General features: G+C 34.0%; 7 protein-coding genes, 3 long non-coding RNA genes and 1 other non-coding gene across 13 annotated transcripts in view; 4 read left to right on the top strand and 7 right to left on the bottom strand.

The window, feature by feature from the left end:
- Positions 1 to 31,420: 31,420 nt before the first annotated feature.
- Positions 31,421 to 34,978, bottom strand: LOC105773196 (vacuolar-processing enzyme). The gene is made up of 9 exons (XM_012594902.2): positions 34,723 to 34,978; positions 34,374 to 34,538; positions 34,120 to 34,276; positions 33,900 to 33,985; positions 33,607 to 33,806; positions 33,192 to 33,240; positions 32,776 to 32,985; positions 31,964 to 32,170; positions 31,421 to 31,882 (listed from the first exon to the last, which is right to left on the bottom strand). Exons 1-9 carry the CDS (start codon positions 34,930 to 34,932, stop codon positions 31,700 to 31,702), a joined length of 1,467 nt encoding a protein of 488 aa, XP_012450356.1. The 5' UTR covers positions 34,933 to 34,978; the 3' UTR covers positions 31,421 to 31,699.
- Positions 34,979 to 36,883: 1,905 nt separating this feature from the next.
- Positions 36,884 to 39,735, bottom strand: LOC105771518 (probable protein phosphatase 2C 72). The gene is made up of 5 exons (XM_012592969.2): positions 39,488 to 39,735; positions 38,962 to 39,261; positions 38,305 to 38,419; positions 37,986 to 38,209; positions 36,884 to 37,280 (listed from the first exon to the last, which is right to left on the bottom strand). The coding sequence occupies exons 1-5, from the start codon at positions 39,671 to 39,673 to the stop codon at positions 37,077 to 37,079; spliced, it is 1,029 nt and encodes a 342-aa protein (XP_012448423.1). The 5' UTR covers positions 39,674 to 39,735; the 3' UTR covers positions 36,884 to 37,076.
- Positions 39,736 to 64,413: 24,678 nt separating this feature from the next.
- Positions 64,414 to 65,234, bottom strand: LOC128041687 (uncharacterized). Its single transcript, XM_052631987.1, has 2 exons — positions 65,035 to 65,234; positions 64,414 to 64,825 (listed from the first exon to the last, which is right to left on the bottom strand). The coding sequence occupies exons 1-2, from the start codon at positions 65,232 to 65,234 to the stop codon at positions 64,414 to 64,416; spliced, it is 612 nt and encodes a 203-aa protein (XP_052487947.1).
- A 21,866-nt stretch (positions 65,235 to 87,100) lies between these two features.
- On the top strand, positions 87,101 to 90,271 carry LOC105773647 (uncharacterized). The gene is made up of 9 exons (XM_012595692.2): positions 87,101 to 87,313; positions 87,504 to 87,584; positions 87,773 to 87,822; positions 88,778 to 88,855; positions 89,124 to 89,181; positions 89,262 to 89,311; positions 89,495 to 89,603; positions 89,692 to 89,753; positions 89,984 to 90,271. Exons 1-9 carry the CDS (start codon positions 87,230 to 87,232, stop codon positions 90,021 to 90,023), a joined length of 612 nt encoding a protein of 203 aa, XP_012451146.1. The 5' UTR covers positions 87,101 to 87,229; the 3' UTR covers positions 90,024 to 90,271.
- Positions 90,272 to 98,053: 7,782 nt separating this feature from the next.
- On the bottom strand, positions 98,054 to 99,570 carry LOC105773648 (uncharacterized). The gene is made up of 2 exons (XR_001127101.2): positions 99,148 to 99,570; positions 98,054 to 98,649 (listed from the first exon to the last, which is right to left on the bottom strand). It is a non-coding gene; the product is annotated as an uncharacterized LOC105773648 (long non-coding RNA).
- Positions 99,571 to 101,080: 1,510 nt separating this feature from the next.
- On the top strand, positions 101,081 to 104,859 carry LOC105772902 (serine hydroxymethyltransferase 3, chloroplastic). Its single transcript, XM_012594392.2, has 11 exons — positions 101,081 to 101,245; positions 101,566 to 101,978; positions 102,069 to 102,243; positions 102,325 to 102,442; positions 102,533 to 102,645; positions 102,755 to 102,877; positions 103,234 to 103,338; positions 103,455 to 103,541; positions 103,629 to 103,736; positions 104,143 to 104,215; positions 104,321 to 104,859. The coding sequence occupies exons 2-11, from the start codon at positions 101,599 to 101,601 to the stop codon at positions 104,593 to 104,595; spliced, it is 1,557 nt and encodes a 518-aa protein (XP_012449846.1). The 5' UTR covers positions 101,081 to 101,245; positions 101,566 to 101,598; the 3' UTR covers positions 104,596 to 104,859.
- An 889-nt stretch (positions 104,860 to 105,748) lies between these two features.
- On the top strand, positions 105,749 to 106,747 carry LOC105772903 (uncharacterized protein C6G9.01c). Of its 2 annotated transcripts, none has more exons than XM_012594393.2 (2): positions 105,749 to 105,883; positions 106,204 to 106,747. In XM_012594393.2, exon 2 carries the CDS (start codon positions 106,214 to 106,216, stop codon positions 106,598 to 106,600), a length of 387 nt encoding a protein of 128 aa, XP_012449847.1. In that variant the 5' UTR covers positions 105,749 to 105,883; positions 106,204 to 106,213; the 3' UTR covers positions 106,601 to 106,747. The 2 variants fall into 2 exon arrangements, with proteins under 2 accessions (XP_012449847.1, XP_012449848.1); XM_012594394.2 differs by having other exon boundaries at positions 105,766 to 105,883; positions 106,198 to 106,747.
- LOC128042197 (small nucleolar RNA R38) lies at positions 106,013 to 106,097 on the top strand. Its single transcript, XR_008197402.1, has one exon. It is a non-coding gene; the product is annotated as a small nucleolar RNA R38 (small nucleolar RNA).
- Positions 106,728 to 109,368, bottom strand: LOC128041964 (uncharacterized). The gene is made up of 2 exons (XR_008197157.1): positions 109,168 to 109,368; positions 106,728 to 107,816 (listed from the first exon to the last, which is right to left on the bottom strand). It is a non-coding gene; the product is annotated as an uncharacterized LOC128041964 (long non-coding RNA).
- A 1,137-nt stretch (positions 109,369 to 110,505) lies between these two features.
- On the bottom strand, positions 110,506 to 112,064 carry LOC105772904 (uncharacterized). The gene is made up of 2 exons (XR_001126916.2): positions 111,946 to 112,064; positions 110,506 to 111,706 (listed from the first exon to the last, which is right to left on the bottom strand). It is a non-coding gene; the product is annotated as an uncharacterized LOC105772904 (long non-coding RNA).
- Positions 112,065 to 142,119: 30,055 nt separating this feature from the next.
- LOC105772905 (uncharacterized) overlaps positions 142,120 to 144,179 on the bottom strand; it is a 3,207-nt gene continuing 1,147 nt past the window's right edge. The window contains exons 1-2 of one of the 2 annotated variants that reach the window (XR_001126917.2): positions 142,714 to 143,678; positions 142,120 to 142,529 (exon numbers count right to left, since the gene is read on the bottom strand). Coding sequence is in view for 1 of the 2 variants with exons in the window: in XM_052632559.1 (XP_052488519.1) it covers positions 142,352 to 142,529 (178 nt within the window). In the remaining variant the exon portion in view is untranslated. Of the gene's footprint in view, positions 142,530 to 142,713; positions 143,679 to 144,179 lie in introns of those variants that run through there. The other variant, XM_052632559.1, reaches the window with a different exon arrangement.

Here is a 144,179-nt window from a genome sequence, read left to right as displayed (position 1 = left end):
AAATTAACCCTAATTACAGGCCCAAAATAATGACAGCCCAACAAGCCCAAAGCTTAACCAATTTTCAGCCAAATCAGAAACCCTAGAGCAGCTTGCGCCGCAACTACTGCCCTCTACGCACGCCATACCTCCGCAAATGCCGCTCCTCAAGCACGTACCTGCAACAAGCGAAAGAGAAAAGCAAAAATTGGGCAAAAAACAACCGAATAGATTTATTTGGATTTGTTTTTCTTTTCCATTTTCGGCTATAAAAGGCCAATATTTTCATTGTAAAGGGGGGGATCGAAAGAAAAGATTGAAAGAACAGATTCGGAAATTTTTGGAATAAAAAAGGTCTTTTTTTTAATTTTTTTCGGTTCATCATTCTTAGTGATTTGTTTTTTTTTCCTTTTTTAATTTTATTTTTGCTTAAGATATAAAGAAAAGAGGAGAAAACTTACCTTTTTTCGACGGAGTTACCGGATCGTCGCCGTCTCCGTCGCAATCAGAGGCCAAGCCGAGATCAAAATTTGGAGCGGCGGCGGCGGCTAAAAGTTGGAACCCTAGCAGAGAAAGCTAGGGTTCATCAGTTTTTGTTTTGAAGAAAATGGCAAAAAATGAATGTTTTAGGAAAAGATGTTGGTTTTATACAGGCATAAAACGACGTCGTTTAGGGCCTGTTTCAGTGGCCCAAAAACGACGCCGTTTTAAGTGCGACCCGCGCGACTCGACCCGTTTTCTCAGGATCCGCGTGTTTTACTTTTAAAGGGAAATTTGCGCAATTGATCCCTCCTTTTTCCAACGCGCTTCAATTAAACTTGTTTTGCTTCTTTTTAAATTGGGCAACATATTTTATTTTCATTTCAATTTGGCCCGTGCTGCTGCGCAACGTTTTGAGAATAGGTTAATTTCCATTTGGGTCCTCCTCTTATTGTGCGTGTTTTGATTTGGTCTCTTTGCGTGTTTTCTAATTTTAAATTCGGCCCTTAAACTCCTTTTATTTTCGTTTTAATCCTTCATTTGTCATTTTAGTTTTTTAATCTTGTTAATATTAGCATTGTATCCTTATTATTATATTATTCATTGTTTTTATCATCATTATTATTTTTATACACTTACACGCATTTTTTTATATGTAATATATATACATATACTTTCTATAAATACATGCGCATTTTACATATATATATATATACATTATTATTTTATTTTCATATTTTTTAAATATTTTATACTTATTTTTATTTATATTTTATAAGTACATGTACATATTTTATTATTATTTTCTTTTCATAATTTTTGTATGCATGTATATATATATTAACACTTTGCGATACATATATAGGTATAATTTAAATTAAAGTATTGGTTTCATGTGGTACATTAGCATTTTACGATACTTTTTAAAGAAAATATATTTTGGTTTCGTCGAAGCATTAAAATCATCATATTTTATAAATTTCCAAAATATTTGGCATTCATGATTCTCGAGAAAGATCGTCCTAACTTACTGGATTACGGTTATTTTTCGATGAATTTAGAAAGCCAAGTATTTGTTTTGCAATAAATTCACAAATTTTAAATAAAAGCTTATTCTCGGGAATTCAAAAATGTTGGGTCCTAACTTACTGGTCATGACATTTTCTTCTCGAAATAAGAATTTTCAAAAGCAAAAGGCAATATTCGGGTATTTTCAAGATTTAAAAACATTGTGCCCTAACTCACTGGGTGTGGTGTTTTATTTCTTTGAAATAAGAATGTCTTATTATTTTGATTCATTCATGAAATAAAAAGTTTCCTTTTAAAATCTTTTCGAATTTTCGACACTGAGACATTAAATAATCAATTTGGTACCGGTTTTGGGCGTTACGAGGGTGCTAATCCTTTTTCGTGCGTAACTGACTCCCGAACTCGTTTTCTAAAAATTCGTGGACCAAAATAATTTTTAAGGTGAGCCGATCACACCTTAATAAAGGATCGGTGGCGACTCCAGTTTTTGTTTTTTTAAGTCGACAACTAAAATTTTTGTTTTCAAAAAAACGGTTTCGACATATATTATATGATATTATGCATATATATATGTAAGTATAATAATAATAGTAAGTAATATAATAATAATTAATAATAATAATAAGTAATAATAGCAACGAAAAAGAATAAATTAATTAATTGTAAAAACACCAATTAGGATTAAATTGAAACATTAAAGAAAATTCAGGGGAAATCTGAAATAATAAAAATGCAAATGGGCCAAATAAAGCACGCCCTTAACAGTGGAGGACCAAAAGGGAAGATAACCCCGCCCTCCAAAACGCAGCGTTTCAATAAGGATTAAAATAAAACAATTTCAATATTTCGTTGAAAAATTTAAAAACAAAAAAAAACATGGTTTTGAAGTAAATGAAAAATGAAAAGGATTAAAGATGTAAATAGCCCATTAAGCAAGGCCTACTTCTAACCCTAATCCTATTCTAATCCAATATCAGCCACAACAGCCGCAAAAAGAAGGGAAAAGAGAGAAATAAAACTGCTCTATTCTCTCTTTTACTCCTCACGTCGGCACTCTCCCCCTTTTCAACTTCGACTGAAGCGCAGCAAGGGCACCGACGGCGCACCACCACTGGTAAGAACCTCTTCCTTTCTTCCTTGCTTTTTGCGCACAAAACAGAGAATCAATGAAAAAAAAGGAAAATAAAACACAAAGAAAATCACATTTCAAAAGATTTCTTATTTTTGCTCCAATTTCCTGTTTTTATATATTTTCTCAATAATTTTCTGATACAAAAAACGTAACCCCCCTTATTGCAGATTTTATTTGGCTTTATATAATCGAAAATAAAAAACTAACTCCCCCATTTTACATTTTATTGTATTTTCTGCTATATTTACGTTGTATGCTATTTGTTTGCTGAAGAACTGGAGGAGAACGTGGGCTATGCGAGGGCAACGTGCTGCGATGTTGAGGCGATTGTTGCGGCGCTGAGGAAGGGAAGCAAGCTGCTGTGTTGTTGATTTTTTTAGTTTGGGTTACTGTTTGGGTTTGGGGCTGTTAATTGGCCTGTTTTGAGTAGGCCGGGCAATTTGGGCTTGTACACTAGGTATGTGCTACTATTGGATAATTATGAAGGTCTTGGGAATTGCTAGGCAATGGAAGAAGATGCGATGAGAGAAGGATATTGTTATCATAATTAAGAATTTGTATTAGGATGGATAACCCTTGTCCATCTATTGTATTATGAACATCAAATCTATTTAACTCCATCATTAATTTATATGAAACATATTAAAAATCTTGACGTCAAGTGATATTGTATATTTTAGGATAATAACAATTTACAACATTTAAAAGCATTGTAATTATGTGCAATAGATATAACTATGCATTCCGAAAATGGATAAAATAAATGAGATCTTTGCTTACATCATATAATTCAACACGACTAATGTTGGAATGACAAGTAACACAATTTTTGAATGACCCACTTTTTTACGATGACAAAAATTTACTAACTTGTAATGTTTGTTTATTGGATAGTTGATTCCAAGTAGAAAATAGTCTCATCAAATGCAGAGAACGTACAACTTTTTTATGTTGTATGGATGTAGTAACATCCTTATGGAACCACTACTACATGTATCATGTGACCCATCTAGCAAAACTACTAGGTATTATAATTCAAATGAGAGCGGAACTTTTGTAAAAATGCTCAGCAACTGGAAATCATTTTTTCCCCTAACCCTTAGTGAAAGTGAATTGATGCTATAAATAAATGAAACATTTTAAAAACGTAATATTCCCAACTGTGTATAATTTCAAAACAACGAAAACCATAAACCCGTGTAGTAACAATCTTATATGATAATAGATTACATGATTTCTCAACTACTAACCTAGGGCATATATTTAAGATCCAAATTGACCAAATGCGTCATGGGGAACCTAACAATGTGCTTGAGTGGTGTAGGGAGTCAATAATGGCCCAAACTTGAAGAAAACATCACTTAGAATGGGGTATCGCGATATTGAAGCATGGAAGTCGTGGTACCCCTGACAGTGCTAAAGTGAGGAAAATTGAGGCCAACTACAGCGATATTGTGTACCGAGACTCCCAAGCCTACCAAGTTCAAGATGCGATATCGCTGCCTAACGAGTGAAACATTGTAGGGGCAGTTTTGTGTCCAAACAAGCTTAAATATTTGTTTTTATTTAAGGGCATAATGGTTAATGTTAGGTTAAATATTAGTAGACAATAAATACTACTTTATAAGCTTTGTATTTTGAGATTTTAGGGGCTAAACAATTTTTCTCTCTTTAGTTTTCATAGTTTTAGGTTAGGTTTTTCTTTTCTTTTCTTTTCATTTTTTAGATTAGGTTTTTTCTTTTCTTCTTAGGATAGATTTTATTTTTGTTGTTTCATTTCTTCTTTATTGTTGAAGACTATGTAAAAGAGAGATGATCAAACTCTTGGGCTTCATCAGATTTCCATCAATTAAATGAGCATTTCTCAAACTCTTTACTTTTATTTTATGCCTACCATGTGTTTGATATAATGCTTGTTTAGAATTTAAGTTTGCTTATGTGCTAAAGTTGTTGATAGTTGGTTGATTGGTTATTTGCTAGTTTAAGTTAATGTTTATGCTTGATTAATTGATTGTTCGATTATACCGAAATGCTTAATACACTAGAATTAACAAATCTAGTGAAAAATCTAGATAAACGAGATCGAGAGGATAGTTTATCCTTTGATAGTTCGATGTAATTGTGCCGAATAGTGAGACTGAGAGGAAATCTACATGCTTAGGTGAGATTGATAGGAGAGGTTAGGTGATATCTTTTAGTCTAAGATGAGGCCGAGAGAAGATTCCTAACTAAAAGTGACAAACAACATAATCGGTATAGGTTTATTAGCCTAGTTAGCGAGTAATGAATCAATCAACCATTGTTTTATTATTTTCATTGTACAAAGCAATATGGAAGAAAATTATATTAGTTTGTTTAATTGATAGTTTAATTTTAGATTTATATTTGAATTTAGACTAGTAATTTCTAACTTGATTAGATTAGTAATTGTTTAATTTGTAATTAACTTGATAAATACATTTACCAATTTGGCAATTCCTTGCGTTCAATCCTTGGAATACTCGGGTGTTCCATTGACACTATAAATATTACAACTGACATTATCCACTTGCAGCTAAAACCGCACTTCTAAATTATTTTATAAAATTGTTTGTTTTCTGCGCGCGCGCGCATGTTGTCAATTATAGTACTTTAGTGGAAGGACTCCATGATTAAGTCATGTTGTAATTAGTAGGCGAAGAGTCGAAACTTAATTACAAATTATTTGAGCCCTAATTATATATGGCCAATTGGTCACTCCACTAGCTTGAGAACCTAGAACAAACTGTATATAGATACAATAATATAGAATGAATGAAAACGATGAAGTAAGAGAAAGATCGCATGTATCACTATCCGCAGTGAAAGCGTTTCTCGCTAAGCATAAAAGATGACTTAAAAATTAATTTGATTTCTTCGAATTATTATTTAATTGATTGTAATTAAATAATTGAAGTTTGAACTAGAAAATAATTTAATTAGTCATCATTGAATTTGTTGAATGAGACAATTAAATATATTTCCTCAAAGATTCTAATACGGTAATGTTGCCATGACTTTATGATTTAGAATTGAATTAAAAAAATAATTTAATTGAGAAATTAAATTAATTGATTAAATAAATAACATTTTGGGAAATAGAAAATAGTTGTTAGGTTAGATAAATTATAAATGTTGGATAAGAAGTCTGGATACACAATACATGAAAGACCCAAATTATGCCTGGTTAAGGAGAGGGGCGACAAAACTTAGTGTTCCCTAGGGATGCTGCCCACCCCTCATGGCTTCTAGTTAGAGTAGAATTTGTATTTTCTATTAAAACATTATTATTTAATTAGATCTTATTCAAACAAAACTCTTATATAGTTTCTTTATAAATATGAATTATGAGTTAAGCTATTTATACAACTTTGAGAGCACCATTATTCTGTAAAAAATTAGTGACAATTTATTTTACAAAATAAATTTTATTTTTGGGAGAAACAATAGTTTCCAATTTTAAAGAGAATTAACTTTCCTATTAAAAGTTAATAAAAGCTTTCATTCCGTGTGGTTGGTTCGTTTTGTTTGAGTTCACACTTAAAGTGATTTGAGGTTCAAGTATAGCGGAGAAGGTCATTCTGTAGAAAGTCGAGATCAACGTAGACCACTTCGTACAAAGCATAAGTATAATTTCAATTAAAGAATTTATTATTATAAATATCATAAGGTTGGATTTTGAGAAATAAATCTAAGCTTAAAAATATTGTTTTCTAAACATATTTTTCCAACACGAACATCATCCATAAATGCCTGAAACTTATGTTATGAGACGATGTAATGATTTTCTAGGAGAAAGAACCCATGCGAACTCATTTGACCACAACCAGAACTAATAGTTGGAGTTGACATTAGTGACTACATTGAAGCCGAAGTCAAAGTAGAAGTCCAAGCACAAGAAGAAGTAGATGAAAAAGGTGTAAGACTATCTAATCAAGAGCATGAAGATCAACCAATTGTTCTGGCCCAACGCAGTCGCAATAATAGAGAGTACGAGCCCCGAATCAACTATCATAAGTTGGGTGTATACAACCGTAGACATGAATTGCGTAAATATGCCCATGAACTGTTGGAATTGAATTACCCACCGGTTGATAACAACGGTGAACTCGTACTTGGGCAGATGTTCCCAAACAAAGGGTAGTTGTGCATAACAAAATTAAGGAGTATAACATAATGAACTCAGTGGACTACAAGGTAAAGGAGTTTAAACGATATGTTCATGCATGTAAATGCATAAAATTTTAGAATGACTGCATATGGTTGATTCAGGTAGCCTTTATCAAGAGCAAACATATGTTGATTATCCATAAGTATAATGGCTTACATACATGCGTTGCAAGCACGATGTTGACATCATTTTTGGATGAAAAGAGGGTCGACTAGGATTTTGAAAACGAAAACGAAAACGGGAGTCACCACCAATCCTTTTGATGAGGTGTGATCAGGTCACCTTGTAAAACGGTTGTTTTTAATAAACAAATTAATTTTATTAAAATAACAATTTTAGTCCATGAAATTCAGAAAAACCGGTTCGGGAGTCGGTTACGCACGAGGAAAGATTGGCACCCTTGATACGCCCAAAATTGGTACCTAGTTGATTACTTAATGTCTTATTATCGAAAATTAAAAACTTTAAAGAGATTTAAAATACGATCCTTTATTAAAAAACTTGTATAAATCAAATTACCCGTTAAGACCCTCTCATTTCGAAGAGAGAAAATGTCACACCCAATGAGTTAGGGCATGACATTTCACCTCCTTAAAAATGAGTTTGTCCAAAAAACTCATGCAATAAAATTTAAAAGGATATTCAATTGTTTAAGTCAGATGAAGAAATCGCAGCCCAATACGTTAAGGCATAATTTCTCAAAATTCTAAACATTGAATATTGCCTTTATTATTTTTTAGAAAAAATCCTCATCTCAAAGAAATGTGTCATATCCAATGCGTTAGGACACAACGTATTGAATTCCCGATAATGAGCTTTTTATTTATGTTTTTGATTTTTATTTATGTTTTTGATTAAAGAGCATTCTCGATTATTTAGATTCAACGAAGAAAATTGAAACCTAATGCGTTAGGGCTCAATCCTCTCGAAGATCCCAAATACTGAGTATTGCCTTTATTTTCAAAATTTTCTTTTTTACAAATCTGGGTAAAAATTGATGTAATGGAATAACAATTATGATAATGTAAGTAAAAATAATATGAGCAAAAACAAAAGATAAATAAATAAGAAGAAAAATATATATATAAAAATCAATGTATACACAATAACAAGTAATAAACAAATAAAAACTAAAGCATTTAAAAAAATAATGGACATGTAAATAAATAAATAAATAGACACCAAGTGAAGCAATTAACGATAAAGAAAATGAATAAAATTATAAAAAATATATATATGTATATATGTATGTATATTAAAATTATAAAGTATAATATATATATATATATGTAGATATATATATATATAGATGTATATGTAAGTTGTAAAATATAGGAAAATATATATGTATATGTGAATTATAAAATATAAAAGATATGTGTAAAAGAGGTTATATTTTAAAATCTAAAGAATATATATAAGTGTGCATATATATATATATTTATGAAAACAAAATATGTATATTATATAGATATGTATATAAATTATAAAATATAAAATATAAGTATGTATATATACACATAAATATAGATAAGTTATAAAAATATGTACACGTACATGTATACATATTATAAAAGTGTATGTATAGCGTATATATAAATTATAAAGTATACAAAGTATGGAAGTATGTATATGTATATAGATCCAAGATATGTATGTATATAATTAAATCTAAAATTACAAAGGTATAAATAATAATAAGCATGATAATAGTAATAACAATATTAAAAACAATAATAGTAAAAATAATGATAACATTATGAAATTAATTAGTTTAATAGCAAAAATATAACAAAAAGGGACTAATTTAAACTGAAAACAAAACTTTGGGGTCTAAATCGCAAATAAATTAAAAAGGAGTGATCCGGGATTGAAATAGAACGTGTTGAAGGCACGAGGGACCGATTGGGCAATATTCTCAACCCCAATGCGCAGCGTTTAAGCGCGGACTAAAATGAAACACGCGAAAAAAAGGCGGCCAAATTAAAAAAATCAAAATGGGACCAGATTGCACTAAGGCGCAAAAGAGGAAGGACCTCGCGCGCAAAAATCCCCTTCACTGCAGAAACACGCGGATCCTGAGGTCGGATGGATCGGTTTGGTCTCTGAGCCTAAATACCAAAACGGCGCCGTATTACGGCCTGTATAAATGGCAAAAAAAGAAAAAATAAATAAATTCCCCACTTCATTTTCCAGAAAAACGGAGAACTCTCTCTCAGTTCTCTCCACTCCTTCCCCATCCGGTGACGCTGCCGGCCACCAGCACCATGGCTCCACCGCGGGCGGTGGTCAGAGCGACAAAAATGGTTTTTGAACCCCGTTTCGAAAGCTGAATGAAGGCCGAGCCTTCATAGACCGAAGGCCAAAGGGAAAGATCCCTGTGCCCTCTCTCGGTTCGGGCTAGGCGACGGAGAACCACTCCGACAGTGCGGTCACGGTGCATCTCCCCCTTTTATTTACTACTTTTGTTTATATATATGCGTAAAAGAAAAAAATCAAAAGAAAGAGAAAAAGAAAAATAGATCTATAAAACCGAAAAGAAAAAAATCACCTTGAATGTTTTTCTTGCTTTTATTATTATTATTTTTTGAAAGTGTTCGTACAAAATGGAGAAGAATAACCCCGAAATTTTAGAAAAGTTTGGCTTTTATAGCCGATTCTCCCCTCCAAAAAATACAAAAACTATTCTTTTATTTCTTTCTATTCTTTCTGTCACTGCTTTGGTTGCTTTGCAGGTACTTGATGGTGGCAAGTGGCGGTGGGTAGGTGACAGAGGGCAGGGAGTAGGTGCGGATGGAACGTGATGAACGACGGTAGTAATAGCAAGTGGGGGTGCGGCGCTAGGCTGGTGGCAGAGACTAGGGTTCTGAAACCCTAGTTTTCATTGGGTTTGGGCCATGTTTGGGCCTATTTTTGTAAATGGGTTTTGGGCTTTATTTTGGGTATTGGGTTTTGCTGGGCTAAGTTTATAATTGGACTGAGGTTTGGGTGTATTGGGTTTTTTGGGCCCCAGGCAAATTTGGGCTTGTACACACGATATTGCAGCATCATCCAATGTTGGATGCCAATGTTATATGCAATACCATTATTTCACTAGTCAAAGTAGATCCTTTGATAATCGTTTCAGTATTGCTTGTTGAGATCTTAAACCAATTCCATTATACAGTCAACAAAAAAGCATGGAAGTACAAACAAAAGGCCATAGAATGATTTTACGGGGACTGGGAGGAATCTTACAACCACCTACATAATTGGGGAGTTATGAAATTCGATATAGAAATAATTCCCACTTATGATGCTAATAATATAGTCCAGGGGGCACGATTCTTGCATCGTCTTTTTGGATATTCAGGCCACTTGATGAAGGGTTTAAACAATGCAAACCTTGTCAAAGTAGATTGCACTTTCTTGTATGGTTGGTACAATGAGAACTTATCGTTGTTGTTTCCCAAGGTGGGGCAAGGAAAACCATTCCGCTTGCATCTGCTCTGGTGAAGCATGAGGCGCGGAAACTTATCCTTCAATGGTTGTAGATGTATGTAGCGTCAGTCATTGAAGAATGGTTGGGCCAACCCACATGCGTATGATGTTTTTTACATTCGACATATCGTCCAGAATTTTTTCCAGCATACATATTATAAGCAATTGTGCCAACAAGTTGTAAATGCATGTACATACTTCATATTTAATCAAACTGTTGGTATTGTATTCAAAATTTTCAATCGTTGACAAAAATAAAAATAAAAACCCTTTAGGGAATTAAAGAGAAATATCCTAAAATTGGAAGCAATCATATCTCTTTTTTGTTGAAAGGTTTAATCTCTCACTCTAAAGAGCTAGAGGACACCATTTGTTTTGGCGGTCTTTGCTCTCATCACTGAAAATTCCACGTGAAGAAAACTAGGTAACTTTGAGAATTTCTCTTCAAACAATCATTAGCTTCAAAATGAACTTTGTTACAAAAATAAACTTAGACTATTCACTTACTTCAATACAAAGCCAGACCATCGTTTTTATACTCACAGAAAACTTGCTTTCTTTAACAAACTAGCTAACCTTCCAACCTTCATTAACTACTTCTTTAACTGTTTTTTTATCTTTAACATGCATCCATCGTCTCAATTGACAAAACCCAAAGAAAATTTCTAAATCGAGCAAAATAAGAAAGCGACAATGGTTTGGTTAATACATCAGCAACTTGATCGGACGCAGGAACTTCCCCTACAAAAACTGAACCATCGGCAACCTTCTCCCGAACAAAAAATAAATCTAACTCCACATGCTTGAACTTGGAGTGTAACACAGGGTTAACAGCAACAGCAACAGCACTAGAACTATCACACCATATATTTGGTGGAGAAGCAGACCTAATATGCAACTCTTGTAACAACGAAAGTAACCACATAACATCACTTGTAACAGCAGCAAGACTTCTGTATTCAGCCTCAGCCGTAGAACGCGATACCACCTGTTGCTTCTTCGATGACCATGAAACAGGGTTAGACCCAAAGAAAACACAGTACCCCGAAGTAGACCGCCGATCATCGAAATCCAACCCCCAGTTTGCATCAGAAAACCCAACTAAACAGAGAGAATCAGACCGTCGAAAAACAATTCCAAAATCAATAGTAGCAGACAGATATCGTAATATTCTTTTAAGAGCTGCCAAATGAACTGTGGTAGGATGATGCATAAACTGACATACCCGATTAACCGCATACGCAATATCAGGCCTAGTAATAACCACATATTGTAACGCACCTGCCAGACTTCTGTACTCAGTTGGATCAGACAAAAGATCACCATCATTCTTAGAAATGTGCGACGAGCTAATCATGGGCGTATGAACACCTTTAGCACTCGCCAAACCACTACGCTTCAACATATCCCGGATATACTTCCTTTGACAAAGATGAAGACTTCCACACAACGATCTGGTGACCTCAATTCCTAAAAAATAGTGTAAATCATCCATGTCCTTTAACGAAAATTCATCATTCAACATCTGTACAAACCAGTCAATAGACGACGCCAAATTGCCAGTAATGATAATGTCATCAACATAAACAAGAACATATAGAGTGGAATCCGATCGAACTTGAACAAACAGAGAAGCATCCGACTTAGAGCCAACAAACCCAACTGTCAGAAGAAAATTCCTCAACTTCTCAAACCAAGCTCGTGGAGCCTGACGCAAACCATATAACGCCTTCTTTAGACGACAAACCAAAGGTCGCCAATCAGAACCAAGTTTAACATATCCCGGGGGTTGCTGCATATACACCTCACTATCAACATCACCATTTAAGAAGACATTGTTAACATCAACTTGTCGAAGTAACCATCCTTTAGTAACCGCAATGGACAAGATAACCCTTATAGTAGCAGGTTTTACAACTGGACTAAATGTTTCCTGAAAATCACACCTCGGAACTTGAGAACATCCTTTTGCCACTAGACGTGCCTTGTATCGTTCAACCGTGCCATCTGGGTTTTTCTTTACTTTAAACAACCATTTGCAACCAATAACTTTGCGACCCGATGGCATAGGAACAAGTACCCAGGTACCATTCCGAATTAAAGCATCATACTCAGCTTGAGCAGCAGCTTGCCACTTAGGGCTAGTGACAGCTTCTTCAATCGTTGATGGTTCGACAACCTCAACCGCAAGAGCCTTAGGTTTAAAAATACCAGCCTTCGAACGAGTGGTCATAGGATGAACATTCACATTAGGCACTGACACATCTGGTCCTGTAGGGTCAGACGGAACTCGAACAACAGGTGTGGAAGATTGAGTTTCAGAATTCAAGAAATCATGATGATCATTATCACCTTCAGTCAACATCTCATTCAACGAGGGAGTATCACGACAATTAGTATTTGTTGGACTAACATCCACTCTATTCTGAGGACTCAGAGACCTAGATACACTAGGTGGACAAACATTTCCAGAAACATAATTCCTTCCCAATAACGGACTAGTCTCAAGAATAGGAAAGTAGGTAGGTATAGTACTCACCTCCCGTGAACGAGATACACTCGTTGGAGAGAGGAACCGAGATCATCAAACTCTACATGTCGCGAGACAATAATGCGACCATCCGACAACAGACAGTGATATCCTTTGTGACAAGGGCTATAGCCCAAGAACGTACACGGTTGAGACTGAAACTCTAATTTATGACGCTGAAACGGGCGCAAAAACGTATAGCAACAACACCCAAAAATACGCAAATGATCATAAGTAGGGTCTTGCCCATAGAGCACACGATACGGTGTTTTACCATCCAGCACCGGTGTGGGAAGACGATTTATTAGATGAACTGCACACGTAAATGCATATGCCCAGAACTCCATCGAAAGCCCCGCTTGAGCTAAAAGTGTAAGCCCCATGTCCACAATGTGTCGATGTTTACGCTCGGCAACACCATTCTGTTCAGAAGTGCGCGGGCACGACACACAATGAACAATGCCTTGGGACGCTAAAACCGATGCCAATGCGCGATACTCACCACCCCAGTCACTCTGGAACTGCTTGATGGTCTTGCCAAACTGATTGTAAACAAGTTTCTGAAACTGAATAAAACAGGTCATAACTTGTGACTTCTGCCGAATTAGATATACCCAAGTAAATCGAGAACTCATGTCAATGAACGACACATAGTACCAATTGTTATTAGAAGCAACCGAAGCAGGTCCCCATACATCAGATACAACCAACGAAAAGGGATCAGTATACTCAGTATTAGAGGCTGAAAATGGCAACTTATGAAGTTTACCCTTTTTACAAGCAGTACAAACATCACTAATAGAGACTTTATTCAAAGGAACATGACACTTATGTAAAACATTTTTAACAACAATAGATGACGGATGTCCAAGACGCTTATGCCATAACGAAAACAACTCACTGTCTGCAGTCGAAGTCGAACATTCTACCTGAGCAGCAGACATACTAGGAACACCATCTGGTAATGAGAACCGGTATAGCCCATTATAAATATGCCCCGTCAGTAAAACCTCCCGTGTCACTTTGTCCTTAATCACACAATAAGTAGAGTGAAACTCAAAAAACACCCCATTATCAGTTGCAAATTGTGACACTGATAACAAATTTTTCTGAATAGCTGGGACACATAAAACATTAGATAGCTGAAGCAACCTAGTCTGTGTCGGCAAAACACTTTGACCAACGGACGATATCATTGCGGGTGTACCATCACCCATTAAAATAGAAGACGTACCTGAATAAGGATTGGCATAATGCAAATCAGACGGGTCCCGACAAACATGATTGCTGGCTCCTGAATCAGGATACTAAGACGACGTCCCAACTGGTCCAGGAATCGGCGAGTCAGACACATCCCCACTCACTCTATGTCGATCGGAGTTAGCATGAGAACTAGAGATCGACGGATCAGAATAGTCCGACGCATGTATATCTCCCAACCTAGAAAGTCTAAAACAAGGGTTTGAGGCGGAAAATACTCGCGCACGCGGCTTGGTTCGCCATGGAACTGTCGTGGTACCGATCGGATTAGCTGGATTGAGCTGAACATTATTCACAAACGGATTTGTGGGCATCGAAGGAGGAACATTTGGCACAACATTCTGCCCAATATTCGGCCCAACATAAGACAGAATGCCAAACCCTCCATGTACACCATCATTTGGCCCACCAGCTTGCGGCCCAGGAGTTGGAGGCCTAAAATCTCGCCGTTCATCACTCGGCTTAGGCCACCCATTTGGCCCAACCTGCTGGCCTCCACGCTGCGCATTGAAGCCCCTTTCAACACACCAATTTTGACCAAAATCATATGAATTTTGACCAGGCCCAAAACAATTTTGACCTGTAGCACAATTAACTTGATTAGTCCCATAATGCTGTTGACCAAAATTAGAAACCTTAGGTCTAGTGTTTGGGTAAGACGGCCAGCCACCATCGCCAGAGTAAAGATTCAGCATCTGGTTTTGCTGCGGAGGTGGCACCGGAGACGACTCATCACGATGGTACCTATAATAGCATTTTTGAGCCACGTGTCCAAACCGAGAGCAGATCTGGCACAGAAGTCGCGGCCGAAACATCTTTCCATGACCACGCGCCCCCGATCGCCCTCCTCGCGACGAACCATCTGTAGACACATCCTCCACCAGATTTGCAGCATACACCACCTATTGACTGGTCTAAGCATGCCGAGTTTCACACTCTAGTAACGCCTTAACCAGTCGTGGAAACGACAACGGAGTCGGAGACAACGAAGCCGACGAGACGACGCCTTCAAACTCAGACGGAAGCCCCACAAGAAGCACCGCCGTCCTTTCTGCCATTGAAATGGAAGATCTAGAGGATTCCAACAGAGCACACACACGTTTTAACTTCGCAACATAATCACGGATCGACATGCTTCCTTTATTGAGAGAGTGAAGCTCATGACGCAATCGCGACTGCCGTTGATCGGAATCGGCCGCAAACATTTCCAACGCCATGGTCCACACGTCCTTCGCCGACTGAACATCCATAAAGGATGAGAGAATGGAGGAACTTATGGTGGAAAGAAGCCAGGACGTGAGAAGATCGTCCTGTTGCTGATACACGGAAACCACGGGATTTACCACAAGTGCACCATCCGGTGCTTGCACAAACCTCGACGGCACAGCAATAGAGCCATCAAGAAAACCAAATAGATCATAGCCATTAACAATGAATCTCACCTGTTGCTTCCATTGAAGAAACGTTTCTTCATCAAGTTTCACAACGTCATGTCGAGGAAGCGAATTCACCACACGTTCAGCAGTAAACACAGATCCATATACTTCAGCAGAGTTAGACGCATCCGAGTTTGTTGTTGCCATGATCAAGAACACCTAGCGACTGATACCATGAAGAAAACTAGGTAACTTTGAGAATTTCTCTTCAAACAATCATTAGCTTCAAAATGAACTTTGTTACAAAAATGAACTTAGACTATTTACTTACTTCAATACAAAGCCAGACCATCGTTTTTATACTCACAGAAAACTTGCTTTCTTTAACAAACTAGCTAACCTTCCAACATTCACTAACTACTTCTTTAACCGTTTTATTATCTTTAACACCACGTAAAACTTCATGTAAAGTCATGTTTTATGATCCAAGAATTTCACCCCCACCCTTCACCTCATTTCCTATATTAACTCTTCATTTGGATCAGATTCTATTTCCAAAAAAATGATTCACCCTGAAATGGAGATTGATCATGAATGGGTTTTTTCTGCTTGATAATGGATTCCTGGATGTTATAGGTACATTTAATTTTGATGACAAAAGCGCGGTTTTGGAGAACATAAGTTCCCAAAAATGGAAATTTTGGTGGAAAAGAAAGCTGAACATGAGTTCACCAAGGTCCACTGAGGGAGTTATCCCTCACGTAATTTTTTATACATAAAAGAAGTTTTTTTATACTAATATTTTATAATTAAATTTACATAAAAAATATTTTTTATATATAATTAGATTTAAAATAATAAAAAAAACTAGTATTCACGGGATAAAAACACATCTTTTGGATTTTTGAAAATTTTTATATTTTCATATTTTAAAAATGATTTTTAATTTTTTAACTTTAAAGAGTTTTTTAAAATTGTTTATGTATTTTTAAAGAGTAAATCCTAAATTGATAAAAATATAGATGTTGAGGGCAACAGTAGTTCTTTTACCCTTTTTATAACAACCTCATCATCAATTCTAAGGCAAAATTGGTGGAGGGAGCAAGATTTTTAAATATAAAATATAAAAATTTAATATATCAAAATTAAAATATAAAAGAAGATTATATTTAAACGTTTCAGATAATGATTTCAAGGTAAAAAGAAATTAAATGTGTTAAGGAGTTGAGTGAAAAATCAAGATGGATGAAATAAAAGTATTTATAAGTGTGGTTAAAAGAATTGAAAATACTTAAAACCAAAATAATTCAAAAAAAAAAAAACTTGAAACTTTTAAATCAAATATCCCAACTTAAAACCAGCTCGATCCCTGATATGGACAAAAATATTCGCACCTTGTCATTATCAGAAAAAAAAAAAAAAAAAGAAACCGGGGCTATTATGTAAATCAGTATAATTAAGGAAAAATATCAAAAAAGGAAATTAAGGGAAACCTTCAAAACGGGGGACCCATTATGTAATTCTCCAGGCTGGAATTCGGGCAGCTGCCCTACCCGTCCCTTTCTCTCTCTCTATATATTAGACCCTACCTTCGCCACTATCACAAAAACCCTCGCATATTTCTTTGCTGCTTTACTAACTAAAAAGAAAAACCTTTCTTTGTTTAACGCTTAAGATTCCTTTAACCACAATGGCTCCCTCAATGTCTACTCTAATGGTTGTTCTCGTCGCTGTATGCGCTCTCATGGGTTCCGCCATTGCCGCCGACGCTCCGGCTCCGAGCCCCACCTCTGGTGCCGGCTCTATCTCGCCGCCATTTGTCTCTGTTTCCGTCGCCGCTGCCGCTATGGCTCTGCTTTTCGGATCTAGACTTCGGATCTGAATGATGCTATCTCTGGTGTTCAGATGATGCTCTGTTTTTCTTTTATATATGAAATTTTTTTTCTTTTTGATTTGATTTTGAATTTGCTTTGCAATTTTAGTAGCTGTGGTAGTGGATCTAGGGAGTGATTATATTATATATATAATTTATGAGAGAGAGGGAGACAGAGAGGTAGTTATTTTATTTGTTGCACAGATTATTGATGGCTGATGTTTTGGATTTGGATTATTTTCTGTATTATTATGGATTGATGTTATAGCGAGACATTTTATTATTTATATATGGTTTCAATATTGTTTCTTAATTTCTTGCATTTGTGTTTTCGTTTAGTATTTTCTTTCGTTTTCTCTGCAGCCAAACAATCGTTGCCGCATATTCCCCATCGTTAATATTATTCTGGATGTTTCTGGTTCTACTGTTTGGTCTTGATATGCTCTGAAATTTTATCAGATTGTAAATTCAAATTTACATGTCAACCATACTTTAGAGTTGAGACTCAGTAAATAACCAAATATTCCACCTGCAAATTTAATAAAATCCTGACTATAAAAATGATTTCAACTAGTAAATCGAAATTATTTTAAAAAAACTGGTCTAAAATTGAAAATAATTTGATCCAGCAGCAGTTCATATGGCTAAACTTGCACTTAATAAGGAACCTGGTCTATGCAGGTTTGATTAATGATGTTTGTGGCTGTAATGCTAATAACAACCCTGGCATGAGATTAGTTATGGTATAAAAAATTAGTATCAGACAATCTAAAATCAAGATGATGATTCAGAATTTTAAAAATATTCTATCAAATTAAATTCAACACATTTTTTATTTAAACATGATGATTTGAATCTAAATCTGTAATAATTTCATTTAAAAATATGTTATAATAAATGTTGATAATGATCATAGAATTATCACAAAGTAAAATGATAAAAAAAAAAAAGTTATATATGAATTTAGCTTGTACCATATGGTTTATAGATCGCAATCCCAGTCAAATTTTATGCTTAATGAGGATTTGTGGCGGGCCACAACCTTTCGCCCTCACAAATCTACCTATTTTACTGGAGGAAATTTAAATCATACAAAATGTTTAACTGAAATAATTTTAAAAATTTAAATTTCGAATGGTTCATTCAAAGTCATCCGAACTTCAAACTCACACACGTATATTGGGTCAAAATAAATAATAATAATAATTATTTATTTTAAATACAGCCATTAAAAGGATGTTGATTAAGGGTAGGACACCAAACTAAGCAAAGGTTGGTGGGGCTCATTCTGTAGTTCAATGACAGATCCAAAGGTTAAGATGGTCCTTGATTACTGCCACAACATTTCAAATATCGTTGCTTAATATGCCCATTCTTCACACCACCTTCATACCTTTGGTTATATTTAAATTTAAGTGTTAAACGCTAAATTAAATATCCAATTGAGTTTTAATTCGAATTTCGACCAACTCGTTTATTAAATTTATAGATTGCCACATAGTGAAGTTATTTAATGAGGAGATAAATTACGTGATGATTGGCCACCTCTATTCTACATCTCCATTTCTTTATTAAAAATATTTGATTAATATTAATTGTTTATTGAAGGTTTAAAAATATTTGAAGGTTAAAGGTTTAGTAAATGAAAGCTAAAATTTAAGATTTATTTACGGATGTAACAAATTTATTTCAACATAATGACAAAGTTTAATCACCTTTTAATTTTAGCCATTCTTAATTGTTTATCTTTACTTAAGTAAACCCTTAATTCAAATGTAAAATTGATTAAAATCAAGTGTTTATTGAGGTAAAAATTAAATTTAAAAAATCGTTTAGATGTAATAAAAGTTTAAATATTTATACTCTTAAGTTGAAAACGATATTGTTAAAAGAGACAATTACAAATTCGCATATGAATTGTAAAATGAACATGAAAAATATTAAAACAAAAATATATAAAAATTATTTAAACACAATGGCCTAATAATATTTTAACCATTCTGTTTTTAAAGCAAATATTTTTTGAAGTTTTGATCATATCTGTTCTTTTTGACATAACGCCTAGAACTACCCATAATATTTCCTTAATCCATAAATAGGAGAATAATACGTTTTAGTGTATTTTAACTCACATCCTTCTGCATTAACAACAATACACATGCCAATTAAATTAATAATAAATATTTTGATATTTATTGAATAAGGTCAATTTGTAAAAGCAAAGAGGGAACATGGGAGTCATGTTCATACGCAAACTTTATTAGATGTTTTGTTTTCATTGGTTGGACAGTTTTAGCTTCAAAAACACATGACATCACCATTGTCTTGCAATTACAAGTTTCCATCAACGGTTTACTTACTAAATTTCTACATTCATTTTAATTTATCAAAAATTGATTTTTTATATAAATATAATTTACTTGTTAATAAACATATAAACTTAAATTATTAATTTTGGATAATTTATTTTATATAAATATCGAATTAATTTCTACATCCGACAAAGTTTAATAGCATTGCTCAATTGAGCTAACTTCAAAATTTTATGAAGTTATTAAAAATTAAAGTACCATCATTATAACAACATAACTATTTATGGATAATACCAACATTATATATATAATAAGAATAATTACATATTATTATTTATAATCATATAAATTTAACCTATATTAAAAGTGATCGAATATGATTATAGTTTATTAATATTCAATTATTAAATAAAATAGGAGTCAAATACGTATAAATATTTTAGTGACTAATTTTTAATTAATGATGGGTTAATTAGAAATTAATATATATATATATATTAAAGTTATGGTCCCAAATTACATATACTAACGTTACTGACATTGACATCTCATTGTCAAAAAAGAGAGTGAACTTTTCAAAATCACATGACTCGGCTTCCGTATTTAATTTTGTTCTTGATGATCTAATATGATAATTCCTGATAAATTAAGTTTTATATCAATTTTTTATGGTTCTATCAATTACAACCAAAATCAAAGTTACTTAGCAAAAAGCGAACATTTAAACATGGACTAAAAATGTAGATTAACGGCCCCTTTGAATGAATAGTGTGTTTACCTGTGGTTAGTGTAAAAACAATGTGACATATTGTAACGTGAAAAAAAAAAGCTAAATGCATTACACTGAAAGTAAATGTCGATCCAAAGGGTCCTAAAACTAAATATGAAATTTAAAAAGAAATAATAATTTAATTTTCAAAACTTCTAACCTTACGTTTAAGCCTGAAATTCATAAATAGGTGATGGAAGAAGCCATCTAAAATTCTCAACAACTGAGGACAGAATCAAAGTCTGGTTAAATATTGTATTTTGGCGAAAGAAAGAAAGGTGGAGTGTTTGGTGGACAAACGACATTGCAGATGGCGTAATGGAATGCGCTGTGTCGTCTAAAAGGAAATTTCAACTTTGATGGAGTCACGTGAAGGCTGAAACCTTTGTCTTTTTGGGGTAAAAAAAGGTGTTACTCTCACCCCGCCGTGACTCACAAGTCACTCAAAAACGATTGGTAAATATATATTTTTTATTTTTCGGAGAATCCAATATACCTTACCTTTGATTCCTTCAAAACATCATTGTTGAAGAACCTTGTTTTTCACTCGGTGGTTTAATAAGAATCTTCTACATTTAGGGTTCAAGAGGTCAGAAATCCTAAAACAACCTTCACTTGAATCGGATAACGTGGGGGTCAGGGAAGAAGTAAAGTTATTATGATGCAATAGGGCACTAGACCAAAGCCCTCTCCCTTGTGGTAATGTAAAAGGAGCCCAAAGAAAATCAAGCAAGACTCGTCAAGGTCAAAATGACCCTATAGGCACCAAATCCGCCAACAATGGCGCCTTCAACAAGCACAGGATTGGCTACAGCAACAACTGCAATAGAAAAATTTTGAACACCACCCATGACTGAGGGGGAAGCAAAATGCATTTCTGATGACCAAAAGACCAGCAATGACGTGTTATTATATTGAAAAAACTGAAAACGATAGGCGGGTTGGTAAATGATTGGATCTCAGAGGGAAACCTAAGGGGCCACGACCACCCACATTCCTCAATTGGAAGGAGGCACGAAGCCCCTTTCTAGAGGCAACTAACAACCAAAAACAACGAAGCTAGAAAAAAAAAAGGAAAACAATTATTGATGCTGGAGATAAAAATAAACTTACCAGAAATTAGTTAGAAGATTTAGGGTGTTTAATCATACCATTTTCTTTAAAGTTTTATTTGTTTGTTGAAAAAAATTGGTTTAGAAAATAAATTTGTTGTACAGCGAAAATTAAAATTTTTTAAAATTGAACCTGTGTTATTTATAATAATAAACATTTATAAAATTAGTATTGTGTTTTGGGCTAAGCTGACTTGGTCGTTTTCTGGTTCTTTACCAACACGATCTTCACTAATCTCAAACATTTGATTTGCTTAGAGAATGGGATCTAAATTCACAAACCAGCTGCATACAATAAAAATTTATTAAATTTTCAGTGGGGAAAATTAAGTTCTCCCTTGTGGACTAAAAACTTAATATGAGTTTTCACGAAAAATAAACATCTCACTAAATTGCGTGAGAGCAACTCCGCTCAAGAATGAATATTTTGACCTACAAGAATTCTAGTTGAACAAGAGATAATCAATATATGTTTTATCTAGTCCTTAAAAAAACTCATAATTTATCTAATTCGATAATCAATTTTTATTCTCAAAATATTATTTATTTAATTAATTAAAATAAATTTCATTGCACTTAATTAAATTATTATATTTAACTTAATTCTAATTTGGCTTATGTCATGACAACTTTACCGTATTAGAATTTATGAGTAAATACATTTAATTGTCTTGTTCAATAAAACTGCGATGACTTACTAATTTATTTTTCACTTGAACTTCAATTATTTAATTATAATTAATTAAATAATAATTAAAAGAAATTAATTTAATCTCCCAGCCATCTCTTGCTCACAGAGAGAAAACATATTCACTGCGGATAATGATACATGCGATATATTTCTCTAATTCGTTTTTTTCATTTATTTATCATATCGGTACAAATGCAACCCGTAAAGGGTTGTGTTGAGTTAGCAGAGAGACCAATGGAACATATATAATAAGGGCTCAAATAATTTGTAATTAAGTTTCGACTTTTGATCTATTAATTAAATTATTTAGTTATGGAGTCAATCCATTAAAAGCATTGTAATGCCCTCAACCTAACCCGATTTGCTAGGTCCGGATCTCGAGTGTTACCACACACAATACTTAACAAAATTTTCAAAACAATTGACACACTCTTATTTAAAACATTTCACGTTATCATTTCATTTAAAGACTTACTGTCGAAGAAACAAAGGTAAATATTTTAGAAATAATATATTACATTAGACCAAATACAATTCATTACAATACAAACATTTTCTAATGACTGACTTTTAGGTTAGATTACTACAATACGCCACTTTTCTACTATAACACCCCTAACCCGTTTCCATAGCCGGATTAGGATTACAGGATTATGACAGTTAACAAATCCGATAATATCTCAAAACAGTTCAAAAATAAATATAAATATAAATATAAATAATCAATATTCAATCATTATTCATAGCATATATGCGAAAACAAAACTGAAATTGGGCCTACGAAACCTAAAAATCAGTTTGGAAATAAGTAGAGACTAATCTGAAACAAAACAAAAAAAATGCGGAAAAAACTATAAATATGGGTCACATGGCCATGTGATAAGGCTAAGGCCATGTGGTGCTACGCCACACACCCATGTCCTCAAACCATGTATAACTCTATGTTGTGAAATATAGGGTCACACGGCCATGTTGCCAAGCCATGTAACAAATTGGGATCGTATGAAACATCCTGTACCTAAAATCAAACAGACCACACGATTGTGTGGGGTGGCCATGTGTAAAACAAGACCATGTGGCAGACCGTGTCACAGGCCGTGTATACCTAAAAATTCCTTCAAAATCAAACAATTTCAATCCAAAACACTTAGGCCACAAGTCATACAATTTTCATCTCTTAAACCTAACTAAAATACATCAAAACATGCCAAAATATACTATATTACATGCAACCTAAATGCCTAACCAATGTGCCCTCATTGGCACCACAATTCAAACATTTAAAATCCAATTCACATACATCATTTACCAAATCACAAAACATGTAACCAAACATTTCAAGAGCATGAATCATACCTCTTATGTATACTTGACTATACCAAACCAAAATTACCTATTAGGTAGTACCTTAACCCTTTTTATAAAGTTAAACATATACAACATGGTTATATACATTTGTACTTATAAACTCTTAGTACATGCCATTTATAGCCTAAACCAAAATGGTCATTCCACAATAAATGGTCAAGATAGGCATCGAGTGATAAGTTACCAAATTCAAGTCACCAAAACACCAAAAACGTGACTTCATCTCAAAAGGCACAAAACATCCTAGGATACCTATTAACATAAACAAATCAAAATAACCATTCAAAATGTATTTAAATACCAAATCATGCATTAACCATCACACACCACTACCAACTAAAATACCAATTAGAATTCACATCAATACACATACTATATACTTTAAATGACACAAAATATAACCATAGTGCTTATAACATACATAACCGAAACCCTATTTACATGCTACTTATAACCAGACCAAAATGAACAATTAGTTACTGATTAAGTTGTCAGATAATGTGGTCTCCAAAAGCAATCCAATCGACAGGTCAAATTCGACGATCTATAAGGAGAAAAACCAACACAAGGTAAGCTTATGTAAAGCTTAGTAAGTTCGTATTAAATATAAACTTTAACTTACTGTAACAGTTGTAACTTAAACATTTCTCAACTAAATACCATAACAAGATCAAGAGCTCATTATTAACCCATAAATATCACAAGTCTCACAAGGTTAGTGAGTTCATATAAACATAACATGAAATTTTCTTATCATGTCATAGAACATTACAACTGAACACATTTAAAACTTAATTCAACCATCATCTATTCATTTAACAACTCACATTTCATTTCAAATATCCATATCCAATGTCCTACTTCGTACATCTATTTCAATATAAACATTTCATGTAATCATTGTTAGAGTATGCCTAAAGACCAATCATGAGATGATTGTAATCACATACTCGTTTTACCTTGTTTGTTAATATAACACATTGCCATTGTTATTTCAGTTTCTTTTTCTGTGTGTATAAATAAACTGATTAATTATAAAGTCCTTAGAATAATATGATTATTCTTAAAAGGTCCTTAGTCAAGTATTATAGTGGGCTTGGACAATGATAATGCATTGAGACTAATCTGTAGTTGGTTGATGACAAAATGTTGTCATTGACATAGGGATTTCAAAATCGATACATGAGTATGTGTTAGAGAACAACATACTGGACTGACCCGCTATGAGTATGGTTCTTGGATTATTATGTAACAGTCACAACATTACTCATAGTGATAACTATGTATATGATCCTTAGACTTGAGATCATCATTGTCCTAACATAATGACTTATATATTTTGACACAATCAAACGTTTACCATAACAGGTTATACTATAAAGACTAATATTGGGTATGCTGCAATCTATGTAGAAGGATATGGTTGATCAAGATAGGATTTGTTCCTCCTACATAATGAGAGCAATATCTTAGGCCTCTTGATGGAGTGAGACTAGAAATGCATGGCCATGCTCAAATAAGTTGATATGAGATATCACACTTATTTGTTTATAGTAGGTCTACTCAAAATATCGAGAAATATGATATTGGACTATACAAGTGTGACTATTCCATGACTTGTGTCCAATCAAGATATTAAGGATAAAAATATATAATACATGAAAAGATTATCATAGAAATGTTATGTCTAATCACGACTTCTTGTAACTTGGGTAGCAATGATGCCTTGCTAGATTCCACTCATTGCTTGTAATATTAGAAATGTTCTAGTATTACTACTAATGTTACAAGAACCTATTGAAGCGAACATAATCCAAATACATTTGGTATTATATTTAGTTGTCACATTAATTTAATTTGATAGTTAAATCTTGAACACATTATATGTACAAACTTGTTGTACACAAATATAGAACATATATAAAATTAATAATGAATTTGATTTATACAAAAAATAATTGTATATAGTTTACGAAATTATTAATATAAACAGTTATAATAATTAATTTCGGTCAAAATATAAAAGACATGGAAATTGATATTCTTTAGAAAATAATATAATTTCTTTTTTTTTTGACTTTCCATTTGTTTATCTAAGAATAAGGGAATAATCTCGTTTTATTTTTGATATGTGATCAAATAAAATAAAAGGAATATAATCCCTTAGTGTGTTAGGGTTACCAATAAAAACAATATCAAAAGGTCTAGCAACCATTTTTGATTTTTTCTCTTTGAAAAGTTCAAGAGAACTTTGATGTTCGTTTTTTTTACTAGGTGGATAACGTAGAGGCCGAGATGTTATTTTTGTGGCCTGGGATCGACATCGTTCAAAGGAATCATATCAACAACATTGTTCATTGCTTTTCTAGTTTTGAAAAGGTATATTTTCGACCTTTTGTTTCAACCTGATTTGTTCATTTATACATGGATCCATAGTTGATGATCGTCAAAATAATTTTTCTGTTGCGCCACGGGGCGTACCGATGATCCAACAATCATCTCATATAACCATTTCGTATAACCATTTCATCTAAACATTTCATTTTACCATTTCATTTACACATTTAATACATAATCATTTTGTATATCACATATCGTTTCAATAATTCATATAAATTTCTCTATTCAATGTCTAATTCCATATAACCGTTTCGTATATTCTATTTCATTTTATACATTTAACACCCGATAAACCAATTGAAATAACGTCGGACACGCGGGAAGATGCTCATACAAGTTGTAACTGTAATTGCTCTCATGAGCCGTATCTATAAATGCTCACAAAAGTTGTGAAATGAGCCTGCTCACACGAGTTGTGGGTTGGGATGTTCGGGTATACGATGCTGCTCACACGAGCTGTGGAAATCTGCAACAAATACAGAACCTCAACCATCGGTAGGATATCTAGGACTAGCACCCGAAACGGTAAATAATACTAATGACATGTCATTTGTATTCTAAGCATTCACAAGGTTTATACAGGCCATGTTTCATATCTATATCATTTATATATACATTATTTCATTTATGTAGTTTCTCATTTTCAAACATAATCTTTAACTTAATTAACAATGCAACTTAATCTATTTCATTGCTTACCATTTATCAAGCAAATGAACTCAATCACAACATACGTAAATAGGTATTTAATCACAAAACAACAAATAAATTTGTTTAATTTAATTTTAATGAACTTACCTAAACCAATTCTACAGCAAACGCGACTCTAAGGACTAATCAACAATTTTTCCTTTTCCGCGTTTGTCTATCTATTGATCCATTTCTTGATCTATATAATAATTTAATTTAATTATCCAATTCAAATACTTTTAAATAAAAAATTCACATATTTGACCTTTTGTTACCTTTTATTCAATTTAGTCCCTAAATCCAAAACTCATAATGATTGAATTTTTCCCTAAACTTTTACCTTTTGTTCAATTTAGTCCCTAAACTCATAATGATTGCCTTTTGCAATTTTTACGATTTAGTATTTTTTCCTTAATTAACTATCCAAATGTCAAAATTTCTGGACTAAAAATATTTACAGGCTTGATTTACAGAAACGAGGTCCCGATACCTCATTTTTTAAAACCACTTGACTTTAGAGACAAACCACTTGTATTTGACTATTCGTTCAATTAGCAAAAAAATTATCAAATCAAAATTTAATATAATACTATATTTGACACGTAAATATTAATTAATAATATTTATGAACTTACTGTTGGATTTGTGGTCCCAAAACTACTGTTTCCGACACCACTGAAAAATGGGTTGTTACGTCCACTGTATGCATAATAACCCAGCTCGTCGTTTCCTTGGTGTACTCCTAACGTCTTCCCTCTTGGCGCAATCTTGTACTACACTACCTGAAACACAAACATAACCTTTGTAAGTTCAAAAGAACTTGGTAAGAGTTAACTCAGAAATACCTTGGCAGATACTTTTATGACATCGAGTGAATATCCGTACATAGCTACCATCTTTAACATTTTAATTCTATTTTGGCAAATACTTTCACGATTTCAGGCTCACACTTATACCAACTTCTATGCTTAACATACCAATTCTCTCTCTTACACATATTACACATACAAAAGTACTTTTTAAAGAATATATCTTTAAAGCCTGCTTCATACAGATCATCCCATCTCTTTTACTCTTAACCCAAAATGGTTATTCACAAATACTGATCACTGGCGAATACATAAAATTTTGGAGGATACTCACACAGATTTGAATACTATCAGTTTACTAATCAAATCATATTCTTGTTCAATACCATACAATCTCTTACTAATAATGAACTATACAGATCATTCTGATGAGTTCCACACAACTTTCTTTCAGAACCTCAGATACTCAAGATAACAATAACTTAGATTCCATATGATTCCAGAAGAAGATATAATACAACTCAGATATGACAGAATTCCAGATAACTTCAGACGTGTCGTAACCTTATCATAGAGTTACTTACCAAAGAATTATCATAACATATCATAAGGGCAGATAATCACATTCCATCATACAGACTTAGCAGAGTATGCCACAAGGGTGAAATAGAATACGCCGTAAGTGCAACTTATGGAATACGCCACAAATGGATCATACAAAATAAGCTACGAAGGCATCATATAGAATCAAGTGTTTACTATCCCGATGGACACTCACAGAAGGTGCCATGGATTTCTCCCTCATGGACTTATACATGATTTCATCTATCATGATCTGCCAATTCGATTTACACCTTATCGAAAGCTACACGATGAGCATACATATAAACATATCTTGCTATAGGTCTCTGCCACATGGACTTATACACACATTTATGTATCGTGATCTGCCAATCTAGTCTTGGAGGCTACACCATGAATATTTCCAAATCATATTAAGATGCCATGAGTTTCAACCTCATGGTCTTACGATTGTTTTGATATCATGATCTACTAGTCTAGTTAGCAATATAACTGCCCTATTAGAGGCTTCACAAAGGGACATTATTCAATATTTACTTACCTAGATTTGTACATTTCACTGATTCATAGATCTCGTATCTCAAACCTTACCTACATGCTTACCAAACATTATTCTGTTTTACAGAACTCTATACATAATCATCATATCACACATCTCATCTTTACAATATTCATATGCTTACCAATTATTTTAGATATCATTATCCTTTATATATGCATATATATTTCTACTTAAACATTTCACATTTAAGAGTCAAGGTGAAAACTCACATGATACTCACCTACTGTAGTTCAAGGTTCCAAACTCAACCATCTTTCCCAAACTAGCAGTAACAACTACTTACAGAAAATAAGACCACCATTAAAACTCATTTACATACAAATTACTATCATCTTAATCACTGATAACCCTAATTCAAAAACCTTATACTTACAACTTACTGTTTATATACCACATACAGACTTACTCTTTCAAAACATGACTTAATAAAAAAGAATTAGAAAGTACTCTTGAAGAAAGAATAAGAAGAGCCTCTTTTAGAACCCTTCTCACTCATATATATTTGACCCATCCTACTTAGTGAAAATTAACAAGTGTCATACATTTCAGAACTTGTCTTTCTTCATGGCCTACAGATTTTGAAAGAAACATAAATGAGAATTCTGAACAAATATTATTTAACCAGCTAATCCAGTTGGCTTCCAACCAGATCACTTTACAAACCTAACTAGTACAGTACTTTAGACAAACAAGGCGTACTATACCTTTGGCGTTAACTCATACTATAATTACCCTTTTTTGCTTAACACAATGTTTTCCTTTGAATACCAAAATAAATCTGAAATAAAATATTCACTTACTTACACGACAGATACTATAGACCCACACATATGCGCCAAAAGAAACATAATGTCATATTACATTTCGCCAAACAGATTATTTTGCCACTAAACGCCAAACTTGGGGTGTGACAAGTATTATGACTAAACTCTCCCTATTATGTGTGTTACCTTCATATGATCTTTTATCTATTTGAGTTAAATTTGTTTACCCAATATTATCATATTTTAATTTATGGTAACCATTACATCTTCCTTCATAGAAAAAACTCAATTGCTAACATATAATAATTAAATTATTTGTCCAAGATGAGCGACCCATGACCATGTTACTTTTCCATCAACCATGTAATGCTAATGAGAGGATATCATTTACCTTTTATCGAGTTATGAATTTCACTACTATAAAGGAAGTCATGTCATGTTACTTTTCTATCAACCATGTAATGCCCACGAGATGACATCATTTACCTTTTATTGGACTATGAATTCCACTACTATAAATGACGCCATGCCATATAGAAGTTGTATGCCCAATGTACTAGCTTTCGACTTTTTAGTTATTTGAACTTAGGCTTTTAATACTTCAAAGTATACGAGTCATGCACACTTAGTAAACCACTTACTCAAGATTGAGGTAAGTCATACTATGTATTTCACAAGTGAACAAATCCATAAATAAATCTAGGGTTATTGATACAATGATACAACAAGGAGGAGATAAGGAAGGGGATATGGTGGTTGCTACAGAGGCTGGTTCACCTAGTCAGGGTGGAGAGCCGGAGGTTATAAAGATTAAAGAAAAGGAGAGTAGGAAAGCTGGATACTAGAGGTAAGATAGCAAAATGTAGGCTTGATATCTTTAGAGAGTAGATCATTTCTTCATCATTCATGGAGTTATTTATAGGCGAGGATCTTGTGTAAGATGGTGTTAATGTGTTGAACTTGGCATTTAACCATCATTACAGAACACATGGGGTGGATGTCTTCGATAGGACGAGGATGCTTGTGATGAGACAAATCTTATCATTCATTCTAATTCGGCAGTTTGGAGCAATTGAGCCTATATAGATTTGGTGACCAACGATATCACATTTCGATCGAAAGGCCGGGAGCTTGGAGTAATGGGTGGTTCCTACTTGTCCAGATGGTTAGGACGGGAGGTGAAACTTGAGGGTAACCTTCCAATTGGTAACTAGCAGATTTGTTGTTTGGGTGGCCTTCCGGCTTGCCACGTGTCCCTTTTCGAGTAAGGGGTATAACAGGTGTAACAATAACATCTATAAAATAGATAAATTAATTATAGATTAATGAGATTGTTACCAAAAAAAAGTTCTAACTATGTTGTTATACAACGTATCGTATTACATATTAAATTAAAGTTAAATTATCATTTTGATATTTATACCACTTTTAGAACGAATTGAGTTTTTTTTAACCATATATATATTTTTTTAAAAATTTTAATTATATTAATTAATTAATCAAAATAAATGAGGAAGAACCTATATAATTACATGGATGGAACTCGGATTTGAAATCTTGAAATGGGTTAATACATTTTTTGGGGTCTGAACTTGGCAATAGTTTCCACATTAAGACTTGAATTGTTTCTTTATCCAAGTTAATCATTTAACTAGGCAATTGTTCACACATAAGAATCAAACTTTTTTTTTTACCCAACAATTATTACCACATGCAGATTTGAAGTTTTTTTTGCCCAACTTTTTTTTTAAATATAAAAAGTTAACTTGGACAAAAAAAAAATCTCAACATAGAAACAATTGTCAAATTCAAAAAAACCAACTTGAACAAAAACAAATCCCAATAGAAATACACTTGCCAAATCTATACCTCAAATAATGCATTAATCATCTCGAAATTTTCAAATCTCACCTTACAAGTTACAATTTAACCAAAACCTTAATAAAAAAGGATTGAAATCAAAAGTTAAATATAACTTATAATAATATTTTATTACTTATTAACACGTAATTATATTTGTAACAATTTAAAGATAATTAAAACAAGCACTTCTTTTCATTTATGATAGTTCCATCATAGATCATTTATATACAAACATCGTCGTCTGATATAGAACACATCCTAAAGCATATTTACATAAATTTAGCAGTCTGGTATTAGAGTTGCTCCTACATAACTTCAGAAATAAGAAATCGCATGAATAATCATCAAAATGCAGCAGCATTCGGACCATTCGGGATATAAGAAAACACAGCAAGTACAAACATAATCCAAGCTTTGGCCGATAATATTTGCCGATTCCAGTGGTATTTTTATGCACTGAAACCTTTCTGAAGAGAGCTCCAACGACCAGTAGGAACGCTGACACAAGCTTGTGCCGATGCCTCAGCCATCTGTTCTGTCTGAATCCCGGCATTGCAGATGTTTGCAAGGGATCGCATGTGTTTCATCCCGTACTGGGCTAGTGATCCACAATGTGTTTCGAAAGTCCTCACCTGTTTTGAAGACAAAAGAAAGGAGTAAGACAAAAGAAAGGAAAGAGGTTGAGGGTGAGGGTGAGGGTGAAGAATGTTCACCATTTTCTTGAGGCATTTCCAGTCATCGACAAGAGGTTGGCCAGCTGGTCGAACGGTGTTCAGGACTTCCAAGCCTCTTTCAATTCCAAATAAAAGTTTGCCAATGAGTTTCACACTGTGGTCTATATGCATTCTATGAGACATGGCTTCAACAAACTGCTTTTGGGCTTCAGTCTTCCTAACAGAGCCTTCGGGTGCCTTGCGATACTGCAAAGTAGGTCAGGGGAATCTCCGAGTTAGATGGGATCTAAAACTAGCATAGAGGCTGCTCTCAAATACACGAAACAACTGTTCATGTTTTACATTCATTCTGAATGAAAGCATTTTAAAGAAAGAGATGCAAAAATTCACAGTATGGGTTCCTTTCAAATTCTGCCACAGCATCAGGCCTAGTTATGCTCCATTAAAAACACATTAGCCGCTTATATGCGATATAGAGTAGCATCCATCTTGCAGTTATTAACACCATAAGGTTTATAATACCCAGGGGTGGATCCAAAGGGAGCACGCAGGGCCTTGATCCCACCTTTGTTAAAATGGAAAAGTTATATTTTGGCCCTTAATCAATACTAATGATTCAATTTAAGCCCTTTTAACACAATTTTTTTAACTTTGTGCCCCCAAAATTTATTATTTTATATCAGCCCCCTAACATGAAAATTCTGACTTCGCCTTTGGTAATACCCATGTATTACTGATCTAAGTTGTCATATTCTTCACTTAGTTGCATCAACTCCGAATTACAGATTCTAAGTTAGGGAAGAAGCAATTCTTGTGTTTAACATACAAGTCAAAGGACATAAGACACAAACCTTATACCAAAAATGGACAAGATCAGCATCACGCTGGTTAACGGCTTTTGTAGGTGGCACCAAGGAGTTCTCGTCAACAAAGGTGAAGTTATCATTTGCAGGGTTTGTACCCAAGTATGCAAAGAGACTGTCCTTGCTAAGCCCTACATCACCATATTGCATGACATGAGAGCCATACGCAGAATTACCATTGATAGTCCTCTTTTTCACCTGCAAAAGCCAGCAAAATGAGTCATTGGAGCTCAAATTTGACGGCAAAATAACTCAGACCTCCCATTTCTGGTTATATTTTTTATATTTCTTAGATCTAAATAGTAATCAATAACTATAATACAAAATGATATTGAAATTTTCATCTTTCCCTTGATAAAATAAATGAAAGAGTTCACGCAAATACACTCTCTTAAAAGCCTTACAAGTTCATATTGCTGGTGCAAAGTCTCTGTCCGCAGATTATGCATGTCACTGCTCAACAGAAACAGAATGTTAGGATTCACACCAACGTATGTAATTCTTTTTTTTTTTTTAAAGGGAAAACTGATTCCTCAGTTTTAAAAGATCTCCTATCCTATTTTAGTCTAGATCATACTAAAAGAATGAAATTTACATGTATAACACCCATTTTGCCTCTGATTTTGTAATTTGTCTACTAACTCCAAAATTCAACAAGGTGCAGCCAGGAAATAAACTGAATTTAACTTATATACAACTTCCCAAAATCTCGTTAAAACAGGTCTAGACAATCAGCTTCAATTTCAAAATAATCGCAGAACCAATATTCCCAAATATAAATGAAAAAGACTTATATGATGATCATGCTTGAATACCAACCTGTCCTCCATCCAAGCGACACTATACAAGTCTCCCAAGCAGGTTTCATATTCTGGGGGAGGACTTGGGTACTCTCCGGGACAATAGGTTCCCCAGCTACTCTCTTCCGCATTTGATGCTGTGGTTGCATAGATATTCAACCCCTGAGGAAGAAGACCCTCAAAGATACTACCTGACTCACAAGCTTCAAGATAGAATACCTGCAAAGTTACATGTAGATAAGAAATTAAAAACGGCAGAAAGATGATAAGAAAACACATCCAGAAATCGAAAATTTTAAAACATCAAATTACCATGCTTTTATAAGTCCCTGAAGCATGCTTTTTCTTTAAAACATCAATCAAGTCATCAGCATAAAGATAAGGGAAGGTAGGCATCCCTGGATTAACACAAAAGAAACATTAACAGCTTCAAAAGCAAGTATCAAATACTAGAATCTGCAAGTAATAAATACGAAGCTAAGACACAATCAGAGAGCCATAAAAAAGTAACTGCTAATGAGATATTACTAACCAAGCACACCAGGACCCCCATGGTCAGTGTAGTATATGAAGATATGATCATCAGGGCCACTATCGACAACCTTCCCGCTACCCCCGGTGATAGCAGACTTGTTTCCGAGGAGAGCCGCAAAAAAGTTGTGAACATTAACATCTTCTCCAGTATAGTCCTGCAAAAGAACAACAATTAGGCAAAAATTATCATCAGTAATTGTAAAATTAATAATGATTTGTTTTTACAAAAAGAAAAAGAAAAAAAGAACAGACCTTCGGGACTCCCTTATAAACATCATCGCCATGAGGATTGTTAATGATAACACCAGGCCTAGGGTTTTCTTCATTGAAAGCGATATCATCGTACATAAAGACAATGATATTTTCCTCTTTCAAACCACCGTTCCTTAGGAGTTGATAAGCATGACAAACATCAGCCTGGAACAATTATCAATAATTTTAACAAATTTAAGACCGATCAAACAACCAATAAGTGAAAAACTTTTTTAATAATTTACTCTGTTGAAGTGGAGTGGAGGTTGACATTAAAAGTTCAATCATAAATATTTTCAAAAAACTCATGAAAACGATAAAAAATTGAATTTTAAAGAGAATCTATAACCTGATGCCTGTAATTCCAATATCCATTAGATCCAGCAATCAGGACCGCCCATCTTGTGCCACCAACTTCATCATCATCGCTCCTCCATCGGAAGAACCTTGAAGCTTCCGAAGGTAACCGGAGAACATCACCGGTGATATATCTAGCGGCAGAGACGACGCCGGCGACGGATAGTAGGAGGAGAAACACACCGGTCACGAGAGTGGTCATGATTTGGCCAACAAAAGAAGAAATTGAAGATAATGCAAAATTCAAAGGCTTTGCAGCTAAGTTATTATAAGCATAAATTTAGATATTAGCTATGGTATTGGCGGGCCCAGGAGCTACTTTTATTGATAGAAACTTATGATTGCATCTGGGACGTTCATTTCGGGACCCATTAAAAGTTAACGGTTTTGGTCCTTCAAGAGCAAAATAGAATAACGGTTGTGATGAGAGTGATGAAAAACGGGAGGTGGCCAAGTTGATTTTCGTCGGCTTTTAATGGGACCCGCGGAGTCGAAATGTGTATTACGTAATTGTCTCTTATTGGTTGCTTTTTTTCCCGGAAAACGGAAAACTCAAAAACACCCAATTTTCATTTTTATTTTTTAAAATAAAATCAATAAATATTCTAATCTAATAAATATTATGAAAATTACTTATACTTAAATTGAATTATGAAAAATATATAAAATTAATAAAAATATTTTTGTACTTTTTATTATTTACAAACAATGAAATACAACGAATTGAATTAGCCTAGAGTTAAAAAAAGAAAAATCTAAACTCAGCTTAATTTATAAACAATTCTAATAAATTGTCAAGTTTTTAACCATATAAGTGATGTTAAAATATTAAAATTCTTTTTATTACTTGTATAATAACATAAATAACATATTATTTAATATTTACAATATAGAAATTAGATAACATGTTCTTATTCGTTCGATTCGATTCTCATTTTGAAGTTTAAATTTATTGAAACCATATGTTTAAAGAAGCTAAACTTTTGCCTAACTCTATTAATATATTTGTGTGTAGAGTTTAATATATAAATTTTATTTAAATTTAATTCCAATTATAAAAAGCATTAAACGAATTTTATAGCAGATTGTTTTTTAATATTAAAAAATGTATTATTTAAGAAAAAAAACATAGAAGTCAAAAAAAAAAATTAAAATATTTGAAGGGGTGGTCCAATCCCTTATCTTGAAAAGGGAGGCAAGTATATTTGAATCTTTTGGTATCATACATAAAGAATTAGGAATCTCTTGCTCTCACTCTTCTTCTACATTTCATTTTCTTTGATGGATACATATACAGCGACCCTTGCATTATTGGTGAATTTAAACTAGATCCAGGGGAAGTGACACATAATTTTGGACTTTAATATATTTACGATGGAATTTAAATAGAAAAACAATAGTTTGATTCTAATTACCCAACCCTATCGTTTTCATGGAAAAACCATACTATTATCAAAAGTTGGGTGAAGTTTCATTGTGGGACAAAGGGGACTTTCCTTGATAGTAAAATTCCAAAACATGCTTCCTTTTCATGCCTAGCTGATCATGTACTTGATTGCTTAAACTTCATTGTATCTGTTTTATACTTTATCAAAATTATTTAGGATTTTATTTTTTAAAGAGTTTATAAGTATATATATCATCGTAAATATAGTACATGGTTGAATAATTAAAACTAGAATTAAATTAGTGGAACTTTTAAAGATAAATATTAGAGAGAACTCAAACACGATGTTTATATGGGATGAAAATCAATTTAAGAGTTCAAAATTTTAACCTTATTATTTCAGTGAAGGTCTTGTTGGCAATTTTTTATTTTACATTAAAGTATTAGCTAAATTTCTAATATCAAGATTTCCAAAACTTTATCTTTATCTTGTATTTTCATCGTATAAACATAATATAATAGTTAAATATATCAAAATTAAAACCTAGTATATTATATGTACTAAACCCATTTAATTTTATCATATTTTATTTTTTTAAAAATATTATTTTATTTATGGATTGAGTCTTAGCTCAATTGGATTCAAGTGCGCTGAAGCGTATTATCCTCCTATTTATAGGTTGGAGAGGAACTATGAATAGTTTTAAACATTGTGTTAAAAAGAATAAATATACTTGTGTAATGGTATCATATTGTATATTCTAAATTTAATACTCAATACTGAAGTATTATATTAGATAAGTAATATAAATTAATTTAAATAACAAAGGAGGCCTACCAACTAGTAAAGTCTTAGTTCTATTCTCAATATAGTATGATTTCTTTTATAAATAATGATCAAAATATCCTCAAATTTTATATATTTTATACATCAAAGGCGGTCAGGCCAATCAACTAGTTTAAGTCTCCGGGGCCAAGGAACTTGGATGTTGCTTGTCTTGGAGGAAGAGGCAAACCACGGTGCAGTCATCTACTTTTGAAGACGGAAACTTCCTCTTCCATGAGGCGGTGGCTGCCTCCGCCACCGTCCTTGCTGTTGCCTGCTCACTTTCTGCCTCCATCACTATGGATGCAACTTGGTCGTTGTTTAGCACATCCCATACCTAACAACATGCCAAAATCAAACGATTTAGCTTCACATTCTTACACGTGTGAAAAAAATATTATTATTAGGGCTAATTATATAAAGGTCCTGAAATTAGAGTTCAAACTTTAAATTAATCCTCCAAATTTCAAAATATTCTAATCGAAGGCCTTAAAGTGTTGGTATAGTATCAATCAGGTTTTTCCCTCAACCTAGTTGTTAGTTTTGATATGAAATGGAGTATAATTAGAACAATTAGATCAAATTTTAAACTTAAGGATAAAAAACAAACGAGGTTTTCATTAAAATAGTAATGTGAAGATATTTAAAATTATATATAGTGTCTTAAGTTCAAATCCAATATAGATATGTTTTTTTATAAAAGATAGAAAAACTCTCAAAATAATATAATTTACTTTGTAAAATAATGTTATTTTAGTTATTACCCAACTGAGTTAGTACGTAGTTGTCTCGTAATATCAACTCAATCAAGGGCATAGAGGACAGTGTCTTTAATATATATATATATACATACATACACACTCTATGTCAATCTGAACTGACATTTAACACTTGAGAGATTTTAGGTTGATGAAAGAATTTGATTGATACAATATTAATATTTTGAGAACTCAATTATAACATTTTAAAAATTAGGGATGAATTTAAAATTTGGATGATAATTAGAGGAGGTTATTACTAATTTGATTGAAAGGGGGCTTACACCATCAGTTGCGAGAACAATGAAGTGATCATTTGGGGATAGGCGGTGATAGAAGACATCGGGGACCGCAATGAGGCCATGGTCCTTGAGCAAAAAGTCTCCAAAGGCTCGAGACATGGCTAAGCCTGGTGAATCCTCATGGGGCAGCCACACTCGAGGGATATGTGGTTCTTCCTTTAAAGCAAGGACCCTACCCTTGCAATTCCTTATTCTTTCAGCTTCACCTGCAATTGAAAATAATATGGTGAAAATGGCTCTTTTAATTCATTGATTTGTTTTATATAATGAGTAAGAATGATGGTGGAAATGGGGGTCTTACTGGGTAAACCAGGCTTCAAATCGGTAGTTAGTTGAACAGCTTTGATCCCCTTCTCAGTCATTGTTCCTAGCACTGCCCTTGAATCGCCCAGGTTTGCAATCACAAGAACTTCACCCTTTGGAAATGAAACTATAATAAGCTACCATCGCCATAACTTAGAAAATTCAACTTTTATCTTTTCAAATATAAATATGATTTTGATCATAAAAACTCAACAACTCAAACTCATCTAACCTAAACTTGAATGAACTTAAATCCAAAATTAATTTAAACTCAAACCTCCCAAACTTAAAATAATTTGAACCTGAATTGATGCAAATAAAAAAGAATGAATTTGAAATGACCTAAACTTGAAGTGACAACGCTCAAACCAGACCTTAATCTTGAAAGATCCGAATCCAAAATCAAGGGTGTAGCTAGAAAGGTTGGTAGGCTCTCTTCCTAAATGGCAATATTACTTTTCAGCCCCTCCAAAAAATCAATTTAACACTTTTTAACCATTGATTAAATGAAAAAAAAATATATTTTTAGCCAACCTATAATTTAAAAGTCAAATTGACACAGTCCCCAAAACCAACCTATAATTTGTGAAATCGAATTATGAATCTAAGAATTTCTTCGAAAACCAGTAGTAATATGACTAGATATTTTTCTTACCTGTCTAACAACAACAACAGCGGTGGTTCCACTAGTGGAGCAATCCAAATTGTGTTGCAGCTTAATCTCCTTGTCCATCACCTTGAAGGCACTAACGCAAGCCTGTTTCCATTTAACCAAATCCTTCCTTGGTCTCCTTCCATTGTCGCTTTCAGGTGTTGGTTCAAGCTTTGCTACACCATACTTTTGGCTTACCAACAATGATGGCAGCCGATTCCTCACCATATTGCTCACTATATGACCATTCTTCCCATGTCCATCAAAAACACCACAAAATGCTCCACCTTTAATCCCATACTCCTTGAAGAACCAAAAGGTACAAATCCCAGAGTTTTAATTGACATACATACACACAAACACACGCACATATATATTATTTTCAAGCCAAGAAGAAAGGTATAATTATGGTTTAGTCCCTCTAATAAAAAAAAAGAGTAGATGAATCAAATCTCAAATTTTAGCATAGTAGAGAGACTGAAATCAGAATTAAACCAAAAAAAGAGAGAAAGGATTAGCAATGGCAAACCTGATAAAGGATGGCAGCATCCTGGTTGAGTCCTTTGGTTCCTTGTTTCGAGTAAAGAGAACCATGTGTGTGAGTTCCAATGGAAGGAATGGTTTCGGTCAAGTAAAGAACATTTTCATGGAAGTGATGTTGATCTTCAGCTTGATCATGAATCTCTGAAGATGCAATGGATATGCAGATTCCCATCTCACACTGAATACACAAAGTTTTCCTTAATTAAAATTCCACCAAAGACTTTGTGAAACAGTCTCCCTTAATCATGTATTCAAAGTAGTAATAATTATTTATAGCAGTTTAAGTGGCTCTCAATGAGCTGAAACCACACTCCAATTCAATAATTAAATAAATAATTATGTTTTAGCATTATTATAATAGACTTACCCCAAGGTTCACTTAAAGAGGTGGATTCTTGTTTAAATCCAAATTTAGGCTTAAGTAAGCACAGGAGTTTGTTCCCTAAATTATCAAATATTTGCTTAAATTATTAAATATTATTGTATCAATCAATTCTTTATTTCAACTTAGCCTTTAATAAGTAAATTGATGGTTAAACTAACTAAAGGATCTAGTCAATATAATATCGAGACCTTAAAATACTTAATTAAAATATTTTAAAATTTAGAATATAAACGATAATTTGATAAGATTTTCTCAATTCCATATTTTTTATTTATAAAATTTGAACTCAAAACATAACCGATATAACTCAAACCTTCAAATAATTGGGAAGTAAACAACCAGAGATTTTGACCAAGTAATAGTATTCACAGTGCACTTTATGAAAAGAAGGGAAAGATCCGATCAAAGGCTAATGAAATTAGTTAGCGTTAACTCAACAGCTTTGGGACAGAATTATCAAAAGATGCATAAAAAATTTTGGGTCAACTCCTTTTTTTTTGGTTTTAAAAAAGTAGAGTAAGCGGAGAAAGGTTTATCAAACTATCATAACCGTCGATTTTGTGGACTTTCTTGCATAGTTGAAGTTTATTTGTTTATTTATTTATGTTTAATCTATGGACAAAATATGTGTCCCTTTCATAATCAATTTGATTACTTGTGTGGCTAAAAAACAAAAATGTCTTGTAATTTTGAAAGAAGCAGCTGATTATTATTCTTTTAAAATAGTAAGTGTCAGAAATAAATAAATAAATAAGCAATTTGATTTGTAAGAATAAATACAAATGAAATTTTTGGTCAAGTAATGCAACAAAAGATCTTTCCACCAATGTTGAGGGTTTTTTTTCTCCATATTCAATAAAATCAAAAATTTTTAGATTTAAGTAATAGAATGTCGGAAACGAAGGGCTAGTTTGGCAATACTTTTGAAAAGTACTGTGGAAAAGTGTTTTTGAAAATTTTGAGTGTTTGGTATTGTTGTCAAAAAGTACTTTTGAGAAATAAAATGTCCATTTTAGACATGATATTATAAGGTAACAAATATGTATTTAAATAATGTTCAAATTAGTTAATATTATGATATTTTAGCAAAAATATAAAAAATAATTTATTATAACTTATTGTTAATATTTTAATATGTAATATTAATTTTAAATATTTCTAATTAATTAATATTAATTATTTATTAAATTTAATTAGAATATATAAACTATATTTAAATATTTAAATATAATAATTAAATTTTTGTAATGAAAAAGGGAAAAAAAAAGGAAGACAACAAATAAGGTCAAAAATATAATATCAGCCTCAAAAGCACTTTTGGCTAAAAAAAGCACCAAAATTTGGCTTTTTCATCTTAGAAAAAGGACTTTTTTTTTTAAGCTGAAAAAGCTCCTACTTTTTACCCCATTCTTTATTGCTTTTTATATAAAAGCACTTTTTCCCCTAAAAACTCATTAGATAATCATTGCCGAACGCAGCCGAAGACTATGTTTGAGACGGTAAAATAAAAATAGTTAGCTCCATCCGATTTCAAGAAATAGTGATTGTTGATGCAAGAATTATCAATGGGGTCTTTTGGGAGCTGATGCAGTTTACACGGTAGTGCCGAGAGCCACCAAGGGTTTTTTCGGATGTCTGGCAAAGCATGTTTAGAATATTGGTCGTAATAATTTCTTTGTTTTCTTTTGGTGGAGGAGATGTGTTTTTTATAAAAGGTTTAGGTGTCTTGATAGGAATGACTTGACCTAATTTTAAGCTCATGATGGAGATGGGTTCGGTTTTTCTCAAGGCCCAACCACAATATCTAAATTTGAGCAATTGATGTCAAAGCTCAACTTATCTGTACAATACTTTTTGATAAAAAGATTTCAAGAAGAGGATTTGAAGCTTTAAGATGATGGACTTTGGAGTTCAATAAGAATTAAGGACAAATTAGAAGGTTGCAAGACTGGTCATGGCATTAAAAGTTCAATTCATGAAGATAAGTCCATGTGGAAGATGTTAACAAGCTTAAACGTTGCACTTCAAGGAGTCCAATCAAGCCCACATGCGTAGCTTATGTTATTTAACTCATTTGGAACATTTTTATCATCTTTAGAACTTAGTTAATTTATTTTGTTAATAGAGTTTTATGAACAACTTCTATTTAAGCCCATTATGACTATTTTATTTGTTAAATTCAATCAATGCTCCGTACTATAAGTTGGCCAAATATCACTTAATTTATTTTTCATGTTAATTAAGTAGGGTTTTTTGCTTGTTACTTATGAAACATGTCATTTTTGTTTAGGTTTACCCTAGTTTTCCCTATAAATAGCCTATGATGCCCCTTATTATACACATCCTTCATTCTTGGAATAATACAACCCTTTGAGTTTCTCTTTTTGAAAAATATCTTTCTTCTGATTTTTAGAATTTGTTTCATCTTGGTTTTCTTCAACAAGTCATGGGAAACATTCTTCACCCTCCAATTTACTAGGGTTCAGCTTTAGAGGGTTGATTAAAGCCATTTGCAAAGCTTGTTGAAGATTTTTATTCAAAGGGTTTTATAGGGCATCGCCTTGTCATCATTTTCCATCCAATATTTTTCCATCTCTCCGTTATATTCAAAGGCTCGTCAACTTTCACCTATTAATGATGTTTTATACTTAGTTTTTTTCATTAGGTTAATTTTTTTCTTGTTACTTGTTGTTTAGGTAATCCTAGTATGATTAGAACTCTTAACTTACCCTATTTTTTCCTCTATAAGGCAAGTCACTCCCTTCATGTACATCATTCATTTTTCATTATTTTTATGAATTAAACTCTTAGAGTTTTCTCTCTTTGAAAGATTCTTTTTTTGTATTTTCTTAGAAGTGCTTTCAACTTGATTTCTTTTCTTGGAGGGTTGGTTAGAGCCTTTGGTGGAGTTTGTTGAAGTGTTCTTTAAAGAGTTCCATTGGACATTACTTTTTATCCATCTTCACACTTATTTTTCCCCACCTTCCCTAATCTTTTTCAATCTTGATTTTATTCATATGAATATTTTTCTTATGTTCTTTATTGTGTTGAAATTTCAAGTTTCAAAATACAAAGGTTTCCTTTCAAGAAATGCACATTAAAGTTTGTTTGGATTACAGTAGAAAAGCCAAAAAAAAAAAGAGAAAAAAATTGTGGATTGAATTAAATGCCCAATCTTTCTAGGTCTTATTTTTATCATTTGAAGAGGCTCCATATTTAATTTCACGATTTTATCTCATCAATAACACCTTAAACGGAAAATTCAAGTTGTGTTCCATTTTTCAATTTTCTGATAGGTAGTTACAATTTTCTTTGATTCTAGATTTAGGATTTCATTTGTTCAGCCTTTTTATTTTTCCTTACTCATTTTAACACTTTTTTTATTTCTTATGTTAGTAGGTACAACGAAATTTGCCTTTCCTTTTTCCACGCAACTTCTTTCTTTTAGAGTTGAGCTTTATTTGGCTTCTTAGAGCCTTAGGTGTGCTTTGCTAGTGAACACTCACCATTAAGTCTTTTGAGATTATTGATTTTGTACACTTTAAGATTTACAAGTGAAGGATTCTTAATATTTTCCTTTTCCTCCAAGAGTTTTTTTTTTATCACAAGTGTTAAGGATAAGGTTTTATACTTCATCTTTTCTTTATTTCGTGTGCTGTGATTTCGGATTATCAAAATGGCTTGTACTTGAGGAGGAGATGATGATCATGACAAGCCACAAGTTACTTTTGAAATGTGGTTGAAATGTAAGCTAAGTTGTAAAAAGACATGATGGAAATTTTGGACAAGTTTGAAAAATTGTTCAAGGACTTAAAAGATTGTGTTAGTTAGAATGAGCTGTCTAACAGATTTTGAGCAACACTTTGGCATGGTTAGATAATGTGGCAATTCATAAATTTCGTGGACAAGACAGTGATGAGGATGATGAGCTTCAAAATCAACCTAGTGATGATAAATATGGATCTTGTGCTCATGAGGAGGCTTCGGATTGTAATACCCGTGGCAATTTTTTTTTTGTTAAACTGAAGTTCAACATTATGTTGTTCAAAGGTAAACACAATTCAAATGCACATATTATGATTGGTAGAGCAAAATTGATCTCATTTTCACTTACTATAAATGTCCGGGGGAGGAGAAAGTTATATTGGCTACATTGGAATTTTCTGACTGTGCTTTGAGTTAATGGACTACACTTATGCGAAATCAGGAAATGAACCATGAGAAGTTGATTGAATCATAAGATAAACTAAAATGGATCATGCAAAAATGTTTTGTCCCATATCACTACATTAATGACAATAAGTGAAAGCTTAAACATATTATTTAAGGGAACAACTCCATTGATGAATATTTTAAGGAGATAGAGATGCTCATGCACTGAGCAAATATGTATGAAGATGACGCTATAACCCGATTTTTTGATGGATTGAATGTGGCCATATCTGATGTATTTGATCTTCAAACCTATTTTGATCTAGAGAAGGAAATTTAGAAGGCCATAACATTGAGCAGCAACTCCAATAAAAATCTAAGGCCCATTTATGGAGTAATGAATCAAATTGGAAAATTTTAAACTCTAACTCCTCATTAGGGATTTGAAATCTTTTCCAAAGAGTGGGAATTGTTCGCTACCATATAAAGATAAATCAAAACAACTTGAATGAAAAAGTGAGGCGTCATCCAAAAGTACATCCTCTTACACCAAACCCACTTCTACTTCTTCTTCATAACAAAATCATAAACATACTCGAGATATTGAATGCTTTACATGTAATGAGAATGGTCATTATTCTCATGAGTGTCCAAATAAATGCTTCTTATTTATGCATTATGATGGTACACTTTCTTTTTATTCTGGATGTGATAATGTTTTAGAGAATACTAATGATTGTGATGTTGTTGATGAGAATGAATTTGATGAAGATAAGGTATTATAACCTCCAATTGATAGGGACAATTTGATAGCATCTTATTCTTTTGTAGTGAGACAAACCCGTAACATGCATGTAAGAGACAATTCTGATGTTTATAAGACTAATATATTCCATTCATGATGTTTAATTAAAAGGAAAATTGTTCATTATAATTGATAGTTGCAGTTGTGTCGATGTGGTAAGTAGTTACCTTGTGGAATCTTTTTTTTTACCTTGTCAAAAACACCCTAAGATATATCATCTAAAAGGGCTTAATGAAGATTCAGAGATAAAATTGGAAGAATAGTCTTTAATCACTTTTAAAATTAGGAATTATTTTAACGATGTTTGGTGTGATATGGTTCCTATGCAAGCTTGCCTACTTATTACTCGGATGACCATGACAATATGATCGTGATGTTGTTCAACATGGTAACTTAAACAAATATTCCCTTGTGTTTCGTGGGAAATAATACACTTTGACTCCTTTAAATCCAAAAGATGCACATGACAATATGATCCCTAGCTACAAAGTTCTTCGATCAGTTGCTCATACTGAGCATTTTTTGGTCAAGTAGGCGCTGATGCTTCTATTGCTTTTAGAATCGACGTTGCTACTCCTTTTTACGCTTTATTTTCTCTTGCATTTCAGTAACTTGATGCTGAGAGCCAGAAGGTTATTAGTGAAAGGCTTAGTCTGAGGGAGTAGGGGTGGCAGCTGCTTGGGAGGGTGGCATGAGCAAGCTAGGGGAGAGGGCATATTATAGTGTTGGAAAAACGGGTTTGGAAAACACAGTGAAAAACGAGTTTAAGGGAAAAACCAAAGTTTTATTTTTTTTTCCAAAAACAAGAACTTGATTGTGATATCTAAAGTAATAAACACTTAATAAAAAATGTACATTTTTTATTCGTCTAGGATGAACGCTTCGATCGAGTAGTCTTCTCCGCTATCCTCAAGCTCACGTCTACCGAGTGTAAGCTCGTTTCGAATCAGAAAATTTTCCATAAAATTACCAATGGGGTAATTTTGTAATTTCTCTAAACTTCTGAGCCAAGTTGTAAATAAGAAAAATATTATGAAATAATTTTTTTAGAAAATTTTCTCTCTACAACTTTTTATTGAATTCAAGTGTGTGAAAAATTATGACACCCTTTACCCAACTCGTTTGCCAGGTTCAGGTATCGGATGCTACATCAACCCAAATGACTTAACGAAAATTCTGTTCTTGTTTAATTACATACTTAAACATGTTATATTACACTAATAGTAAAACCTTAAAACTTCATTTCTAATGATTGGTTACAAAATTTTGGACAAGATTTGAATACATAAAATAGCCGCTAAACCCTTAAGGTAGAGCCTCTACGAATGGCACTCTATAAACATGCATTGTTGCTGCATTTCGCCTAGCCTCTAACGAAGTCTGGCTTGGTCCCTCTCAGTTTTCGATTCTTTAACTAACTTGTATTTGAGCAGAAAGCTTATAAGTTCAGGTGAACTTAGTGAGATCTACATATAAAATTTTTAAGAAGAATGAGACATCCAGCTCAGAATTTAACTATCTGATAACCGTGTTCATTATTTCTGGCAGGCAACGCCTGGTGCCTATCCAAGTGTTTCCTACATTTTCAGTTTTTCTCAGATTTTGATGACCTCACTACCTTGGAGCACTAGAGCTAACTAACAACATTGAAACCCTTGCTCTATCGATCTATTTCCAAAGATGACTTCTTAGGACATGCAGTTCCTGCCTTTGGGGAAAACTCTACAAGATCTCTACTAACCTCTATGGCCATCTCCGGCCTCCACTTTCCCGTATCCCCTAATGAACCTTCCTGCCCCTTCAACCACCGGTACACATTTCCTCTCATAAAACCTTGTTCAACCTATTGAACCCTTCGGCCAGCTTTCGTCAGCTCGCAAGAATCTCGTTCCACTACAGGCTAATACAAAACTGCTTAAACAGTATGGAATCTGCAGCTCCCCTAGCAGACTAGAACTTGCGTATTCCAGTTATACCTTTTCATTTAAGGAGCCTCTTTCCCTTTTTACCCTAACTGGGGTTGGGACATAACCTTAACATCCCTCACTATTCTGGTGGTCTAAATTCCCTAGACATGCCAAGATCATTCATTCATGAGACTTATCACTCCATTCACTCTGCGAACTCCACTTTCACTATTGACATCCTTCATGAACCACATATTGTCCAATTATGATTCCCATGTTTGATATTCCAATGACTACCCTGTGTTTTCTATCTCGGCGGACTACCTAGGTCACTGACCAACTGCGTAAGTGCGTATTAAAACAACTAATTTATGAAACATTTTTAAATTCCAGTTTTATAGCAAATATACAGGTTATTTGTAATATTTATAGTGCTACAATGAAAGATCGAAGTATTTCAAGGATCGAACCCAAAGGAAGTGGAAATTGAGCAATAACTAGCATACACAATAGAGATTGAGTGGCTACTAATATGATTTTATGGTACGGCGAATCATAAAAGATAAGTTTGCAAGAAAATTAAATATTCTACTTTAGGGACTAAATTGCAAGAAATGTAAACTAAAGGGACTATCTAGAAAATGACTAATGAGGGTTGATTGACTTCGATGTGGTTCACCAAATCTCAGACTAGGGACATAAATCGCATAAATTATCAAGTGACTCCATTTGATCTTATTATCTCAATTTTACCGACTTAGATGAATTTGGTCTAGTTTATCTTCCAATCTCACCGATTAATCCGAGACTAACGAACGAGTGCGCGACAAGATTACCTTCCGGTCTAACTTTATCTTAATATTCCCTTAGGGGCATCACTGCCTAAGTTCTTAATTCTATTCAAATTAGCCTAATTTGTTACAATTTAGTCCTTTGTCCAAAGATATTAGTTTATCTACATCTCCATCAAGCAACCGCCTTAAAGATTTAGCTACACATGCTCCAATTCAAGAAAATAAACATAACAATGGAAAACAAAGCAGTCATAAAGGTAAAAGTTAAGAAAAATGTAAAAGTTGAGATTTTTATACGAGAAAATTTAAATAGCATGAAACCAAAAGCATTTAACAAAGAAATTTAAAACAAGAAACATAAAAGGAACAAACTTTAACAAATTTGAAGTGAAATAAACTGAAATACATTAAACTAAAACTTAAAGAGTCTTGAAAATAAGGTACAGGGACTAGAAATGTAAATAAACCTTAGCTACAATGTTAACTAACATAAAGAACATTAAGAATAAGAAGTAAATGCAAAAAAAATAAACTCTAATCTAATGTAGAAGAAGAGAAAAATAAAAACCCTAAAAAAGTGTAGAGAAAAACTAAAGAAAACCTAGAGAAAACTAAACTTAAAACTAAGCTAAAATGTATCTCTCTCATCCTCAGTAATTTTTTACTGTTTTGAATGGTGTTCTGATAAATTTTTTATGCCAAAATTACCCCTACATGAGCCTTGTGTGATTGGTGGGTCGAGTAGACAAAGGTTGCCCTTTTTGTCCAAGTTTATCCCCTTACAAAGGTGATATCGCAATACCTAAAAGAGGATATCGCGATATCTCGTGCAGTGTTCAACTTGGGGGTCTTCCTTGAGAGATGGATGTCGCGATACCCAAAGAGGATGTCGCAATACCATTGAAGGGACTCTTTGGTCTTCTATATTGCCGGAGGTATCGCGATTCCAAGGGTTGGATATCGCAATACCCTTGCCCTAGATGTCGTTCTCAACCTCTGACACGTCCCTACATCACTCAAACACACGTTAGACCTCCCAATGGCACTGTCAGCCAATTTTGGTAAAAAAAATTGGACAAAAACAAGATATTTTCACTTATTACCCTAAAAATATAAAAATACAAAATTAACAAAAAAAACTAAGCTAAAAACTCTATTTTTCTCTAGAAAAATATCTTTAAGTGTGTCGCAAAAATCTAATTTGCCACATCGATTTGTGGCAGATCATTTTCCCTCACAGTTAAGTCTTTTCTTATCGTCAAGCAAACACACAAAATATACAAAAAGACGACCCTTGGACTAAATCAAACACTTAAGTTATATAGCTACACAACATTAAATTTGTACAAGAATTAGTTTACATGCAATTTAAAAATGTCTATAGAGATGGAGGAAATGTAAATGAACATATGTACAAATATGGTCTGTCAAATTAAATTATACAGATCGCTCATAGATAATTAAAAATAATTGTTTACGTTCGTTCTAACAAATGCAAGCTATATTCAAATTGCTGCTTCGGTAACTTATTTGGGTCCTAAAGGTCTTTTCGACTTGTAACGTTCTGAGGCTGAGGTTGGTACGGATTCAAAGAAAGTTCATCTCAAAATGGTCCAAGCACTATGAATAGTATAACACAAAACATTGTTCCCAATTCCCCTCCCCCAAAATGTGATTGTTCCATCTCACCACCTTATTTCTCCTTTTCTCACCATCCTTATCTCTCCAATACAGTGGAAGAGGATAATTGATATTAGCTTGTTTTTGCGCACTATGATTTCGAAACAATTTTATGCTCATTTCATTTTTTAAGCATTTTTACACTTTGTTTGTTCTTTTCTCTTACAATACTTTTGATCCTCGTTTTTCTTTCTTTTCTTTAAGCACTATATTTAACAAGAATCAATTACGAGCTAATTCAATTCCTCTTCACTAATCGCTTGAGTACATTTTTGTGAGAAACCTCCGTTATGTTCCTACCTAACCCTCAATATCCATGGTACTAAGTTCAAGGACAGTGGAGGGTTGAGTTTTGAACTCCTTGATTTCTTGTTGGGGTCTTCCTTGATAGGTGGATATCACGATACCCAAAAGGGATGTCGCGATACCACTGAAGGGTCTCTTTGGTATTCTATACTGCCAGAGGAATTGCGATTCTAAGGGTTGGATATCATCATACGCTTTCCCTAGATGTTGTACCTACTCGTTTTCGACCTCTGACAGGTCCCTACGTCACTCAAACACACATTAGACCTCCCAATAGCACTATCAGCCAATTTGGGTAAAAAAATTAGAGAAAAACAAAAAATTTTCACTTATAACCCAAAAAATATAAAAATACAAAAATAACGAAAAACTAAGCTAAAAACTCTATTTTGCTCAAGAAAAAGCTCATTAAGTGTGTCGAAAATGCCTAATTTGCTACATATGGCATATCAGTTGCCATAATCGAGATATGGTCTTACACCTTAAACCTCTTGGAGGTATCACCTTGAAGGACCCTACTACTGTCGCGGTGTCCCCCAATAAAGCCTACTGACTGCCGTCACGATGTTGCTCTATGGAACCTAATAATCATCAATGTCGTTCTATCATATATCCACCTTGATGCTCGAACACCAAAGTGTCCCTCCGTAAGGCTCGGAGCTTCACACATCACAGTTTACTCGCAAAAATTTCGGATGGCATAAATCAAAATGGAATTCCAATTTTCCTTTTTCCTTCGCCCATTCCTCCATTCACCACCCTAACATTGATACTTGACACCGCAGTATTCCCTCCGCAAGCCCTAGAGCTTCACACATCACAGTTTACTCCCAACAATCTCGTATGGCAGCATCTAACAGAATCACTCTTTTCTGAATCCTAGCTTCTTCTAACCCGTCAATATTTCCCTCTCATACTTTGCATACACTAATCATACATATAATACCACTTATCTACTGATAGCAGTCAACACATAACTAGCATGACATCACAACAACATTTATCAATCAAGAGGTAGGGTGCAGAAGCTCACCTGATGGTTCCTTATCTCCTTAGCTTAGCTTTTTTGAAAGCCACAGCCTCCTTCGTCCTAGAAGCTAAGCATGAAAACCATGTATTGGTTAAACTAAGGGTATTCAACCTTTAAGACCCAGAATCCACAATTATTCAGAAGCCTTGAGAATTCTTACACTACCTCTTTTCTTTAATTTACAATTACAGAGAGGTAAGGAAACTTATCAGTTCCTCAATTTCTCCCTCACTGAACTTAAATTCACACCTCTGTTGCGACATGCAGAGCTTCCTTCATTTGCATCCCCTTCTTCTTGAGAATGAATGAGGAAGATGATGCTTATTAAGAGGAGAAGGTTTATATACAGAATTGAGAAAATTTCGTCTCTACTTACACCTATATATGCTCTTTGGGCATAGTCTTTAGCGACCATTTCTACCATCCACTCTTAATCATTTTGTCGCTCACTTTAGAACCAGCTGATTCCAATCTAACTGAACTGGAATTAAAATCCAACTATTCAAAATTCAACCATTAAAATTTTCAAATCTCCCTTTAAAATTCGACAATTTACTAGTCCTTTAAATTTAATCCTAACTTTTTGACCGACATTGCACATGTACGCATAAAACATCAAACTTATAAAACAATTTTTAATGCCCGATTTTACTGCAAGCACACAGGTCAGTTGTAATATTTATAGTGTTACAATGGAACACCGGAGTATTCCAAGGATCGAACCTAAAGGAGATGGAGATTGAGTGATAACTAGCATACATAATAGAGTCTAAGCGACCACTGATACGATTTTACAGTACGACAAATCATAATAAGGAAATTTTGCAATAAAATTGAATGCACAAATCTGAAGACTAAACTATAAAAAATATAAAACTAAGGATTTAACCAAATAAATTGACTAACGGTGGTTGGTTGATTTCAATGTGGTTCACCAATTCTCAGACAAGGAAATTAAATTGCTTAAATTACTAAGTGCCTCCATGATCGGCTATGCGTGTGCGCGTTAAAACAACAAGTTTATATAATAATTTTTAAATCCCAATTATACTGTAAGCGTACATGTCAATTGTAGTATTTATATTGTTACAATGAAAGGCTGAAGTATTCCAAGGATTGAACCCAAAGGAAGAAGCGATTGATTAATCATTAGCAAACACGATAAAGTCTAAGTGGCTACTAATACTATTTTATATTACGACAATTCATAAAAAGATGAGTTTCCAAGAAAATTAAATATTCTACTCTAAGGACTAAAGTGTAAGAAATGTAAAACTAGATGAGCTATCTAACAAATAACTAATGCGGGTTGGTTGACTTATACGTGGTTCACCAAATCTCAGACTATTGACATAAATCGCATAAATTACCAAGTGACTCCATTTTATCTTCCAATATCAATTTTTCCAACTTAGACGAATTAGGTCCGATTTATCTTCCAATCTTACCAACTAATCTGAAATTAATGAGTAGGTGCACGGCAAGATTACCTTCCGGTCTCACTTTATCTTAATAATCCTTTAGGGTTATCACTACCTAAGTTCTTAGTTCTATTCAAATTAGTCCAATTTGTTACGATTTAGTCCTTTGTCCAAGAGTTTTAGTTTATGTAACACCCATAACCCGTATCCAACACCAAAATAGGGTTATGGAGCATTACTGGACTTACAACTCAAACAAACAGACATTTTATTTCATATACCATTTATAATAGAAACCAATAAATTCCAGTCATATCGTCCCTAATACGAGCCCTCGAGGCCTGAAATAAATATTAAAAATAAGTCGAGATTAAATCGAGTACTCAAAGAATTTTTTAAAAAACATTGAAAATTTTCAAAGGTGCAGGGGACACATGCCCGTGTGGCCAGGCCATGTGTCTCACACGGTCAAGAGACACGCCCGTGTCTCAGGCCTTGTGGGCATTCGAAATACGGACACATGGCCGTGTCCCTGCCCGTGTCCAAACTAGTGAGCTCACTGACTTGGGTCACACGGCCAAGCCACATGCCCGTGTGAAAAAAGGTGAGCATACTGACTTGTGACACACGGCCAAGCCACATGCCCGTGTGTTAGGTCATGTGAAAAATGTTGAGTATACTGACTTGTGACACACGTCCAAGCCACATGCCCGTGTACTAGGCCGTTTTAGGCTACTGACTTGTGTTCTTTAAAAGGTACAGGGGACACACAACTGAGACATACGCCCGTGTCTCTGCCTGTGTGGACAAAAATAAGTCATTTTGCAAGCCATATTTCTCACGCAAATTGATAACAACCTAAACACAACAATTTGCATATGACCAAGTCATGAATGGACATTCAACACCAACCAAAATAAAGCTTAAGACACGAAATATCATCACATACAACCATGATGCCCATAGGCACCTCATCTGACCATTGAAAAACATGCCAACTATGTATCCAAACCTACCTAAACGACCGAACACAAATATGCATAATTGTACCAAAATTTAACATGTATGTCACTTATCAAGCTCAACTATTTGGTACCCAAAATATCAATTCACAAACTATACATTCACATGATAACCATACACCACAAATGATAAGGCCATTTACATATATATATATAACGAAATATATCCAAAATACAAGTCAAATCAAATGGCTAAAAATATAACAAAACATGTGGGCTATCATTAGCCAAAATGACATATACATGCCATTATAACCAAAATTATATAACCAAAAGTACCAACATAGCCAATTGATAGTATGATGAAATCTCCAACAACTTCCAACCCATATGAGCTTCCAATATCTAGGTACACAAAGAAAATTAACACAAAGTAAGCATGTAATGCTTAGTAAGTTTGTGATTCAAAAATAAAGCTTACCATTTCCATTTATAAGCTTAAAACAATTTGAGTCAATCCAACATGTCTTGGCCTTAGCCTAAACAAGAATAACATCTAAATTTTAAATATCACATAAACTAGCAAATCATCTCAAAACATCATAGCATAAGTACACACTACTTATGTGCATTCATATTTTCAAGCATATGGCTAAGCATATTTCAATCATCCAAAAACTCATACCTTTCCATACTTTCATAGCAAATCTAATCGAAGCATTTGCCGATCTTTCCTTCTTCTCATACCCATTGAACTACTAGAATATTATCGGATACACGGGAATCTCGCATAGTATGTGCCAACATGTGGTCAAAACCACTACTATCTCATATCGTGTACCAATGCTCTCTCTCGAGCCATAAATGGGTCTGCTCACACAAGCTGTCAAGTAACCGCAACAAATGCTGGAAACTCAGCCACCAGTAGGGCGTACTAGATTAACACCCAAAACACAGTAACTCCTAATGACATGTAATTTGTATCCTATTTATTCTTAAGGTTCAAACGAGATCTGAAAGTCGTTAAAACTTCGTTCAACATTTACGTAGAGTCGTAATATCAATAATATAACACAAAAAGATTTAGGGTCTGTTTGATTGGCAGAATTGATTTTTCGGAAAATCATTTCCGCCTTTTCCAGCGTTTGATTGGCGGAAAACATTTTCCATTTGGAAAATGAACTCCAAAGCATGGGAAATTGGGTTACATTTTAGGGAAAAGGTTTTACCCTTTCAATTTCCTTAAGACATTTTCTGTGCTCTCCTCTCTATCGCCTCCTTCATTCCTTCCTTCATTTCCGGTAGAAAACACTGTTTCTGTTTATCGATTTTCCACTAACTCCCCAAGAAGTCCTTCATTCCTTCATTTCCTCGGTTCCCTCTTCAATTATCGCAGTTTTTTTTCATTTTCTCGGTTCTCTCTTCTCCGTATCTGTCTAGATTACCGATCCAAACGTGCTCAATTTTCAAACACCATTTATTTTTGCTATCTCCACTCCAATTTCCTTCAGATCTGTGGGAAATTTCAGGTAACCTTTTATTATAGACATTATTTGATTTTCTATGGTTTTATTTTCAATTTGCCGAAAAAGACTTGCTGGGTTTGTATTTTCTGTCCCGATATTTCTATAATATTTTTTCACTTTCACTCCATTTGTTTGATGTTGAAGTTGCAATTTGATTTTCTTTTATCCTGGTATGATACACAACACAAAGACTCATAGTCAAAGAGTTGATATCCTTCATATTTGGGAAATTTCAACATGTAAAATTCGAACTTGTGTTTGGTTTCATTTCATAAGAAAATGTTAGTGCATTGTTCAGTAATTGTTGGCACTGATTAGATTGTAAAAGGGTTTTAGGTTTTTATGCACGAAAATTGGGTAATGCAAGGTGTTGATTTCATATCTTGCTATTGTCAAGCTTGCTGAACCTACCTGCAAACTGTATATTGATTTGCATTGTTGTATGGCAAAATAGGTCTGTAGATTGGTTAAAATCAAAAAAATTTGTTTGTTCACAATTAAACATAAATAGTGCTTAGCATATGCATATCATATCTTGAAATTTGGCAATATGTTGTAGTCTCAGAAAAACCAATGGAACTAGAAATTTGGTATAAAATATATTAGCAATTTGGACACTCGATATACCTTGCATCCTCGTTAATAAGATTAGGTCATGCCTTCCAACACTGTGTAGTGTTGGTCCGAATCCAACTCCCATAGTCTTTGGTTTACCTGTTGTGGTGAAAGTGACCCAAGAACCCGAATAGGATAATGCCAAATTCTATGAGTGTTATTAAGGTGGGTTAGTGGTATGGGAGAGAGTCCTCATTGCACCGGACCTCCCTCGCTACCAAGCACATTATCATAAATGTGACAACTGCAATTTGCACAAAACTACAAGCATTTCCTGTCATAAGCTATAGTAACTTGTTTTTAACTTACAAATTAATTGCACTTTGGTTCTCTGCATCCATGTATGCGTTGCTATAGTAACGTTACAAATTAATTGGTATTTTTTTCTCTTACTACAAAAATTAAACATCCATAACATTCTTTTTAAGAATTAGTAATTGATAGAATTAGTAAGAAAGTCAACTACGGTGGCCAGTCTTTACTGTCCCATTTCATCCCCCAAATGAGCTCACAAAACATTTTTTTCTTTTAGAAATTTTTTTCCTCTACTGCAAAAGTTAGTTTGGATTTTTTTGGATATCATGTCTGATCCTACTATATTTTGACTTCTGAATTCCTTATGCGACCCTACTTGTCTGCAAACAATTAGCATTCAATCATAGATTGCAATTTTCTTCTGTTTGAAGCTTGATTCACACCATATAATACAAGAATTGATATATTGTAATTTCAATCCATTAAATTAAACCATTAATGATTTGTGTTTGATTTTTTATTGCTCCTAACGGTTCTAATTTCTTTCTATGCTTGACCTCCAGCTGTATAGGTCTTGCTGTCCTAGCCTCTACCTCAGCATTCTTACTCCTGTTGGTGGCCTTGGTTGATATTTTCATAAGAGGTTGGTCCAAGGTTTTATCTTTGGAATGTCTTCTTTCTTGATTCTGGTCTGCCAATGGCATGGCATTTGTGGTTGTTATATGTTTGTGGTGTGCTTGATTTATGATTTGGTATAATATGCATTTTTGGTTGTTATAATTCAGTTCAAGTGAATTAAGCATGCTTGTTGAATGTGTTTGGGTATGGTTTATTATTGATTTACATTTTTACTGTAAATTTTTTACGTATTATTTGGGAAATGGCAGTGATGAGCTGTTATATTTGGTTGATGGTAGGTAAATACATATGTGCGTATGTCATGAATTTTGGTAATTTTGGCATGATTTATAGCATATGGAATTGGCATTAAAAAGGTCTGGGTGTAGGTTGTTATTATTATGTTGTCAGTGGTAATAATCTTTGGTGCAATGCAAGCACAGAAGCTGGTATTAACCAACAAGACAACTGATAACCAATGGGGAACAGTATAAGTTTATGGGAACATGGACCTTTTCCCAAGTTTCCATGTTATAGATTTAAATATATGTAGTAATATAGAGTTTATGGCAAGGAATTATGTTTTTTTCTTTAAAATATAAGGAAATGTTGTTTAAATATTACACATTGATATCGATTTGGAAGTTTAGGTGTGATACATATTCATTTGCTATCTGAATTCAAACATGCTTTAAATTTCCATGAAAGAGATTGTAGTGAATATACAGTATGAACAGGAGGGAAAGAATTTAGTTATGGCGACTGTCACGTGCCAATTTATCTCTAAATTATGACTTCATGCACCCCACCATTTTTTTCACAGTTCAAAGACTGGGAATTAAAGAAAAGATGAAGTTAGAAATGGGAAAGTCTCAAAACTTTTGCAAATGACAGATGAACCAAAATCAAATTTGTTTTTAACTTTTCAAATAGATTTTGATTTAAGAAATCAAGAAGCTAGTAATAATTCATCTATATAGGCATCTTAGGGACTAATATTTTTGTTAGTTATGTCCAAAAATATATATATATATATATATATATATATATATATATACACATGTGGTAGTATTTACTACTAGCTTTGTCCAGTCAGTCTTCTCATGCTTTTTTCATGCTGAAAATGGAGCAAACAAAATCATGATGGACATTTGAGATTATAGCAATTGTAGCAGTGCACTTAAACATTATTTATTTTTTATAAAAAAGTAATCAATTTTAATTTAAAAATTATAAAAAATAGAAATAAAAAATTTTATAACATTGTCAAAATTTTTGTTTAAATTTCAAATAAAAAAGAAAACACACTTGATAGCAATTTATAATTTAAAAGTTTTTATATTTTAAAAAGAGGCATCACCATTTTAATAATTTTTTGCAATAAAAACAATACTTAAATAATCAAATTTACATTAATGTATATTTTTTATAAATAATATGTTAAATATTAAAGTATTGCACCTAATAATATATTGATTTTAAATGAATTCCATTCAAATTTCCCATTCTAATTCGTGATTAATTAATTAATTATATATGAAAGATAACCTAATAATATATAACAAAATCTTGCGCCAATTGAAGTATTGTATTAACTATGATCAATATATTTTAAGTGCTACTTTCAAAAAAATTATTATGCAATTATAATTAGCTTGATATGTATGCATGCACTTTTAGTCATGGTAACTTTATGTGATCTTATGAAAATCTTGCATCTTTTGTAGTAGTGATCATATATTTGTGTGGCATTATTTTGTGTAGATGGATCATAATCAACATCAACTGGGAATTGTCGGAGTCGTGGCTTCAGTTTTAGCTTTTGGGGCTCTTTGGATTAAAAAATTAGAAACTAAGAAGGAAATTGCTTCTCGCCCTCGTGTGAATCGAGATTATGAAAGAGAAAACTATAATAATAGTATTTTATATAGTGGTGACCAGCATTGTATTGATGTGATAAGGATGAGACCGATCGCCTTTTTTAATTTATATGATATTCTTAGTACGAATATTTTGTTACAATCGTCTAAATCTGTCAATATTAGGGAGCAAGTAGTTATATTTTTACATATAATTGGTCATAATGTAAGGTTTCGAGTGATTGGATCTAGATATTATAGATCAACTCAGACAGTTCACCATTACTTTAGGGTTGTATTGAGAGCTATTTTGAAATTGTATAGACTAGTTATTAGATTACCTGATGAGTCAACTCCTAGAATTAGAAACAATCCAAGGTTTTATCCTTATTTTAAAGATTGTATTGGAGCATTAGATGGAACTCATATTCGTGCATCCGTTCCACTTAGCATGCAAGGAAGATTTCGTAGTCGTAAAGGGGGGACAACACAAAATGTATTGGCTGCTATTACATTTGATTTGAAATTTTCCTATGTTCTAGCTGGTTGGGAAGGTAGTGCACATGATTCTCATATTTTAAGTGATGCACTTTCACGCCCAACAGGATTAAGAATTCTGGAAGGTAATATTTATCACAAATAGTTCTAGTGCTCATAATTTATTAGTATTAATTATGTATTGTAAAATTGTAGGTAAATATTATCTTGCTGATGCTGGATATGGTATCCGAATTGGATGTATTACCCCATATCGTGGTGTCCGATATCATTTAAAAGAGTTTGGTGCTGAAGGGCCTGAAAATGCAAAGGAACTCTTTAATCTTCGCCATTCATCATTACGGATCACTGTTGAACGTGTTTTTGGGATTTTGAAGAAACGGTTTCGTGTATTAGATGCTGAACCATTTTGGAATTTTCAAACTCAAGAAGATATAGTTTGGCCTGTTGTATCATTCATAATCATATAATGGGAGTTGATCCTAGTGATTTACTTAATCAAGGATTATACGAGGCGTCTGAGTCTGATTCGATAATACAAACTCTCACGGAGCGAGAAGAAAGACAAGAAGCAAGAGAATAGTCTGCTAAGAGAGATGAAATTGTACAAACTATGTGGACTGATTATATGGCTAGAAATATTAGGTATATTTAGGGCTTAGCGTTACTATTTCTATGTTATGTATGTTTTAGTATAAAAATTATTTTTTTTTTGTAAATGTTGGTTGGATAATGATATTGAAATTTAGATTGTTGGATTTTGATATATGTCTTGAATTTGTTAGATATTGATTATGTTTTAACCTTGTTGGATATTGTATTTAATATTATGTTTTAAGCTTGTTGGATATTGAAATTATTAACAATGACAATTATTTAATGTAGAATGGGTAAGGGTAACAAAGAAGGGACCTCCAAGCAATTCAGGTGGACAAAACTGATGGAACATGTTTTCCTTGAAATTCTAGCAGAGGAGGCTCGAAAAGGAAATAAGCCTTCTAATACTTTCAAAGCAGTTTCTATTAATCGAGTTGCCGACGCCATTTCTGAAAGATTCCAAGTCCAATGCGATGCGAAGCATGTGGAAAATCATTTGAGGACAGTAAAAAACCAGTGGCAGATTATATGCAAAATTCGAGGTGAAAGTGGTTTTGGATGGGATGATAACGTGAAAATGATCACATGTGATAGAGCGACATATGATGCAGCAGTGAAAGTGGTCTTGTGTTCTGTGTTTGATTATCTAGTGAGTCATGAATCCGAGGCCAAAGCTTTTTTAGTTAAAAGTAAGAACCATAGAAAAATCTGGCTTCAAAAATTTTCTCAGGGTTGAAGATATTGATACTTTTATGTGATGTAATATTATGCACTTGGACAATGTTGTTATTATGTGGTGTACTACTAATTATGTATTTGGATAATATTATTTCTAGTACTCATTGTGGTTCGAAGCAATTTATAATTATTCAATACTTGTTTTTTAACACAATTACAAATAATTTATTTGATATTAGTTTTTTCAATTTATAACGATTAATATTGTAGCTTAATAATTGAGTATTATTATAAATAAATCATTGCAATATGTGTAAAAACAATTTAAAATATAAAAATTTATTAATATATATTAATATATGTAAAAATAATTTTTTCGAAAATATTTTCAGAAATCATCAAACAATGAGAAAATATTTTACATGATTCAATCAAACACCGTAAAATATTTTCCAAGAAATCATTTTACGAAAAGTAAAACATTTTCCAAAAATTATTTTTCGGAAAACATTTTACTGGCAATCAAACAGACCCTTAAATTAAATATAATTTAATGTTAATTAAATATACGAACTTACCTCAAACTCGTACAGAGAAAAACGATCGATTGATCTTATACTTTTTCTTTTCCCCGATCTAAATTCGTACGTTGCTTTTCTTGATCTATATAATAAAATTTAAATAATTCAAACCTCATTCTATTCAATTTAATCCAAAAATCATGTTTTGGAAAAATTACCATTTTTCCCCTATACTTTTGATTTCTTTAGAAATTAGTCCTTAGCCTCGTATATTGAAATTCATGCAAATTCATCCCTACCCAAGCCTAGCCGAATATCATTCTAGATTGTAGCAGCCCACACGTTTCATTAATTCACAAATTACACTGTGAATATTTCACATTTTTCAATTTAACCCCTAATTGACAATTTTATCAAAAATCACTTAACAAAAGATATATATCTAACAACAACCATTATTTTTCTACCATTAAACTTCAAAAACCTAACATATTTATCAATGGAGAAACTCAAAAAAATTCAATAGTTTTGCAAATTAGTCCCCGGGCTAGTTAAGTTACGCTACAACGATCCCGAAAATATAAAAATCATTAAAAATGAACTCAAAATTCAATTACATGCAATGGAATAGCTTGACCAAAATTTTCTTCTTCTCAAAAGATGAAATTCAGCTAACACAAAGAAAATGGGAGGAAGATGGTAGCTTTTAGGCTTTTTCTTTTATTTAATTGATTTATTATTACATAATTACCAAACTAACATTACCTAACTTTAAAAATAACAAAATTGTCAAGCGATGCACATCCACTATCACCTTGAATGGTCTAATTTCCATATAAGGACTTCCACTTTAAATTTATATAGCTATTTAATATATTTATCTTTTAGAACTCAACTTTTGCACTTTATGCGATTTAGTCCTTTTTATCAAATTGAACATGTAAACGTTAAAATTTCTTAACAAAATTTTTATACGATAATACTATCATGATGTAGATCATTAAATAATATTAAAATAATTTTTTTGACCTCAGATTTGTGGTCCCAAAACCACTATTTTGATTTCACTGAAAACGGGTTGTTACAACTCTCCCCCCTAAGAAATTTTCGTCCATGAAAATCTTACCAGAAAATAGGTTAGGATATTGTTTTCTCATAGTTTCCTCAAGTTCCCAAGTAGCCTCCTCTATTCCGTGACGTTGGCAAAGAACCTTCACTAAAGCTATGCTTTTGTTTCTTAACTCTTTAATCTATCGTGCCAAAATTTTGATCGATTCTTCATTATACGACATGTAGAGCTGAATCTCAACATCTGTTGGAGAAATTATATGCGAAGTGTCTTATCGGTATCGTCGTAACATGGGTGCATGAAACATATTATGAATCCTTTCAAGTTCTGATGGTAAATCTAGTCGATATGCCAGTGGCCCTATTCTCTCGATAATCTCATACGGCCCGATAAATCGCAGCTTCCCTTTTCGACCAAAATGAAGAATCCTTCTCCAAGGCGATACTTTCAGAAACACTTTGTCGCCAATCTGAAATTTAATATCTTTACGTTTCAAATCTGCATACGATGTATGTCGATCTGAAGCTGCTTTCAAACTGTCACGAATCACTTTCACTTTTTCCTCAGTCTCGCGAATCAAATCAACCCCGTGTATCTTTTTCTCACTGAGCTCAGTCCAGTATAACGGAGTTCAATATTTACAACCATATAAAGCTTCATACGGTATCATATTTATGCTCGACTGAAAAATATTATTATACACGAATTTGACCAACGGTAAATATTTTTCCCAATTGCCTTCGAACTCTAAAACACAGAAACGAAGCATATCTTCTAGAATCTAACTCACTCTCTCAGACTGACCATCGGTCTGAGGGTGAATTGCAGTGTTAAAATGCAACCCCGTACCTAGAGCTTCCTGTAACTTCCTCCAGAATCGTGATGTAAATCGCGAATCTTTATTCGAAATAATGGAGACTAGCACTCCGTGTAATTTGGCAATCTCAGAAACATATAACTCAACTAATCTGTCAAGTGAGAAGTCTGTACATACCGAAATAAAATGTGCAGACTTCGTCAAATGATCAACAATAACCTAGACAACATCGTTCTTTTTCGAAAATAGGGGTAACCCTGATACGAAATCCATCGTAACTCTATCTCATTTCCACTCTGGTATCATCACTGGATGTAACAGTCCTGAAGGCACTTGATGTTCAACTTTAACCTGCTAACAAAGCAAACATCTGGACGCAAAGTCAAAAACTCGCGTTTCATACCCGACCACCAGTACATCTGTCTCAAATCACTGTACATTTTATTACTCCCTGGATGAACAGACAAGCTACCACTATGAGCTTTGTGCAAAATTTTCTATATAAGCTATGGATTCTTCAGTACACAAACTCTATCTTTGAATAACAAACAATTTCCTGGTCCTATCTGAAATTCTGAATCAGAAGTCGACTCACACTGTACTCGTTTAGCTTGCCATTCATTATCACATTTTTTAGCTTCGCATATTTGCTGTAGAAACATCGGTTTCGTTTTTAACTCAACTAAGATCGAGCCATCGTTAGACAATGTCAAGCGTGTATTCATCACTCACAAAGCAAACAAAGATTTTCTACTCAGAGCATCCGCAACTACATTTGCTTTTCCCGGATGATAATCAATAACTAATTCATAATCTTTCAATGATTTGATCCATCTACGATGTCTCAGATTCAGATCTTTTTGTGACATCAGATACTTTAAACTCTTGTGATCGGTAAATATGTGGCATTTTTCACTGAACAAATGGTGTCGCCAAATTTTCAATGCAAACACAATAGCGACCAACTATAAGTTGTGTGTCGGATAATTATTTTCATGTGGCTTTAACTGTGTGGAAGCATAAGCTATCACTCTGCCTTCTTGCATTAAAACACTTCCCAAACCGTTCAATAACGCATCACTGAAAATCACAAATTCTTTACCCGACTCAGGCTGAACCAGAATCGATGCTTCGGTTAACAATGCTTTCAACTGATTAAAACTTTGATGGCGTTTATCCGACCATTCAAACTTCACATCTTTCTGTAATAATCGCGTCATTAGTGTAGCTATTATCGAAAATCCTTTTACAAATCTCCGATAATAGCCCGTTAATCCCATAAAAATTCTGACTTCAGATATGTTTCTTTGTGGTTTTCAATCAACAACTGCTGAAATCTTACTCAGATCAACTTTGATGCCTTCCGTCGACACTATGTGTCCTAAAAACCCAACTTCTTGGAGTCAGAACTCGCATTTGCTACATTTAACAAATAGTTTTTTATCTCGCAGAATTTGCAAGACAATTCTCAAGAGCTCGACATGCTCAGACTTGTCTCAGGAATATATTAGAATATCATCAATAAATACTACAACAAATTTGTCTAAATACGGTTTGAAGATTTTATTAATCAAATCCATAAATACTGTAGGGGTGTTAGTTAACCCAAAAGACATCACAAGAAATTCATACTGTCCGTACCTGGTCTTGAATGCAGTTTTCGGTACATCTGAATCTTTAACCCGCAACTGATAATAACCAGAACGTAAATCAATCTTCAAAAATACCATTGCACCTTTCAATTGATCAAACAAATCATTGATTCTCGGCAATGTTTACTTATTCTTGATCGTGACTTTGTTGAGATGTTGATAATCGATACACAATCTCATTGATCTATCTTTTTTCTTAATGAACAGAACTGGTGCACCCTAAGGCGAGAAACTAGGTCGTGCAAAACCTCTATCTGTTAACTCTTGCAACTGATATTTCAACTCTTTCAACTCTGTAAGAGTCATTCTATAAGGATTTATCGATATTAGTGATGTTCTCGATACTAACTCAATAGAAAATTCAACCTCTCTGGTCGGCAGCAACCCGGGTAACTTTTGGAAACACATCTGGATATTCACAAACTATTGCACTAATTCAAGCTTTGATTCAAACACTTTACTATCCAGTACATATGCAAGGTAAGCATTGCAACCTTTTCTCACATATTTTTGTGCTAACATAGCCGATATCAAAATAGCCAACCCACTCAAATTATCGGATTCAATATGAAGAGTCTCACCGTTCTGACATTTTAATACGATAAGCTTTCGTCTACAGTTTACAACAACATCATGCAGAGTTAGTCAATCCATGCCCAAAATCACACCTAATTCATAAAACGGTAATAGCATCAAATTGGCCAAAAAACTATAACCCCGAGTCATCAAAGGATAATTTTTGCAAACTTTATCAATTAGGACATACTAAGCTAAGGGGTTCGATACTTTAACCACGAATTCAGTGGACTCAACAAGTAAACTCTTACTAGACACTAAATTTGTACAAACATATGAATGGGTTGATGTAGGATCAATCAGAGCAGTTACATTAGTATTATAGAGAGAAAAAATACTGGTAATAATATCTTGCACCGAAGCATTTTCGCGTGCGTGAATAGCATAAGCTCTGGCTGGCCCCCGTGTCTCGGATCTCACAGTAGAATTTTTTGTTACACCCCGACTACCACTTATATTTTTGGGATTTTGAGGTGGTCTCCGTTTTGCAGCTGTATTGTTGGGTCGAACAGTCTGGAGTTTGTCTTTTTCAGATAACTCAGGACAGTCCCGAATAAAATGTTCCTGTGAGCCACATCTGAAACAAGCTCTATCATCCATCCTACATTCACCAAAATGTCGTCTTCCACACCATTTACAATCAAGTCTATTCGCCTTAACATTAGCAACGCTTGCTACTGATGTAGCTTCAGCTTTTGAACTTGTATGTTGCTTACCACGATCTTTGTTAGGATATCCCACTTAAGTGGTCGAACGATTATGGTAATCCTTCGATTTCTTTGACGTTGAGTGATTCGATTTCCCGTTTACCTCTTTCTTGAATCTCTAGCCTCCGAATCAGCTCTTCTTTCCTCTTTACTAAGCTTATCATCTTTGAGAGCTCTATCAACTAAAACAACAAATTCTTTCAATTCAAGAATTCTGACTAAAAGCTTGATTTCCTCATTCAGCCCGTCTTCAAACCGTTTACACATAACAACTTCGATAGGAATGCACTCTCGAGCATACATACTCAACTTGACAAACTCTCTTTCATATTCAGCATGGTCATACGACCTTGTTTAAGCTCTAGAAATTCTTTGCGCTTCTGATTGAGTAACCTTTGACTTATATATTTATTTCTGAACTCGGTTTGAAAGAATTCCCAAGTGATCCACTCTCTCGGTACTACTAAAATCAACGTGTTCCACCACTGGTATGCTGAATCTTTCAAAAGAGATACAACACATTTAACACATTCGGCTGGTGAACAAGATAGCTCATCGAAGACTCGGACCGTATTCTCTAGCCAAAACTCAGCTTTCTCAGGATCATCATCAGTTATAGCCCTAAATTTTTTGGGCCCATATTTGCGGATTTTATCAACATGCAGCTTACTCTTGCGTAAAGGTTCCAAACATTGAGGAACTACGGGAACCGGTTGGGGAAAAGGTGGGGGTAGAGGTTGTTGAGTAGCCGCATTAGTTCGAACAAACTCCGTGAACCACTCGTTCATCATTTGGAAGAAGGCTTCTTTAGCCTCTCCTCCTCGGCCCTCAGATATGGCCCTCGGTCCAAACGACACTGCTCCCCGAATGGAGGCTGGTGCGTTACTTTCTACATCATCAGAGTCTATTCGGTTGGAATCCATTACTATATGAAAACATGTTTTAAAATGGTCAGGAGATATCACACTACCACAGGTTATATAACGGCATGTATAACTATTCTCATATACGCTACGTTAGTCCGAGAATCGACTAAACTGTAGCTCTGATACTAATAAATGTAACACCCTTAACCCGTATCCAACTCTAAAATAGGGTTAAAAAGCATTACCGGACTTACAAATCAAACAAACAGACATTTTATTTCATATACCATTTATAACAAAAACCAATAAATTCCAGTCATATCATCCCTAATACGAGCCCTCGAGGCCTAAAATAAACATTAAAAATAAGTCGAGACTAAATCGAGTACTCAAAGAATTTTTTGAAAAACATTGAAAATTTTCAAAGGTGCAGGGGACACACGCCCGTGTGGCCAGGCCGTGGGTCTCACACGGTCAAGAGATATGCTCGTGTCTCAGGCCGTGTGGGCATTCGAAATACGGACACACGGCCGTGTCCCTGCCCGTGTCCAAACTAGTGAGCTCACTGAATTGTGTCACACGGCCAAGCCACATGCCCGTGTGCTAGGCCGTGTGAAATATGGTGAGCATACTAACTTGTGACACATGGCCAAGCCACATACCCGTGTTCTAGGCCATGTGAAAAATGGTGAGTATACTGACTTGTAACACACATCCAAGCCACACGGCCGTGTGCTAGGCCCTGTTAGGCTACTAACTTGTGTTCTATAAAAGGTACAGGGGACACACGGTTGAGACACACGCCCGTGTAGACAAAAATAGGTCATTTTCCAAGCCATATTTCTCACGCAAATTGATACCAATCTAAACACAACAATTTGCATATGACCAAGTCATGAATGGACATTCAACACCAAAATCAAGCTTAAGACAAGAAATATCATCACATACAACCATGATGCCCATAGGCACCTCAATTGACCATTTAAAAACATGCCAACTATGTATCCAAACCTACCTAAATGACCAAACACAAATATGCATAATTGTACCAAAATTTAACATGTATGTCACTTATCAAGCTCAACTATTTGGTACCCAAAATATCAATTCACAAACTATACATTCACATGATAACCATACACCACATATGGTAAGGCCATTTACATATATACATAACAAAATATATCCAAAATACAAGCCAAATCAAATGGCTAAAAACATAACAAAACATGTAGGCTATTATTAGCCAAAATGACATATACATGCCATTATAACCAAAATTATATAACCAAAAGTACCAAAATAGCTGATTGATAGTATGATGAAATCTCCAACAACTTCCAACCCATATGAGCTTCCAATATCTAGGTACACAAAGAAAACTAACACAAAGTAAGCATGTAATGCTTAGTAAGTTTGTAATTCAAAAATAAAGCTTACCATTTCAATTTATAAGCTTAAAACAATTTGAGTCAATCCTACATGTCTTGGCCTTAGCCTAAACAAGAATAACCTCTAAATTTTAAATATCACATAAACTAGCAAATCATCTCAAAACATCATAGCATAAGTACACACTACTTATGTGCATTCATATTTTCAAGCATATGGCTAAGCATATTTCAATCATCCAAAAACTCATACCTTTCCATACTTTCATAGCAAATCTAATTGAAGCATTTGCCGATCTTTCCTTCTTCTCATACCCATTGAACCACTAGAATATTATCGGATACACGGGAATCTCGCACAGTATGTGCTAACATGTGGTCAAAACCACTACTATCTCATATCTCGTACCAATCCTCTCTCTCGAGCCATAAATGGGTCTACTCACAGAAACTGTCAAGTAACCACAACAAATGCTGGAAACTCAACCACCGGTAGGATGTACGAGACCAACACCCAAAATACGGTAACCCCTAACGACATGTCATTTGTATCCTATTTACTCCTAAGGTTTAAACGGGATCCCAAAGTCGTCGAAACTTCGTTGGATATTTGCGTAGAGTCGTAAAATCAATAATATAACACAAAAAAATTTAAATCAAATATAATTTAATGTTAATTAAATATACGAACTTACCTCAAACTCGTACGGAGAAAAACGATTGATTAATCTTGTACTTTTTCTTTTCCCCAATCTAGATCCGTATGTTACTTTTCTTGATCTATATAATCAAATTTAACTAATTCAAACCTCATTCTATTCAATTTAATCCAAAAATCATGTTTTGGAAAAATTATCATTTTTCCCCTATACTTTTGATTTCTTTACAAATTGGTATTCATGCAAATTCATCCCTACCCAAGCCTAGCCGAATATCATTCTAGATTATAGCAGCCCACACATTTCATTAATTCACAAATTACACCGTGAATATTTCACATTTTTCAATTTATCCCATAATTAACAATTTTATGAAAAATCACTTAACAAAAGATTTATATCAAACAAAAACCATTATTTTTCTACCATTAAACTTCAAAAATCTAACATATTTATCAATGGAAAAACTCAAAAAATTCAATAGTTTTGCAAATTAGTTCTCGGGCTAGCTAGGTTACGCCACAACGATTCCGAAAACATAAAAAAACATAAAAAAATGAACTCAAAATTTACTTACATTCAATTGAGTAGCTTGACCAAAATTTTCTTCTTCTAAAAAGATGGAATTCGGCTAACACAAAGAAAATGGGAGGAAGATGATTGCTTTTAGGCTTTTTCTTTTATTTAATTTATTTATTATTACATATTTACCAAACTAACCTTACCTAACTTTAAAAATAACAAAATTGCAAGGTCATGCACATCCACTATCACCTTTAATGGTCTAATTTCCATATAAGAACTCAAATTTTGCACATCCACTATCACCTTTAAAGTTCTATAGCTATTTAATACCTTTAGCTATTACAACTCAAATTTTGCACTTGACGCGATTTAGTCCTTTTTATCAAATTGAACATGTAAACGTTAAAATTTCTTAACGAAATTTTTATACGAAAATACTATCATGCTATAGATCATAAAATAATATTAAAATAAATTTTTTGACCTTAGATATGTGGTCCCAAAACCACTGCTCTGATTTCACTAAAAACGGGTTGTTACAGTTTACCCACATCCTCATCAACCAACCTCCTTTAAGGTTTAGCAACTCATGCTTAAAGTAAAAGAAATAAACATAAAAATGTAAAACAAGGCAGTCATGAAAGTAAAGCTTAAGAAAAGTATAAAAGTTGAGGTTTTTATGTGAGAAAACTTAAATTTGCATGAAGCCAAAAGCATTTAATATAGAAATTTAAGGTAAGAAACATAACAGGAACATGCTTTAACATATTGAAAGCAAAATAAACTGAAATACATTAAGTTAAACTTAAAAAGTCTTGAAAGCAAGGTATAAGGACTGAAAATATATATAAACCTTAACTATAGTGTTAAATAACTTAACTAACACTAAAAATAACAAGAACAAGAAGTAAATGCAGAAAAATAAACTCTAATCTAAGGTAGAAGAAGAGAAAAATAAAAACCCTAGAAATGTGCCGAGAAAAACTAAAGAAAACCTAGAGAAAACTAAATCTAAAACTAAGCTAATGTGTGTGTCTCTCAACCTCAGCAATTTTTTGCTATTTTGAAGTGTATTCTGATGAGTTTTCAATGCCAAAAATGCCTCTACACAGGCCTTGTGTGTTTGTAGGGCTGGGTAGACAAAGGCTACCCTCTTTGTCATGGTTTGTCCCCTAGCGAAAGTGATATCGCGATACCCAAAAGAGGATATTGTGATATCTTAAGCAGTGTTGAAACTTGGGGACTTCCTTGGAAGGTTGATATCGCGATACCCAAGGGTATACACGATACCACTGATAGGAATCATTAATCTTCTACACTGTCAGAGGTATCGCGATCCGAAGGGTTGGATATCGCGATACCCTTGACCTAGGTGTCGTTCTCACTCGTTTTTGACCTCTGACACGTCCCTGCAGCATTCAAACACATGTTAGGCCTCCAAATGACACTAGCGGCCAATTTGGGTAAAAATAGTCAAAAACGAGACATTTTTACTTATTACTCGAAAATATAAAAATAATGAAAATAAAAAAACTATGCTAAAAACTTTATTTTGCTCGAGAAAAAGCTCCTTAAATTCTTCGAAAAAGCCTAATTCGCCACATCGATTTGTGGTAGATCAACTCTACCATACTCAAGTCTTTGCTTCTCCTCAAGTAAACACACAAAACATGCAAAAAGACGACCCTTGGACTAAATCAGGTAATTAAGCTATATAGTCGTACAACATCAAATTTGTATAAGAATTACTTCACATGTAACTTAAGAGGTATCTAGCTAATTTATCTCCTTCTAATGTAAACATTATTAGTTCAAGAAGTTAAAGTGTCAATGGTGCTAGAGGCAATGTAAATGAATATATGTACAAATGTTATCCATTAAAATAAATTATACGAATCGCTTATAGATATTTAAAAAGAATTGTTCATGTTCATTGCAACAAATACAAGCCATGTACAAATTAATGCGTTGGTGACTTATTCATGTCCCAAAGGTCTTTTAAGCTTGTAACGTTCTGAGGCTGAGGTTGGTACAGATTCAAAGAAAGTTCAACTCAAAATGGTTCAAGCACTATGAATAGTATAGCACAGAACATTGTTCCCAATTCCCCCCAACTGTGATCGTTACATCTCACAGCCTTATTTCTTCTTCTCTCACCTTACTTATTTCTCTAACAATGTGGAAAAGGATGATTTATATTAGCTCATTTTTGTTTAGCCTGATTTCGAGACGATTTTATGCTCCTTTATTTTTCTTGTTTAGAGCATATGTATGCTTTGTTTGTTCTTTTCTCTCAGAATGCTTTTGATCCTCATTCTTATTTCTTTCAATTTTTTCTTTTCTTTCTAAGCACAATTTCTGGAAAAAATCAATTACGAGCTAATTCAATCCCTCTTTACGAATCACTCGAGTACACTTTTATGAGAAATATTCGCAACGTTCCTACCTAACCCTCGATGTCTATGGCCTGACATCCATTTGATAGTGGATTACAAAGTTCAAGGACTGTGAAGGGTTGAGTTTCGAACTCAATTTTGGCTTAAGATTTCAAACACAGAGGCTCATTAAGAAGGGCAATGTAAGGCTCAAATTCGGGAACTAAAGATAATGTAATGTTTAAGGTTGGTTCTGTAGGCTCAAGGCTATACAAACAATGCCTAAGGCTTTCCCGGATTAGTCACCTACCAACAATCTATTAAGCATGCATCTATTTAAATGAATAATAAGCAATTCGAATTATTTATCTACAAGGATTCGTACCTTTTATTCATCTTATGATACATTCTATACATTTTCTTTTCGATTATTGCCTCTAATACATTATACATATTAACTAAGTGAACTAAATAATCTATAATTAAGAGTAAGAAATTATCTAGTATAATTTAAAATTTACAAGTTTGGCAATTTTATATACATATTTGATATGTACAACTACTAATTTATTACTCAATTATAGTCCACGAACCATGCAATAAAAAATTAAAATGAAAGCAAGAAATATTTTTGGATTTTTGAAAATTAAAAAGAACGAAATTTTTTTTTTGAATTTTTGAAAAATGCATAAAAACTCAAATAAACAAACATAAAAACTTATGTGCACCCCCTACACACATACTACACATTGTCCCCAATGTGTTTAAAAGAAAGGATATGAAGTTATCGAACTTCTCTAGAATTGAGCATCAGACTAACTTGGGCGTCCACCTCCTTGCTGAAGCTCTATATTTTGTGTAATCTTTCAAGGTAACTCGCTGCACATAAGAAAATAAAAAAACAAACAATAACAATAAGCAAAATAAAAATTCTCCAAGATAAAAGCAAAAATGAAGTTAAAATTACGAGATCATGTAAGTAATCCAAATAATCCTCGAGACCCTCACTCGGTCCTACGATTCGTTTCCCTTTTCCACTCATAATAGGCCATAACGGTTGCATCCAAGATCGATCGCTAGGATCTTGAAAGACGGGTCTCCCTCTTGGTTGCCTTAAAGACACAAAGGCACTCTCGAAGTTTCACTAATATAAGGCTAAGTCGTCATCCTCCATAGCCTCATCATCTATTTCTTCATCTTCCTCCTCTTGTTGCTCTATTGCGTCTTCATTGCCCTCAGACGAGTCACTCAACCTTTCGGGCTATTCTATACTTTATCCCTCTTGGATCCTTACAAACATGGCCATGCCTATTTTCATGGACTCTAGGAGTCTTTCGTTATAGTACACGTCACGGCCTAGCCTACGTTCCAACTGTGTAGCCTCATCGGTCTTTTTCACCTTTGTCTTCATGGATTTATTCGGAAGGGCCGAAGGCATCTCCTTTTTATATTTCTTCCTCTGAACTAATTTTGTATTTGCTTTCTATGAAGCTCTTGAAATTGGTGCATGAGAGTGTCTCTAATAATACTAGTGGTGGGACAATAAAATTGTTCCATAGACCCCATCACCACTCCAGCACAACGGCACAACCGGTAGTTAAGTGAGGAAAATGGATCCCAACCTTGATGTCAAATTCATATTTTTGGAGCTCTTTATTGACCCACTGCCCGAGGCTAATTCGTTTACGCTGTAAGATACAATATCACAAAATAGCTTGAAAAGCATTAACAGTATTAGTGTTGAGCAATGGTGATATATGAGTGAAAATAAATTGCATCCACATCTTGGCGACGGGAAACATTATAGCTTGCTTAAAAGATAGGAGGTAATTATTGTACCCCACTCATTTCCACTCCCCCCTCTCTTCAATTAAGAATGCGAAAATGGTGTCCATATAAACATTTTCAAATTTGTTAAGATCCATGGCATGTAAATCATCATTTTCATAATAGGGTACGCCATAATATTCACTAATAGCTCTCGGGGATATATCGATCTTTTTGTGCCTCACATAGACCTTGTTATTTTAAAAAAAAATTGAATAGAACTTCAGTACAACTGAAATTACGGTTTGTGTAGTAGGCTCTATGGGAAGGTTCATCCAATGATGAAAATGGACTAAGTCCCAAACGTCCATGCAATCCAATACCGAAGGGTCAAAACCTCTTTCAAGGATAAAAGTTCGTCCTTGAAAGTTCGAGAAAAAGGCTTCTGCCACTTTTGACTTAAATTTATTAAGGACATACTCCGATGACAGAAGTGGTTTGGGTTGGGACTTAGCTTGCTTTTTAGTCCAAAGGGGCATGTTTATCAATTTCGTAACAAGCTAACTATAATGTAATTGCTACCCAAATACTCACAACTAATCAACACTAAAACTAGAAAGAGATATCAAAAATAATAATAAAGGCAACAATATCAATTGTAAAACCAAGAAGAAATGGGAAACTTAAACCGTGTTATGTTGGTGTCGATGTAATCGATGAAATCCCATGTTTCCAAAGCAAAATGAGTGTAAAACCTGCAAAATGAGAGACTAACAAGAAAAATGAAGTGAAAATATTTTAAATATGTTTGAAAGGATTTGAAAGAAGTATTGAGAAAAAATAGAAAGGGGGAGAGTTTTTTTTGGAATTTAGGGTGTAAGATTTGGAAAAAGAAAAAGAAAAGAAGAATTGGGGTGTTTGGAGGCTTACAAAGCCCCCAAAACACACGGGTCACGATATTTGAAATTGAGTATCGCGTGACTCGACTTGGATATTGTGATGCCCATGGTTGGATATCACGATATCCCTTATTTTTTGACCCTTTACCTTCGACTCTATCTGAGGTACCGCGATATTGGGGGTAGGTATCACGATACAACTGTGTAAAACCAAATATTTTTACTTTTGAAATTCCAGGGGTATCGAGATATTAGTTGGAGTAGAAGTGTGTTTTCTATTTAAATAATACTATTTGTTTAAGCCTTATTCAATCAGAATTATTTTGTTTCTCTCTATAAATAGATGACATCACTTAACCTAATACACACTTATTGAATATAGGGTTATCATTATTTTTCCAAATAATATATTTACTTAAAATGAATTATATTTTATGGGAATTACGATCTTTACTTACTATTGAAAGTAATAATATATTTTCCTCTTATGTTTGGTTTGATATTTTTTGATAAAATTTTATTGCTATAAATATTATAAACTAGCTTGATTTTTTTTAAAATTATATTATGCATGTCCGTTTTACGGTCCATATTCAGGGTTTGTGGCTACCCCTTCCAAAAATGTTGTCTCCAAGGTTCGAACTTACATTCCCCCTTGGAAGTGCAATGTGTCTCACCATTACACCCAACCTATTATTTTAATTTTTTTTACACTTTCGTTGCAACGCTAAACTATTTTCTTAATAACAGCGTAACAATGTTTCATTTGTATAACATAGATCGAGTTTAAATTATATTAAAAAAATTCTAATTATTTTATAACGGGGTTATTAACTTGTTAATGGTTGATATTATGGAAGTTGCTTATTTAGGGTAAATTAGTGGTATATGTCGTTTTGTTTAATTAGGGTTTTAGGTCGATTTTTTCAAAAATTAGGGAAATAGGTGATTTTAGAGAAAGAAAAGAAAAGTGGGTCCAGTTGAGCGTGCTTTCCCTCAATAGTCAATTCCAAACGGTAAAAAAGTTTAAATGGTCAACGTCCCAAAATTTTCCCTATAAATACCACCTAATTTTTCTTTTTTCACTTACATCCTATTCTCTCAAATCTTTCTATTCTCTCAACTCCCTAAATTCTCTAAATTTTCTCAAGCTCTTATTCTAAACTTTTCGATATTCTCATTTAAAAATATTCGTTTTTTATTATTCCGTATTTTATTCGTTCGAATTAAGTTTTCACGAATGAAAACCTCTCTAATTCGTTTTGACGAGAAGTACATTTTCGTCACTCAAGTAGTAATGGAGACCCGAAACCTCTCTAATTTGGCAACGCCTCTAATCACCGAACCTCATGGTTGCTTGAAAGAGGCGGGATTCTTGCATACGTCTCATATACTCAAGGGCTGGAAACTCGATCCTACACTCATCAGCGCGTTGGTGGAAAGATGGAGACCCGAAACACACACTTTCCATCTTCCACGCATTGAGTGTACAATCACACTCAAGGATGTAGCGCTACAACTCGGTCTGCCAATAAATGGGTCAGTCGTCACGGGAATAGCGATTGTTCCCAGTAAAGAAAACCTCTACATGACATTATTGAGCAAGGTCCCGAACTCATTCGAAGGTGGTCGGATACGGAAGAAGTGGTTGGAGACTAATTTCAAGATGCTTCCTCTAGACACGACCAACGTTGTCAAAGAATAATACGCTCGACCATTCATTCTGAGGTTAATTGGAGGCATTTTAATGCTTGATAAAACTTAAAATTTGGTATACATTGGGTCGCTACTACACCTAGTAGACTTCAAAGAATGTGGAAAACTGAGTTGAAGACCAATCTTGTTGGCCACGATGTATCAAGAGTTGTGTCGAGCGACAGAACCGGATAAGATGTCAATCGGTGTTCCCTACTCTTGCTGTAGCCGTGGGCCTGGTGGTGACTAATATTTATACATCCCTGAGTCAACAACTCATACATGTATGGTAATTGTTTTATTTGTTAATAAATACGTAGTTTGTATGGTAATTGTTTTTATTTAATATATGTTTGAAATAACTTATCGCTTGTACATGTGGAACCATGGGTCATGTTATGTGGGTCTACCCAACCAACTAGAAGATATTAGGCTGTTGTTAGATCAACACTCGGAAGACGAGGTTATTTACTTATTCTTTTGAACCTATATTAATTACGCAATGATTTGTAAAATAAAATTTCGTTCATAATGGAATTTACAATTGTGCACTTCAGTTTGAATGGATGTCATATGCTGACACTAATATCATATTTTGCATCTTGCCAGAATTCTTGGCCAACCGGAGAATGTGGGACGCAAAGGTGTCGTTGATAGTGTACATGGCGGTGGAAATGCACGAATCAAATCAGGTGTTGCGACAGTTCAAGTAGAGGTAATAAATTCCGCCACCACCACGACACATGGATAAACTGCACAATGTGGATCTTCGAGGGAAGAATTACGAAGACTAGAAAGAGATTTACAAGGACTACATCGACACTTGGGATCGTAGGATGGAATTCTTACCCATCCGAGATCCATTTTTCTCAGCGGACACGGTGGAGTACATGCCATGGTTTAGAGCTATCGGGAAGTTGTATTTACTATCAGTGGAGGTAAAGAGTAGGTAACTACATCAGAATAGGCAGCTACGACCATTGCAGCAGTGTAGAGCCTGACGCGGTCGCACGATGGGTTCGTCATTGGCTTCGTCTGAAGAAGCGCCGCCTATGTCTACACAATATCTTGGCCAATTAAATCTATTTATTCTTATTCATTTCACTAACCCCATTTTTTTCACAAGCACTGCACTATGCATCACTGCACGTCTTTAGTTCTCTTATTCTCATAGGTACATATTTTGGGGCACTAACGTCCCTTGCATTCTACGCCCCTATGCTGACTTTGATTATGTCGCATATATCGAGCTAGATGGCTCTGCATATACCTTCAATGATGACGACACCGCTATTATCACCACTCCAGTAGTCGATACCAGTTTCGATGCTCGGGTTAATGTCGACGTATACGGGTTTTAGGACGCCATACACTCACATGTCCATAGTATCTCAAACACACACCGTATCATTTTTCTATCGATGTGGGTTATCAGTGCAACCATCTTCTGTTAGAGTGAAGGATACATGATGGAAGGCTAGGACGGCACCGCACTTGAGCACGAAGAAAGGTGATAAAGACCAAGGCGAAACGAAGACCAACACGAGGACAAAGGCAAATACGAAGACGAACAGGAAGATTGTTGCATCGATGGTGACGATGGTGATGAGGGTGGCAGTGAAGACGAACATAATGATGATGACGGGAACGAACCAGTTTATAAGCCCTCAGTAATAGTTGTGTGCAGAAATCCTCCCCGCGACCCTCACCTACCACTATGCAACACACATTCTCCCTGACGACACTGATGATGTATTTTTTAACTTATCTATCTTGATGTAAATATAGATGACATCAATAAAGAAATCACAAATTTTCATTGTATGCGTATTTGTGTTTGTTACATTCTAACAAAAGTCGTCTGTAAGTTAATAAGAAACCAAAAAATTGTTACCCCAGAATAATGGAAGCATTGTAATAAATTTTATATCCTCTGAAAGTAAATAAGGCTCACGACGTTGAGGCCCTAAAGTACCCATCAACAAAGAATATGTCACTTTCCTATGCTCTAAGTTTCTACAGTACCAGTATAATCTCTATTGACCTTTCCTCTCCCAAATTTCCATATTGTTCCTTATCCAGGTGGAATCCGGGTGACCATCCAGGATGCATGCAGGTCTTTGTTTGGTGCCAAATCGAATGGCACGTTGGAGACTAGTGGTCGCATACTCTTATCCTTTAGAAAGAATTTCCAGTTAGCTTGATCTGCGAATACATGGTGTGTCACTAATTTTCACCAGGTATATGCTTCTCCTTGCAGTAGAGAAATAGCACATATTACACTTTCACGTGAGTTGCATTCAAGTTGTTGCAAGACGCGTTTAGTATATTCAATCCAAATTGCAGCTACAAAAGAATCAACTCCTTTCAACCGTAAGAATTTGGTCACACCGTATCTACGTAACTCTTTTATAGGAGCTCGACGAATAAAAGGTACAGATGTCGTAGCGGATATGGTTCCTACAACACGCTGAAGAGCATTAGCGATAGCTCGAAGTAACTCTGAGTCGTCTCATCCCTCAGTATTACATCACTCAACGTTAGGTTGTTGAGCACTAACTAGATTAACACTTGGTGTTACTAATTCGATTTCATCTAACTCATTAGAGATGTCATCTTCAGTATACATCTCTTGATCAACATCATTATTATAGTCGTCTGACATTTTCAACTATAAAGCAAAAACAAATATAATCAGCATCCAAATCCTAACTCAATTCGACTAAACTATGGCATGTACGTCTAGACTCAATTCTGAGCTCGATTTAGTTCGAGAATAGGCTAAACCTACTCTGATACCACTAAATGCAACACCCCTAACCTGTATTCATCACCGGAAAAGAGTTTCGGAGCATTATCGAATAAACGCAACCTAAATCATTCATTTAAAAAAATTTCAATAATCATAACATAACCCATTATTAAACATGCATATCGTCCCTTATTCAAGCCCTCGAGACCTTAGAATCACTTTCGAAATGATTCGAGACTAAATTGGGAAATTTTGAAAATTTTAAGAAAAACTTAGAAAAATTTCAACTGCAGGGGCCACACACCCATGTGGCCAGGCCGTATGCATCACACAGCTGAGACACACACCCGTGTGGCCAGGCCGTGTCACTCTTTGACTTGGGTCACACGTCCATGTGTGTTGCCCGTGTGTGATACACGTCCGTGTGGCCAGGCCGTGTGCAGCTAAAAATACCTTAAAATTCAAGTTTATCTTTTCTTACTAACTTAGGCACTAAGCAACTCAATTACCAATTATTTAACCTATTCAAAACACAATTAAACATACCCAAAATACACCAAATTTATCACATAATATGCCTAACCAATGTACCCTCATTGGTACCACATGTTATATCATCAAAACATATCATCCATGCATCATTCAAATCAAAGTTTTAAACATGCCAAAATCAATCAATTTGGCCTAGCTTATATCTACCTAAAACATCAAACTTAAATTCACAAACACCTAATAAGTCTTGTTCAAATCAACATGTCGAATTATGGTTTCAAACACAAACATATATTTATATACTCAAACTAACCTTATACTTATAACCTCATTTACAATCCATCTACAAAATAACTACTAACTAAGACACTCTAGGTACATGTCATCACAAAAGGTAAACATCACCACATTTGAGATCGGGTCGGCGATCAAAAGTGAAGTACCTAACCTGCGCACAGAAAAAAAAATCGTACACTGAGTGAAACTCAGTGATATTTCTATAATCTGAACATTTAAAGACATCAAGATACATGAATCCTCAATTTGAATTGTATAATCACATTACTATCTAACAAGCAATTGTAATTTATCACCATATCAATTTCATGCATAATAGCACATTATTTCATGATTTGCTCAACTTCACAAATATTCTTCCATTAGTTCGTTTAACATATAACTCAATTAATATCACTTGCTATAAAATAGCTTTTCATAGATCATTCAACAATTCATTTTTAACAATGGCATAAACCAACTATCTTCAATCTATGAGTATATTTCTCATATATCTCATTTATGATCACAACATTAAGGTCCCTATAGCCGTGCGTTAACCCTTCTTCTTTTTTTTTTTTTTTCTTTTATTTTCTATTCAATTGCATGTTTTCTATCATCAAATTTCAATTTTAATTTATTAACTATTATAACATATATAATAATTTTACATCTAATAATATATATACTTCATAATGTCGTCCACTAAACAAGGCAAATGTATATTTGCTACTTTAGCCCATCAATAAATTTTTAATCTATATTTCAACTTTTACCCTATACGCGATTTAGTCCTTATAGAATAATAATTCTTAATTCATGCAAATTCACTTAACTGAAATTTAATTAACTACACAACTATTTACGAGTCTGATTTACGGGAATAGAGTCCCAGGATTGCACTTTCTGACACCCCTGACTATCGGGTTCTTACAATTCTCCCCTTAATTAAATTTTGTCCCCGAGATTTACCTGAAAAGCGGTGGAGATATTGAGATATCATCGTTTCTTTCGATTCCCAAGTCGCTTCCTCAACACTATGACTACGCCATAGCATCACTAACAGAACTCGCCTGTTACGTAATTCTTTCACCTCGCAAGTCAAAATCTCAACCGGTTCTTCTTCATAAGACAAGTCAGGTTGAATCTCTATGACTTCCGTTGAAATAATATAAGACGGATCCGATCGATACCTTCTAAGCATTAAGACATGAAAAATGTCATACATTTATGTGATTTCACAGGCAAAGCTAAACGATACGCAACTAGTCCCACTCTTTCAATGATCTCATACGACCCAATAAAACGAGGATTCAGCGTCCCTTTTCGGGCAAATCTCAAAATTTTCTTCCAAAGTAATACTCTAAGAAATACTTTATCTCCGACAAAAAATTTAATATCTCGATATTTCAAATCTCCATAAGATTTCTTTCTATTGAAGGCTGTCTTCAATCTATCTCAAATTTTCTTACCAATATCTTTCATTTCTTGAATTAATTCTGGTCAAATCATTCTTCTTTCACCCAATTCCATCCAACAAATAGGTGTTCAACACCTACGACTGTATAAAGCTTCGTACGGAGCCATTTGAATACTTGATTGAAAGCTATTGTTGTATACGAATTCGGCTAAAGATAAGTAACGCTCCCAACCTGATTCCAAATCAATAACACAAGTGCGAAGCATATCTTCCAAAATCTAAATAACACGCTCAGATTGTCCGTCTGTCTGCGGGTGAGAAGCTGTTCTAAAATTAAGTCGTGTACCAAGAGATTCGTGCAACTATTTCCAAAATCTCGAAGTGAAACGCGGATCTCAATCAGAGATTATAGACATAGGGACACCGTGTAATCTCACAATTTCCTTAATATAAACTTCAGCAAGTTTTTTGAGTGACCAATCAGTCCTAACCGTAATGAAATGAGCTGATTTGGTAAGTCAATCAACAATCACCCACACAACATTTTTCTTACTTGATGATAAAGGTAACCCCGTTACAAAATCCATTGTGATACGATCCCATTTCCACTCAAGAATGGAAATAGGCTGAAGTAATCCTGTGGGAACCTGATGTTCTGCTTTAACTCGTTGTCAAGTTAAGCATTTAGCCACATACTCGACCACATCTATTTTCATTCCTGGCCACCAATAGGATTCTCAGAAATCGCGATACATTTTCGTCCCTCCACGCAAAGCAAAAGGACTATCAAGAGCTTTGTTAAGTATCAACTCTTTTAATTCTGAAACATCTGGAATGCAGATTCGGTTATGAAATCTCAAGCAATCACAATCATCAATGCTGAAATTTTCTAATATGCCATTCTGAACCATTTCTCTTTTCTTCGCCAACTTGTCATTATCTAATTGTGCTGCCTTGATCCGATCAAACATCACCAGTTTGATCTTTAATTCAGCCAACAAGCTTTCATCTTTATTGATACTGAGCTGAGCAAACATTTCTCACAAATCAACCGTTATTTTTCTACTCAACGCATCGGCTACAATGTTAGCTTTACCAGGATGATAATCAATAACGCAATCAAAATCTTTCAAAATCTTGACCCAACAATGTTATCTCAAATTTAACTCCTTTTGGGATAGAAGGTATTTGAGACTCTTATTATCAGTATAGATGTGACACTTTTCACCGTACAAGTAGTGTCTTCAAATCTTTAGAGCAAAAATCATAGCAGTTAGCTCCAAATCAGGCGTTGGATAATTGCATTCATGCGTTTTTAGCTGACGAGATGCATAAGCGATCACTTTTCTATCTTGCATCAAACACAACCGAGACTGCTCAAAGAAGTATCAGTAAATACCATAAAATCCTTTCCCGATTCTGGTAAAGTCAAAACCGACACTTCAGTCAACAATTCTTTCAATTTTTAAAAAATTTCTTGGCATTGATCATCCCAGACAAATTGAACATTCTTATGCAACAACTTTGTCATCGGCAAAGCTATCTTCAAAAATCCATCTACAAATCTTCAGTAATAACCAGCTAGTTCGAGAAAACTGCGAACCTCTAACACATTTCTCGATGATTTCCACTGAACAATTGCCTCGATCTTTTTTGAATCAACTCTGATCCCATCTAACGAGATAACATGACCCAAAAATACAACCTCTGCTAACCAGAATTCATATTTGCTAAGCGTTCCATATAACTGTTTCTCTCGTAATACTTGCAAAACAATTCTGAGATGTTGCTCACGCTTGGATTCAGATTTTGAATAGATCAAAATGTCATAAAAAAACTACTACAAATTGATCCAAATACGATTGGAAAATACAGTTTATGATATCCATGAATGCTATCGGAGCATTTGTCAGCCCAAAAGGCATCACTAAAAATTCATAGTGGCCATAAAGCGTACGAAATATCATTTTCGGTGCGTCACTATCTTTCACTTTTAATTCTGTGGGTGTCATATGATAAGGTGACATTGACACTTGAGTCGTACCAAGAAAAAGTTCAACTGCGAACTCAACTTCCCGATCTGGTGGTAATCCCAGTAATTCCTCAGAAAACACATTAGGGAATTCGCAAAGAGTTTGGATTTTACTACTCTGACTATCTCTAGAATTTGAATTGATAACATAGGCTAGAAAAGCTTCACAGCCTTGATTGAGAAGTTTATCAACTCGAATTGCTGAAATGATATGAGTTGAACCACTCGTTCGAACACCATTTACTTCAATCATTTCACCATCCTCATTCTGAACAATAAACTTCTTTTTACAGCAATCCCGAATCACTCCATGTTCCGTGAGCCAATCCATACCTAAAATCATATCAAAATCGCCAAATGCCATTATAAAAAAATCAACAGGGAAGGTTATGTTCTGTATCACTAACGGGCATCTCCTACACACCTAATCCACTAACACATATTGTCCCAATGGACTGGACACCACTATCGATGCTCTAGACGTCTCAGATTTTAAACTCCCCGATCTAACTAATTCAATATTAACATATAAATGTGAAGATCCCGGATCTATCAAAGCATAAACAAGTTCTGAATGTAACAAAAAGATACATGTCACGACGTCATTAGCATCACCATCCTCTCGTGTCCGCACAACATAAGCTCAGACCTACACTCTAGCCTCTGATTGATGAGTAACAACATCATTTCCCTTTCTAGCACCACCTCTCGAAAATGAACCACCTTGACTCGACCTGCGACCCTTAGGTGCAGGTACAGACCTCTAAGAAGTAACAGGGTCAGCATTATTATTCTTCGAACACTTTCTAACAAAATGCTCCGTGGATCCACAGTGAAAACAACCTCGAGTTAACTTTTAGCACTCACCATGACGCTTTTTTTCTTGCAATGCTCAAAAATTAGAATATCGGTATTCCTGATTGGACCTCGTACACTACCCGTGGACACAGTCGGTTGTCGAACACGATTTCTATTTACTATTTCTGACTTAAAAGTTGACCTCCAGCTACCACAAAATTCTTTTGATCTCTTCAGTTGTGGATTTGAACTAGTAACTCCAGGATGTTTTCAACAGTACGAGTAGTCTCGGTCTTTTTATCAAGACCCAAAGCTTGTTCTACCATTCTTGCCCGTTCAACTAAATCAGCAAACTCAATAACTCTATGTGATACTAACTGCACCTAAAGCTCATTGTGTAAACCACACAAAAATTGCTTGTAACTTTCAATTTTAGTCGGTACAAATTTAACAGCATACCTAGTAAGTCGCGAAAACTCTCATCCATAATCAACCACAGACATTCCATCTTATTTCTGCATCAAAAATTCTTGTCTTCTATCATCAATATACAGTTCCTCCACATATTTCTTTTGGAATTTCTTTATAAAGAATTCTCAATTAGCTTGATCAACGGATACATGGCGCTTCACTGATTGCCACCAGGTATATGCTTCTCATTACAGTAGAGAAATAACACATATTACACTTTCACATGGGTTGCGTTTAAGTTGTTGCAAGACACGTTTAGTAGATTCAATCCAAACTTCAGCTGCAGAAGGATCAACTCCTTTCAACCTTAAGAATTTGGTCGCACCGTATCTACATAACTCTTTTATCGATGCTTGAAGAATAAGAGGTGCAGATGTCGTAGCGGATGTGGTTCCCGTAACACGCTGAAGAGCATCAGTGATAGCTCAAAGTAACTCTGAGTCGCCTCCTCCCTCAGTTTTACATCACTCAACGTTAGGTTGTTGAGCACTAACTGGATTAACATTCGGTGTTACTGATTCAGTTTCATCTAACTCATTAGAGACATCATCTCCGGTATACACCTCTTGATCAGTATCATTATTATAGTTATCTGACATTTTCATCTATAAAATAAAAACAAATATAATTAGCATCCAAATCTCGACTCAGATCTACTCAACTATGGCATGTATCTCTAGACTCAATTCTGAGCTCGATTTAGTTCGAGAATCGGCTAAACCTACAAGCTCTGATACCAATAAATGTAACACCCCTAACCCGTATTAATCATCAAAAAAGGTTTTGGAGCATTACGTAGTAAACGTAACCTAAATCATTTATTTCAAAATATTTCAATAATCATAACATAACCCATCATTGAACATACATATCGTCTCTTATTCAAGCCCTTGAGGCCTTAGAATCACTTTAGAAATGATTCGGGACTAAATTGGAAACGTTTGAAAATTTTAAGAAAAAGTTAGAAAATTTTCAACTGCAAGGTCACACACCTGTGTGGCCAGGCCGTGTACCTCAAATGGCTAAGACACACGTCCGTGTGGCCAAGTCGTGTAACTCTCTTACTTGGGTCACAAGCCCATGTGTGTTGTCCGTGTGTGACACACGCCCTTGTGGCCAGGCTGTGTGCATCCAAAAGTACCTTAAAACTCAAGTTTATCATTTCCTACTTACTTGGGAACTAAGCAACTCAATTACCAATCGTTTAACCTATTCAAAACACGATTAAACATGCCCAAAATACACCAAATTCATCACCTAATATGCCTAACCAATGTACCCTCATTAATACCACATGTTATATCATCAAAACATATCATTCATGCACCATTTAAATCAAAGTTTTAAACATGCCAAAATTAATCAATTTGACCTAGCTTATATCTACCTAAAACATCAAACTTAAATTCACAAACACCTAACAAGTCTTGATTCAAATCAACATGCCAAATTATGGCTTCAAACACAAACATATATTTTTATACTCAAACCAAACTTATACTTATAACATCATTTGCAATCCGTCCACAAAATAACTATTAACTAAGACACTCTAGATACACTCTAGACACTCTAGATCATTTGCAACCCCTAAATTTTAAAATTTTCACAATTTAGTCCCTATTACTCAAAATTTATAGCTTGTTCTACAATTTAATCCTTTTCCATTTCTAGCTTAAAAATCTATCGATTAAATCACTAATACTAAAACTATTAAAAATAACAATATTTAAAATATTAATCAATGTTAAAATTTTGACATGGGTCGGTAGTACTTAACACCGGGAATCCAAAAATATAAAAATTACAAGAAAAGAGACTAAATTGACTAACCGATTGAAGTTTGAACCTTAAGGTCCCTATAGTCGTGCGTTAACCCTTCTTCTCTTCTTTCTTTTTCTTTCTTTTATTTTCTATTTAATTGCATGCTTTCTATCATCAAATTTCACTTTCTTTTCATTTATTATTCTTTAATATTATATAATACATATATATATTTAACTTTTAATTTATTAACTATTATAATATATATATAATAAGGTTACATATAATAATATATACATACTTCATAATACCGTCCCCTAAACAAGGCAAATGTATATTTGTTACTTTAGTCCCTCAATAAATTTTTAATCTATATTTCAACCTTTACCATATACGCGATTTAGTCCTTATACAATAATAATTATTAATTCATGTAAATTCACTTAACCGAAATCTAATTAACTACACAATTATTTGCGAGTCTGATTTACAGGAATGGAGTCTCGGGAATACACATTCTGACACCTCTAACTATCGAGTTGTTACAATTCTCCCCCTAATTAAATTTCATCCCCGAAATTTACCTAAAAAGACGTGGGGATATTGAGATCTCATCGTTTCTTCCGGTTCCCAAGTCGCTTCCTCAACACTATGACTACGTCATAGCACTTTTACTAATGAAACTCGTTTGTTACGTAATTCTTTCACCTCGCGAGTCAAAATCTTGATCGACTCTTCTTCATAAGACAAGTCACGGGTGGAAGTCTAGGTGGAGGTCTCAATTGACGGCCGTTATGCGATCATAGATCGGGGTATAACGGGGAAGCTAGTTGACGGTCGTTACACGGTCATGAGCAAAAACTTTTAGAATACTAAAAAATGTTGCATTACAAACTCTATACAAAAGTTTAAGGGCATAATCATAGGGAAAAACTATGGAGCTTCCAACTATAATCGGCATAATTTTTTCTCCATTTCTAAGTAACCGGTACCTTTAACCTTTCTTCTTATCCGAAGGCCGAAACTGTCGCGAACGCAGGAGGACTCTCAAGCGAGAAGCGGTTGTTTCGGTGGAGTAAAGGTGATGCTCCTTTCGAGCCAACGACGACTATCGTTATCAAAGAACTCATTAATAACTACAACGCTACAATGCCAACCCGAGTTTGACCTTTACTTTCACTGAAACATTCACCCTCCTTCTAAGAGTCCTCTTATGCCCACCTCTGTGTCAGCCTTCAAATAAGAATGAATGGTTAAAGATATTGGCTGCTGGAAATAGAGAAAAAATTACGTTGATTACACCAGAAAGCCTTTCGTTTTTCCTATAATTACGGCCTCAATCTTATGTATAGTATATATAAAGCATCATTTGCGGGTATCGAAAAAGCTTGAACTCGTGTCCGCATAACAACCGTCAACTAGCCCCCTATTATACTCAAACCCATGATCACATCACGACCGCCAACTAGGACCTCCACCTAGACTTCAACCCTTAATTGTATCAACCACTGTTACCTAAAAACCCTGATTTTCCCAAGACGGGTTTCTTAGGTAATGGTCCTATCCCGCCATGACATATGAAATGTGTGTGTTAAGAGGCGCATTATCATATCCCCGATTCCTCAAAACTACCTATGAAATTTTGCAATTTCAATTGAAAACCCAATACCCAAAAAATCCTAAACCCTAAAAATACTAAACCTAACAATATTAAAAACCCTAACCTTAATAGAGAGAAACGAAAAACACATCCAACGGGAACGCTTTCCGTTTTTCTCTCTAACAACAACTTATTTTCTTAATTTAAAAAAAAACCTACCTAAAACCCTAATTTAAAAATAAAAACGACATACATATAAATCAGCCGCTCATTTGAGATTAATTGGAAGTTAATTCATTTATGAAATTTCCTTCCTCTGATTACTTGAAAAAAATATCTAAAAAATAATATAAATAAGTAATCCTTGACCCAACCCAACTCAACCCATTGAGGTGGCAGGAAACGGTGCGTATTCGCCACGTTTTTTTAGCATCTCTTTTTCTCGATTGTTCTCTGTCTTTTGTGTTTTATTGCTTGTTTGGCTGCGAAGAAAGTGAGAGAGATCAGGCAAAAATGGCGTGTACGCACGACCACAGCTGCGAAGATCACGATTGTTCTTCTAATTGGTCTCTTTACAAGCACATCGACCTCGCCAAGGTTCTTTCTCTCTTTATTTTTATTTTAATTTTTGCTGGAATATTTTTGAATATTCTACTGATTCGTTACTGATTTTTATTGTCCTTAATTGATATTTGAATTATTAATTCGTTTTATGTTCTCAATCTTCTCTTTTAATGAATTGACATATTTGCTTTTGTGTTTTCTTGGAAATTTTGGTTATTGTTAGGTTACCGCTTTAAATGAGGCTAATCCAGGAAGTGTTAAATCGGTGTTTAAGGCTTGGGAGGAGCGATTAAATTCTTCTGGGGTAAATTTTTTTATTTTTTAATTAAGTTTGCTTATATAAAAATAAATATGAATTTATTTAAACAAATGATGAGTGTGTTCAATTATTTCTGTAGTTTCATAATCCTTATTTAAAATCATTTTGTATTATGCATCTCAGTGTCATTTCAATGGTATGGGTAGCTTGATAAGGGTTTTGAACCGTGGCAGGAACGCTTGGAAAGTAATGAGGGTGATCCTGAGTTACTTGTTTACATTCCGTAAGTGACTTTTTCTTTATTTGTATTAGTGCCTTTTAGTATGACTTGACAGTTCACTTTGAAGGTCATGTATTACTTCTGTCAATGTAAAGTACGCGTCTAGAAGAGAAGTGAAGGTTCACATGATGGTATTAAGAGCCTCGGGTAGTGGTTGGATAAATGTTTAGGTGGTTTGAGAATGGTTTGGCAGAGTAAAAGTATCTTAGGTGTCTTAAGCATGAAGGTGGTAGAGATAGGTTATTATACCTATTGTGTTGGGATCCTCGTCTTATAGGTGTTTTGTGTAGGAAAGCTGCTGCTGAGTCATGGAGGACCCTCAACATGTCTCTGGGATGTGATTGGGAAGTGTCTTATCCTTTAAAGGGTCCTCACATGGGTCCTGATGTTGTTGACGACGGTCCAGGTGCCTTTGCAAAGTTTGCATCCCATGCCTTGCAGTCTTCAAGAGGTTTAAACAGCATAACCTTATAGTTAAGCTTGTAGCTAATAGGACATTCGGCCTTTGCCATGCTTGTCAAGAGTCCTTCATCTGTTTGCCTATGGTGACCTGTCTTGGCACTCTTTGGCTCGAGTCTTTGGCGGGGCTCTGGTGGTTTTAGCATTCCTTAGTTCTAGGCACAACTTCCATGGATTTACTAACTAGCATCTACATCTTCAATTTTAATGCTATAAGTGCCCATATTAAACCTTTGGTGTTTGAGGCTAAGTGAAGGAGGCGTGTTGTTTGAACCTTAGAGATGAAAAATATTTAATTTTCATTGCTAATTAGTGTTTGAGTTTTATCCTCATGTCTAACCTTTCCATCGTTCCTTGCTTGGTAACTCAGTGCATATTTGAAATGTATATTGAGATTCAAGTAATAGTTACATTAATGCATCTCCAAAATTGTTGAATGAATTTTATAATTGTTCTTTTACTCGTCTGATTTCTCATATAACTTGATTTCTTATGATAGGTTTACATCAGATGTTAAGATCAAGAGTATATCAGTTGTTGGTGGTGCTGATGGAACAAGTCCTTCCAAGCTGAGAGTGTAAGTTCATATGACTTATCAAGTGTTCCGGTTAACTTCTGCTAGCTCTTAGCAATGAATGTTGGTATTTCAAATTTGTTTGAATGCTTTTTTAACTGCTTTCCCATTGAAGATATCTTTAAGTTCAACACCTGATACTTCTAAACAACATAATCTTGTGGTGGTTTGAAAGGGGATGTTGCTGCCCCATCTCCCTAATCTCTATGGATTTCTTCCAGTTGTATTTATGAAAGATTAATCTTTTCTTTTTTCAATTTGTCTTGATTAGATTTATAAATCGAGAAGGTATTGATTTCTCTGATGCTCAAAGCATGCAACCTGTTCAGGTACTGCTTATCTCCTCATGTCAAGGAATATACTGTTAAATTCAAGAAAGTTTACCTAAATCGTTACATTTTCCTTGAAGGAGTGGGAATTGGTTGAAAATCTGCAAGGAGTGTTAGAATACCAGACAAGGTAGGTAGTCCTACTTGTCCGCACCGAACTATTAGTTCATGCTTACTTGTACATGAGAGCTGGTTCTACTTGGCACTTGCAATGTTTAGTGAATGCTCATAAAAGACTTAATTGAAATAACGGAGAGCTCTTTCATCCTCTCTGTTTTCTAGTTTCTGATGCCATATTAACTTGCTTATTTAGGTACTCAAAGTTTCAAAGTGTGGCAAATATTACATTGCATTTTCCCGAGAGTTTTGGTGGTGATACAACCCAAATTCACTACATTGGTTTTAAAGGCGAAGCCACACAGGTATTTCAATTCCTGCTCTGATTTACCAACGAAGATGATTCCTCCCGCCTTTCCCCGTAATGATATATTTCCCGAATTTGATTGACAGTTAAAAAGAGATGTTGTTGCAACGATTGTTTATGAAATTACGCCCAATCCTTCTGATCACAAGTAAGTTTTTTGCTCTTGCTAAATCACTTCATGTATTAGGGTTGATGTCGACATAAGTATTTGAATTATTCTGCTAACTGGTAGATATGGCTGTCTAGATGTTATAAACCTTACTCCATCGATAGCTGACATAGGTTCATATATATATATATATATACACCTTTCCATGTCCGTGTAGTAAGAATTATTATTTTGAGTTTTATTAATGAAAAACAATTATATTCGTACAGGACCCGGGCTGAAACTGGTGGACTTTCTCATGTGGAATAAAGAATCTGTCGTGGCTCTGGTTGTTATTGTCAAGAATCTGACCACTCCTTTTGAACATGCTATGGCGAAAATTATACTAATGTTATGATAGTTAATTGAGAACCCCGGCCCTTGCCTATTGGGTTATTATGCTATTTGGCTTCCATCATGTTCCAAAGATTGTGTGCTTTCATAGTTCATATAATGTGGGGAGGATGATTTCCATTTGTTATTACATTATGCTTCAGCTTTGGGAGCCTTCTGATTAACTTCACCGTTTGGAAATTGTTTTATTTCAATCAAAATTTATGATTTCAAAACCAAATTGGTGGTCGGACCAGTTTGTCCAATAAATTGAATAAATCATTAAATCATTAGAAAATTTATAAAAGTTAAAAATTTCCGTTCTACCCGTTTTATAGTGAGTTCAACTTATTTTTAGATCAATTGATTTGATGTCCATCTTTGATCAATGCTTTGGTTGGTTCTTACTTCAAATGATCCCCCCACCAGTTCAGTTGGATTCACGCAAAATAGGTCAAAATATAAAGATTATTTAATGTGAACAATTCGTAAAAATATAAAGATTACTTAAAGTTAACAAATAGTGACTTAATTATTAGCGTATTTTTATTTGATTTTTAATTTTTAATTTTTATTTTAGTCTTATTGAAATTTAATATTTAGGTCACTCATCTGTTAAATTACACTAAAATAAGTTTTTTATTGGCATAATATCAAATTTAGCTATTAGTTTAGTCCTAATTCTAAAAATTCAATGAATTTAACCACCAATTTTACAAATTCTATTAATTTATTCTTGATTTTTATATTTTAAAATTTAAGAAACTTTAAAAATAAAAATATATATCATGAAATTTTCATTTTTTCTTCAATAAAAATACATAAGATTTTATAAAACTACAAACAAAATTATAAATAAATGAATACCCATTTTTTTTTCTAACATGAAATCTATTTATTAAAATATTATTTTATAAATAAAATATTAAAAAAATCATAAACAAGACTTAAACTGAATTTAAACTTTTTCTTTTTTAATTTTATTTTATAAATAATAAATAATTTATTATACATTTGGCCTTGTTCTTTAGTCCTTACCAAATTTGTCGAGCGTTGGGTACTGCTTTCTCCCACAACCCTTGGCACCACCGTCATCGTACCATCCGACTAGGAATCGGTTGTGGCTCTGCTGGCATGGCCTTCCACCTACTAGATGTCTAAGAGTGAGTTTGGATGGGGGTGCTTTTACCTGCGGTTAGTGTAAAAATAGCGGTAGCGATGAGATTAGATACTGTAGTGATACTGTAGCGTGAGACAAAAAGTAAGCTAAACGCACCGCACCACACCCAATCGCCCATCCAAACCCACCATAAGACTTCATTCTCACCTGTATTATCCCCAATTGTGCCCACCCTTAGGCTATAGCTTTTGACCCAACTTGAACATAATGATCGTTAATATTGAAAAAATGGAAAAGTTGAATTTGCTTCTTGTAACAACTCGATTTTAATGGTGTTGGAAAATCTGATTCGAAATCGGTTTTAATTAAAATGAATCAGCTAAAAATTAGAATCGAATGTTTACATATCGGATAAGGAAATATAGGGTCGAACTATTAAGTGGGATTAAATTAAATCGGATATTAAACATAGTATAGGGGCTACCTTGCAAAGGGGTCACACAAATGATAATTGATTAAAGAAATACTTATGGCCTTATCTAGCAAATTAACCAAGGACTTATTTCAAATTTTCCCATAATCAAAAGTGGGTTAGTGGATAGGCATGATCCATGCCGTTAAATTCCACTCACACTTTCGTAATAAAATCTCAACCCTTGGATGAGATATTTTGTTTTAATTTAATAATACATATTAGATGTATATTAGAAAATGAGAATGGATGAAAAGATTTCATTTTCTCCTTCTTTCCACCGAAACTTAGACACAAAATAGGGAGAAGTTTGTTTTTAAGCTCTCCATTGCCGTGGCTTTTAACTAAAGAATTGCTAAAGACGAAGTAGGATGATTTCGGGATGAAGGAAGTCCAAAGCTGTACATAAATAGATATTCTGGTTTGTGCTTCTATAATTCACTTTTAATAACTTATTCATAGATTAATTAATTGTTATAAATAAATACAAAACAAATGGCAAGATAATAGTATCTTTCAATTTTTTATATCATGATTGTCGAAATCAAGATATGAATGATGGAATTATGATTTTTATATATATATATGCTTGATATAAATGTATATATAATATTGAGATATTGATATCATATTGAATTGCGTGATAATGGTGATAATAATGATTATGTATTGTTAAATGATGTAAGACATAGTCTAAGTATAGTTGGCATGCCATAGAGTCATTGATATCAATGGTTTAACTCCAATTCCTAGGGGGACGTGAGTAACTTCAATTCCCATAGAGTCGTGGATTTATATTGATATTTAGATTGAATAATCCCAATATTCTGAGAGGGTCGTGGATTTACTTGGTATATAGATCCGAATATTTTAACTAATGTCTAGCGTCAGTTAATAGAGGCCGAAATAAGTAAGTAAGAAAATTATATTAAATGACATGTTGAATTATTGAGTTCACGATGATATGAAATTATAAGATATTGAAATAAGTATTGATTGAGAAGTTATGTGGTTATTGATCTTGTAATAAAGTAAAGTAATGTAGTTGAAGTCATATTCATATACTTGTCTTAATTTAATCTTAATATATTGAATTTAATTTATATTAGCACCATCGAGTATTCAATACTCGGCATATGGTTTTGTTATCTTCATGTACAGAACTCGGATGAGAGTTGATGTAGTTTTGAAGTGGTCAAGCATCCAAATCAACAACTCAACTCAAGATATATCTTGTTGCCTATTTAGTATTTTGTATGTATTTATATGTGTTTTGGTTATATGACATGTAATTAAGTTGATAGTTAACCTAGTTTATATGAGTTTGATTATGCAAGTTAGTTGGTTGGGCATTGATGCATTGATAGTGTTAGGGATCAATCTGATTAAGCAACAAACAAGTAAATATAGAGGAAGAAATTGAGAAATTGAACACACAAATTTAACGTGGAAAATCCCTCCAAAAAGGATAAAAAACCACCGGCAAAGATAATTTTACTATAATGGCAAAAGAACGAAGAGTACAAAGATGGAGATAAAAGCTAAACCCCGAACCCCAAAAAACAAAGAACCCTCAAAACGTAAACACAAAATTCTCTAAAAGTGTTATGATTTCTAATCTCTAATGGGTGTATTTTCTAATGTTGTAAAAGAGTATATTTATAGGCTAAATTTATAGGTCAATTAATAAAAAAATAATCTAGACTAATCAGAGTTTGATTGAAACAAATAAACAGAGTTTAACTGGAAGATTATTTCTTAAATTTGATTGAAATAGGAATCATACTCAACAAATCTCCACCTTAACTCATATTTCCACAACGCCATCTTTGCCAAAGCCTGCCACGGGCCTATCTTGAACTATGCAGAGAATTAACTGAGTCGAATCTGAGCTTAGAAACTGGAAGACTTCTAGTCTTTGACTTGTACACTGCCAAATCAAAACTAACCCTAATTTTCACGAATACATTGCCCTAACTTTTCGAAACCTGCATCCAAAAGAGTACCTCTCTTCAATGAAACGGTCATACCTTTTTTCTTTCTATGACCAAGTTGCCTCCGCTCTAAACAAGTTGACTTCAACTTCATAATGGACGAGGGACGTCTGATTTCACCAGTCACTATAGAACCTACCAGTCATAAAGACTACCGGTCATTTTACCTTTTAACAAAACAAGAGCCCCACGTGACACCTTAATGTCGCTTGACTCGATGTTGATTCTGCAACCTTTTGAGTCTAAAATACTTAAGGAGATGATATTCTTTCGTAAATCAGGTACATACCTGACATCTGAGAGTGTCCTAATCATCTTATCGTGCATCCTAATTTAAACAGTACCAATACCAATTACCTTACTGGATGAATAGTTTTTCATGCGCACAAATCCACCTTCAACCAAACTGTATGTGGAGAATCATTCTCTATTGGGACACATGTGGAAAGAACATCTCTAATCTAGGATCCACTCGGACGTAAGCTTGGAGTTATCGCTCGTTGACACTAACAAAAAATCATCACTGCTTTCATCGGCCAAATTAGCACCATCTACATCTTCCTCATTACTCTCAGCAACTCTTTTATTCGGCAATTTATAACAATCTACTTTGACATGACCTAACTTTTTATAATAGCAGCATCTTTTGTCTTGCTTCTTTGATGTTACCAAAACGAAAGCTTACCTATCTGCCTTGCTATCTGAACCAAACTCATTGTCGAGTTTGTATTAACTCAACAAAATGACCCTTCACATCTTCGAACGAGAGTTTGTCTCTACCATAAATTAGGGTCTCCCTAAAAGGGGTAAAAAGTACAATAATAGCATAGTCTGATCTTCATTGTCAATCTGAACCTCAACATTCTTTAAATCATTTAAAAGAGTAATGAATTGACTGATGTGATCTCTAAGAAGCTCACATTTGTTCATGCGAAACGTAAATAGACGTTGTTTCAACACTAAATAGTTAGCCAAAGACTTAGTCGCATAAAGAGTTTCTAACCTTTTTCACAAGGCAGATGAGGTCTTCTCCATCAATACCTCCTGCAATACCGTATTTGCGAGGCACAACTGGATTGCAGACAATGCCTTTTCATCAAGCTCTTTTCATTCTGTTTTATTTAAATTCTCAAGTTTTTTCTCGGTAACAACTTTTTTTAGGTCAGTTTGAACTAGAATTGTCATCATCCAAACTTGCCACAGATTGAAATTTGTGACACCGTCGAACTTCTCAATTTCAAACCTTGTTGCTGCCATATCTGAACGGGTTGAGCTACGAAATTTGAACTAGCTCTGATACCACTTGTCGAGAATTAACCCAATTAAGTAACGAATAAGTAAAAATAGCGGAAATAATTAAAAAATTAAACACACAAATTTAATGTGGAAAAACCCCTCCCAAGAGGATAAAAAACCACGGGTAAAGATAATTATACTATAATGGCAGAAGAACAAAGAGTACAAATATGGAGATAAAAACTAAACCCCGAAACCCAAAAAGCAAAGAACCCTCAAAACGTAAACACAAAATTCTCTAAAAGTGTTATGAGTTCTAATATCTAATGGGTGTATTTTCTAAGATTGTAAAAGAGTCTATTTATAGGCTAAATTTATAGGTCAAATAATAAAAAAATAATCTAGACTAATCAGCGTTTGATTGAAACAAATAAATAGAGTTTAACTGGAAGATTATTTCTCAAATTTGATTGAAATAGGACTCATACTCAATAAGATATGATTTGATGATCTTTGATTGTGTTTGAATGTGCCAAATTGGTGGTTTTATATTGGTGTAAAGTTTAAGTATGTTCATGGTACCATTTGGTATGATTTAGGTACTTGAAAATGTGCATTTAGGGTCATTTCACCATCAAGTCTCGAGAAAGACATCTTTCGAGTCTGTTTCAAGACAGTTGGAACAAAATTTACCATACACATCAAAACTAATAAATTTTGTCCAGTTTTAGGTCTCGAGACAAGAACTCATTGTCTCGAGGCATTCAAACATTGAAACTAAAATAAGAAAATAAGTAAGGTTGGTCTCGAGACATGAGGGACCTTGTATTGCGAAATGGATTCTAATGTCTCGAGACATGGCATTATCGAAGCAAAATAAATAAATAATTTCTTAAAATATAATGAGGTCTGTCTCGAGACATATCATTGAAACTTGATAATTGAGTTGGATTTGAGTCCTAACTCTAAAATCAACCCCACAATAACTTGTAACGTATTGAATTAGAATCCTATGTATAAATGAATGCACGTATATGAACATAATGGGTGATTTAATTGTTATGCATGGTAATTATGATCTAAACTTTGTGAACATGTGCTAAGTTAGTTCAAGTTGTTTCGATAACATAATGTGACATCATACATTCGAATTTGGTGACTTGGTCAAGTGTGTAGTGTTACAAGTCTTCTTATGTTTTTTTTCCTTAAATTGTTTTATGTATAAGATTATTATTTTATTTATAAAATATTATTTTAATAAATAAATTTCGTGTTAGAAAATGGGTATTCATTTATTTATAAATATTTTTATAATTTTGTATGTATTTTTATAAAATCTTATGTAAATTTATCAAAAACATAAACATTTAAATATTTTATTTTTAATTTTAAAATTTAAGAATCAAGACTAAATTATCAAAATGTGTAAAGTTGAGGTTAAATTTGTTGAATTTTTAGAATTAAGACCAAATTGATAGAATATGTTAATATTGAATAGATAAATTTGTTATTATGTCAATAAAAATCTTTCATAATGAATGAGTAAGCAAAATATTAAATTTCAGTAATGTTAGTGGTTAAAATAAAATTTTTAAACCTATATGATCAAAATAGAAATACGCTAATAGTTAAGTGACTATTTTATAGTTTATCTAAGATTAATTTTTTATTTTTATTTAAATATTTTACTTTATAGATGACATAATTAAATTTTTGTCAAAATTTATTGTTGGTGTACTTATGGAATTAACCAAATTATTGTGAACTTGGTAAATATACTTAAAAAATAGAAGGCTTAAGGGTGTAAAAGTTTTTAAATTTTTCAAAAAATCAATTAAGCTTCTATTTTTTTTACTCAATTGAGTATTTAAACGGGTAAAATGCATTAAAAATATCCTTTGACCGTTAACTTTAATGACCCTTTTTTTATTTTCAAGTATCTCTATCATGTGTAACTAGACCTGATCATGGGTTGGGCCACTCACCCAAGCTCAAAAGCCCACTCGAAAAGTGAGAGAGTTTGGCCAAAAATATATACTTGAAAAATGGGTTTCAACAAAAAAATTAAGGCCCATTTTCTAAACGGGTTAGGCCTCGAGTAAGATTTTTTTGGCTCGAGCCCGGACCTACCCGAATTTGCCTAAAATTTTTCATTGTTGTTTATTTCCATTTTAATGTTGTTTTGTTGCCATTTTGTTATTACCACTTTTCTGTTGTTATTGTTTGGATATTGTATAACTTTTGTTTTGTAATTAATTTTCTTACTATTTTAGAGACATTTGCTTACTAATTTGCAACTATTTTAGTGTTATTTAAGTATAAAGACTTTTTCTTAAAATATATTTTTAATTTGTTGGGAATAATTTATTTTAATGTTTTTAATAAATTTGATGTATTACTATTTAAAATTCATTTTTATATAAAAAATAATATAATTTTTTTAATATGACGGGCCGAGTTGGCTCAAGTTTAGTATTTTTATCTGGGTCGGGCTTAAACAAAATTTTAAGTTTATTTTTCAAGTCGAGACCTAGAAAACGGGCCTAAAAATTTGCATTAGCTCCACCAAAACTCTACCTGATTCATGATTAGGTCTAATTGTGACACTTGAAAATGATAATAATAATAATAATAATAATAATAATAATAATAATAATACAAAAATATTGAGATATTATTTAAAATTTAGGAAAAAATATTATAAAATATAACTATATAGGAAAAAAATTAAAAGTTATAAGATTTAATCTCTGTCAAGTGTCAGGTAGAGGTGATAATGGACCGGGCCTGAAAAATTTTTGGCCCGCTTTCTAAGCCCAGGTCTGGCCCGAAATATGGGCCTAAAATTTTGTACAGGCCCGGCCCAAGAAAAAATTTGTAAGCCCGGACCCAGCCTTTTTTTTTTCTACAGCAGTTAGAAGATAATGGAGCCATAAAACGTACGCAAATAATAAGTAGGGTCGTTTTTGTTCTTGTGACTGCAATTTGCAAACTAGAGAATAGAATGCTACCAGCAAAGAAAAATGAGTATTCAACTCTGTAAAGTAAATACCTCTTGACATTATAATGGAAAATAAAGTAGGCTAATATATTATATTACATATTTTGGGTTGCAAAGAACATTGACTGCCAAGAAGATCAACAATTATACCTGCAATCCAAACTTAAATGCATAATATTCAGCTTTGTTAAACCAAATGGCGCATGAATCACCATTATTACATATGTGAGGAAAAGAAGGCTGAAAAAGTCTCCTCTTAGCAGGTTTAAATTGTCTAAAAAAACAAAGAATGCAGAAAATATAATCCCCTGCATCTAAAACCATAAAAATCTCACAAATCCTTGAAAAGTCAATATTTAATATCTGCACACATGAAATTTCCATTTAAGAACCTGATTAAAATGCCTCACCATCTGGCCTTTCATTTTGAACATGATCCCGACTGTGTGTCACTTGCTGAACCACTATTTTTGTCCGATTAGCCCAGCTTCATGCAATTAAAGGCTATCTTCATGCTTTTCTTCAGACGGTTCAACATTCTGTAATAACACATATCACAAGATGGGGAGTCTTGCTTCCATATGTTGTTAATCACATTCAAGTTCAACTCTTTGATTTTTGGGAGTGTGATGATCATGTCTTTATCCTCACTAGCATCACTTTCGAAAGAAGACAACTCTTTCTCTTTGATATTGCAAAAAATCAACTCAAGACTAAGCAGGCAAAGAGGAGGAGGGGCCCTTACAGCATCCATACAACGACCAATGTGCAGATTACAAGGCAGACACAAGATTAGTAAAGCATGGAAAATGGGTTTGACTAAGCATCCGTGAAAGATGTAAACCAATGCTAATTCAAAAGGTTGAGCATACAATCCAGAATACAGATTCCAAAATTCCAGATTTAATTCCCCCGGAAGATTCTGTGTCTTAAAATCAAAATTAGAAAACCACCATATATCATATTATCAAAACACCAATCCTTCCCCAGCAATTACCAAAACATCCCAAACCCTAACCCTAACCACCCAAAAAGATTCCTCCTTTATCAGGATAAAGGATCCAAACAACATCAGTATATAAATTACAGGCAGAAAATCAAAGCACCCTATTGGTCAAATTAATATAACAGAGATCAATCAGCTCATCAATCCAAAAATAAAAAAGCAAAAAGTAAAAAACTACATGTTGAATAAACTAGGGTTAACAACTTAACATTGTTAACAGCAGCAAACTCACATTTGAAATTCAAAGGTAGAAGACGTAGAAGCACCGCTCTAACCTCTGATTCTGGAAATGGGTGGAGCCGTGGAGGACCGAAGGTGGAATGGTGGATGGGTGGAGCCGTGGAGGACCGAAGGTGGAATGGTGGATGGGTGGAGCCGTGGAGGACCGAAGGTGGAATGGTGGATTGGTGGAGGTGGATTTTCGAATTGGGGAAAAAAGGGAGGAGGGAAGGGCTTAGGGATTTTGATCAGTGCACAGGCTTAGGGAAATGGGAAATAGGGAAATGTATTTAAAAAATATATATTTATTATATGCCAGGCTGACCAAAAAAAGTTTGCCCGAGGCCCGGCTCGTTTTCTAAACGGGCCATGTTTTTTGCCCAAACTCATATTTCGGGCCTATATTTTTACCCGAACTCTCCCATATTTCGGATGGCTATTGGGTCGGGTTGGGTTGGGCCACCCAACCCATGATCACCTCTAGTGTCAGGTGTTGTAATATATAAAATATTTTTAATCCAATGTATTAATAGTATGAAAGGTGGAGTTGGTAACTTGGTTGTCTTTTCTTCCGCCAGCTTTGTTCATTGGCTTCTTCAATTTTTTTTTATATTGAAATTACGTTCATTTCCTTTCTAATTTCAAATTACGTTGAATATTTTCTGCTATTATTTGAAAATTTCAAGTTTAAGAAATGCCTAAAGACCATTATGGAAGGTCAAAATTTTCGTTTAAACCAGTTTTTAATTGCATAGTTATAGTTAATTTCTTGAGACCTCCTCCTAAATTTGATCAAAACTGATGGAGAATAGTGGAAGATAAGCTTGGAGAAAGAGGAGTAGTTTGAGTAAGTTTGGTTAGTGAACTCCAAGCCACAATTTGATGATTGATATAGAAAACATACTTTAAATTCAAGTTGATTTGATGGTTAGTTTGGAAGATTAGAGAAGAAAACTATTTGATTTTTAGTTCCTAAATTCATTATGTTCAAAATTATTCATTTAAAAAAAATTGAATTGCAAAAGAGAAGAAGAAAAAGAGATTTTAATTGGTGCAGACGGTATAAACGGAGAAAGTCATACAACAACAATTTTAACAATCTAATAATTCATATGAGAACTTTTAAATAATTTAATTATCATTTTATAACTTTTTAAATTTAAGTGACTACAACATAAATTTATTAACAATTTGGTAACTTTCTATGTAGTTTACCCAAATTTCTAACCATTAGCATTTTTGGTAAACCTTACAAATTTGGTATGCACTTTTTTTTCTTAGCATAATTGAAGAATGTGGCATTTTCATGTAGTTGATTCCCCCCCCCCCCTTCTCTCTATATCCAATATCACTTAATCAGGACTTAGTAGGAAAAGTGGCAACATCAGAGCTGGTACATACGAGTAGATACAATGGAACAACCCGCATGGAAGGTTTTATAACCCTTATAAGACAACAACCCAAATCTCCGCTATCATTCCATTTTCGGCGCCGTTCGTCTTTTTCATTTATTTATTAATTAGGGTAATTCACTAGATTAGTATTTGAAATTTAAAATATTTTAATTGAAATATTAAAGTGTTAATATTAAATTAATTATTTTTTAAAATTAAACATTAAATATCGTCTTGAATTTGACACGAAGTATATTAAAAATACTTTAGTCAAATTATAAACACGTTGTATTTATCACATTGACAGTTTAAATTTGACACATTAAAAAAATCTTTGTAAAGTTTAGTGATAATAATCATCAAATCTAAACTATTCATGTAATAAGTATATACATATTAAAATTTTTATTTATCAACTTTAAATATACTTCACGTTAAAATTTAATGTTGAAATCGATGTTAGGATGAGGGAAAGATATGATTGTACAATATTAGTACTTTGAGAAATCAAATTCAACCTTTTAAGGTTTATGGATTAATTTAAATTTGTATCATAATGTAGGACTTATACTGCAATTAATCCTCTTCAATTTTCTTCTTTGCCACTATACTAAAGCACACCGCTGTCGAGTTTTAGGGTTTTAGAGTTTGAGCCACTTCAATCCATTGCACCCAAAAAGAAAACGCGAGAGAAAAAAAAGAGAACCCTTCCAACAAGTATGCCCTTCTTTCTTAAAATTTTGTTTAATTCGTTGCTCTCTCTAATTTTCATATCCAGTTATTGAGATATTTGTTTATTATCTGTATTTTAACTTAAGATAGATTGCTGTTCTTTAGTTTTCGTGTTTTGGGTTAACAGAAGAATTGGTAATGGTCAAGTTCTAAAAGGAAATTACCTTTTTTTCTTTTTGCCTGTTTCTCATGGGATTATTTAAGTCTTAATAGCTGTTCATTTTCTGCTCTAACATATAAATTAATTGATGATGAATTGAATTTCTTATTTTAATTCTATGTGTTATTCTGTTGTAAATTTGCAGGTTATTTGTGAGAAATACTAGTGCGAAGTCAAAATGCAGGCTTGTAATGGAGCTGCAATGATGGGTTCTTTGCAACAGCCCATATGGGTCAAAGGGAATAGACCAATTTTTCCTTTAAAAGGGTATGGTCTTAAGCTCAACTCTGTCAAACCCTGTAGAGCTCAACTTGAAAGTAGCTTGGTTACTGGGAAGCCTCCCTCTTCGGACTCATTCCCTGTGGCCGAAACCAGATTTGTGGACCATGGCCTCAGTGAAGCCGATCCCGAGGTTCGTGCTATTATTAACAAGGAGAAAGAGAGGCAGTTCAAAAGCCTTGAGCTTATTGCCTCGGAGAACTTTACATCCCGAGCAGTAATGGAGGCAGTTGGGTCATGTCTCACAAACAAGTATTCCGAAGGACTACCTGGTAAAAGGTATATCGAGTTAAGCTAAATGCATAGAGATGTGATCTTCGTGTTTTTGGATTTATTATTTGCAGCTAATGATCTTAATTTTTATTGCAGGTACTATGGGGGCAATGAGTACATTGATGAACTTGAAATACTTTGCCAAAAGAGGGCTTTGGCAGCATTTCATTTGGATGAAAATAAGTGGGGCGTTAATGTTCAACCATTGTCTGGTTCTCCTGCTAATTTTGAGGTTTATACAGCAATTCTTAATCCGCATGATCGAATAATGGTAAGATACTTCTGCCCGACTCTGCTGCTTCTCTCTGTTGGATAGTGCACATATAAATGATTCTTAATGTAACTGGTATAGGGTTTGGACTTACCACATGGCGGACATTTGTCACATGGATTTATGACTCCTAAAAGACGTGTATCTGGTACATCAATCTATTTCGAGTCAATGCCTTATCGGCTTGATGAATCCACAGGTAACTCATCGTTATTGTTAAGACTTAATTGGTTTAGTGGTTGGTATGCTTACTTGGTGGTTGATTTGATTTGTCTTAAATTTGGAACAGGCCTAGTTGATTATGACATGCTTGAGAAAACAGCTACCCTCTTTCGACCAAAACTCATAATCTGTGGTGCCAGTGCATATCCTCGAGATTTTGATTATCCTCGCATGAGGAAGGTAAGCACTGATGTGCTTGTTGGTTGTGCTATATAGTCTGCCATACTTTACTATCATTTAGTGACTTATTTTAAGCATTTAACTTATTGGAATTGATATCTGTTGGAAGATCGCAGATGCTGTTGGTGCATTTCTCATGATGGATATGGCTCATATAAGTGGCCTTGTTGCTGCTTCTGTAGTTGCTGACCCCTTTGAATATTGTGATATCGTGACAACAACCACACACAAGGTTTGGGATGAATATTTTCAAATGCTGTCTTGAACTATATGCATGTTAAATTCACTTCACATAGTGCTAGTTTTGCTTGTTGAAACATTAATATTTAAGGGTACTTGAGAAAATCTACTACCTTGTAGCATGGTAAATCTCGCTTGATTCTTTCCCTATTTCACTTGCCCTTGTGTAGCGAAGAATGTCTTCACGTTGTTTTGATCATGATTTAGTTTTCATGTGCATTAGAATTTAAATAAGCTGCTTTGCCAATAATCTCACCGATACTTGTATGTTCTAAATAGTACTATTACTTTGTTTGTGTTAATATGTCCGTTTGAATAACCTACTTGATTTTCTTTACTCATTTCCAGTCTTTGAGAGGCCCAAGAGGTGGCATGATCTTCTTCAAGAAGGACCCTGTTCTTGGAGTTGATCTGGAATCTGCTATCAATAATGCTGTTTTTCCAGGTTTACAGGTTGGTTTGATTGGTCTCCTTTGCTCCTATTACTAATCTGAATTCCCCATTCCATCCTTCTGCCGGCTTTCAAGTTATGAAACTAGTCATGAGAAGCATAATGTTTGTATATGCAGGGTGGACCTCATAACCACACAATTGGAGGACTAGCAGTTTGCTTGCAACATGCACAATCACCCGAGTTCAAGGCTTACCAGAATCAGGTACTTTCCTTCAAAGATGAGTAATAAAAAATAAAGAGGCAAAGTTATGTGGTGATTAAGTCAAAATATGGGTACTTCATGCTGCAGGTAGTGTCTAATTGTAGAGCTCTTGCAAGGCGATTGGTTGAACTTGGCTATACACTAGTTTCTGGTGGTAGTGATAATCACCTTGTGCTTGTGGATCTAAGGCCATTGGTAAGTTACCATCTCTGTGAGACATGCAAAACTTGAGTGGCATTTAGACTTGTCAAAATTGACTCAAAACCGAAAACCTGACTCAACTTGACCAACCTTACACAATTTGGCTATAAAAAGTCAACAATCTGAATCCACTCAACCCAAATACAAATTGATCTGAACTCGAATTTGACCTGAACCGAAAATAACTTGGCCCAAAAAGCCCTAAATAGCCCCAACCTAAATAACTTGAACCTTAAACTGACGAACCTAAAAATTCAAAAACCCAAATAAACCTGATCAAAACCAACCTGATCTGCCCAATTGACAAGTCTAGAGGCGTAGGATCTCATGTTTTTCTTATTCTCTTGTAGACACCCTAAACTCCTTTTGCCTCCTTTATATCAATGAACTCCTGCAACAGGGTATTGATGGGGCTCGGGTGGAGAAAATACTTGACATGGCCTCTATCACCTTGAACAAAAATTCGGTGCCTGGTAAGTTCTTCCTTATTCCCCTTTTTTACCGTTCATTTATAATTAATTTTTTTTCCCTTTTTATATGTATTTATACCAATCCTTGATACATCTCAAAATTTGCAGGGGATAAGAGTGCACTTGTGCCGGGTGGCATTCGCATTGGATCGCCTGCAATGACTACCAGAGGATTTACAGAAAAGGAATTCACGGCTATTGCTGAATTCATCCATGAGGGCGTGCAAATCACTATTGAGGCTAAGGGATTAGCTTCTGGATCAAAGGTCCAAGAGTTCTTGAAGTTTGTCTCGTCTCCTGATTTTCCGTTGACGGATAAGGTGTCCAATCTTTGTAGTAGAGTCGAAGCACTTACCACCCAGTTTCCCATTCCCGGCGTATGAGTGAGATTTAATTAGTAATGAGAGACCTGGGAACATTATTATATCATAACATGGTGAAATCCAACACTGATTTCTGGGTTTATATTTGAATGTTTCCATAGATTTATGAAAATTTTTGAAGTGTTGAGATGTAGTGATGAAAGGGGATGAGTAACGTAGGACTTAAACGTTGGTTTATGATGACAACCAGCAATAATTTTATCACTTTAAATGTGGTTTCTCTACAATATTAATACATAATATAAATAATTCATTATGATTCTATTTTCATGGAAAAAGAAAAACTTTTTAATTGAGAATATTTTAAATTTATAAGTGGATCGCTTAGTCACGCATTTCAAATTTAATATTTTTACTTTTAATCCTAGAACGTAGTATATTTATTTGAAATTTAATTGATAATGCCCTCAAAGATTTTTTATTTATTTATTTTAGATGGAGGGTTTGTTCAACTCAAAATATAAAATTTTAAAATTATATTTAATACAATAAAATATTTATTAGATTTATTTGTGTTTTTCAATTTAATAAGATAATTATTATATTTATAGTAGTGTTTTTAAATATGAAAGTTAGAAAGTTTTATTTTAACATTTTTTATTATATTATATATTATATTTAAATAAAATTAATCTAAAAAAATTAAACATGGGAAGTCGGGTCAAGCCCGAGTTTACTTTTCTTAAATTAAGAGCTTGAGCCAGACTCGGGCTTAAAAAATTAATCTAAATACCTTACATGGATCCGACCCAAACGCAACCTGACCCGACCTGACTCATGAGCATTTCTACTTATCATATATTACTATTTAAAATTATCACGAACAATTTTCTAAAAGGATATTACTTAATCCAACTTAATTAAATTTTTTTGTCGAAATTATTGGACTTCAATTAAGAGTAAAAAGATTATTATTATTTTTAAAATAATAAAATATAAAATGCTAAATATGCAAATAATATAGAAACTGATAGCAAACTTAGACGTAAATATTAGAAAAAATAATTAAGAGTACCTAAATATTAATTTAATCATACAATCTATATTACATTCACAAGAAGGCCGAAAGAAAAAAGGTCCATTTTATAAGCAAAAGCCTAAACATTTGAGAAAGCCCAGCCTTAAACCCTTAACCCGAAACAAAGGGCATATATATAATCATCTTTTACCCAATTTAGGGTTTCAAATAAACTCAGTCTCACACTCCTCCGCTTCGTTTTGTTTCTGCTTCTTTGTTTCCGTTCAGGAGAAAACCATATCGTAATCTCTTCTTGGATCTCACTGCGAGGTAGGAGGCACCAGTGATAATTACTTTTTATATCCATAGGACGATATTTCCTTCTCTGGGTTTTTCTTTTTTCGGGATTTAATCCGTTTATTCGTCGAAGATTCCTTGAAACAACTTTTTTTGAAACGATGTTGTGAATGATGAGAAAATTTAATATTATTACAGTTATCCCTGTCTGATTTCCAGTGCTGATAATGTGTTCTCTGACACAACATTCGTATTATTTTTTCTTTTAATAAATATATTTAATATTTCTTCAAGTTTCGTTTTTGTTGATTTCAGTTCTTCGTATGCTATAATTTTTTGTTTTGAAGTTGCAGATTCAACCTAATGGCGAAGAAGGGTTCTTCAACGACGCCTTCTAGAAAAGCAAAAAATAAAAAAGAAGAATCTGTTCCAGAACAGAATAATTCAGCTTCTAAAGTGGCTGGTAACGAAATCGACGAGATATTTGCAGGTAAAAAGAGGAAGAAACCCGACCCGAAAGGGTCCGAGAAACCGAACGGCGATGAAATTTCAAAACCCAAATCGTCGAAAAAGAAGAGTAAAAAGAGTAAAGAAACCAACAGGGAAGGAGGATTCAATGAATCTTCTTCTCGGCCTCGGAAAAGAACAGCAGATGGTTTTGCAATTTACACTGAAGAAGAATTGGGTATTAGTAAATCTGATGCTGGAAGTACGCCACTATGCCCATTTGATTGTGATTGTTGTTTTTGATAAATGGGATTTTGGTTTTAATTTAGTCTTTGTTACTTTAATTTTCAAATTTCAGAAATTTGAGGGTTTTAGGCTAAATATGATTGTTGTATAACGCAAGGCATGAAGTTTTTACATGAAATGCAAATTTTGATTCATTCTCTTCCATGAGCTGATTTTTTTTGTTTATTTTGATTACTACTCACACGAAAATTTTCAAATCAAAACTATTTGTTCTATTTGAGCTACAGATTGCGGGTATTTGTCAAGAAGGAAGCTAGTTGTAAGGGTGCTTCACTACAAACAATAATTACATCACCTCATTCTTGCACATTGAAGTAATGGCGTTTGAAATGTGACTTATTACAGCAGTTGCATCTACTTCTACTTGTATATATATTAATAATACCAAGTCCAGAGTTTTGCTTCCACGCTTGTTGCCTGTGGTATGTGTCGATATGATCCTTTTACCCAATTTCCATTGTGATCCCTAATAACTTCAGCTCCTCCCCTGCCAGGATTCCTCGTTGCCGAATTTATTTTACACCAAGGTTGGGTTTCCTCCATCTCAAGAACTTAACAGGATAGGCTACTCAGTAGTTGCACGTTCAAGAAATTTGTCTAGCCTACAAGGACTGTCAAAAGTTTTGGCAAAGATGAGATGGCAGGGTATTGTGGGTTTTGGGTACCAGTTCTTGTCGTTGAGGTTATTGTCAAGCCATACATGATAATACCATTCCTGGTTCTGCACTCGTCCAACGTTGTTATAATCCAAAACTCATACGCACTGCCTATTGTAAACTTTCTAGATTCTGTGTAATTTTCAAACAAGGGCATACCTTCCTTCAGTAGTTGTAATTGGCGTACTATGCAGTACACTAAGGTTGAGTTGGCAGTTGAGAGGAGAAGCTTTCCCATCTATTCCGGAGATGTCATTTCCTATTCGTCTCTCCTTAAGGGTCTGCCAATCTTGATCAATTACACAACCAAAACTTAGGTGAGTTTGGATGGGCGATTGGGTGCGGTGCAGTGCGTTTAACTTACTTTTTGTCTCACGTTACAGTATCACTACAGTATCTAATCTCACCACTATCGCTGTTTTTACACTAATCGCAAGTAAACTCACCGTCCATCCAAACCCACCCTTAGTCAACCGGTTAACCCATTGTATCCCCTCGACTTGTTCTTCTTAGAGCACCCCACGTTGGCGGCACACTAAAATTTGCACTTGTAGTGACTTGCTTGGTTACGAATATATTTAATTTAACAAGGAGAATTTGGTGAGAATAGTGATTAAACATGAATAGGGTATTAATAGATGAAAAAGGAATAGAGTGAAATCAAAATTCAAGGATTTGGATTAGATCTATTTATAAGTCAGGATATGACAGAATTTTAAGCTCAATTGTAAGTCTCAGGCCTAATTCAAAAAATGAGTTTAATTTTTTGTCCAAGTTTAAGCCCAAGACTGGCTGGACCTAAACTAATTTTAAAAAAATTATATTTTTATATAAAAACAAATTGGGGGGTTTATTTTGCTAAAAGTAATAAAAGCTCAAAACTCTAGTCATCACAAATTGGGGGTTTTAAAATAAAAACCTATAAATGAAACAATCCCATTATGCCACATGAACCATCAGACCATGCACTTACATTGACATCTTCACATTTGAAAAATAAAGAACGAGCAGATGAAAACATTGCAAGAAGAAAGCAGATCCAGAACTAAACTATTTCGAAGCAGTTGTGTTGAGGTTAGGAAAATTATAAGACCTAACAGGAGGTGGTGGTTTGGCATAGGTTATTATGGTGTACTTTTTGCATTCCCAAGCACTTTCATTGCTCGGCTTGCTGCACTTGATGGACTTTCCAACTAGAAGCGAACTTCATGCATGGCATGGGCTTCCAAGTAACTAGTGAATGTCCATCAAGTGCAGCAAGCCAATTCTTGAGCTTTTATTATCCTCACTGTTGTCCTAGTTACTTATTTTTAGTTAATAAAGATCACAGGTGGCATGTCAATTTCCAAAAGATATGAAACAGCATTAGTAAAAGTAAATGCTACCACAAACTGAAATGACACCTATTTTTTACATCAATTCATTTCAGGGTAACTGTAGAAGGGAAGTAACCTAAAACTAGTGAAAAAGTTCCACCAAGTTAGAAAACCTAAAACAACAGCAAGGGTGCGATATATTTGGAGTTGAAGTGAATGGAATATAACATGTGGTTAGGGTTAAATGGTACAGAATTGTCTTTATAGTTCATCATAGCTCATGAATGTCATCCATTCAAAAACTTTATTTGTTAGATTAAAAATACTATGTTAAAGTGCCAGCAAAATATTCTAAATATGCAAAAGACTCAGAGGCAGTATCAGTCATCCGATGTTGAGTAACATTTCACTAGCTTAACAATTCCACTTTTATTTTCAAAATTGAACTAGTGTGAAAACCTACATTTTTAAATGCATTTTATCGAAAAAAAAACAACCAATCTCATTGCTTCAAAAAACCCATTTTTTTTCAAAGGCAGAGCTTTAAAAACAAAGAGTTGAAAGAAAGAAAATTCAAAAATGGTGGTGTTACCTTCGGGTTGTCAGTCAAGAAGCAACAATGGTGATTGGTGAACGATGATGGATCGGTGGGTGTGTGGTGGACCGGTGGTGACGGGAGCTGTTAACTATGACGGTGGTGGTCGGTGGGTGTTGGACTGGAGAAGGGATTTAGAGGTGTTAATCGGGAAAAGAAAAGAAAAAAGAAAAGAAACGGTGACCTATTAAGCATATGGCTCGGGTCGGGCCAAGACAAAAAAATTTTATCTGACATTCAGCCCATTTTGAATAAGAGTCTCATTTTTTTTATCTAAATTTATTTTTTGAGTTTATAATTTTGCCAAAATTCTTTCATTTTTCAAACAGGCTTTTGGGCGAGGCCAGGTGACTAAGCTCATGTATAGGTCTAATTTGGATCCATGATGTATCCCTCCAAGTAGGGGTGAACAAAACTCAATTTGATTCGAAAAAATTTAAAAAAAATTGAACTTCAAGTTAATTGAATCGAGTTATTCAAGTTAGCTCGAATCAGTAATTTAAATTTTGAGTTTAAGTCGAGTTAAATTTTACAATTTAAATAACAAATTAGTGTAAAAACTCTTTGGTGTCTTACAATTTAGAAAACGAGCAAATTAGTCTCTTTCAACAAAAATTACAATAAAACTCAAAATAAATTTTAAAATTCAAAATATTTATAAAAATCTAAAACTTATATATTTTAAACAATTCTAAATTTTTAAAAAATTAGAGAATATATAAATAAAGTTAAGAATATATTTTTATTATTTTATTTTAATTTTTTTCAAATATATATGTTTTCAATTTATGTGCTCTAAAATAAAATTATTATAGTGTAACAATATTTTAATTTAACTCAAATAATTTCACTCGATTCGAAAGACTTGTCAACTTAATTAATTTGAATTTTTTTCACTTAATTTAATAAAACGTTGATACCTAATCTCAAGTCATATAAAATTCTCTCAAGTCTCCACATAATTTTGATGATGTGGGCTTGGTTGTTTATCGTACCTAGCTCTCCAAGTGATTTAAGCTTCCTAATCAACTCCCAATTCTAGGGAGAGTGGTTGCTTCTCCACTTTGCCTCCCCAGAATAAAATTTGGATTTTCTTCGATCTATGTTTCGAATGCGGTAATTACAAACTTGGGATTGGATTCCTTCGAATTTTAAATGTCCAGGTTTAAGAGTTTCACTTAGATATTTCAAATTAATACTTGAGTTTTGTTTTATCTCAATTAAATAGACAAGTTTAATTTTTGATATTATTTTAATCTCAATATTGAAAACAAACTTCAGAACTTACTGGGGAAAACAATCATTTGATCTAGATACTATATTGAATATTGAATATTGAAAATAAACTTAAGTTTTTAACGAAATTCAACATTGAAACTTACAGAATCCAACATTAAATGTACACAATTGGTAAAAACAAATCAAAATAATGTAAGCCAAAATTTCATGAATATGCTAAGGAGACAATGAGTCTGCAATCTTCAATCAACGAACACAAAAGTTGCTAAACCAAATCAAAAGGGGACGATGATTTCTCATCCACGACCATACCTGCCTTGCAACGTGCATCAAGTCGTGATAAAGTTACCTAAAGCTTCAGAAACCATTCCTTCCTTGCAAGGGGCGTCAATCTGTATATTACAGATTCCATAAATTAAGCAAGGAAGGGATGGTTTCTGAAGCCGTAGATAACAATATTGCCAATAACATCCTTGCAATATGGATTAACCAATCCACTATAGGTGACCTTGCTTCTCGTTGTAATAACGTTATCTAGAGCTTTAGAAATCATCCCTTTCTAGCAATGTGCTTCAATTTATTTATATATTTACACATCTAAAAAAGGGATGATTTCTAAAGCTGTAGATAACAGTACTATAAATTGCAATATTTCCACCATACATGACAATATTGAACTCGGTGCATTGCTTCCTCATCATGATAAAGCTATCCAAAGCTTTAGAAATCATCCATTCCTTGTTATATGTGTGCATCTGTACATTAAACAAGGAAGGAACGATTTCTAAAGCTGTAGATAACAATATTGTAAACGATGATATTTCAAATACTTCCTTGCAAAGCCCATCAACCAATCCACCATGCATGACAGCATTAGGTTCAAATTATTTTTCACAACAGAAGTAATACATGGTTAAAATCATTAAAATCTAAAATAAAAATTTAGCTGCTTTAAATTTGAAGGAAAGCATGGAGAAGGCAAAGGCTCCCTCCAATCGTGTAAGTAGCTTTGGTTTAGGCACAATGCAAAAGGTGGATTGCTATTGTAAACAAACAAACACCCGTGTCTGACTCTATGCCCCCCTTCAACAACACCATCAAATGCTAGACCATGAATTTAAAAGACAATAAACAATTGTAAAGGGGTTATTGTGTCATGAAATAACTGTGAGTTTCATGGGTCTTCACCCCTTTAACTAAATATTGGCTCCAAGCGGCAGTCAGATCGGCCATAGACTGGCACCTGCTGTTGACTCTGATATGGAGCCGATCTGCACATCACTTTACCATTTGCAAACTAAAAAAAAATCAATAGTTTCATAGCAAATCAACTTCGATAAAATGGATTTCTTTTTTTTCATAATGAAACAAGTAAAGGAGAAAATTCTACAGCATCTGAAAATCATTCTTTCAGTTGACATAAGATTATAGAAAAAAAAAAAAGATGCAGTATTAAGCTATAGGATGCAATTCATGGATTGTTGATGCGTAGAATATTAGACTGACAGAAAGTGAAATATGAAAGATTAGTAGTACCTATTTAAGGTATTGAAATCTATAAGATATGAAAGATAAGAAGAAAGAGGAAGGGATTGCGTTGAGATGAGATGAGGCCGCAGAGCAGATAAAGTATAACGTAAGCTTAAGGTGTTAAAACTTGCCTTTATATAGTGGTTGCTCAACAAACCCTAAAAAGTTAGTGGTTGTGTAATTTCCAAACAAGGGCATACCTTCCTTCAGAAGTTGTAATCGGCGTCCTACACAGTGCACTAAGGTTGAGTTGGCAGTTTAGCTTTTTAAAAGAACTTCTGGATAAAAAAATGTTTTATAAATTATAAGTTGAAACTTTTGCTTAAAATGTTAAACTAAGCCTTAGAGCAGACTTTTGATTATGGGCTACTTCGCCCAAAAGCCTGCCCAAAATATGAGAGGGTAGATAAAAATATAAGTTCGAAAAATAAGTTTTGACAAAAAAAATAAGGCATATTTAAAAAAGGGATAGGCCGGGTCTCTTGTAAAGAATTTTTGGCCCGAGCCCGGCCCGACCCGAATTCATTAAAGGACAAAAAATCTATTCTTTTTTTATTTGAATGTTATTTTCTTATTATTTTCTCCCTATTTTGCTACCATTTTATTATTATGTTGTTACTATTTTGTTGTTATTATTTGAATATTGTATAAAACTTATTTTATTGTTAATTTTATTATTATTTTAAAGGCATTTGTTAATTTTGTTATTATTTTATATGCATTTGCTTGTTAAGTTGCATTTATCTTAATGTTATTTAAGTCTACATCTTTTTTAAAATTTATTTTCAATTTGTTGGGAAATATTTATTTTAACGTTTTAAATATTTTTGATGTATTATATATATTTAAAAATTATATAAAATAATATAAAAATTAATATGGGCGGGCCAAGCCTGAGTTTTATCATTTTTATCCGGGTCGAGTTTAGACAAAATTTTAGGCCCATTTTTTTGGGCCGGGTCGAGCCCGTGCCTAATAAATGAGCCTGAATTTTCAGTTGAATCCGGCCTAACCCATCCCGGCCCATGAGCACCTCTACCTTAGAGTTTCACGTTGGCGACACATTAAAATCGATTGCCAATATATTTAATTTAGCAAGGGGAATTTGGTGAGAATAGTGATTAAACATGGATGAGATATAAATAGATGAAAAAGAAATAGAGTGAAATTAAAACTTAAGGATTTGGAAGAGGAGGGCTAAAATTAAAATTTAATTTTTATAATAGTAAAAATATAATTTTTAAAGGATTAAATTAAAATTTTATCATTTTTAAGAGGGGTCAAAGTGTAATTTTACTTTTATTAATATAAAATTTTAAAGGGTCAAAATGGAAAATTATCCATAGGGAGCCAGGGCCTTGCCAACCCCTAGATTCTCACTTGATAGCAAAACTTGATTCAATTTGAAAAAAAATTAAATTTCGAGTTAACCGGATCGAGTTGTTTAAGTTATTTAAGCCAACACAAATAAGTAATATGAGTTTCGAGTTCGAGTTAAATTTTACAATTCGAATAACAGATTAGTATAAATACCCTTTTAGTCCCTATCAATTTAAAAAATAAGTAAATTAGTTTGTTTCAACAAAATTATAAAAAATAAAAATATTTTTCAAAAATTCAAAATGTTTTTTTATTATTTTGATTTAAATTTTTTTAAATATATATTTTCAAGTTGATGTGCTATAAATTGAAATTAGAATCTATAAGATATGAAAGATGAGAAGAAACAGGCAGGATTGCGTTGAGATGAGAAGAGGCCGCAAAGCAGATAAATATGATGTAGGCTAAAGGACCCTAAAAATTAGTGGTTGTGTATTACTAAAATAGACACAGTGGTTTAAATGTATTTTTCCTCCTATTTATTTTCTTTCTACTTTTCTTTTCGTTCTTTAAAATTATGAATATTTATACACTGCTCGTTTATCTCTTTTTTTTATTCCACCAACATTTAAAAAAATTAGTATCTGTTTCTCTTTTTAAATATCTATTTTCATTTTTATTATATCTAAGGACATTTATTAATCTTTAATATTGTTTGTTGGGTTTAAAATCTTTACTGTCAATCTATTAAATATTTTTCCTAAATCAAATTACTAATAATCTTTTCAGATTTTTCATTTTGTGTGAAATACACCATTAAACATTAAATTATGGGTAAGTTTTTGTTTTGGTCACTCAATTAAAAATTACAATTCAATCACTAAAGTTTTCAAAATTGTTTTTGTAACCGGATTATTAAGTGGCATTTTTTAGTTGGTGTAATAACATTTTAGTTCTCACTTTTATATTTTCTACTAATTTGACCACGATTCTATATAAAATTGTTTGAAAAACTCAAAATTATTTAAAATAAAAATTCTAAAAAATAAAATCTTGAAAATATGTATGGGAAATAAAAAATTTATCATTCAATAGAATCTAATAACAAATTAAAAACAGAACAAAATCCTCACCTCCAAAAAAAGCTAGATTTATGCTTCCTTAGTGTTTTACAAAACCAAATTAGAATATCTCCAAGTCAAGATACATGCACCTGAACAACATCCAAAACGATATTTCTATAAAGATAATACAAAGAGAAAATTTGGAGGGTTTAAAATAATTTTCCTCATTTTCTCACTTTATCTATTTTGAAAATTTTAACTACTTTTAATTGTTAGAAATTTCTAAATTTTTAAAAAGAATTTCAATGTTTTATCATCTTATATATTATCAAGGTCAAATTGATAGAAAGTATAACAACGATAACTAAAATTGCTATTATACCAACTAAAAGTGCCATTTAATAGTCGAGTGACATCAAAAAATTGGTAGTAAAGAAATAGTTAAAGCGATTACAATAAAAAAAAAACTAAGACAAAACAAGATTAGAATTATTGTAATACCCAAAAATTTTACAAAGAAAATATTATCTTTGATATAATAAAATAAGGAAATTTTGGAGTTATGTCAACATTGGGAAGTATATTATGACATATTAGTTCAAGAAAGGATTAAATCGCAAAAGTGAGAAAATTTTTGTTGCCCAAGAGTAAATACTAAAAAATTGACGGGTTAAAGTGTAAATATAAAAAAGTTAAAGGACCAGTGGTGTAAATATTTTAAGGGTGGAATGATCTAGAAACTAAGGAAAATGGATGGATTAGGACCAAATTGAAAAAGGTGAAGAATTTTGAGGGACTAAATCACAATTTTACCAAATTAAGTGATGACTCAAGGATAGAATTTTAAAAGATCATAAAGGGCAAAATGGTCAATTTGAAGAGAGAGAAATCTAGAAGATAATGATGATGTTGGAGATATTTTATATTAAATAAATAAATAAATATTAGTTTATTAGTATTTTAATTTGATTTTTAAATGATATTTTATTATTTTATTATTATTTTATTTAGTATATATATAAGAAAAGGAAGATGAATAAGCATGCAACCCACCATATTTCCATGCACCAACGTGAGAAAAAGAGAGAAAGAAAGAAAGTTTTGCTTTCTTTACAATTTGATCCTTCTACCAAAAATTTACCATTTTCATCTAGAAATCAAAAGAATTTCCATAGCCACCAATAGAGAAAATTGATAAGGAGACTATTGGAATCTAGAATATCAAGTTAGATTCAAGAAATAAAGGCTGGAGGAGAGAGAAAATTAAGTTAAAGATTGAAATCAATAGAGCAAGGTAAGAATATTAAGATTTCAATATATTTTTGAGTTTTATATTATTGAAAAAGTAGGGATTTGATGTTAATGTAGGGATTTATTATATAAGGTTCTATGTTCTTGATATGTTAGTGAAGGGAAACAAGAGGAATTGATAGAAAACATTGTAGAGAAAGGAAAGGAGGGTGTTATAAATTTGATTATCAACATCTTGCACTAAAACAATTTTGGACAGCTACAGTTGGTTAACTTTGAAAAATCACCATAAATTGTGGAAATTGAATTAGAGAGTGAATAAGATATGAAATGAAATTTTAATTAGTATATTTTTACATAAAAGAAATAGAGTAAGTAAAAAAGTTATATGTTTTGAGATATTTTAATTTTAGTGAGGCAGAGTCGGATTGATTTTGGAATCCCTTGTTCTAGTTTTGATAAATCATTATAAATTTTAAAAAAATAATTGTAATTTGTAATTTATATGATTAAATTCCTTAATGAGTCTAGTTTCAATATAAATAAACGACACTACCATCAGGATTTTTTTACTAAGAGATATTTGAGTTTTAGTGAAGAGAGGTCAGAAACGGCAGGCAGTGAAACAGGGGAATCTTTAAAGAATAAATTGTACCAATTGGATAAGCTAAAAATTCTGAAAATTTTATGGTAAAAATATATATGAGTCTAGTTTTAGGGAAAATTAATGGTGAATAATTTTGAGTTCTGTAGCTCCAGGTAAAAATAATTTAGTGATACTGACTCAGATAGACAGCTTTGAATATACTTAAGGGTGAATAATGAAACTTTAGAAAATGTTATTTCTAAGAGTGTTAAGTACATTAAGGACGTGGAATAGAGTGGAGGAGGAGGAAAATATATGTGAATATTCTGATAATATGAGTTTATTTTAAAATAGCTAATTTACATGTTTTAGGTTCAGGACTAAATTGAATAAAAGTAAAAATTTTAGGGTAATTTTGTAAAATGGAAAAATTGACGAAATTTCAAGAATTGAATAGTTTTATTGTCTAAATTAATAAATTGAAATGAAATTATTAATTTAGATCAAGATCACGTGAAAAGTCGAGGGAAATGGAAAATTTCCAAAATGCCCATGTATTATGGTATTTCTGCAATTTAGCCTAGTAAGTTTGTATTATTGTAATTCAAATCTAATTATTATTAATTATTGTGTTTTAATTGAAATAAATGGTAATTAAATGAAAATTGCTAGTGACATGATTTGAATTGTGAGCATGAGAAATTGTGAACTGAATGAAATGGAAATGAAGCATTGAATTGCATGGGTATGTATCGGGTCTCGTAGGCCCTATTTATTATGAATATAATATTTTAAGGATATATTGTGAAGAATTATAAAAGCATGTTAAAAATTTTTGAAAGTTTTAATTTAGATGAAATTTTATAACTCGGTTAAATACGTTTACAAGTGTATGTGTTTTAGTAATGCCTCATGCCCTATTCCGGCGTCGAATACAGGTAAAGGGTGTTACAATTATTTTGATCTTCCATTAGCAAACTCAGCATTGAAATTGGTGTCGTATCGAATATTTGTATACTACTGGTACCATTAATTGGGATCTTGGCTATATGATTTGCTACTCTGTTATGAAATTGAGGGATGTGTTGGACATGCACTTTCCAATTACGACAAAGAAGTTCGTGAATGTTTCATAACTCTTGTAATCTACTTTCGATTTCACCTTCAGCAAGGATTGTTTCCACCAGCTTAGTATTGTCGCACTCGAGTTTCACATGTCGAAAGCTTAAATACCAGGAAATAATGAGCTCCTCTAGCAAGGCTCTTGACTCAACCTTAAAGACGAAATTCTTAGCAATGTTCATCGAGAAACCACATATCCATTCTGCATGAGAGTCTCGAAGGACCACCCCTAATCGAATTACCAATGCCATGCGCCAAGGCTGCTTCATCAGCGTTTAATTTCACCCAGCCTACTTCTGGTGCACACCAATGGGTAGACATGATCGTGGTCGTGGAAAGAACTTGTGCTGTCATTGAACTTGAGTAGTTCCTTGCCCATGCGATAGTCGTAGCAGTAACTTCCTATAGTGAACTATGTTTGTCAGTGAAAATGTAGTTGTTACATGTCTTCCAAATGAGCCAACAAAGGATAGAAAAGAGTGTTCCCCATGTATATTCATGATTTCCAACACCATTTTGACATGATAAATTTCAATTGAGCCAATTAATAATAGATAACAAGAAAAAAAGACTTTGTAGTATCCTAGACCCGTCTCGTTCACCAGATCCGGGTCCTAGGTGATACAATGACCCAAATAATATAACTACAACAATGAGTCTATTATAATTAACTTACTTAAACTCTTAAATTACACATCAAAATTATAACAAGAAATATAACTCTTCTAAATTTCAACCACACAACTTAATAGTATTTACAACACCAAAATTTAAAATAAGATTGTTACACTTGTATCGATCCCCAAGGTGTGGCCTTTAAGGGAGCCTCTCTATACATATGAATGACATCCACACCTCTTCCTCAACCTGGCATTGTTTGGCTCAGCCCTCTACTCGATTCTCGAGTGAAAACTTTATCCTACAAATAAGCAAACAATTTGTAAGTTCAATAAAATTTAGTGAGTTTCTGCATAACGACCCTATAACAAAATTCATAACTTTAAGGAACGAAGTTTTAAGTAGAGATATCAACTCCCTGTTCATCCTTGGTCATTCGCAGATTTCACTGGCGAGGTTGATGCCCTCTCTTCTTTTCGTAGCTTACCGATAGCAAACTTACTCTTTATTTGAGTCATAAACATGTTCTTTACAGAATTGGCCCTCCATAATGCAGGCCTAATTCTGCCTCATTCCAAAATTTCTATTTTTACCTTAACTCATTCTGTGTTCATGATTCTGACCATGTGAATAAGCGATATAAAGGGATGCCTTACTACCAGGATAGCCTTGCACTATACCATCTAATCTTGGCTAATTGTTTGTCCTGTTCCTAGTCATCAAATGGCTAATGACAATAGATAAATCCCTATTGGTCCATAATCTTTGTTGCCTTTCGGCGGGATTCTGCACAAGTAGTCCTTGGCAGACTTCCATATGGTTTATTTTGCATTACATAACCCTAGTTAGCTCACCCATCAATTGGTGAATGTTCTGCCGTCCTCTACCATATGACTATCTGGGCGACCATTGTCTCTGTGTAGACTTCGACAAACTTACTAGACGCTAGATACCGGTGGCTTCTTAGTTTTATGTTACACTTAATCATCTTATTTTCACCACGACTCGGGTTTACTTGCCCAAACATGGAGACTCATATTCTTAATCTGGCGGATCTTTGGACTATCCCATTTATCCATGTTCTCGGACAAGTCATACTCGTCCTTTCGTGTTACTCTCCAAGTAGGTTATACTTTGATCTCTCTCTTTTCTTATATTGCCATCTTTTTAGCCTAACCTTTTTGCCGGACTTCACCTAATGCCACAGCCAAGCTACGATCTTACCTAGTCTGAACCCATGTTAAATGTTCTAGTGGACTCTATTGGTTGTCAAACTTGAACTATGGTCTTACACCTTACAACCCCATGTTTAATGTCTTGGTGGACTTCCCTGTGTTTACTATCGCGGTGGACTCTCTATGCTACCATAGTTAAGCTATGGTTTTACACAATATACATTATGTTTAATATCCTAATGGACTACCTCGTGTTTACTATACCAGCGGACTGCCTTGCTTTTAACGGCAGACTCTATTGATTGTCATAGTCAAGCTATGGTCTTACACCTTATACCTTTTTGAGGTGTTGTCCCGAAGAACCTTATCACCATCGTGGTGTTGCCCTATAAAGCCTACTGACCGTTGTCGCGATGTTGCTCTATGAAACCTAATTATAGTAGTCACGGTGTCACCTCGAAGGACCAATTAATATCATACCAATTCTTATTTAACCTTGATGCTCAAACACTGAAGTGTTCCCTTCGCGAGGCTCGAAGCTTTGCATATAATGGTTTGCACTCAAAAACCTCGTATGACAGTATCTTAAGAGGATTCCATTTTCCTATTCATTCGCCATACCTCCTATTCACCGTTTCTACTTTGATGATTGAACACCGTAATGTCCCTTCGACAAGGCCCGGAGCTTCGCATATCACGGTTTGCATTTAGCAACACTGTATGGTGGTATATAGGTTCACTTTTTCTCAATTCTAACTTCATCTAACCTGTAGATAATTTCCCTCCGTACTACGCATACATTACTCAAGCATATCATACAATTTATCATTGAACATACATCACGCCAGTTTACCTATCATTAACTATCTACCATAAAACAACCAGCAGTCAATTGGCAAGAGCTTACACATTGTTGTGCACCACACAACCTACTCTTTCTTCAAGCACATACACACAATAACTTAGGCAACCTTAGTACAAACGTGATACATGAAAGTCACATAACATCATCTATTATCTAGAAGGCAAGGTAAAAAAACTCACCTCGTTTCCTTATTCTTGACAACTTAGCTTGTCCAAATGCCAAAGCCTCATTTGTCTTGACAACTAACCATAACAACCACTTATTGGTTAGATCGAAGGTATTCAAACCTTAAAACTAGGAATCCATAATTATAAAAAAGCTTTGAGAATCCTTACTCTACTCATTCCTTTAATCCACAAGTTTAGTGGGATAAAGAAACTTATTAGTTCCCCAAATTCTTTATTTCTAGACTCTAAATCACACGATGATTGTAACATACAGAGCTTCCTTCAGCTACATATTCTTTTTCAAAGAAACTTAAGAAGACGATGCTTTAGAGAAAAGAAATGGTAAACATAATTGAGAAGAATTCTGTTTCCTACACACACTTACATATATACTCTATTGGCATGGTCTCTACAAACCAATACCACCACTCAATCCTAATAATTTTGTCTCCCATTATAGAATTAGTCAGTTCCAATCTAACTAAACCAAGATTGAAATCTAATCATTTCCAACTAGCCACTTAAGTTTCTAAATATCTCATTAAAGCCCAAAAATTTCTATTTATATACAATTGACTCCCCAACTCTTCTTTGAGTTTGGGTCTTTAGGATATTCAGGTGTGACAACTCCCTCACCTTTAAAGAAAATTTCGTCCTCGAAATTTCTTTTCATGACTAATCCATAGTAAACTTCAAGGAAATTTTACTATTTAGAGGATAACTCTCCTCCTAGTTCAGAGTTATACACCCCTACTTTTTTGGGTGGTTTGGTTTGACTTCTTAGTTTCCTAGTTTTCTTTAACCACCCCACTTGAATGGCAGATCTGCATTTTACATGCACAATGAATATCTACCTTCCTGACGGAGTCTCTAGCTTACACTTTGCGTAAAATCATTTTCACGCTAAAATTTTTTTAACTGAGTCTATATGAGTGTTAACTAATTCTAGCGGATACTTAATGTTGATTCACTCGGGAAAATCTTTTTACTTTTCCTTTTATTAAGAGGTGGACAAAAACCCTTCCCTAGATCAACAGGCGTCAAAAATAGATTCAGGGATTTAAATAGTTTATTTCTTTTCTCATTCAAATATCACTTTACACTATTAGTTATTTAAACTAAGACTTGAAGAATTCCTATCATCAGTGATCAATTTTCTTCCCTAAATTTCTTTATCGTTTGAGTTCTTTTCTGAACCCTAAATCTTCTTTCTTCAACTTCTCCTTTCTTACCTTTCACCATTCTTATTTTCTTTACTGGAATTACTCGTCTTCCACGAGCACTCATTATTTTCCAAATAATCTTTTCACTTTTATTTTTTCTTTTATCTTACATTGTATCATTTGTTTGGGGTTACACCAACATCGGAAGGAAGGGCTAGGGGTTCTGGTCTTCGTAGTTAAATGGGTCACCCGATGAGGGCTATCATCAAGAACGAAGATGTTCCACAGTCCTGAGAGACTAGTACCTCAGTAAGAACACCATTGTACATTTGCCTAACCATTCTAAAGAAGATGGCAAATTACTTGGTAGCTTGAGAGACTAGTACCTCAGTAAGGACACCATTGTACATTTGCCTAACCATTCTAGAGAAGATGGCAAATTACTTGGTAGCTTGAGGTATCTGGTTGCCTAAATTTGCGTATCACTTTGAGATTGTAACAAGGGAGAGACGTCTTAGTAATTTTAATGAGGGCTTTATTCTACCTCTTTACTTGTTGGAAGCTGGCTTCCGTCTTCCTATACACTATTTATTCTATGTAATACTCAAAGAGTATGGAATTGCACCAGGGCAATTGACTGATTTATCTTGGTGGACCTTGATGGCATATTTCTTATACTACAATAGTCAGGATGAGCCACGCTTGCTAGGCGTCTTTCAACGCTTTTGCTGGTTGAAAGTTTTGGCTTAGGGGCCTTCATCTAGAATGGTCTACTTCAGTGTTCGTCAAGGTCATGAACCCATACTCAAAGGGTGGGCTCCAAACCTTCATTTGGATCGCAATAAATTTATTTTGGTGAAAATAGGCTTCCCAACGATTTCAATTTTCCCACGAAGTGGTCTATTCCTTTCGGGTCTACTTGCCGCCAATCTCAGCTCTTAGACACAAACATCCTTGTAGCGTAATTGAAAGATTGAGTCCAAGGTGGGCTTTAGAGTTAAGAAAGCTCATTACTGTTAGAACTATCTTTCTCTACTGCTTAGAGGGTAGAAGCCTAAATGGTTGGCGAGTTTCGACCGTCATCTCGGAGTAAATCCTAGAATGGTTCAAAATGTCGAGGAGGCGTGGCCATTTAGGACCGATGACGAGTTAGCTTGGGCTCTTGTGGGAAAATAGAGGGAGCCCATAGATTTTTTCTATACTGTTTGCAATATTCCTCCCCGCCGTTGGCTTACTTCAACTCCGGGGTTCATAGGTGAGTCTTTAGGTAGGGACTTAGTTGAGAACGTTGTTGACCCCACTGTTCCCCTTGCAGGTCCTACTTGTAATGACCCTATAGTCAGCGGTGTCAGAGAGTACATTCCCAGGACTCTGTTCTCGTAAATATTTAAAAATATTTACGAAGTTAGTTGTGTCGTTAATTAGATTTTGGTTAAGTGAATTTTTATGAATTGAGAGTTATTATAGTATAAAAACTAAATTGCATAAAGGTTAAAGTTGAATTATAGATTAAAGTTAACTAAAAGGACTAAAGTAGCAAATATACATTATTTTATGTTAGTGGACGATCATTAATGAAAGTTTAAATTATATATATGTTATATGTTATAATAATAGTTTAAATACATTTAAATTATGTATAATTTATAAAATAATAAAAACATAAATAGAAAGTGGTGGCATGCAAAATAAAAAGAAAAAAGAAAAAGAAAGAAAGAAAGAAAGAAAGAAAGAAAGAAAGAAAGAAGGGTGACTGACGACAAACCTAGGGACTTTAAGGTTCAAATTCAAAATTAGTTAGTCAATTTAGTCCATTTTTTTGTAATTTTTTTATTTTTGGAATCTGGTGTTTAGAGCTATTCGACCCATGTTGAAATTTTAACATTGATTAAGATTTTAGATATTGTTATTGTTGAATAATTTTAGTATTAGTGATTTAATTGATAGATTTTCAAGCTAGAAATGAAAAAGGATTAAATTGTAGAACAAATTGTAAATTTTGAGTAACAAGGAATAAATTGTGAAAATTTTGAAATTTAACGGTTTAATTGAAGATAGAGAGCTAAATATAGCTTAAAGTGAAATTAGTATAAAAATATGGGATTAAATGTGAAGAATAAAAATTAGTCTCGATTTAGGGACTAAATTGGAATTTAAGCAAACATTGAGTAAAAATTAAAATATTCAATGTGGAATTGAATTGGGTAGTATTAATGTATTTTAATTGTTTTAATTCCGTAGCTAACGTCGTACCAGAATACTCGACTAAAAAGGGGAAGGATAAAATCAACGTCGAATCGCTCGGAATCCACAATTTGTATTTCTATAATTCGAACCTAGTTGTTAATTGGTGTATTTTGATTTAATGCATATGGTAAGTGGTTGAGGTGAGTATTTTGGCACTTTGATAGTGAATTGAAATTATAGTTGATTTAAATGGATTGAATTGGTATATACATTATGAATGTATTGATTATTTGAATTGAAATGAATATATGTGTAAATATGATAATGTGCAAATATGTGAATTTTAAAAGTGAAATGAAACCCTATTAACTGTATCGGGCTGAGTCGGATATAGATGGCATGCCATAAGATAAGAAGAGTTCAGGGATTTTTTCGACTTCGAGTCGATGAGGCACTAGGTGCCAATTTGCTTTGGTTTAACCGATGACACACTGGGTGTCAATTTATATAGTGCTGAGCGTAGTTACTACTTTGAATTTATCCGATGAGGCACTGGGTGCCAAACTAGTGTGTTGGTTGGATCCATGTATCCATCCGAGTCTGAGTCGTGTTAATAGGGGTAAATAAATAATAAAGTTCTATAATTGATATTAAAATGGCATGGTATGAGAAATTGAAAATTATAGTGGATTGAAAATGAAATGTGAAATATGTTGTGAACAAATGGAATATATGAGTTATGTACTCATGAATCGAATATGGAAAGGATAATGCCATTGTTTGAATGAAATGTGGATTGATATGTGAAAAACTATTTTATATAGCAAGTGATGTGAATTGAGATATTTTTAAGCAAATCAAATATGATAGCATGTGAAAATTGAGTATGGTATGAAATGATATGGTAATATGCATGAATTTGAAATAATGGTATATGGTAATTGTAAGCTTAAACAATAGTATGTTCGTATAATTCAAATTATTCATTCTTGCATCATTATGTCTTTAATTGTTCAGATTATAGAAATATTACTGAGTTTACTTAGAGTACGATTTTGTTTTCTGTGCGCAGGTTAGGTACTTCTCTTTTGATTTCCGACTCAGCATCCAACAACGATCTTGATCTCAAATGTGGTGATGTTTACCTTTTGTGATGGCATGTACCTAGGAAGTCTTAGTTGATAGTTATTTTGTGGATGGATTGTAAATGAAGTTATAAATGTAATGTTAGTTTGAGTATGTAAATTTATGTTTGTGTTCGAAGCCATAATTTGGCATATTGTTTGAACCATTTCTTGTGAAGTGTATGTGAACTTAAGCTTGATATTTAAAGTAGTTATAAGTTAGGTTAAAGTGAATGAATTGGTATGCTTAAAATATTGATTTGAATGATGCATTGATGATATGTTTTGATGATATAAATGTGGTACCAATGAGGGTACATTGGTTAGCCACCTAGGATGATTGTTTTGAAGTGTTTTAAGTATGTTTGACCGTGTTTTGAATAAGTTAAATGAATAGTTTTTGAGTTGCTTAATGCCCAAGCAAGTAGGAAATGGTAAACTTTTTGTTTAAAGTACATTTTAGGTTCACACGGCCAGACACACAGGCGTGTGACTTGGCCGTGTAAGACACATGGCTAGACACATGGGTGTGTGAGGGCATTTCGAGAGTTACACGGCCTGGCACATGGGCGTGTGGCTTGGCCGTGTGACCCAAGTCAGAGAGTTACACGGGTGTATGTCTCAGCCGTGTAAATTACATGGCCTTGACACACGGCCGTGTGATCTTGTAGTTGAAATTTCTCTAACTTTTTCCTAAAATTTTCAAATGTTCCCAATTTACCCGAATCATTTCTAAAGTGATTCTAAGGCCTTGAGGGCTTGAATAAGGGACGATATGCATGTTTAATGATGGATTATGTTATGATTATTGAAAGGTTTTGAAATAAATGAGTTAGGTTACGTTTATTTGGTAATGCTTCGAAACCCTATTCCAGCGACGGATACGGGTTAGGGGTGTTACACCACTCATCTCTTCCCCCCGACACCTTTTCCCAACTTGAAGTCATGGATATTGAGGCTTTGTTTGAGGGTGCACAAAAAATCATGGATGCAATTGCATCAAGTGTGCAAACTAGTAGTAGCAGCCGCAAGAGGTTAAGACTTGAAAGGGGGTCTTTTAGTGTTAGGGAGAGTAGTGGAAACAAGTTACCCCACCACAGGCTTGGAAAACAATCGGTTTTTCCAGAGGGTGGATTCCTTGCTCTCCCGTTAATGCCTAACACAATATTTCCATCATCTGATTCTCCAGTACGCTTTTGGTCCCCCATTTCAGTTCTACGCAAGCTTCTTGTTGAGCTCACCAATATTGTAGACCCGCTTGCTACCACCTCAACTCCCCACACTTCCCCTTTTGGTGCCCTCACTTATACTCCCCCTTCAAGGGAAGTTCAAACTTTCTTCTCCTGGCGAAATCATCTCTATGCGGGTTAGTATCCTTTTTTCTCTCTTTACTGTCCAACAACAAATGGACTAGGAGCTATCCTTGGAATTGAAGGAGTTCACCTACCACTCATCCCCTTCCTCTAGCGTTCACAAACCCACTTTTCAAGAGCTAGGGGTTCCTTTTCCATGTTATCAGTAGAGAATGGCCTCGCGAGCTAGGCCCTCCTGCAGGCTTGTGCTGAATTTGAGGCCAAGTAGGCCGAGTCTAAAAGGGCCCTTCTCTCTAACAAGAAATCTCTTACTTAGCTTTGCCAATCATATGAGGCTTCTATCTAGCAAATTTTTGAGTTCACTGAGTCTATCTCCACTTGGGAGACCAAATATCAGTCCTTAGAGACTGGAGCAATTGAGTTGGAGGAGAAGGTTCGCCAGTTGGAGACCCTCGAGCAATATCACCTCGCCTATAGGGAGCACATCCAGAAAGAGAATGAGGAGACATTGGCGAAGTACAAGGTGAACACCTAGTAGGGCATTCAAGATTTCCTTCCCAAATTAAGGGTAAACTTGATTTTCCAAGCATAGGTTGCCACGGGTCCCTTTGACTTGAGTTAAGTAAATTTTAGCTCTCTACACCAGTTTACCATTATGAACCTTGGCTTTGATGTTTACGATCCCTCTAGGACTAGCTGAGAGGAATTTCAGAGAGAATGGAGGGAATCGAGAGAACTCTTTCATAATCAAGGCTTGGAAGCATCTGACCTTGATTCTCCAAGAAATTCAGTTCTAGAGGAAAATTGAAATAGCCATATACGTGTAAAATATTATCTATAATGAAGATTTCTTCTTCTTTATTCATCCTTTATGTTTGCATATCTCGCCTTCCTTTCAGTTATAATAAGCCCAATGTTGACTTCCATAATTTACACGCTACATCAACATCCTAACATAAATGAATCCTTTATAATAACCTGAGATCCTAAGCCAAACCTGTCGTGACATGTTTATAGAGGCCTTTTCTTAACTTCTCATGTTTAGAGAATTGACTAAATCGAAGCTCTAATACCACTAAATTTAGCAACCTAGACCCAACCCGTATGCCAGATTCGGGTACTAGGCGATACAAGGACCCAAATAATATAATTATGACAACGAGTCTATTATAATTAATTTACTTAAACTATTAAATTACACATAAAAAAATTAACAAGAAATGTAACTCTTCTAAACTTTAGTCACACAACTTAACAATATTTACAACACCAAAATTTAAAATAAGATTGTTACACTTGTATCAATCCCCAAGGTGTTGCCTCTAAGGAGCCTCTCTATGCACATGAACGACATCCATGCCTCTCCCTCAACCTAGTGTTGTTTGGCTCAGCCCTCCACTCGATTATCGAGTGAAAACTTTATCCTACAAATAAGCATAAAATTTTTAAGTTCAATTGAACTTAGTGAGTTTTTGCATAATGACCCTATAAAAAATTCAGAACTTTAAGGAACGATGTTTTAAGTAGAGATTTCAACTCCCTGTTCATCCTTGACCATTCGTAGATTTCACCGGCGAGGTTATGCCCTCCCTTCTTTCCGTAGCCTACCTTTGGTAGACTTACTCTTTATCAGAGTCATAAACATGTTCTTTACGGAATTGGTTCTCTAAGGTGTAGGCCTGATTCCGCCGCATTCCAATTTTTCCCTTTTTACCTTAACCCGCTCTGTGTTCACGATTCTGACTATGTCAATAAGCCATATGAAGGGATGTCTTACCACCGTGATAGCCTTGCACTATACCATTTAATCTTGGCTAACTATTCGTCCTGTTCCTAGTCATCAGAATGACTGATGACAATAGATAAATCCCTATTAATTCAGACGCTCTATTGCCTTTTGGAGAGATTCCACCCAAGTAGTCCTTGGTGGGCTTCCATATGACTTATTCTACATTACATAACCCTAATTAGCTCACCCATCAATTGGTACATGTTCTAGCGTCTTCCACCACCTGACTGTCTGGGCGGCTATTATCTCTGCGTAGACCTCAATAGACTTACCAGACACTAGATACTTGCAGATCCTTAGTTTTATGTTCCATTTAATCATCTTATTTTCACCCCGACTCAGGTTTACTTGCCCAAAGATGTAGACTCATATTCTTAATCTGGCAGATCTTTGGACTATCTCATTTACCCGTGTTCTCGGACGCACCGTACTTGTCCTTTCGTGTTACTCTCCAACTAGGTCATATTTCGATCTTTATCTTTTCTTATATTGCCATCTTTCTAGCCCAACCTTTTCGGCGAACTTCACCTGACACCATAGCCAAACTACGGTCTTACCTAGCCTGAACCCATGTTAAATGTCTTAGCGGACTCTATTGGTTGCAAAAGCTGAGTTATAGTCTTACACATTGTAACCCCATGTTTAATGTCCTGGTGAACTTCTTCTTGTTTACTGTCCCGACAGATTCTCTATGTTGTCATAGCCGAGCTATGGTCTTACACACTATACCCCATGTTTAATATTCTAGCAGACTACCTCGTGTTTACTATCTCGACAGATTGCCTCGCTTTTAATATCTCGACGGACTCTATTGGTTGTCATATCTTTAACACCTGAGATCTGGTGGGTCTAAAGTTTCGATGTATAACTGTAAATAGTTTGTCTGACATGGTGTTAGCCGCCCAAATGATTGTTTTGGCGTATACGTGTGGGCGTATAGTATCTGCCACATAAGAAAGTAAGAATTTGATTTCCTAATACTGCAATATTAATGAAAAGTCAGTGTTATGAGATAAATGGTAAGTATAAAATAAGTATTCACCAAAGGTATAGTACGCTTGATTTTCCTGGAATCTTGTGCTAGTTAGATTTTAAGTAACTTGGTTAGAAATCAACAAGATAGCCAATCTGGGTAATGGTGATTTCAAGGTATTTATTAATATTTCTCTCGAGAACTACAGACCATTAAGAAGGCAAGTTTTGAAACACATGACACTTGTTAAATTCCACTAAGTAAGTTAATTTATATATATAAGAGATGAGTTCTGAATGGGGGGTTCTTCTTTCTTCTTCCTTAAGTGATATTTACTGAAACCTTTCTTAAGTCTAAATGTATCCGACATCGATGATCTAGAGGCCATGGTTCTTTGATAATCGCTAGCTGCTTTGCATCAAGGTAAGTATTTTAGCTCTGTATGTTAAGCTTTGAAGGAGTAAAAATATATTTGGTACTTGAGCAGTAAGACTGTGAGTATGAGGTTTCTACATAAGATTATCAATGATTGACATGATAAGTAATCTCTATGTACAAGAGTAGTAATAGTGAAACTATGTTTTTAAGTAGTGGTTGTTGCTGGTTTGAAATGGATATCTGGAATTGGAGTCTTTGAACTGTAGTAGGTGAGAATTAGGTGAGTTCTTATGCTGACTCCTGCATGTATATTGTTTATACCGAAGCATATCTATAAGAAAAATTATCAAACTATGAATTTGAAACCATGAACAATATAGTATGAATATGATATGCATGCGACTATATGAATGATTATTAAAAAAATCTATAAGTGTGTGAATGTTTGCTGAGGATAACATGTATATTTGGTATGAAATCTATTAAATTCAATTATGTAATGAGTGGTGTATGAGTACTACGATGTTGAAGTATGGTTGTATATGTCTGTTTGGAATTTATGCTATGAGATGTGTGTTCTTTAGGGTGTAAGTTAGGGAATCAAGGTGTTGGGCTTAGATTGTGTCAGTGCATGAAGAGTTTGTAAAGTGGGTCTGTGTCTGGTCACCGATGTGGTATCTGATGAAGTCCACCGAGGCAGAAAACACAAACTCTGAAGGAAAAGTCCATGGCCATGGCACTCTCTAAAAATGAACTAATGAAAGGTGATTACCCAATGAGGTTTAGGCAAATCTCACGTAATATGAGTTTAGGCAAATCCATATCGTAAACACGACAGCTAAGAAATAACCTTTGTGGCGTATTTTGAAAGAATAGCCTTTTTGGTGTTCTCTGAAAGAATAACCTTTGTGGTGTACTATGAAAGAATAATCTTTATGGCGTACTATGAAAGAATAGATTTTGTGGCATACTCTAAAAGAATAACATTTGTGGCATAATCTAAAAGAATAGCCTTTGTGGCATGTTCTGATTGGAATGCTATTGTGGTGTGTCCTGTAAGGAGTTCTGAGGTGTGTTCTATATGATTCTTTAAAATACACAGTAAGTCAGTGTCATATAAAGTGTCTATCAGTTACATGGTAACTATCATGTAAAGCTAAAATTTGACTGAAGATAATGAATTGAAGAGATATATAGAAGTAATGGATTAGTATGAGAAGTTGTCCTAAATAAATGTTCGAATCTGAATGATCGAAGACAGTATTGACCAATTGTGTATGTTAACACCCCTAACCTGTCTCCATCGCTAGATTTAGGGTTACAAAGTATTACAACATTTAACAAGTCAAATATCAAAACAAACCATTCAAATATTACTTTAAATATCAAATATTCAAATTCAATCATCATTCATAGTACATATGTAAATACAAGCTTTATATCGAGCTTACAGAACCTAAAAATCAATTTGAAAGCAATCAAGGGCTAGTTTGAAATAAAATAGAAAAACATAGAAAAATTTCAAAACAGGGGTCACACGGCCGTGTGGCCAAGCCGTGCGTGTTTATCCCACTTTCACCTTGGTTTCAAAATGAAGAAAAATAAAAAGAGAAAATGTAACAACCCGTTTTTAGTGAAATCGGAACAGTGGTTTCGAGACCATAAATCTGAGTCAGAAAGAAAAAATTATTTTAATATTATTGCATGGTCTGCATTATGATAGGAATGACATATGAAAATTTCGTTAAGAAAATCTTACCGATTTCAAGTTTAATTGCTAGAAAGGACCAAATTGCATAAACTTCAAAAGTTAAATTCTAATAGCTAGAGGGATTAAATAGCTATGGAATTCAAAATTTGAGGTTCTTATAAGGAAAATGACCATTAAGAGAAGTTAGTAGATAATTATGATGATTCATCCATGAAAATTTAAGAAAAGAAAAGGACTAAATTGGAAAGTGGAAATAATAAAAGATGATAATTAATTAAAAGGTAAAATATCATCTTATTTTATCATCTTTCCCAAATTATTTTCATGGAAACTCTAGCTAAGATAAAAGAATTCAATCAAGCTTAATTGGGTAAGCATTCTTGTCCCGGTTTTAGTAATTTTTATATTTTCGAGATCGTAATAGCCTAATTTAGATATTTTGGGGATTAATTTGCAAAGCTATCAAAGTATTAAAATTTTTCTATGGATGAGTATGCTGAAATTTTGAAATTTATGGTAGAAAATGAAAGGTTGTTGATAGATAAACAATTTTTGTAAAGGAAATTTTCATGAAATTGTGATTTAGGGACTAAGTTGAAAATATGTAAAATTAATGGAAAATTTTTGATTTTGTGAAATACATGGACTGTTATTGTTATATGAAAATTTTGAATAGGCTTGGAATAATGATTAAATTGCATGAATTTCATTTTCCGAGCCTAGGGATGAAATTGGAATTAGTTAAAAGTATAGGGGTAAAATAGTACTATTGCCTAAAATATGAATTGGATTGGATTGAATTGAATATGAATTGTATTAAATTGAGTTAAATTTACTCGTATAGATTTGGATAGATCTAGTACGAAATTGGATTGAGGAAAACAAAATGTATCAGATTAGTAGATTCTTGTATACGGACAAGTGTCGAGGTAAGTTTGTGTAACTAAATTGTGTACATTTATATGTTTGAATTAAATGTTATATATGTGAATTGTATAATTGTCATGTATATGAAATTGATTAAATATCCGATAATGCCCGATAAATGTTAAGTCCCGTTTAAACAAATGAAAATCGATAGATACAAGTTTCCTGTATTGGTTGTAGTCCTGTATATGTTGCGTACACACCACAGCTTGAAAGAGCATCCCGTTAGTAGCCCTATCGAGTTTCCCGTTATATGGTTCTTGCGAGCTTCCCGTTAATAGCTTTTTGAAGCATCCCAATTATGGCTCTTCGTTAATTGGCTCTCTATGAGCTTCCTAATAAGGCTCGCTTGAACTTCCTGATATTAAGCTATCCGGAGCTTCCTGTTAATGGCTCTTTGGAGCTACCCGATATTGGCTCACATGAGCTTCTTGATTTAGGCGCTTATGAGCTTCCCGTTATAAAGCCTGGATAAGCATCCCGTTATATGGCTCGAGAGAGTGCTTCCCGTTTAAGTGTTCTTATGAACACTCCTGAATATGAATTGGCGAATTACAGATTCGTACACTTCATGTGTACTACCCGATGTCCATCGATATTTCATAAGGTTCAACGGGAAAACTTCCGATATAAGTTAAGATAATGTCTGAATGAATTAATAATTATATCTACTTGAAAATATATGGAAATGTTTATATGATGAGCTCATCTCTGTTACTTGAAATGCATTTGAAATACATGACTAACTTGCTTGAGGATGTATGTGTTAAGTTATTGATTAAATTGATTTGGCTGTACTTTGTATGCTTATTTTAAATGAATATGAATGGTAAGTTAATTTCCCGTTATACGAACTTACTAAGTATTAAATGCTTACTCTATTTTATTTTTTCTATTTTATAGTACTCGGGAGCTCATAGAGATTGGAGTGGGTCAGAGCAAGATCACACTATCCTTCAGCTCTTTTTGGTATAAATAACTAACTTTAATTAGGATATAATGGCATGTATAGGTTAAATTGGTCAAATGTTGGCGTACAAATGTTTTGGTTGTAAATAGCTATTGGAATGACTTGTAATAATCATGTTTTGATATATATATATATATATATATATATATATATATATATGGTATTATCATGTTTGAGGTATGAATTTGATTATGCATATATGCATTTGGTATCTAGGTAAGTATAAGTTTTGGAATGACATAATAATAAATTGTCTATTGGGGAGCCTAAGGGCACATTGATTGTATGTGTAAGATGTCAAGTTTAAGACTTGGTATTGGCTTGGTTTAAATGTCTTGAATTGGTTGGTGAATGTGTTAAAATGTTGATGTAGGTGGAAGACAAGTTTGGGTGAGAAATAAGGCTTGGAAATGGCCTTATTTTGTCCACGCGGGTAGAGACACGAGTGTGCATCTCAACCGTGTGTGACACACAGCCTAGCACATACGCATGTGTCTTGGCCGTGTGTTCCCTGCACCTAATTATTGAAAATTAAATTGTCCACACAGCCTGGCACACTAGTGTGTGGCTTGGCCGTGTGACCCAAGTCAGAGAGTTACACAGGTATGGGCACGGGCTGGGACATGGTCGTGACTCACATCGAATGCCCATACAGCCTGGGACACGGGTGTGTCACTTGGCCGTGTGAGCCACACGGCCTAGCCACACGGGTGTGAGTCCCCTCACCTAAAAAAGTTTTAAAATGTCGCGAAAATTCTCTGAGTTCCCGGTTTAGTCCCGACTTGTTTCTAACACATATTTTGGGCCTCGAGGGCCCGTTTAAGGGACAACATGAGTGAATATGTTTAAATTCGAATATAAATAGTAAATGATATGAATTAACTGTATTTGATATGTGAAATTCGATAATGCTCTGTAACCCTGTTCCGGCAACGGATATGGGTTAAGGGTGTTACAGAAAATGGCTTCTCTTACTATCCACTTACAAAATATTCATTATTTATTTTATTTTAATATGATTTTATTTAACATATATTAATACTAATATAACTTATATAACTTATATATATAAATTATATATCTCTTGACCACCCATTACAATTAAAAACAAAGGTATAATTGCTTTTTAGATTCCTTAGCTATATTTTACCTTATAATTTAATAATAAATCACACTTTTATACTTATGCGATTTAGTCCCTATACACTAAATAAGCCTTAATTCGATACAATTACCCAATCGAAATTTAATTCACTTCTAACATAACTCTATAAATATTTAATAAAAGTTTTATGAGTCTCGGATAAGGAATCAGGGTTCCAAAATCACACTTTCCCGAAGTTTACCTGAAAATAGGTGGGGATACTGTGATATCATCGACTCTTCCAACTCCCAAGTCGCATCTTCGATACTATGACTAAGCCATAGAACTTTCACGAGTGGAACATGTTTGTTTTGCAATTCTTTCACCTCATGAGCTAAAATTTTAATCTGCTCATCCTCGTAAGACATATGAGGCTGAATTTTAATTTCTTCCATCGAAATAACGTGAGACGGATTTGAACGATATCTCATGAGCATCGAAACATGAAAAACATCGTGTATTTTCTGCAACTCTACTGGCAAAACCAAATGATAAGAAACTGGCCCAATCCTTTCCGTGATTTGATAAGGTCCAATAAAACAAGGACTCAACTTCCCTTTTTGACTGAATCGAAGGACTCTCTTCCATGGTGAAACATTTAAAAGCATTTTTTCATACATAGCAAACTCGATATCTCGACGTTTCAATTTCGTGTACAATTTTTGTTTGTCAAAAGCTATTCTCAATCTATCCCGGATTAACTTAACTGTATCCTTCATTTCTCAGATAAATTCTGGGTCAACTACTTTTCTTTCATACAACTCTGACTAGCAAAAGGTGTTTGACACTTACGATCGTATAAAGCTTCATACGGAGCCATTTGGATGCTCAATTGGAAACTATTATTTTACACAAGTTTGGCCAAAGGTAAATACCGTTCCCAACCTGATTCAAAATCAATTACGTAGCTCGAAGCATATCTTCCAAAATCTAAATAACACACTTAGATTATCCTTCAGTTCGCGAGTGAAAAGTTGTGCTAAAGTTGAGTCTCGTACCAAGAGATTCATGTAACTATTTCCAGGACCATAAAGTGAACTAGGGGTCCCAATCAGAGAAAACTCGACATAGGTATGTCATGTGATATGACAATTTCCCGAGTTTAAACCTCGGTAAGTTTCGAAAGTGACCAATCGGTTCTAACAACAATAAAATGGGCTGCTTTCATAAGTCGATTGACTATCACCCAAACAACATTTTTCTTGTTTAGAGATAACAATAACCCTGTTACGAAATCCATCGTTATGCACTGCTATTTACATTCAGGAATCAAGATAGACTGAAGTAATCTGGTGGGAAACTTGATGTTTTATTTGAACAAGTCGATAAGTTAGGCATTTAGCCACAAATTCAACTATCTCGCTTTTCATTCCAGGCCACCAATAAAATTCCCGTAAGCCGCGATACATTTTTGTTCCACTAGGGTGCAAAAAAAAGGGTTATCATGAGCTGTGCGAAGTTTTAATTATTTTAATTCAACAACATCTGGAACACATATTTGATTACGAAACCTCAAACAATCACAATCATCAATACTGAAGTTTTCTATCGAACCATTTTGAACCATATCTCTTTTTCCCGACAATTTAGCATCAACAACCTATGCTTCCTTGAACTGATCAAACAACATTGGTTTGACTTTCAATTCGGCCAACAAATTGCCATCATCGTAAGTATTGAGTTGAGCGAAAATCACCCACAATTCAACTGCTACTTTTCTACTCAACGCGTCAGCTACAACATTAGCTTTACTAGGGTGGTAATTGATAACACAATCATAATATTTCAAAAGTTCAACCCAGCGACACTATCTTAAATTCAACTCCTTTTAGGTTATGAGGTATTTAAGACTTTTATGATTGGTATAAATATGACACTTTTAACTGTATAGATAGTGCCTTTAGATATTTAAGTAAAAACCATAATGGCTAGCTCTAAATCGTGCGTCGAATAGTTGCGTTCATGCATTTTTAGCTAGCAAGATGCATAGACAATCACTTTCCCTTCTTGCATCAAAATGCAGCCCAAACCATTAAGAGAATCATCACTATATAACACAAAGTCTTTCCCCGATGTAGGCAAAGTTAGAACTGGCACCTTAGTCAACATCTATTTCAATTTCTTAAAACTTTCTTGGCATTGATCGTTCCAAACTAATTGAACCTACTTTTGTAAAATCTTTGTCATCGACATAGCTATTTTCAAAAAAAAGTTTACAAATCTTCGATAGTAACTAGCTAAACCAAGAAAATTGCAAAATTTTGACACATTCCTCGGTGCTTTCCATTAAACAATGGCCTTCATTTTTTCGGGATGAACTTGAATCCTATTAGTCGAGATAACATACCCCAAAAACACAACCTCCGATAACTACAATTTGCATTTGTTGAGCTTCCCGTATGGCTACTTTTCTTGCAACACTTGCAAAACAATTCAGAGATGTTCGTGCTTCGCTTCAATTTTTGAATAGATCAAAATGTTGTCGATGAAAACTACCACAAATTGATCCAAATAGGGTTAGAAAATATGGTTCATGAGATCCATGAATGCCACCGGAGCATTTTTTAAGTCAAAAGGTATTACCAAGAATTCATAATGGCCATAACGTGTACGAAACACCGTTTTAAGCACGTCACTATCTTTTACTTTCAATTGATAGTAACTCGATTTCAAGTCGATCTTGGAAAAGACAAGCTCTTTTCAACTGATCAAACAAGTCATCGATATGAGGTAGAGGGTATCAATTCTTGATTGTCAACTTATTCAGTTGTTGAAAATCTATACAAAGTCACATCGAACCATCTTTCTTTTCAACAAACAATATTGGAGCTCCCTAGGCCGATATACTAGGGCGTATATAGCCTCGGTCCAGTAAAGCTTGCAACTAAACTTTTAATTCTTTTAGCTCTGTCGGTGCCATACAATAAGAGAATATTGGCACCAGAGTTGTACCAAAAAACACCTCAATTGCAAAATCAACCTCCCAATCAGGTGGTAATCTCGAAAATTCCTCGAGAAACACATCAGGGAATTCGCAAACAGCTTGAATATTGTTGATTTGACTATCACTAGCTTTTAAGTTAATAACATATGCCAGAAAAGCTTCACAGCCTTGATTGAGGAGTTTATTATCTCGAACAACTGAAATGATACGAGTTGAACTACTAGTTTGGACACCATTCACCTCAATCAAACTACCGTCAATACACTGAGCCACAAACTTCTTTTTACGACAATCTAAAATCACTCCATGCTCAGTGAGCCAATCCATGCCCAAAATCAAATCAAAGTCGTTGAATGACATAATCAACAAATCCAAAGGAAAATATACGTTTTGAATTTCTAGCTGACACTGCCTACGTACTCGATCGACTAACACTGACTACCCCAAAGGACTTGACACAACCATGGATACTTTAGACGTATCAGATTTTAAACTTCCCGATTTGACCAATTCAGAATTAACATAAAAGTATGGAGATCCAGGGTCTATCAAAGAAAAAACATGCGCAGAATATAATAAAAATCAAGTCTGTACAATGTATGCTTGTGTCGGTGTTCTGGCCTCTAACAGATGTGTAACTGCATCATTCCCTTTTCTTGCACCACTTCTAGAAACAGAACCATCATGACTAATTCCATGACCCCTAGCTGCAGGTGTAGATTTCTAAGTAGTAACATGAGCAACATTATCACTTCTCAAGCACTCTCGAGCAAAATGCTCCAACGATCCATAACGAAAATAGGCTCGAGTCAATTTCCAACATTCACTTCAATGCTTCTTCTCACAGTGCTCATTATTCGGTATCTTAACATCTCGGGACGAACCTCGCACACTGTCTGCAAACATAGTTGGTTGCCGATCTCGATTTCTATCAGATCTATCAGACTTAAAAGTTGATCTCTAATTACCACGAGAATATTTAGTTCACTTTGATTGTGGATGTGAACTAACAGTTCTCGCTCGTTTTCTACCAGCTATTGTAGTCTTAATCTCTTTATCGAGACCCAAAGCTTGCTCCACCATTTTTGCTCGCTCGACTAAATCAACAAACTCTAAAATTCGATATGATAGAAGTTGTACTCTAAGTTCATCTTATAAACCACGTAGAAATCGTTTACAAATTTTAACTTCAGACGACACAAATTCTATAGCATATTTACTAAGTAGTGAAAACTCACGTTCGTAATCAGCCATTGACATCTCACTCTGTTTCAATAGCAAAAATTCTTGTTTCCTATCCTTAAGATACAACTGTCAGCCGGCTCGCTTAGCAGGTACGTAGCATGTTACCGTCTGCCGCCACATATACGCTTCTCCTTGCAGTAGAGAAGCAACACAAATTACACATTCTTGGGGGTGCACTCGAGTTGTTGCAAAACACGTTTAGTCGATTCCAACCAAACTTCGGTAGTTGGGGGATCAACCCCTTTCAAACCCAAAAATTCAGTAGCACTGTATCTTTATAATTCCTTAATCAGAGCTCGTCGAACAATAGGTACATGTACAATGATAGGAGTAACTCCTGCTACTCTCTGAAGAGTTTCAACTATAGAACAAAGTAAATTCAAATCACCTTGGCCCTCGTTATTACCTCTGTCAACGTTAGGTTGTTGAGCAACAATTGAACGAACATTCGGTGCCACCGAATCAACTCTGTTTAAATTTTCAGTAGAATTATCACTAATATGAATCTTTTTATTAACTTCATTATTTGATTCCCCTGGCATCTTTTATTTATAAAACAAAAACAACTAATTCTAACATCCAACCTCGACTCTAACTCGAATCAACTTTGGTATTTTCCTCTACACTCGATTCTGAGCTTGATTTAGTCTAAGAATCGACTAAACTTATAGCTCTGGTACCACTAAATGTAACACCCCTAACCCATCTCCGTCACTAAATTTAGGGTTCCAGAGTATTACAACATTTAACAAGCCAAATATCAACATAAACCATTCAATAATTACTTTAAATATCAAATATTCAAATCCAATCATCATTCATAACATATATGTAAATACGGGCTTTATATCGAGCTTACAGAACCTAAAAATTAATTTGGAAACAATCAAGGACTAGTTTGAAATAAAAAAATGTAAAAAAATTTCAAAATAGAAGTCACACGGTCATGTGGCCAGGCCGTGTGACAGAGCCCAGGCTTTGGGTGCTTCTCCCCCTTTCGCCTTGGTTTCGAAATGAAGAAAAATAAAAAGAGAAAATGACTTTTCTTACTATCCACTTACATAATATTTCATTTTTTATTTTATTTTAATATGATTTTATTTAACATATATTAATACTAATATAACATATATAACTTATATATATAAATTATATATCTTTTTATTGTCCTTTACAATTAAAAAAAAGGTATAATTACTTTTTTAGTTCCTTAGCTATTTATTCCTTTTATGCTAAAAAACCCCTAATTTGATACAATTACCCAATCGAAATTTAATTCACTTTTAACATAACTCTATAAATATTTAATAAAAATATTTACGAGTATCATATAAGGAATCAGGGTTCTGAAACCACACTTTTCAACACCACTGACTTCCAGATCGTTACAGTATGTGCTCGTTATGAAAAGTAATTGTTCGATGATTCTAGGTTAAGTACACATATGAAATGATATTCTGGTTGCATTGGTCTTTGAAAGAAATTGGCATAGACATATTAATGTTAAGATTGAATGATATAAGTGAAGGTTTGAAGTCAACAATTGAGGAATGGAAATGGGTACAGATCAAGGCAAGGTAGTTAACTTATATGTAAAGGTCTAAGATTGGAAAGTACTAACCAAAAGTATGATCAAGAGTTTAAGAACAACAAGATTGTTATAATGAATCATCGACTTTCTTATTCAAGTATCAACTAAGGGAAAAGGGGTATTTTTCTCACTAAGTTCTTGAGAACTTATTTTTGTTTCATATTATGTTTCAAGTTTGTTGATAAGAGTCTGTGCTAGGAGGGATGATGCTAGAACCACGCTAATGGAATGACGCATCAGGTTTTTATGCATGCAGAGCAAGCTCGATGTCTTATTAAAAATCAGTAGTGCTACATAAAAGTCTATACTTAGAATAAATGTAATAAGTTATGATATTAGATGATAACTTTTGTAATTAAATTACTCTGCTTGTCTTTGTTTATGTCATTGTTGTTCATATGACCAATCGAATTTGTAAATAATCGTGGTTTGTGATAATAAGTTAAACTTATGTCTATATTCGTGTGGTAACACCCGAGATTCGGATCCAGTGAATCGGATCAGGTTGAGGGTGTTACAATAGTTGAGCTATGGTCTTACACGTTATACCTCTTTGAGTTGTCGCCCCAAAATACCTTAGCATCATTGCGTTGTCACCCCATAGAGCCTACTGGTCGTCGTCGTGGTGTTGCTATATGGAACCTGATTATCGCGGTCACGGTATCGTCCCAAAGGACCAGTTGATATACTTCCATTTCTTATTTAACCTTGATGTTCAAACACCAAAGCGTCCCCTCTGCAAGGCTCAGAGCTTCGCACATCATGTTTTGCACTCAAAAACCTCGTATGGCGGTATCTTAACGTAATTCTATTTCCCTATTCATTCGTCCATACCTCCTATTCACAAATTTTACCTTAATGCTTGAACACTGTAGTGTCCCATCTGCAAGGCCCAGAGCTTTGCATATCACAGTTTACATCTAGCAACATCGTATAGTAGTATACAGGTTCACCCTTTCTCAATCCTAACTTCATCTAACCCGTCGATAATTTCCCTCCACAGGACGCATATATTACTCAAACATATCATACAATTCATCATTAAACATACATCACGCCATTTTTCCTATCATCAACTATCTACCATAAAACAACCACCAGTCAATTGACAAGAGCTTACATAGTATTGTGCACACACATAGACTACTTTTTCTTCAAGCACATACACACCATAACTTAGGCAACCTTATTACATCATTAACGTGATTCATGCAAGTCACATGACATCATCTTGAAGGTACCTTAGTACATCATTAACGTGATACATGCAAGTTACATAACATCATCTATCATCTTAAAGGTAAGGTACAAAAACGCACCTCGCTTTCTTATCCTTGACAGTTTAGCTTGTCCAAACACCAAAGCCTCCTTTGTCTTGACAGCTAACCATAACAACCGCTTATTGGTTAACTCGAAGGCATTCAAACCTTAAAACTAGGAATCCATAATTAAACAGAAACTTTGAAAATCCTTATTCTACTCATTCTTTTAATCCACAAGTTCAGAAGGATAATGAAACTTACCAGTTACTCAATTTCTCTACTTCCAGACTTCAAATCATACAACGACTACAACATGTAGAGCTTCCTTCAGCTACATCCTCTTCTTCTTCAAAACGACTAAAGAAGATGATACTTTAGAGGGAAAAATTGGGAAACATAATTAAGAAGAATTCTATTTCCCACACACACATATATATATACTCCTTTGGCATGACCTTCAAAGGCCAATACCACCACTCAATCCTAATCATTTTGTCTCCAATTATGAAACCAGTCGGTTTCAATCTAACTAAACCAGTATTGAAATCTAGTAATTTCCAACTAGCCACTTAAACTTCTAAATATCTCATTAGAGCCCGTAAATTTCTATTTCTATACAATCGGCTCCCTAACTCTTCTTTGAGTTTGGGTCCTTAGGAGATTCGAGTGTGATAGACTCCCTAATTATATTTGGAATAACAAAAAGTCAAATGACTTTAGGAAAAGTGCAATCTTGAATGGCATGAATGGAAAATTCGAATGCATAATCACATATAGGGCAATGGCCCTCGTCCGTCATGTGACACCTAACACGCTCTCCATTGGTTAATAGTTTGTTCTGCCAATAAGCCAAATAAAAACCCGTACACACTATGGTGATTTTAATTTCCAAATCATCTCCCAAGACATAGATCGATTCTCCTATTCAATACTGAATAAATTTTTATACATTGCAACAACAAAAAATTGTCTTTAGTTGCCCATCTCAACGCTATCTGATCGACCCTTGCACCCATAAAAAAAAGGTAAAAGTGATCATTTTTTTTATTTTGACCGGGTAAAAATAAAATAAATTTTTGGATGCTGCTTGACACGTTAACAGCCCATTACTTTTTTTTTCTTAAAATCAGTGGCAGCATCGACAAGGTAAAATGGATTTTGCCTATTTTAATAAATAATTGGTGTGGTGCCTATTTTGATTAATAATTATTTTTTCACATTGCTTGAGTCAAAAGGCCATCATTTGATCTAGATACCATATTGAACATTGAAAACAAACTTAAATACCAAATTGAGAAGAAAAAATTAAATACCAAATTCAATATTGAAACCAAATTTAAATGCTTACAAAATCCTACATTAAATGTATACAATTGGTAAAAACACATCAAGATACACTTTGTGATTTGTATTACATGATATAAGCCAAAATTTCACGAATAAGCTAAGGAGAAAATGAGTCTGCAATCTTCAATTAGCGAACACAACAATGCTAAACCAAATCAAAAGGGGATGATGATTTCTCACCCACGACCACACCTGCCTTGCAACAACATTCTTGATAAAGTTACTAAAGTTTCAGAAATCATCCCTTCATTACTAGGTGTGTCAATCTGTATATTACAGATTCCATAAATTAAGCAAGAAAGGGATGGTTTCTGAAGCCGTAGATAACAATATTGCCAACAACATCCTTGCAATCTGCATCAACCAGTCCACTATAATTGACCTTGCTTTCTCATTGTAATAACGTTATTTATAGCTTTAGAAATCATCTCTTCCTAACAATTTGTTTCAATTTATTTATATATTTACACATCCAAGAAGAGGATAAATTCTAAAGCTGTAGATAACAGTATTATAAATTATGATATTTTCACCATACATGACAATATTGAACTCGGTGCCTTGCTTCCTCGTCATGATAAAGCAATCTAAAGCTTTAGAAATCATCCGTTCCTTTTATATGTGTGTATCTGTACATTAAACAAGGGAGGAGTGATTTCTAAAGCTGTAGATAACAATATTATAAACGATGATATTCCAAATACTTTCCTTGCAATGTCCATCAACCAATCCACCATGCATGGCAGCATTAGGCTCAAATTATTTTTCACAACAGAAGTAATACATGGTTAAAATCATTAAAATATAAAATAAAAATTTAGCTGCTTTAAATTTGAAGGAAAGCATGGAGAAGGCAAAGGCTCCTTCAATCGTGTAAGTAGCTTTGGTTTAGGCACAATGCAAAAGGTGGATTGCTATTGTAAACAAACAAACACCCGTGTCTGACTCTATGCCCCACTTCAACAACACCATCAAATGCTAGACCATGAATTTAAAAGGCAATAAACAAATGTGAAGGGGTTATTGTGTCATGAAACAACTGTGAGTTTCACGGGTCTTTACCCCTTTAACTAAATATTGGCTCCAAGCGGCAGTCAGATCGGCCATGGACTGGCACCTGCTGTTGACTCTGATATGGAGCCGATCTGCACATCACTCTTACCATTTGCAAACTAAAAAAAACAATCAGTAGTTTCATAGCAAATCAACTTTGAGAAAATAGTTTTCTTTTTTTCATAATGAAACAAATAAAGGAGAAAAATCTACAGCATCTGAAAATCATTCTCTCAGTTGACAAAAGATTATAGAAAGAAAAAAAGAAGAAGAGAAGTATTAAGCTATAGGATGCGATTGCATGGATTGTTGATGCGTAGAATATTAGACTGACAGAATGTGAAATATGAAAGATTAGTAGTACGGTATTAAAATATATAAGATATGAAAGATAAGAAGAAAGAGGAATGAATTGTGTGGACATGAGACGAGGCCGCCGAGCAGATAAAGTATGATGTAGGCTTAAGGTGTTAAAACTTGCCTTTATATAGTGGTTCCCTTTAGGGTTTTTTTTAATTTAGAAAAAAATCGTTTTGGAGGAAAAACACCTCTAAACTTGTTTATGTCCGCTCGCCCAAGACCCGCCTAAAAGTGGGAGGATTTAGGTAAAATATAAGTTTTAAAAATGAGATTGGATAAAAAAGGTTCATTTAGAAAGCGGATGGGCCCTCAAGCAAGGCTTTTTGGCTCGACCACGTCTTAATATGCAAAAAAAAAAACTATTATCTTTTACTATTTTCCGCTTTTTTCCTATTTTTGCTATTTTCTTCTTCTTCTTTTCACTATTTTGCTACCATTTTCACTATTATGTTCTATCATTTCACTATTATGTTTCACTATTTTGTTGTTATTGTTTGGATATTATATAACTCTTATTTTATTATTAATTTTGTTAATATTATAGAGGCATTTGCTTGTTAAGTTGTACCTATATTAATATGTTATTTAAGT

Source organism: Gossypium raimondii, chromosome 6 (assembly GCF_025698545.1).
Source record: "Gossypium raimondii isolate GPD5lz chromosome 6, ASM2569854v1, whole genome shotgun sequence".
In the NCBI taxonomy this organism is placed as follows: domain Eukaryota; kingdom Viridiplantae; phylum Streptophyta; class Magnoliopsida; order Malvales; family Malvaceae; genus Gossypium; species Gossypium raimondii.
Note: the sequence above shows the minus strand (reverse complement) of the source record. Positions and strands in the feature narration are given on the sequence as shown.

Excerpts from the sequence above, each read along its gene's own strand:
- LOC105773196 (XM_012594902.2), bottom strand. The coding sequence starts at position 34,932 with ATGACCACTCTCGTGACCGGTGTGTTTCTCCTCCTACTATCCGTCGCC. Across the intron at positions 33,986-34,119 it reads TGGGGGTCCTGGTGTGCTTG|GGATGCCTACCTTCCCTTAT; the intron begins GTTAGTAATATC and ends GTGTTAATCCAG. Across the intron at positions 33,241-33,606 it reads GTCGCTTGGATGGAGGACAG|TGACATGCATAATCTGCGGA; the intron begins GTTGGTATTCAA and ends TCTGTTGAGCAG.
- LOC105771518 (XM_012592969.2), bottom strand. The coding sequence starts at position 39,673 with ATGGGAATCTGCATATCCATTGCATCTTCAGAGATTCATGATCAAGCT. Across the intron at positions 38,210-38,304 it reads TTTGAAGCCTGGTTTACCCA|GTGAAGCTGAAAGAATAAGG; the intron begins GTAAGACCCCCA and ends TTTCAATTGCAG. Across the intron at positions 37,281-37,985 it reads TTGTTCTCGCAACTGATGGT|GTATGGGATGTGCTAAACAA; the intron begins GTAAGCCCCCTT and ends GCATGTTGTTAG.
- LOC128041687 (XM_052631987.1), bottom strand. The coding sequence starts at position 65,234 with ATGTATGCTCGAGAGTGCATTCCTATCGAAGTTGTTATGTGTAAACGG. Across the intron at positions 64,826-65,034 it reads GCTAGAGATTCAAGAAAGAG|GATGGATGATAGAGCTTGTT; the intron begins GTAAACGGGAAA and ends TGGTGAATGTAG.
- LOC105773647 (XM_012595692.2), top strand. The coding sequence starts at position 87,230 with ATGGCGTGTACGCACGACCACAGCTGCGAAGATCACGATTGTTCTTCT. Across the intron at positions 87,823-88,777 it reads GAGTTACTTGTTTACATTCC|GTTTACATCAGATGTTAAGA; the intron begins GTAAGTGACTTT and ends TTCTTATGATAG. Across the intron at positions 89,754-89,983 it reads CCCAATCCTTCTGATCACAA|GACCCGGGCTGAAACTGGTG; the intron begins GTAAGTTTTTTG and ends ATATTCGTACAG.
- LOC105772902 (XM_012594392.2), top strand. The coding sequence starts at position 101,599 with ATGCAGGCTTGTAATGGAGCTGCAATGATGGGTTCTTTGCAACAGCCC. Across the intron at positions 103,737-104,142 it reads TTGTGGATCTAAGGCCATTG|GGTATTGATGGGGCTCGGGT; the intron begins GTAAGTTACCAT and ends CTCCTGCAACAG. Across the intron at positions 104,216-104,320 it reads GAACAAAAATTCGGTGCCTG|GGGATAAGAGTGCACTTGTG; the intron begins GTAAGTTCTTCC and ends CAAAATTTGCAG.
- LOC105772903 (XM_012594393.2), top strand. The coding sequence starts at position 106,214 with ATGGCGAAGAAGGGTTCTTCAACGACGCCTTCTAGAAAAGCAAAAAAT.